Consider the following 144,179-nt stretch of genomic DNA (forward strand, 5'->3'; position numbering starts at 1 on the left):
CTGATACAATTTCAAGGAAGCAAAAAGAAACACCAAATAAATGTTAAGCTGTCAACAAAACCAGCCCAGTTCATTTCTTTTACTGCCTCCCCATAAACTCCTAGGGGTTTTCAGACTGAAAAAGCTGTTGCCCTGTCTGATGTTTTAATCTTCTCAGGACCTTGTAATTACCTCTGTAACCCAAATGTTGTTAGCAGTTCCCTCAGCTTGGCACTGCCTGGCACGCTACACATCTCAGTGTGTGGAGAATTTTCAGATTAAAACTGAAGCTCAGCTCATCTGAAATATGACTGACTAACACATTTTGTCATGCTTCTCTCTATAGCATCACAGTATTAGCTCAACGTACCTTTTTTTCTCCTGCTGCAGCCTGTTTCTGGGATCCTAAGCAAGAGACCATGCACCACAGAATGAATACTGAAAGTTTTCCCAGCCTGGCATATCAACACAAGCCAGGGTATTATGAACCACTTTTCATGGGGAGGGTGCTAATTTTTTTTTTTTTTTTTGACTACCTTCATTATTTCCAACAAGGATTCAAAGAATTTGAAAAATAGTTTTCAGGAAAATTGTAAAATAATTAAATGAATAAAGAAGGAACTGGGACATCAGCACAATCAGTGTTACCATCCTGCTTTATCCTGTGCTGTTGTGGGCAAAATGGGAATTTTGCTGGAGTGCCAACAAATACAACCTCCACTTATTGAGTTTGGTACCGAGAAAAAGAATATGCACACACATGCACAAAAATTTACAAAACCTCCTCCTCAGTCTTCAGTCTCTATTTTCCTTCTTTCTGCTGTGGGTTACACTTGGTCTGTCAAAACTTCTCCAGTGTGGTAGTGAGCTGAGACCCTCAGGGGTGGCACCAGACATCCATAGCTGCAGTCCCTCAGGGGTGTCCCTACCCTGGTAAGGGCTGCAGTCCCTTAGGGGTTGTATCTTCCCTGGTGCAGTGTGCTCACAGGCCCTTCAGGGCAACCATATCCTCCTTCAGCATGGAGCATCTCTTGCTATAAAAGTACCTCTCCAGACTCCTGCAGCCACCAGTGTCTTTCTAAAATATTTCTGAGTAACAGCACTGGGGGCTTCTATGTTTGGCTAAAGTTTTGGTCAGTGATGGGTTTTCCCACAGTTGGTGACTCCAGTTGTAGAGCCAGCTGGAAGCAGCAGTGACCATCACAGCACTGTTCATGGCCACCCTGCACAGATCACCACTGCTCACCCTTGTGGCTTAAACCTTGCAACTTATGCCCACTTGTGCTTATATGCCCAATATAAAATTGGAAAAGAAAATAAGGTGTGCTGAAAACTAAAATGATCATGTAGGACAAGCTACTGTGAAGATAGCGCTGGCTTTCTAAGACCTCAAATATTTATGTCATACTCCAATTCTTCACACTCCAAAGGTTTCCCATCAAAAGAATCCTTTGAACTTGTAAATGGTATATAAAGTGGTTATTTAGGGTGGGTTTTTACTCCAAAAAGTAGTTTTGCAAATTGACAGGTACCAATTGTACCCCAATTCTTCTCTCTTTATATCATTTACTGAAATACACAACTCATGAAAGAACTAATGGTCTCTCTCTCTCTCTCCCTCCAAACAAAGACTAAAAACTAAAGGCTTGGAGCTTTCTCTAAGAAGCTAAATAACGATTATGAAGCTCACAGTCTTCTAGGTAGCAATTTGCATAACTGGCATTGAACTGGTGCTGAATATGCAAAGCATTGGGTCCAAGCCAGTGGCTTCCTGTTCTGTTGAGAAGTTCCTATTTGCACACATGCTTTCTATCTCTCTTATGATCCAGAGATACCAGGACTGGCTAAAACAATACCATTGGAAAAAATGAGGATATTTTGAGGACTTACTAAGCTTATATGAGTTTTTCAGTTTATGCTGTCCCCCACTGATGAAAAACTGCATCAGTAATTCTACTTTTTCATGAAGATCTTTTGTCTTCATTAAGAATTTATTTCTTCAGAAGTCAACAAGTTTACATACATAGACTGAATGGGGAGCAGCAAAGAAGATCTCATCTATAACTTCAGTTTTTAAAAATGAAATAAATTTTTGTGTTCCCATTTACAAAGAAAATGGTGACTAGATTCATCTTTGTATCAGAACTTCAGCTGCTTGCCTGATTGTGCCACATGTTATTCCATATGGCACATAGTCACTGGTCATACATACAACTGGTCATAGTCAGATACAGCTGGTTATAGTCTGTGAGATAATGGATGGCCTCCTTTTCTTTTAAGATCTCAGTGTCCTGTGCAAATAGCATTTTTTTTTTAGTTCCATATATACACATTATCATGTGTTTCTTTATTACTGTTACTATGAAACAATTATTAAACATGCAAATATAACATGCATTTTAGAAGTGCTTTGCTTCGAAGGGCTGAATCTGCATGGAATCTAACCATGGAGAGACTTCACTAGCAAACAACATTTGTGAGACTGCACTTCTGATTACATCTGATGTTAACTTCCAAAATGTTTAAGGGTAGGACACTTGCCAGTTTAAGATTACACTGTTCTTCAATCTAGGCAGAACATTTTTGGAATGTGTTTGTTTTTGTCTTTATCTGCATCTGAATGAGTGCCAATGTGAATTTTCTAAAAAAAAAAAAAAAAAAAAAAAAAGCGGGTGGGAGTGGTGGTAGGGAATGACATTTTAGACACCAGCCAAGTCTGTATTTTTACAGATTTCTGCCTTCTCATATTCAATGTTGATTCCCTGAAGTTTCAATGCGCCTTATGGGAGCTCACGAATCAGATGAATACAGTGGCATCTGATAGCTTCACCTCTGAAAGATCTACAGATTCAGCTGCAATATTTGATGAGACTCCTGCACCTTCATGTGTCTCAGATTAATGCAATATAGCAGTATGTTACATACTATGTAACATCCCATTGTTTCTGGGATGCTGTGATTTACAGACTGCTATACTCAGATTTATCTCCATCTATTTCAATTTAGATTAATATATGTCTCTCATCAACCCTAGCAAGGCTAGAGACTATGATCTCTGGCAGTCTGTGGAGCAGACAGCTGTGAACTCCAAAGTATCTGGCTGCCACAGGCAACTTAAAGAAAGCTGGTGAGTCAGTCCTCAGCAGTACAACCACAACTGTACAGACACAGTTATACAAGAATTAAAAGCTAGATTCTGGCTGTGCATTGGCCTTCTCTCTGGCCATATGCACATCTAGTCCTTCAGAATATTACATGCAGAGCTCTCATATTCCATATAGGCAACTAATCTCCCTTGCAAATTGCTTAGATCACACTTAGATGGGTTTCCATTTCATACTATTTTCAGTACAATGGACGACAAAAGAATTGTTAAAAGGCTAGGCCAGGCTAAGCAAAGCTCTAAAATTTTATATATAAGATGTTAATGTGATTTTATATATATTTAGGTAGATTTGCTATTAAGTCTCACGTGGACATGTATTTTTCATTTCCTACAAAAACAATTGTATACTTCTGAGAGTTTTTAAATTGTGATTCACTGACCCAGGTGCACTTTGCATAGTTGATGCCATGTGGAAAACGTGTGTGTGTCGTGTTTGAAGCAGGTCCTGTGTGAGATCTTTCATCAAAAAAAACTTTCTGTGCAACTCTTTTCCTCTCTGAATGCTCTGTGGAACCAAATTTTACAAACAATGGATCGCAAGAATTAGCATAAAAGGACTTCTGTATTACAGTGAGAGAACTAGAATAGCATGTAACTAACAAAGCAGAGGATATGTGTGCTTAGTGTTATGCATAACTCATCAGTGACAAAGAAATTCATTACAATTAACACCACTACAGTCAAATTCTGAATCTCGCTCATTTCAGCGTACCTAACCAACCCACCCTTGCCCAGTTCCCAGGAAGGCAGAAAATACACACAATACAGTGTATACAGACCTTGTTGCTGTCAATCAATGTCAAAACTGCTGCAGTATTGTGGAGCATGATCTGCTCTCAAAACCTTTAAACTATTTCTGGAGGGCTGGGGAGGTACAAAAGTTTCTACAGAAAAGGAAAGCGACTTCCGTTTGACAAATGTAGCATTCAAAATGGGCTACAGCCTGTGCACAGTTTTCCTGCTGGAAAAGTTAGGAAGGTGAAAGCAGGTTGAAGAAAGACACTCCCACTTGATGTGGAAAGGAAGAATAGCTTGCTGTTTTTGAGACAAAGTCAGATGGAGGAAAACACACATCAGGAATTGCGTTGTATATCCTGCTATATTCCACAGGGGAAAAAAGAAATCTGCTTAGCAATCAAAATCAGTCTTAGTTTCAAGTCCTACTCTAAATTTTAAGAAATATATGTTGAGTTTTAAAACTGATCTTGAACAAAGCCTTGGTGATGCTATAGCCCAGGCTGAAATACATCATACGTCTTCACTGTATTTGCCAAGAATCCTCAGTCTGAATCTATACTTATACCTGTTAATTTGACATTTTAATAGGGAAATAGTAATTTGGTTTTGTGACAAGGTTATTTGTGACAGAATGCTCAGTTGTACAGCTGAGTTCTCCAGCTCCTCTGTATATTCAGGACAATAATGTTAGGGTTCTGTTTAAAAACACACTGATATTCTTGACAGTCATTATGGTTAAAGATCTCACTTTTCTAAGAAAAAAATTTAGAGGCTTCTCAGATCACACGTCTGCCCTTTCTTTTTATATCACACTTCAAAATTGAAGCTTACAAGATAAATTATAAGAATTAATATATTTCTTCAAAATACATGCACTACCTAATTTCTCTCTCTGAAATAACTTCTGGATTTTCTTCATAGTGGCTGGCTGTGTAACTAGGAAATATGCTCCAAAACATCTGCAAGTCTGCCACATGTTACAAAGCATCTGCAGGTTAGAGCTCATGGGATTTCCTTGAAGCAGAGTAAAGGGAGCACTGGGGACAGGAGAGAAGGGGAAGAAAGAGTAGGCAAAAATAACAATAAAAATAAAAATTCTCGTACTGTACTGTTTGCAGAGATGAAAAGCAATAACAAAATGAGAATAAGAATGAAGAATGATTGCCCCATTCAACTGGTCAGTATTGCAGAAATGCAGCTCATTTATGATCAGAGAAAATAAAATTTTGGTCATCCCAGTAAAGACTTTCTAGATGCTATCATTTGGCATTCATGCATCATCATCATCATAACTGCATAAAAATTCGGATGAAAAATTTTTCTTTCACATTCATTCTTACTGTTGCCTAGGGTTCTGTGAACTAGCACTTTGTCATAAGCTGGAAAAATCTTCAAGATCTTAGCCCAAAGTCAAATGTACCTTTAAGTGGTAGAACCTTGTACCATTTTCTAGCAAAGTCACCATCTTTATCAACTGTTCCAAAATAATAGAAAAAAATACATTGATTTTGGACAATCCCATTGAACTGGGATTGAACTGATTTGAATTTATGAATTCACAATGCATGCATGATAATGGGAAAAAAAAATCTTATCTAAACTTAGTAGAGCAACAAACACTATATATTTCTACATATACGTAAAAATAAAAAAAAAATAAAATAAAAATAAAAACAGACTCTAATGGGTCAAAAGAATAGTTCAATATTCTGTCTCCAGTAGGAGAACTGGTAGATACTGTGTAATGAGAGCACATGAGCCTTTGCCATTATCTGCAGTCCACTCCTCTTGAACTCCCTCAGCATCTGCAATCATTAGATGAAGGATGGTCATTAGATTGGGGGGTGTATATACTCACCTATTCCTGTTTTAGATAAAGGATGTTAGAGAATACATACTTACCTTGTCCTCTCATCTGTTTAAGGACCTGTAGTCCATGAATTTCTCTAACTCTCTAGAAATAAAACATCTGATTATAAAATATCCTAATAAAATTATTAGGATCAGCCTCACAGTTTGAATCCTCATGCCCTACCTGACAGAATAAGCAAGCTATAAAGCATTTCTGGTAGAAACACAGTTCATTCCTCCTGCTAAAGACAGGCCAGAGGGTAACAAAGAATACAAGGCTAAAAGGAGAGGACCAAACTGGAAGACAGAAATCCTGTGGCTGTACTCCATGTCCCTGAGATTTTTTGTGTATATACAGAAATTCAATAAAAGACTGAAATGATTCTGGAGCAAAGATCAGAAGCCCCCCCTGCAGTTACGGAACTTAGCTTCTGTAAATGACAACCAATACCTCCAAGTCTGCTCAGAAAGAGAAAGAACACATGGCCTGTCACCAAAATTTCTGATAAAAAGAGGACTTCAGAGGAAAAACAAAAAATCTTATCTTTCCCAACCTCCCCACCCCCCACCCCCCACCCCCAAAGTCTGATAGGAAAGAGCTAAGACATATTTGCAAGCCAAGACATATTCTCCAACTGACACTGTCTGGGCAATCACTTTTTTCTCTTGAACTGAATTTCCGTTTTGAGAAGTGACTGGGGAGAAACAAATCAGCCTCATTTTCAGTGTTTATTCATTTGTGGTTTATAAACTTTTAGTTAGTTTCATTGGTATTTTTCAATTAGATCAACAAGATTGCATGTGTGTCACTGAAGACATAACTTTAAAACAAGGAGTCTGGGCAGCAATTTCTCCAGAGGCATAACCACAGAGATATTACCAGCCAGTTTAGGTAAGGTTCCAACTTCCCTGGAGTTCAGAAATTCGCTGGACTTTATTAGACATAAACAGTGCTAGCTTGCCTAAAAATAAAATAATAATAATAATAAAATCTGTTGAAGCCTTGAAAAGTTACACAATGGACTAAAGGTATCCTGTAGGTCAGGTTGCCCTAATACTTCCTAAATTTAATATTGTTTCTTCACTCCTGGACAGAGGCTTCTCTTGAAAGAAACAATGCCAGGCTCGGTGTAGAGCTTTCAGTGAAGAACTAAACAGAAAGCTTATAGTGGTTTGTGGGTTACATTGTGAGAAGGGTACGTTTTGTTCTTGTTGGTGTCAGTCCAAAATAACATCAGTCTAAACTTTACTGGAATTCATGCTGGCTTACACCATCAGAAGTGGAAGTGAACTAGTAGTGTCAAGAGACAAGTACATTTTTTTGGTGAAGGGAAAGAGATGTGCATTTTGAATTCAAAAGGCTCTTATACCATCTGCTGAGTGGTAGCATCAGTAACCAGTAGCATCACCCACGTTTTTAAAAAATCATGGCACTTTTGCAGGTAGTATCCAGTTATTTTTATTCTATATGCTATTTCACAAACATAAGAAAGTTGAAACATTAATTTTGGTCTTAGTCTGCTTGCAAAAGTCTTCTCAATTTAGAACCTGTCAATTAAGATTTAATATTTTTTTTTATTTTAATCAAAAAAAGAAACAAAGTTAACATGATGTTTCATGTATTTTTGTTTTGTTTTTAGCTGACTCAAATGAAAATCTAACATTTATTTTTGTTCTGCACTATAAACTCATATTGCTAAGGGAAGACATATCTCATATGTTCTATAGATACTCAATTTTCTTTCGTGGGCATCTTTATATATATATAGTACATATATATATAGTATAGTATATATAGTATATAGTGTCAGAGAACAATTTCCTAATACTGACATTTGTAATGTGGAAGGTTTGCATTGCCATAATGTGGAGCACAAAGTTTTTTGTTTTTTATTTTTTTCTTTTTTTACCCAGCAATAAGGAAAGAAAAATGTAGTAATAATTTATCACTAGCAAGAACAGCTGAGATGCATTAAAGACCAGCCAGCCACAAAATAATTGCTTTAAATGTTCACCTGTGTTTTTACTAGAAGGTTAGGAGAATGCAGGGCATACTGAGGATACAGAAGTCCTAAAAGGAGCGTGAGGCTATTAATTCTCTCTTCTGAGAAAACTGAATAAAAGAATGTACGTTTTGGAAAAGGAATTCTTTGGACATCATCTCAATGAAACATTTTTTTGTTAACAAATGAATATAGCATGGGAAGTTCTTTATCCTGCTAATTTGAATCTTTCCTAGTTTTAAACAAATTTCCAATAGTTAATGTTTAAAGTAGAGGCATACAAACAATGTGAAGACAGAAGCTCCATGGCTCCAAATCCTTCCGGTATTTAAAGAAACAACTGGATTCAAAAGGTAGTGACAGTTCTGAAAAGGAAAAAATGTAATATGTGGTTATTTAGCCTGAAGAACATGCTAGAGGGAAATCTAGCTGCAGTCTTCAGCTGCCTGAACAGGGTTTAGAGAGGAGACTGAGTTCAGGATGAATAATAACAGACAGAAATCACAATGACAAAATTCTTATTGGACAAAAGGAGAAAACTTCCCAGTGAAGGTGGTCAAACACTGCAACAGGGACTAAAATGTTGTGAAATCCTCCACCTCAGACATATCTGATTTAACTTTGAGGTTAGCCCTCTTTCAACTGGGGCCTGGGACCAGATGGTCTATCTAGGTCCTTGCCAATTTCAAGAGAAGTATGATTTTATGACATCCCAAATACTACGAGTGCTTTTATAGAATCTACTCTGCAAAAGCAAGATAAAAATAGATGTCTAGGTCAAAGAAGAAACTACACATGAGGGCACTTGCTACTTAGAGATGAGTTTCCTGTGTCTATACTCTCAAGGAAAAAACAAATATGAAGATGACTAGGAAAAAAGAAACCAATGTGTTTCTAATGTATAGTGCCCGTATCCTTTTCAAACATGTTGTAAATATCAACAAAACCATATCTGTTTGGAAAATCTCCATATTTTCCACTCCAGTGTGAGAAAATCTGCATCCACACACCTTCTCCAATTCTTCTGTTTGCATGCTATTCTGAAGGAATACACTCCTTGAATTAAAAAGGACCAGAACTATTTTAGTCAGAAGCTTGTGACAACATTTTATTGTATTTTGTAGCATTCTTTCCATGACATGCCTAATACAGTATTTGTAACCACTATTAGAAGGATGGTACGAAGGTATTCTCTGCACTTACAGCCAAATTTGATAACCAGTAAGCAAAAAGGCAGCTAAAATTCTTATTGTCCTTTTCTATTATTGTTATTATTATTTTTTTTATTTTAAAGTGAGCATTTAAAGTCCAAAATAGCAGCCCAGGATCAGAACAATCTTACTGTCCTTAACATTATTATGTTCTAGGTAAATATGAGCATATTCTAAATGAAAGGTGAAAACCTCATGGTTAAGTGGAAGTCCACGAGCAGTTTAATGGAATGTTTGTATGTGTCTAAATTCTGCACATTTTTAGCAATATGTGTCCTAGCTAAGTATGAATATATTTGTGCTTATAGGTGCTTTATTTCCTTTATTTATTAATAAACATACAACCCATAAAACTAAAAATAAGATTTGTGGTATTTTTCTAAAGTATATCTCAAAGAAAGATTTGTAGGGCTCTGTGGTCTCTTTCACCTTTTTCTTTGTTGGAGAACACTGGGACTCCATGTGTGCAGTAACGCAAGTACAATTTAAGCCAGGTCAGACAGAAGCTTTATGGACTTGATCACAGTGAGAGAGCATTCAGATAGCACCTTCCCCTCTGCTCCCCCTTTTCTGGCAAGCAGTTGCAGAGGACCCACTTACTTACTGTTTCAAACCAACAAAAGATGTGAGGAGAATTATTCTAACATTAACTGAGCCAGATGTCAGTCCTTGGGAGGGATGGGCTCCAGACAATCATTTCTTTTTATGTTAATAAGGCCAAATACCCATGCTTGGGAGAGATGGACTCCCTCAGTAGCTTGCTAACTGCCACAGCTGACATTATGGAGCAATGGCTCTTGGTGGAGCCAATACGAGCAGCGCATCCAGTACATTCAGTATTATCCTAGCTCAGAAGTGAGTACAGGAGTGGGGGATGGAAACAACAGATTCCTATATTTTAGTTGAAAGGAATGATCTTTTTGTTAGGATAAACATGTTAGACAGACCCGTCACAACTTAAATATAAATAATTTTAACACCACACCTTGGTTTGTGTAGGTAGCGGTGCAAGGTTTAGTCCTAGAAGTAGAATAAATTCTCTAACTGACAGCATAAGTGACAGCAACTTTAGTGTGGGCTTTTCCAAGCAGATATTCAAAGATCTCCTCAAATACAAGCTAATAATGCAGGATTACCAAATTAGACATCCTGAGCCATTTTAACTTCCTACAAAGACATCCCCCTGCCCCCCCATCCCCAACCCAGATGCAGATTAAATTTGCTAAACCTACAAGTAACTGGCAATTCTGGGATATTGACTGGTGCTTGATGTACTTTTGAATGACTGATCTTACAGTGTTTTTCTTTTGATTCTCTGTACTCAGGTGTTCAATTGCTGTATCTGACTGGATCAGGACTAACAGAAATAAATCATTGTGCATCATATTTGAAAAACTACACGTACAATCTTAGATACCAAGAACTTCTGAAAAAAATTCTTTCCTGATACTCAAAACATCTATCATCATTATGCCTCATCTTTAAAAAGTTACCCTTATTTTTCTTAGACAAAATACACTGGGGATGAGATAGGAGTACAGAATAGCAGAAAAGACTTTTGTTTTACTAGTCTGATAAGTATACTTCAGAGCTGACACTCCACCATCCACTGTGAGGGTCAGTACAAGGTAGTTTAGCCATATGAATGTGCTTTACAAATGAGAAAAAAATCCACTTTGGAACTATTGAGAAATACGAAAAGATACTTAAACATAGTAAAAAGTAAACATTTACTGGGTTATTTTAAAGTATATTACTAGAACCAACAGGACATAACTTTAAACCTGTATAAAGTATTATACATAAAAATGCATAGATGTACAGTAAATATGTTCATTTATATGTAGACAGCATAATATGTACACGTAGGGTCTGTTGCGTATCCATAACTCTAAGCAATAATTCCTGTGGTATATTGTTTTAAAGCGGTTTTATTATACAACTGTTTCAATGTAGCAGGTGCTGAGAACAATGCACATTAACACTAAGTAGGTAAGTCATACCCATTTAATCTTGAAATGTACAAATATAGGGAAAAAAGGCCATAAATGCAATAGTACCTACACCTCCAAGACTTCCTTTTTTTATTTAAATATGCACAAGTCCGCCTAATGGTGATACATAGGTCTCTTTCCTGCTTCCATTCAGTGTCAACATGTTGACCAAGCACTCAGTACAAAATCTTTGACACACTTCAGCACCACTTCCACTGATTCAACTCAGTGCGTTCCTGACCTTGAAGTCTTCAGGTCAAAAATAAGACGAAAAAATAAAATAAAAAAATATATAAATAAAACAAACAAGCTTGTGGGCTTCTTTTCACAAGTTATTTGCCACCAATACTGTTAAAGCAGCTGAATCGTAGTGCATCCATGGGCAGGAGCATATAGCAGCTTTTCTGCACTTCGCAAAAATATATTAAAAAAAAAAATCAAGTCTTTACTGGCTTGTTTTATCTGTAGCTAAAAAGATGCTGTGCTGCTTCTGAGCCCTCTCCATCAAATTCTTTTTCTTCTTTTTTTTCTCCTTTGTTTTTGTTGCCCTTCTTCCTAAAAAATATAAATAAATAAATAAATAAATAAATAAAATATCTATGAGTCAATTAAGTAAAGAATACAAGGCAATATTAGAATGTAGTCAAAGAACTCAGTGGCACAGAAATTACTGATGGAGACTGCAGATGTAATGCTCGGTTAATAAGCTTTGATCATCAGTGAAAACAGAATTTTTCAATACAGTACAAGAGGAAGCAGGATCCCCAACTGTCAGCACTTGTCCACATGCACAGTTTTGCTGGTATGAGTAATAATGTTTATGTGGGTCTCGGTTTAATGGGATAATTCATGCAAGCAATATTATGCAAGTGCCTAGGGCCCAGAGCCAAACAAGTACGTAGACTCTAACTCACTAAAAGCTGGATCCGTGCCTTAGACCCTTGCGTAAATTTGCTTGAGTGAGTAATCCTATTTAAGTCAAGTCCAATATATCCCTGATTTACATGAGAAATTAGGCATTGCAGCCCAAGTATTTGGCTCGATGTAGCCCTACATGCTTTGGCAGAAAGAATGCCGCCTCTGTAAAGAACTGCTATTATTGGTGATTAGCACACACTGCCTAATTCTCACAGCACATTATTGCGCTGAAACACAAAATTCATTACGCACTTTCTGTTACTGGAAGTTCACTGAAAAATAACCAAAATCATGAAATCGGGATCAATACAGGAAGAATTCTCAGAGATTCTCAGGGATTCTCAGAGTTCCTGAAATGAGAAAGATTTTTTTGCTGTTCACCTCTAATAATAAATCAATGCCCTTTGACTAATTTAGCAAAGATCCCATGGACTGAAAAAAAAAAATTTAGACAGAAAAATCTTAATTCAGCATTGTGTTAACTTTTGTATGTATGTTTAAATTCTATAAACTTTAGTAGGATTTAAGGAGATGACTGAATTTTGTCTTGAGTGAGAGTGGTCTGTGTTTTCTTGGCAGTATGATAGACTGAAATATGTCTTCAATGGAGAAAAAATGACATTAATCTCTAGAGGTGTCAACCCTAAACTTTCAAGAAAAGTAAATTAATGTAAGAAAACAAAAAAGAAATTTCAAATAGCTGATAACACAAAAATGTGAAGATTTCTTTCTTTTTAACTACAATGACAGCACAGTATTAACTGGGAGAAATGTTTGCTAGTATGACTTTGACTTACTTCCACATTGTTTTTTAACTAAAAGAATAAAGGCCCAAACCAGTATGAAACATTCTTTCTCTATTTGATAACAAGGCTGAATGAATCTGATTCTAAAATCATAAAAAATTATGATTCATTAAACACATAGGTATATATATTTAAGATTACATATTTGTAATCTGCTAATCTGCTGCCTATGCTACTATTCTTTAAGAATTATTACAATACTGGCTTTTAAAACAGGACAGGACATTAAGGTAATGAGAACATGAGTTTAGCCCATATTAAAATCGCAAGGGTCCTTGGAGTTTACTTCTGCTTCTCGTTAAAGTCTGGCATTAATACTACTATGGCATTTTGCCATTTTTAAATCTAGTTAATCCTACAAAGTAAAACTTCAGTCCAACCAATCATTAATCAAAGCCGCTTTTAAGTTAAAACTCTTTAGTAACACTGTATCTAATGACTAGGCACACCTAATGAGGTCAGAGAGAAGTAAAAGACACAAAGGGGCATTACAACAAGATGGTTTTGATTACACAAATTTCCATATCACAATTTTGTCATCCTATTAGTCGGTATATTGCAAGGCATCAGGACTGGGTTGAATATATAGTTGAACATTGCATTCTGTATTGCATTTTAAATATACTTTTTTTTTTTTTTCACCTGAGTCTTTTAAATATTATTAAGGAAGTAGCAGATGAGGGAAAAACCGAACTGAAACAAGTGACAATTCTGTTAGTCAGAAGACCACCAGAACAGTTTTGCTGCACAGTTTGCACAGTGATCTCACATTGTGAAGTTTTGCACTATACAGAACACTCAGTAAAAAGAAATATAATTTCCAGTCAGTGCCACATCTAATTTTCTCTACAATGTCCTCCTGAAAACTAAAGTAAGAGCTTACTGCAAGTTTCAGGTAGTAACAGGTTCTATTATTTTTCCTCTGAAAAGTCTGACATGCACAGGTAAAATGACACACAGCCTGCTTGGTGTGTATGTTTAAGCCTTACAAAATAGCTCTTGTAAGTGTCAAATCATATTGCTAGCTGATGCTCTGCGGCAGCCATCTGGCTGCCTGCATGGAGAAGGCAACACATCTTCTTTTACATGTCTTGCAGTAGAAACCTGTGGAAAGGCAGTACCACGGAGCCCCGCATGCCTCATAACTTGCTCTCATGTTATTGAGACCTTTGTTTGCTCATTAAATTTCAAGTGCTGTGTTGCACATAATAAGTTTTATTATTTTCAGGACAATGCTAAACTACACAAGCAATATCCAGATGACCGGCAATGCTAACACAGTCCCAAATGGCAACTGTCACTTTAACCAGAAAACTGAATATGAACAGTTTTCCTTGGCTAAACATCAGCTCCCGTATTGCTACCAGGATACAACGGAGATTAGAGATTAGCAGAAAAGCAGTGACTATAAAGACTAGAGAGTTCAATGTATGTTGCTGAGGTCCCAGTGCATGAGAGCTTTTATTAAATTCAGACTTCAATTACAGTCCTGATTCTGTCAGCAAAAGCACAGTCAACAGAAGTAACTTCTGAATGTCTTGCTACAGGCTTCTTTTGAAGAACACAATACAGAAAGCAGATCCCCAGAGAAGATCTGAGAACCAGATTCTCCAGGTTCCCCAACAGCAGGACCACAGGGTGAGGATGGCCATCAGAGGAGACCTTCCCTGGGTACCAGCAGCAAGCATGGCAGCAGCTCCCTCCACTCCAGGAGACGTTTCAGGGTGGTGGACCTTGTCTACAGTGATACTTGGGTGGCCTCCTCCATGTCTGGCCATGCTCCCTGATCCTGAGAGCAAAAGCCCTGCCTCCAAGGCCCTCTCTCCGTTGGGGCTCTGCTGTTCTTAGGTTTGCTTAGGCTGTTATCATAGAAACACAGAATCATCTAGGTTGGAAAAGACCTCCAAGATCATCTAGTCCAACATTACGTAGCAAGTCCCATCACTAATCCATGCCCCTTAGTGTCACATCCACATATTTTCTCCAGGGATGGAGACAACCACTTCCCTGGGCAGCCCATTCAATGTTGAAAAGGAGTGGATATTAGCAGTGGTTTATTTTAGTCCAGAATTTACCACTGCACACACAAGTAAAATCCTGGCTTGGGGCAAGTTGTCTGAAGAGAAAGGGGGGGGGGGAACATAAGGACAGGTTTTACCCCCACTGTGCGGATTGCCAGCCCTCAGAGGGAGCAGGGTGGATAAGAAAGCCAGACTAGCCTTGCTCTGCAAAAGCCTCCACTATGGGCCAGAAAAGCAAGCCACCCCTTTGAGTAAGAGTGACGAAGCTATTTGTAATAACTGCTGAAACCTATACAGCCCAGATTGTGTAAAAATAGGGTTGCTAGAAAGGGAAAAACCCCACAGTCCCCCTCCACAGGTCCTGGGAGGCACTGGGGCCTCACATCAGGCTCTGCCACAGCCTGTTACTCAGCTCAGCGTTTCCTCCCAGCCTGGCTCCAGCTCTCTCCCATCAATAGCAGGTTACAGCATTACTGTACAGGACACAGAGTGACAATATCTGAGATAATAATCCCGGTCCACATAGCCTATAAAACCCTTCTTATCAGAAACAGAGCCCCAGGGAGCAGATCGTTGAGTGCAGCACCTGGCATCTGCAGCCAGCAATGCTCTTTAAGCGACATCGCATCGTCTCCAGTGATAACTCGCCCGCCTGTCAGCTGGCAGATAGCCACGGGCTTTGTTTCCCCTTTCCAAGTTATAGGCCTCCACATCAGATCTGATTTTCAATCTTTATTTTATTGCTGCAGACAACATATCCTTGAAAGACCTTGGTGTGAACAGCAGTGGGAGCAAATACAAATAATTCAGTCAAAGAGCAGGATATCTGAACACGGGCTGTTCAGGTTACTGTATTCCTGTTTCTATTTCAACTGGCTTTTCCCTTGCACGCTAACAAGCTAACCAACTTTTCCTTGAAAAGCATTTTTTATCTCAAACTCCCTAAAAAAAAAAAAAAGAGTGCCTCGATTTTTATTATCTGCGTCAGCTCAGAACATAATTTAGAGAAATATGTTTAATACTTTGTATAGTCATGTGTAGACACTGAAAGATGTGTATGGCCTAAGAAAGAGCAGAAATATAGTTAGATTTGATGTTCAGTTATTTAGCAAATAAAATCCTTAAAAAGCTTATCTATCACTCTGTATCTCACAGTTCTGCACAGAAGCAAGACTGGCAAAGATAGTCAATAAAATCCTTTATTTCGATGTTATACAATCTGGCTTTGTTGTTTGCTTTGTAAATGACTAAGGGATAATTTTTATTTTTTTTTTTCTACAAAGTATATTATCACAATCATCTGTATTTTTACAGTGTTATTCATTAAACTTTTTTTTGGACTACTTGTTTATGGTTGGTGTATGGTCAACTAATATGCTGTGCAATGAAACATTTTTGTTAGATAATAATGTAACACGGTTTCTAATGGTATAATAATATACAGGCAAAGGTATAACAACATCTAGGTAATATTGTAATTCCAACATCAATTCCTGGGGGGAAGAAAAAAAAAAGAAAAAAAAAGTATTTATGCTAATATACACAGCAATTGTCTATACAGCATAGAGTAATAGCTGTGAGTAACTTTGTCAATATGTGAAGGACATTTTTTCTTTTTATGTTGTTGCTATTGTACCACTTTATTATCATTGCTCCTAAAGCAGATGCATGTTGCTAATTAGAGATTCGTGCTCAGTTCCCTGGCTTGTCTCCTACCCTGAGCTCAAAGGGATTTGGAAATACTGCATGTTCCTTCTGGATTGACCCTCCTGGTCAATTCAGGATACACATTAGTTGGTTCAGAAGGAGCTTCATTAACTTCTGTCAGCTGCAAAAGTGGCTTTCTCCAGGCAGAATTTGGGAGGCAGATTCTTAACACTCAGGGCCCACCTGACTCTCCAGAATTAAAATGAAGCAGATATATTTACAGACTCCCAGCCATACTGCTTGAGGCCCTTGGCTCAGACATCAGCATCAGTTCTGTGGCCAAATTGTCCTTCATTTGCGGTGTAAATACTGTTGTACGTACAGCTCTTCTAATGAAACATGTCCACTTCTAGCTTCAGCAGACAGAGAAAATGAAATGTGTTTTCATCCACATGAGGGCAGTAAGGATTTCAATCTAAAACATTTAACAAAAGAAAAGAAAAAAAAATCTGCATCTTTACTTCACAGTGTAATTCCCTCACAAATTTTCAGTGTTCACACATAAAAATTATTTTATTTCGGAGAGATAAAAATGCCTAATACTCCCTTCTTTGTTTAAAACATTTTCCTTTTCCATTGATGACTACAGAATGATGGGACTTGAAAATGTCACTTCTAGTATTTTCATATGCAGAATTTGCACTGCACTGTAAAGGCACAGTGGTGTCCTGGGATAATAGCATACCTCATTAAATGCACATTTTGATCTTTTCTTACATTTTGTTTGGCCTTTTAGGAGCCAAATGTTGCATACTTGTAAAACATTCTCTTACAGATGTAGTTCCAATTAAGATCCTGAGTGTGGCAGCATCCCCTCTGCAGGGTGAGCTAGAAACGTTATAGCACTCAAGTCAACAAAAAAACAACAAACATACAAACAAACAAAACAAACAAGCAAACAAAGGATTCAGTCCAGAAATTATTCTCCAATAGAAAATCATTCCCTGGTACTTTCAGTTGGATGAAAAATATCTGATACTGAAAGTGCCAGAGAAATACACAAATTGTTAAGAAATCTTATACATTCAGTAAAAGAGAAAAGAAAATCCCCACTGCTACTAACTCAAGCTTAAAGTGTGGCTAAAGCATGATTTACAAACCTACTCTGACAAGTGGTCCACAGGAAGACAACACAATGAACTTTAGTAGCATAGCAAACCTTACATCATGGGCATCACTACCCTTATCACATGTTACGGAGTTAATGACAGCTTTCCTAATAAGAATTTATTCTGCAGTTATTTTTTAACATTATCAAATTTAGGCTTAAATTGTCTATGCTCAGTGTGTTCTACGGAAAAAATATGACTAGGGGGAGGTCAGCCAAAATAGCCATTTTGTGCAGGGAGTGAAAGAGATTGGGACTTGGACGGTGGCACTGGAAAAAAAAAAAGGCAAATTGGTTGAGGAGATGGGACAGAAGGGGACAAGTGTCAGAAACCAGTGCCTCATTCTCCTGGTTGAATTTCTGTTGTTGTTTGAAGTCTTACATAAACACATTTGCCTCAGAAGACAACAGAAAGGACGTTATGATCATATAAAGTACATAATCAGCCCATGCCACCATTTCTAATCCCAAAATATCAGATTTTATAAACATGGGTTAATATTTGCAAAGCACTGAAATATGAGAACAATGAACACCTTAGAAAAGTCATGAATTATTTAATGTTCTAAGGGTTGAATAATGTTGAGCAAATTAGGCCTCAGAACAATTACTGAGTAAAAATAGAAGAAAAAAAATCTAATTATACTGTAACATAACTGATATGAAGTAGGAGGAAATGAAGGCATTTCTTCAGCTTTGAAGTGCTTGATTTTGCAAACTTAATGGTCTTATTTTTTACTTTTTCATACAATACTAATAATTATATAAATTATACATATTTGTAGTCTATTGACATTAATAAAGCTATTACAATAATAGACTATGAAAATGAGTTCCCTTATGTAAAAGGCACAGTTAGACGATTTTTGCACATTCTTCTCTGTTCGACCTGAGCTTTCCTGGTGAAAACCAGGGAAATTTCTGCCTTGAATAGACTTTGTAATTTCTACATAAATTAGTATGAAAACATTGGTAATGCAGAGCTAACTTGTGTGATATCTTATTCAGTTCCTGGCAGTCAGAATTCTGACATCTTATTTTCAACTTAATCATTTCACAATTTAGGGTAAATGATTATATCCCATCCTACACACAACACTGCATATAACTGGTGTTTGTATGTTGCCAGACAGAGATGAAGGATAATTTAAAAGAAGCACATAATTTCTTGACTTAAAAAATAAATAAATTAATTAATTAATTAATTAAAAATCTGTATCCCAAATTTCTGTATCTCAATCTCACTAGCTCTTTTTATTTCAACATATCCACTAAGAAGTGAAAGCTTTTATTATTTAGGGCAAGAATAAGCAAAATGAGGTACTCTTTTCCTCCGAAAAGTACGTATCTACTTTTCATCTGGCCTGAATGAAAACTACTTAAGCAAAACTAAAATCTGATGTTCTTTTCTTCTAGACAATATTGAGTATCACCAGACATTGTCATCTAATTGAGAAATTCCTACACAAAGAATGGAATTTATATGTCACAGTCTACTAAGAGTTCAGAGGAGTTTTCCTCAACTTCAGAGCAAATTGACTAAGAGTAGTCTTACATTGCTGAAACACAGCTTTCTCCATAGTGCAGTTTTACAACATGCACAGTAGATGGCAGTGAGATATTAACTGAAAAATGGTTTCCACTTCCATCAAAGAATATTCATTTTTCTTTGCAGAATTATACCCATTTACTCTGCCTAGAAAAATAAAACTGATAGAACATAAAAATTAGGACTTCACACATACACACTCAGAAAATAAAGCAAAAAGAAGCACATTGTGGGAAGAGGAAAACTAGCAAACTCTAGGTTACATGGAAACTCACAGAAAACTCTGATAGAAGACCTAAGCTTAACTGAGTACTATAGATGTTCAGACATTGGGTATCGTACTCCTTTTAGCCACAGTTATGTGAAAATATGTCAGTCTCCAATGCAGCCAAAATGCTAATCTAAAGTGGATTTAGCTCAGAATTCGAAAGTTCTGGACATTGGTGGCAAAGAGGTTACTCACCATCCTTATCTCAGTCAGCACCATGTCAGATCAGATGCTTTGCAAGCACAGCCAAGCAAAATATTTCCAATGGAAGGCTGGTTAGTTTTTTTATTTCTTCCTTTCACAATTCAATATAAAGTAAATTTCAAAATAATATAAAAAAAATTATGCCCAGTCAATAATTTGCATACATATGTAAATATGCTTTATATATATAGGCAACAGTTAGAACTGAAAACTCTAACTGGCTTTGAACTTCTATATGTTTGATTGAACTCTGATCTGACTTAAAACTCTTTCGTTGGTATTTCAAAATATTCTTTTTTTTTCCCCCCCCTTTTCTGCCCACTTCAATTCATTTTTTTTAATCTCTTTTTATAGTGAATATAAAATATTTTTTCTTGATATAACATTTATTTGTGGCACCTGCAAGGTTTAATTTCATATTAGAAATTGCATCAAGGAATGTTCCATCCATTGTACTAAAAGTTCCATCAAAGGTCTCTTACAGAGAGAGACTACACTGGAAAGCTGATTTTATTATTTAGTTATTTATCTAGAGATTTTTGTTCTATAAAATACTATTTAGTTCTGAAGGGTTTATCTTTTTATTTCCCGTTAAGGATTCTGACCTAGAACCGAATACAAAAAACAATTTTGTTTCACAACTACAGCTCAGATAATAGTTTCAACTGTCTATTCTGCTTCTCTTTAAGTAATGCACAGACAATCTTTCCAAGACTCAGTAAGAAGAGAGGCTACACTGCACACCTGACTACTGAATAAACTACTGTCAAACAGGACGACCCTGATGAATAGCAACTGAAAACCTATTGATTTTTAATATATTATTCCTAATCCTATGATGTAAAATCATTACCTAGGTCTGCTCATCAAAGAGCGGTGTACTAGATCAGCTGCTAAACCTGAGTTGCTCACATATGCTCATTTGATTTATACTTGAGAAGGGGCTGAAACAGAAGATATTAATGCTGCTTTCCTGACTTTGGTCAGGTTGGTCTCTGTTTATCCTTAGCTATACCAGTGTGCAATGTGTACACTTTCCCCTTCTCCTCAGACATTTTTCTGGTGCAGGAAGAGGAAATATTTTCACCTGTTTTCTTCACTAAATCTGCAACCAGAACTTCACTCTATCCTTTATAGTTTTCACTATCGGTACTATGGTCATGATGGGGTCACTGTCTCAGTTTTCTAGTTGCAGAAGACTTCTGTATGAGCTTATCTTTTCCAGTACTCCCCCTGTGCTGGTGCAGTGTAACACACTCTCTGTACCTAATGATCTAAATTTAGCTTTCAGGACCTCCCTTTACCTGCACACTGTGGCCACAGACTTCTCCACAGCATTCACTGTAAGTCTGTCAAGGGGTCCCGTGGGATTTACTGCCTTTCCACCTGGGAGAGTAAGTTGCTGAAAGTTTCCCAAGGTTATTGCATATCCAGTTACTGACCTTTCAAGGATTCAAACCCCCCCAGAAGCAATAGGGGAAAGACTTCTCTGCAGCTATTTATCAAGGCAGACACAGATAATTCTTCTGAAGCTGTAACTCTGTAATCATTTAATCTACCATAAATTCAGGCAGCCACTGAAAAGGGGGAGTTACCCTTCTTCCTGCTTTCACCTCCCTCACAGCAGCTTGTTCCCCATCCTTCCCACGTGTAGGGGCCAGGTCATCATCAAACAGTATCAGAGAATATCCCCAAACGCTGTACCTCAACTGTCTGCTGTGTTTTGGCTGGGCAGCCGGCACCCTCCCCTGCCCCTTCAGGAGATGTCTCAGGAAACAGCACAGGCCAGGGCCATGCTCCTGTAGGCATGTCCCTGGCTGGGGAGCTCTAAGCAGAGCAATGCAGATGTGGATCCTTTTCTGTTGATGCTGGTGACAAAGCAGCCCCCAGCACATTTAATTAACTGCTATTGACATAGTCACTATCTTTGAGCCATGGGCAATCTGGATTTAAGAGATGTTCTGATGTATATGGCTTTATCCCTAAATGTACTTCAGTAGCTCTCTTGCCAGCTTAGAATCACAGAATGGTTTGGGTTGGAAGGGACCTTAAAGACCTAATTCCATGGGCATGGAGCCTCCTGCTTGAACATTAGCACTTTTCCATGACAGCCTATGAGGGCTCTTGGACTTACTGCACACATGGAGCCTGCTAACACTCGTAAGCATGCTAGGTGTATTCATGTTGCAACCAGTTACTTCTACATCATATAGCTACAGAAGGGTTATTCACTATCTGAAGCTTGTAAAAGGGCACTTTTCTGCCTAAATCCTATTTATTTCCCAATAGTCACACATCACTTTTTCACAGATGTTAAAATTAATACTGCACAGCCATTGACAGAAAATAAATAGGTATAGTATCCAATATGGCACTGTATCTTGCTAAAACTTTTGTTTGTGCACAAGTACATCAAGCCATTGTCACAATTTTAGAAACAAACCACAAGCCAATAACCAAATTACTCTAGGCTTATTACTAGATTTAGCAACTTCAAGTATCTTGTTTGCCTTGAGGTTAACAGAAGCAGTTCTTACCTGAAGTTCACTACATCAAGACTGTCTCAAACCTGTATATCTTTACAAAGTCTGTAGAGGAAATAATAAATACCTGGATAAGAAAATTAGACATTGCATCTCTCTTTAAGAATGCGCATTCCTAAATTAAAATTAAAAACATGGTTTATTCCTTAAAAATAAAGAAGATGCGCTGATTGCAGGTGAGAAGCGGGTTCAAGAGAAAGTCTAGTGAGATTTCTTACATAAACATGAGCTATCATATATTGCTCTCTCATCCTGTTGACGTTAATAACTTGTTGGAGAAAGGCATCCGGTATAGATCTGAAGGAAACAAAGGATCCACCACTTCCTCTAGTAATTTTTCCAGCAGTTAATCATTCCACTGTTAGAAATATGCACCCAATTCCTAACTTAAATTTTAATATCCAGCTATTACTTCTCATTATACCTTTCAAGATCAGACTTTTTCTCTTTATGCGCTGTAGATCATCATCTTTTTTGAGAAGTTAAACACGTGTGTTTTTGTGTTTATAACATTAAGGTTATTTTGTAGCCCTCAAAAAAAAAAAAAAAAAAGTTTGTGACTCATCTCTGGTTCAGTTTTTCAGTAACTTTTATAAATAATGTTTCTCTGATCAGATGTTTCAGTTCTGCTCATATATAGGCTAAAACTAATCACTTTTACTGTGCTTTTTCATATTACATCATTACAGAGCCAAGAAATGCATGCTTGTTCCTTTTTTGTTTGTTTTCTCACAACATTGTAGTAGACTCAATATTTCTTCTAAGAAACATTTTTTTTTTTAATATATATGCAATTCCTCATCCTGCAGGTATGCATTCATAGGTCAATACTTCTTTGATCTTCCGGTATAACATTACATTTAACTACATGAAAATTAATTGTATTTGAATGGGACCACTTTACAAAGCAAAGAAATTATTATGCTAGAGTATTGTTTACTATTATAAACAGAATTTTTATTTTAATTTTTAAATAGGATTGACTGAAACAAACAGCAATGCTGTATAGTACCATATTAAGGCCATCATAACTTTCTCCTTGACATCCAGCCAGCATGTGGTTTAATTTTACTGTGGTAAAGATAAGAAAACTTTATAGATCTATAAAAGTCCCAAGTTTAAACATATCCATTTCAAGTACAGTAGCTATTCCTGCCTGTGACTTCTGTGATGCTTTTGTTTGCTTCATTTCTACAGATGCAAATATTAATCTAAAAGGAGATCAACTGATTTTGCAGAACCTTTCCACATATGAATGTACAGTATCATTCGTCACATGAAGAAACTTTATCTTGAAATGAATTCTGCATGGATAAACTTATCTGCCAGTTGTACAATAAAAAGAAAACAAACCACATTGGGCTGGACTTGACTGTAAGCCTCTTAGAGCCTCTACCAACTTTTACACCAGAAGCTGCAAAAAATAGACAATAAAATGTGATTTGACAGGGAAGTGCCATAGAACCTAGAATTGTTATGCACCTTCACCATAAAAACCTATGTCTAGAAAGAGCCATGAAACCTGAACAGATTGCATTTCCAGAATGAAATGAGTATTGCTGAGGTTAGGAGGAATGCCCCTTTCTGGATACAACTGGAGCAGCTGAGGACATTTGCCCCAGCAATGCCTCAGTGCCCAGCACCTGGCAATCATTGCTCTCACAGCTTTGTGTGCAGAAGAGACTGTATTATCAACTGCTAATCCACATAAGCAGAAAACAGGGCCTGCAGGACCACTCAAGCTATCTACCTGGGTCCTTAAGGCCACCCGGATGACCCCGTGCAGGACTGAATGGGAGTGATCCTGTTCCTTCCCCGGCACAGCTGTGTAGCTGTGAACACCCGGAGCAGGGCAGCACTGCCTTCAGATACATAGCAAACATGCAAATCTGAATGAAGTTTACATTGAAAAAGACTTTCCTAAACTGAAGTTACACCTCGACAACAAACTTATCCACAAGAGCTGTTTCACATACTTAGACTGAATAACGAGCATGAATTTCAACCCTAAGTGCATCACTATTTAAACATGTTGTATTTAAAACATTTATATATATATATATCAGTACTATATATATATAGTGTATATATATATATATAGTGTGTATATATTTATATATATAGTACTGATTTTAAGAAAAACACTGAAATACCTTATTTTCCTACCCAGAAGTTACAGACATGGATTTGTTAGGGGAATGAATGGTCTGCAGCACCTCTGTTGACAGCCTGTTGCTGCAGATGCTCTCAGCACCACAGGGGGCTGTCTTCCCCCCTCATATACACAGCAGCTGGATTCAGCCTTGGCATCAGATGATAAGAAGCAGTATAACGTGGTGTCTAATAATACATATGGAGTGGACAAATTAGGTTATCTTCATATTCTGATTTACATATGCAAGAAAGACAGAACTATATTTCCACCATAAGTTTAAAGTCATTCTAAACTAAAATGAATACTGAAGGTTTTTTTTCCTGCATAAAATATTTAAAATATATATTCACTGATAAAGCTGAAAAAAAAAAAAAAAAAGTGTGGATGCTTTGTTAAGACAAAACGGAAAACGAATATATGAAATAAACACAGCATGTAGCTTAAGGGCCACTTGCCATAAAAGGCTTTTCCTGACTGGAAGTTACAGATGTACTTAAAAAACAGATGTACATCAAAGGCTGTTGATTAGAAGCACAGAGAGAAGTAATTATCAGTTATTTTTCTTCCAAAAAGAAATTCTTTATTCTAATACCAATAAAACCTTAGTATGTACAGAATGAGTCTATGGGTTTAATTAACCATATGAAAATATCAATGTATATGCTATTCCTGTTCCACGTCATCACTCTCTCATGGATACTTTGGGTGCGCTTCTGACAGATGCTTCATTGGCTTCGTTATTGTGTGACAGTGTTAGGTTAAAAATATTGCATAACTGAAATTGTTTGAGATCAATTCATTTTAAGCTTAGAAAACAAATCCCTGATGCTAACAGTTCTTTGTGGGCCAGAGGTATTTCCACCAGTAATAGAGAGCCCATCCTGAACACTACAGCTGGTACAGCAGGACAAACCACAGTCCTTGCTAAACTGGTGGCCAGACACAAGTAGTACAGGTTTGAACGTTGTCCTGAAATACCAGCAGCTTCCCTGGCACATTTCTGATTCGTGCCAAATAGTAATTCTCCCAGGAATGGTACATTCCTTTCTGTACATTTTTTGCAGAATATCAAGAGATGATGAAAGAAACCTTAACTCTTTAAAACTCTTGACTAACTTCAAATTAGTAGCTGTTTTTCAGGCAACAACTTTTACATTTCTGACTTGGGACACAGTTGTGATAAGCCCCCAGACTGCAATGTATGGATCTAAAAGCAGACATCTGAGTGCATACTTTGACTGCATACTCAGCCTGAGCTGACACTGTTTCACATGCTGGAAGGAAGTATTTATTTGAATCAAGCTCAGTTAAGTGATTATCAGCTTCGCACATTGAAGTATAGTTGAGCTCTACTGAATGTTAATTATTTCATCATGTTAGCAAATACTCATTTCTTGGCCAGTGTCTTCATCACAATTTGTTCCATGTGTTGATGTAAACTGTCCTATAAGATTAATAATGGGTGACAACTGGATCATTTTAGGGTGTGACATACTTATTAAATTAGTTACAAACATCCACTCAACTGTTTATTTTATTTACTGAGACAATTAATCCACCATTTATGCCACTTTCCTTCTCCTTAAATAAGACTGGAGACAACATTTTAAAATTCTCCTTTGCTGACTTCAGGAAATTCTTTTCAAAATTCTGTTGGAATTTATTCTCCTTCTAATTGTGCTTAACATCTTGCCAGTTTCCTTCTGTGTAGCCAAGTGATAACTGACTCCTTAACACTATCCTTTATTCTCCTTAAAGTGCTGTACACACATTTGGCTTTGATGTGATTTCTGCTGTTGTTATTTTTTTTTGTGTGTAAATAAACTTTAGATAATAGCAATGTCCCCGGACCAGAATTGAATGGTAAAGATAAAGTACTAATATCCAGTCAAAAAGAAATGTTTGTAACAGAAGTATGCATTTGCCTGTCTACACAGAGAATTAAATTTTCCACAATTATATGAAATATTAGTTAGAAATTGTCAGTATTGTAGTTTTCCTCTAACAGAACTATAGAAACATCCTAGGTAGAATAATACTCTCTGTTAATTTTATTTGTCATATGTACACATTTTTGTTTGTTAGTGGATGATTAGTAGTAACTTAGTTCCTATGATGTGTAAATTTTCTCTTCAAAAAAGTTTTTGGTGTATTAGAAAGTTAAGAATCACAAAACAGATTAACTCTCATATCTCTATGATGAACCTTCAGAATGCACTTAGTAGTTATATATATGTAGTTAACTAAACACAGCAATCCTGCCACCTATACAATAAGCATGCCACACAGAAAATTAAGTTTTAAAATGAACATTAAGATTTAGCACCAACACCACAAGTTCTTTGAGTATATTAGTTATTTCCAAAGTCAAAGTTTCATTCATACACACTTGACTTTTAAAGGAAAATACCTCAGTCATTTGAATATTTTGTAATACCGAAAAATAATTCAACCATTTTAAAATACTGATCAGTTTCTGCATGGGTCTATCCAAGAGAAGAACCACACAGAAACGTTTAAGAGTCATCTGTGATATAAGAGCAACAAAGCAATTATTCATTGTCAGGAAATGTGTTTATTTAGATTAAATGATCATTACATTGTTCTTTTCCAAGAAATACAATTCAATGCTCTTTAGACAATATGCTATTTAAAAATATTTTGAATTAATAAATGAGATGATTTTTTTTAAATCTGTATAAATATACAAGTGAAATACTTGTGAAACAAGGCTTTCCATGCCAAGCATCAAATATGGGGAATTTTTTATGATTTAGTATGAATTCCTGGAAAACACCATTTATCAGAGAAAAAACTGGCCAAACTTTCACAGTATCTGCTCTAACAGGCGCCACTGCAATGGACTTCAGATCTATGAACAGGCCAAGAACAGAAGCTAAAACTAACAATGAACAATGCAATATGTTACAAAGTGGGAAAACAGCTTTTTTTTTTTTTCTTTTTTTTTTTTTCTAGATGGTAATAGATGGGATTGATTTTGATCCATAATTTACATAGTGAAGAACTTAACTGGTCTGATTTCATCAAATATTGTTTTGATAAGTGATTCCATTCTGAATTTTCATTTCAATTGTTTGGCAATGAAAATATAGTCATTTTTGAAGAGCTGACTTATTCTCTTCTTACGTGCAAGAATTTCTGCTTGGGAACACAACTGAGTTTTCAAACAACAGATCAGATATAAGAAGTTTGTTCACTCCATGCTGGCCAGAAATCTTGAGCAATGCACTGACCCTTGAATTTCATAAATCCTCAAAAACATAGGCTGATAATGTTACAGGCTGAGACAAACAGCTCGTAGCATCAGAACACAAGAACATGGAAGTGGCTGCTCTGGGTAAACCAAAGATCCACCAAAACTACTATTGGAGCAGTGGCCCCAAACTAATATGTCAGTATCTGTATAAGCGGACGAAAATAAGTGCTCCCTTTCACAAGAAACTTCACCATCATGCATGAGGCCTGGTGTTTAAGTGGCCACGCTGAGCCACTTTCTGCAGGAGGGCTTGTAAACATTTTTTTGCTGGGGAATGCATTTTCTGGTAGAATACTTGGAAGTGAATGCCGAAATATCTGCCCTTCTGATGCTCGGTATCTTCTTTGCCACTTCATGATTGTCACATTGCAAAGCTGGTTAAGATCATGTATCTGTGACATTTTGGCTCCTAATTTTTCAGCTGATTACAGATCATGCCAAACTTCCTTTGTACAGAAGGGTCAGTAGAATTTGCATGACACTGAAAATGCACGAAACCTAGTTTTAACAAGGGAAAAGCATAGGACATGTATTGAACCTGCAAGTCTCACAAGTACTGCATGTGACATGAGAGATCAGAAATGATAAGGGAACATCTGAACCACTGTATCCAATAAGACTAGAAGATAGAGGGATAAAGAATGGAGTTAAGCTAACCCTAACAGTGTTCTCAGGTTAAAATCAGGACACCTTATTTCATGGCCCCATGATTCGCATCAGGTCCGTTCTAAACATTACAGGGACATGAACCAACTTCTTTACCAATGCCAACCTACAGTATCACTCATCTGTACAGAGGCTGTCAATGAAAAACTCATACCTTCATATCATGTGAATCACTGCAACTCTAATTCAAATGCTTTATGAATCAGGCTTACAACATCTGGAGGAAAGGCTCAGAGAGCTGGGACTGCTCAGCCTGGAGAAGAGGAGGCTCAGGGGGAACTCATCAATTTCTATAAACACCTGAAAGGAAGGTGCACAGAGGACGGAAACAGACTCTTGTCAGTGGTGCCCAGTGCCAGGACAAAAGGCACTGTGCACTAACTGGAACACAAGAGGCTCCATCTGAACATCAGGAAGCATTTCTTTACTGTAGGTGTGACAGAGCCCTGGCACAGGCTGCCCAGAGGTTGTGGGTTCTCCTCCTTGGAGACCTCCAGACACCTCCTGGACACAGTCCTGGGCACCCTGCTCTGGGTGTCCCAGCTTGGGCAGGTGTGGCACCAGGTGGCCTCCAGAGGTCCCTCCCAACCTCAACCATTCTGTGATTCTGTGATCTGTATTTCAATTATCCTAGGTTTACAGCCATAGAAAGTATTGCATACTTTTGCTTATGACTTCCAATTACTTACAGTTTTGAAAACTTATCCTGAATGTTGGTTACAAAAGATGAAAGCATGTGGAGACACAAATTTCAGATAAAATGACTGAATAGTTGGCAAAACTTTATTCTCTCTTGCAGACCTCTACTTTTAAGATTACCTCTTTTATAAATTGATATCAGACAACATTCTGAAATAAGATCTTTATCATTATTGGGAAAGGAAAGAGAAAATGATTTTCCTGATGCTTAAATGGGGTCAGAAAAGAATTATGTTATATATATTCTGTTAATATTCTGTGCTGATGCTCACTTATTCATCCAGCTATTGTACTAATGCAAATCATAAGAGTTTGTTGCAGATGTGCAGCTATATATAATTCAGCCAAATCATCTGGTCTTTTTGCATTGAGAATCTTCACCAATAAGATGACAGTGGGTTTAATGAATATATTAAAATAGAATCTTAAGCACAGCACCTTCCTGCCAACCCTGCCACAACCACCAAAACTGCAAACTTTCAGTTGTAAATGTTATTTTGAGAAGATTAAAATATAGACTGTCTTAGAAACCAAGATACAAGTTGCTAATAGATTTCAGACTTTAATGTTGACATTTCAAGACAGAATCTTTTCAGGTTCTACAGTCACTAATGATATTTCTTATTATTACGGTAGTAGAGAGTCGGAGATTGACAGAGTCATTGTACAACAGAGCAGGTGATTTACGATCATGGAAAAGAGACAAAAATGGTTTTAGTACCTCAGTTGTAAGGACATAGCATCCACAGATGTAACAAAAAATGACCTTCAGATAAACCAAATGAGCTGCGGATATTTTGCTTGAATTACTGTATGTTAGATAAGCTCTAATTACATTTTTTTATTGTATTTTTTTTAGACAGCTCTCTACATGTTTAAAAATTGCCCATGATTGCCTGCAGTTTTCCAGTGAGACCTAAGTCTTCTATAAGGGCAACATCTACAGCTGAACTAAAATATCATGTGCTCTAAACGATATATCTTTAAGGCACACTTGTTGCATCACTTGTTTTTCTTGTATTAATAGAGAACTACATAATTAATAATAAAGCCACAAACTTTCTGACAATGTTCTTACTTTCAAGACAGAAAACAATACAATTGTTACTTACTGTCTTCTTCAAATAGTATTTTGAATTCAAACAACTCCTACATACACACTGATCAGGATTTCTTACTTAAAGGCTGTACAAATATCCCCACATTACTCAGAGTATCTATTAAATACAGAACAGTATCACCACAAAACATCAAAATTGTCTTGTAGGTAGAAAAAAAAACCTGCCTAGACAAGTTACATAAATGAATTTATTTCATGCAAAATCAATGATAGCTCACAAAAATGTAGGAGTGCTTCTTAGCATGCGTAAATAAATGAGGCATACAGAGTGGATAACACTGGTTATTTAAAATAAATAAATAAATTTAAAAAAAAAAAAGGAGCAGAAGGAAACTGGGAAAGGCAGGAGGGATGTCATTAAACAGATAGAACCATGTCAAAGACAGAAGGAAGAAGAATGCATGCAGAGGAACTGAAGATCTCACAAAATAATTCTGAAATGTGCTAAAAGCCTGATAGTCATTAGGCCCAACTAAAGGCAGAGGGAATGGCATGGAGGAATTAGGGTGAATTTATGTTAAGTGTTGTTTTTTAATCACCCTCTGATGAACTAATTACCTATTTAATATATTATTTTCTTTTTAAAAAACAATTGTAATTATTTCATAGGAGGGCAGTAATCTGATATCATTACGTTCATCTACTAAGCTCAGCAACTTCAAAAATGTAGCTTTTGTTGCAGCTCCTACACTTTGATACATATACCTGGAGCTGTCATTTGCAGCATGCACCATGCACAGAACCTCTACAAGCACTTGCCAGCTAATCTGTCTTTGTATGAGCATCCTGAGTGCAGTGTAGCTACATCAGACAAGAATACCAAGGCTTGTCTCAATAGAGAACTGACTAATTATGCAGAAGATTTACATGGAGCCATTATGAAGTATTACCAGACATTTTTTTCTCAAGTGACTTTAAAAATATATATATATATTGAATTTTGTTGTGGCTATGTTTAGAGAACTAAGAAAAAGGGATGGGGGGGCAGAGTAGAAATTTCCCAAGAAAAATGCACAATGTGCACAACAGCTCTGTCTCCTCTCCAAAACTTTGTTATTCCATTGAAACTCATTTATTGTTCTTACCATGAGATAGAGTTTTAATGTTATTTACTAGCCACATCTTGACATTTAGAAAAATATCTGTATATCAAGTAACACAATTATACACAGTACAATAACAATATAATCATACAAAACAAAACACAATCCTTTAATCACCATCTGAATATTTTCATATGCTTCAGCAATTCCTACTTTTAGCCAGTACTGGAAGCTCAAAAAAACTGAAAGAATGATTGTTTTTATGGTATGACTTCAAGGAAAGATTTTACATGTTTTTCACCTAGTGAAATGTTTATCCTTTCTTTTTAAGGGTAAGATAAATTAACTCATGTTGAAGCCTTTTTGTAATAATACAGAAAGGTAAGTATTCTTGAGGTCAAAATGGTAGGTTAGGATTCAAGGGATGTGGGTTAATATCAGGACTCTATTTAAAGATATAGTGTGCTATCATTATTCCAAACTAATACACAGTTCACTACTATCTACAATAAAGAAATCTGTCCCTCACTATCCATTTCATTATTCCACTGCTTGATTTAGCCTTGTAAAAATATGTTTTAAAATACTTGAAAACAAATTGAGGAAATTTTCACTGATGTCAATCAATTCCAAGAATAGTGTAAAGAAAGTTTTCTTGCCAGATTTGAATCCAATTCTTAAGACAAAGTCATGGAGGGCTCCTTGAAGAGTGTTCAGCACATGTGACAACCAGATTATTTTGTCCTATTTGGACTAAGTACAACTGCAACATATTCAGAAATATTTCATAAATTACCTCACCGTTTTGGAAAAAAAAAAAAATTAGAACATCATCTACAATACTACTTGTAATCTAGCAGTTTGCAATTCTGAATATTTGTGTGGAGAAATGTAAGACTGCAAAAATCCCATAGCAACTGTTATATCATTACTTTAGATAGAAAAAGGCTAACTTTAAGATGTACATTTTCACACACACCTGAGGGATTCAGAATAGCAAGTCCAACTAGAATTCAGAAGAGCATTTTGAAAGAAGCCAAAGAATATGCTAAAACACATTCCTCTGAAAAGATACTTTTTAGTAGCAAGTGTTCAAAAGTGCTCAGCACCCAGTAGGGCCTGTTAATAACAAAATTATTATTGAACAAATATATTTGGTGAACTTTCAAAGGCCTGAACAGCAACTGTATATTAAAGGAAACACGATAGCTTAAGTTATCCTTTTTTTAAGTTATTCTAGCTACAAGCATCTCCCATTTAAGAAATAACAGCCAACACACACACACACTAATATTAGTATTATAAAAAGTAAATACTTATTCCCCCAATCTCTCTAAAGTGGAGGGTTATTTTGGGGGGGACAAAATAAGTTTTAGGTATAAATGAAAAATATGAGAGATGTCAAACCTATTTAGAAAAAAATTAAGCACACACAAAATCTAAGTATCCATATCTTAGCCAAATGTGTTGAGTTATAAAAATCAAAGCAGAATAATAAATGTTGGCCCTTAAGCTACAATAACTCAAACAAAAATGTTTCCAAATCTTAATGTTACATACATGATTAAATACTCAATTTCCTGCTATTTTTCCTTCAAAATAAAGCTAGACTTTAATAAGCATGGTATGAGCTTCAAACAAGGGAGATCCAGATCTGATTACTATTATTTTAAAATTTGGCAGAAAATTCCATCCTAGCCAAAGTACCTCTTGCACTTATCTTCAGAAGTGTAAGATCACTATGTTTTAGCTCCTTTTTTAAAGAGAACATGTTTGCTAGCAAAAATGAGATATTATGGAGTTTGTTTAGTATTAACTTCTGCCAAATGTAAACCATTTTTCTGCAAGTCACTATTGGATCATACAGAGAACAGCAGTAACTATTATCACTTCATTTTCTGTAAAACTTTTTAGGCTTGAAACCGCCCATGTTTTCTCCTCGTGACTACTCCAGACTATTAAAGGATTGGAAGGCACTTGCTTTCAACATCTAATATGCTTGGTAGTATGGTAACATCATTACTGTTCATTGGCCTTTTAAAATTTGCATTTTTTATTTTAAATTTCTCAGTTAAACGCCATGTTCATATGTACACTAATGTGATAGGATAACTTAAACTTGAAGACAAGAGAGAAAACATTTTAAAAATAGCTACTTTGTACTAGCAGAATGTAAATATAACTAAAGACTGGAGTATTTTTATGTGTAGCAGGAAATTGCTGTGCTTAATAAAAGCATTTGGAAAACCTGACTATTTCATAACCAGTTTTAGTGCAATCTCTTTGAGGACACACAATTATACCTATTCAACACAAATGAAACTACTGACAGGAAGCAAGGAAGTAAATTACCAGCTATTTAGCTCAGACACAATGCATCTTATTTTAAGAGCCTAAACTAGAATATGAATTTCTAATCTTCTCAAATTAGCATGCTAGATTATTGCATTGAAATTTTCGTTCAGCAATAACACTCAATTTTTTTGTTGTTGTTGTTGTTGCTGACTAGGTTTTACTTGCATACAATGAAAGCAAGCTCTTTGAAAATATGCCAAGTCTACAGTCCTACACAGCAACATTATCTTCTTCACAAAATATATGACAAGTGATTTCATACAGAAATACATCAGAGTTTTCATATGAATATATAAATGAGAAACAGCATTTTGGCAAACATTGAAAACTCTTAACCGGCACCTTTTTAGGTTGGATGTCAGGTACAAGCTTGACAACCCCACTGAGTCAAAAATCATGAGTCAGCCTCAATATCATGAGTAAGATTTAAAACCACTAGATTTTAAATAATTAAGTTCCAGTGTTGTTTTTTTTTTTTTTTTCTTATTTTTTGGTGTTGAAATACTGGTGTGTCTGTGTTTCCAGACTTTCCCCTGCAGCTACAAACACTGGAAAACTAACTAAAATATGAAAACTGTTATTATGTATTGGTTTCATCAGCTCACTTTTAAGAAATCAGGAAACTGGTGACAAAACTCATGCAAGAAAGCCATAAAGGGAACTCCCATTAGTGTACTCATCACTGTCTCATTCTCTTCACTGAATCATCTTAAAAAGTAGTAAGTAAGTAATCACCTCTTTATAACAATTACTGCAAAAGTGATGCATGGCATCTTCCATGATTCCAAGAATTCTGTCCAAGCAAGAAGCTGCACTTTCTGCAAGTGTTCATGGGGGACCCATAGGCAAGCTCAGGAAGCGTGGGATAGATGAGTGGACAGTGAGGAGGATTGGGAACTGGATGGATGGAAGAGCTCAGAGGGTTGTCATCAGTGGTACAGTCTAGATGGAGACCTGTAGCTAGAGGTGTTCCCCAGGGGTCAGTACTGGGTCCAGTCTTGTCAAATTAATTCATCAATGACCTAGATTATGGAATAGAGTGCACCCTCAACAAGTTTGCCGATGTCACAAAACTGGGAGGAGTGGCTGATCCACCAGAAAGCTGTACTACCATTCAGAGGGACCTAGACAGGCTGGAGAGTTGGTCAGTGAGGAACCTCATAAAGTTCAGTAAAGGCAAATGCAGGGTCCTGCACCTAGGGAGGAATAACCATAAGCACCAGGAGAAGCTGGGGGCTGACCTGCGGGAAAACAGCTCTGTGGAGAAGGACCTGGGAGTCCTGGTGGACAACAAGTTAACCATGAGCCAGCAATATGCCCTTGTGGCCAGGAAGGCCAATGGGATCCTGGGGTGCATTAGGGAGTGTTGCCAGCAGGCCGAAGGAGGTGATCCTCCCCCTCTACTCAGCCCTGATGAGGCCACACCTGGAGCATTGTGTCCACCTCCGGACTCCCCAGTACACGAGGGACATGGAGCTACTGGAATGAGTCTAACGGAGGGCTCTGAAGATGATCAGGGGACTGGAGCATCTGTCATACAAGTACAGGCTGAGAGAGCTGGGCCTGTTTAACGTGGAGAAGACTGAGAGAGGATCTTTTCAGTGTGTATAAACATCTGAAGGGAGAGCGCCAAGGGCATGGGACCCATGTTTTCATTTGTGCCCACCAGTAGGACATGAGGCAACTGGTACAAACTGAAGCACAGGAGGATCCAGCTGCGTATGAGGAAAATCTTCTTTACTGTGAGGGTGACAGAGCACTGAGACAGGCTGCCCAGAGAAGCTGTGGAGTCTCCTTCTCTGGAGATATACAAAACCCACCTGGATGCTATCCTGTGCAATGAGCTCTAGGCGATCCTGCTCAGCAGAGGGGTTGAACTAGATCATCTTCAGAGGGCCCTTCCAATCTTGGCCATTTTGTGATTCTGTGACTGAATACCCTATAGATTACAACGGATCCACTGCTGAGACAATGTTCTTTCTCACTGGCAGCTAAAGCATTGCAACACTGACAGTACCAGAGTTGTTACCAGAAAAAGCATCTTTCCTAAATCAGATATTTTCTGAAGAGGAAGAAGGCCAAACTGTCCATATAGCACTGTTTACAGCAAGTAAGCTTTCCCTAGTGCCTAAATGTCGTCATAGAACAAAAACATTGGAAAAATTTGTTTAAGTGGTATAAAAAGTAGTCAGAATAGTTGAATTGCCAGTGAACTGACATGATGCCTTTACCACATACTGAACAGTCCTCCAGCTCCCATAGTTAATTGTATAATTAGATTAAATTTTGGTTCACATGAAAATAAATAAAACACACCCCTATCAATAGATCCACACCCTGTTTTAATAGCCCTGAAAGATGATACAGAGATGCTGACTTGGACGACTGTGTAAAATATTTTAAGTGGTTCCTTTGCAACATATTGTTCCCAGCTTTGAAGTGCACACAGTGATACAACTCTGCTACAACTCTGACTCCAGCCACTCTATTTAAATTCTTATATTCTATACTCATCCAGTTGAGGCAGGTGTATTTTTTTTTTCTTTTTAATCATTGTTTTTCTAGGACAACCATCCCGGTCTTACATAGAGGATCCAGACTTTCTCAATTAAGTGAGAAGGACTGAAGTTATTTTCTGGCTCCTATTTGAATTTCACTATTAAGTTCTGAGATCCTATTACTTTGTGGAATAACTAATGATTATAATGCACCCAGATTTCCTTTCCATTTTAAGCAATCTTACAACAATGATTTTTTGCTGGTTTTCATGGAGCTTTTCTTGACTTCTGTCTATAAGAATGAAGAAGCTCACACTCATCAGTACTGTTAGAGATCAATAGGTGCTCATCTGTAGAACAATACTGACTTATTCTAGATGAATATCTCATCCAAAGATCTAAGCTGTGACTGCTTTACAAACTCAAACCACAGTTTGAGATACAGTAAGCCTAAGATAGTTAGGTAGATTTTTTGGTTTATTTGTTTGTTTTCCCTCCAAAGAAATGGAGTTTCTTTTCTCTCTCTGAAAATAATAATAATAATAATAATAATAATAATTCAGATGATTGGAAGAAAAGGGAAAATTAATATACTACTCTTTCACAACATACTCCACACACACATAAAAAAAAATCTAGAAAAGATGCATTAATCAACATTTTTTAGAGTTTGAAATTTTAACAATTCCTTACTTAATAAAAACATCCAGTTGAAAGAAATATTTAGCATGTTATAAAACTCCTTATGAAACACACTGACCTTCTTTGGGTCATCTCTATTACTGTGATCTGTAGAAAATATAAATCCCTGTTCTCCTTTTCATTGCCTTAGCTGCAAGAAAAATGAACCTTATTTCACAGGAATTTTCCATTTATATGTCTAGGACTCATGATCCACTGGTTTTCCCTGCTCTCAAAAGAGGTATTACTACAGCCTACTCTCAAGCTGGCATCGGATTGCAGAGCCGATTAGGAAAGCCTGGTGGCAAAAAAATCACGTACTGAGTGCTGAGTATTTTGTATTATAAAAATGACACCATCTGTAATGATTTTGAAACCAACTTCCTTTTGATTCTAGACTTGTATTCTGCCATGGTGCTTTCTTTTAGCCAGAAACCTTCCATCATCTGTTCTAGCTGTTTAACAAGAGCAATGGTTTGAAGCCTGACACAGGACTTGCTCAGAAGATCTTTTTTAACTGTGGAGTTTTTATGGCCCATAAATTTCTTCAGCAATCCATTATCAAACACAATCTCTTTTCTTCTGTTGTAAATACACTCAGAAGAGTTCTTATATATCACCCTTAGTGCTACACAGTAGAGCTGTGAACTGACTTTTAGTGTGTCTCTCCTGCACAATCTTTTGCAATACTTAAAATTTATTCTCTGTATTTTGCCAAATTGTGGGTTTTCTTTGCTGGGCCTCATAAAAGTTGTTTCTTCTAGTTTAGCTGTTATAAGGAACAGATGGTAAATCAGGAGGTAACAAAATAATCTAGTCCACAAATTCAGAGGAAAAATACAAAGCTGGAATTTAAACATCTTTGTGGTAGTTTAACTAGCTGTGTTTTAGAAACCCTTTGGGCATTTGTCATCTTAAGTAGCAGATAAATGTAGAAGTTTTCTCCGTATTTGAGATACTGTAGTATTAAAGCTAAATAAAATCTACATTCAATACAATTCTGCTAGAACTGATCAAAGCTGCCTGGCACTTGCATCTAGTCAACAGCTAAGGTATAATGCAACTTTAAAAACAATGAAATAAGCAAAAAAAAAATGTACAGTTTTTACAGTCCAACTTCTACCATCCTGAAATGCTTGTGTAAGTACAATTGGCAGCCCATTCAAGATGTTCACATTTGTATCCGACAGATAAGCAAAATAATTTAAGAGCTACCTGTCATTTTCATCAGGAATTCATTATAATACATGCCACAGTATTATCATGGGATATTAATGTCATTGGAAATACTTGTGATCTTTATGCTACATGATAGTGCAACTCAAACATAAGTTCCTGAAAGTCATGTCCCTTGTTTGAACTTCTTTTAAAAAGTTCTCAATAAATCTGACATGACACAAAGCAACTGTTCTTACTGGTATCCTACTGCTACTACTCTTTACAGCTAGATACCTGCATGCTTCTCTGCTCTCCAGCAGAGTCAGACTTTTTACCAGGTTCTCAGAAGTCATCAGAGTTGCAGTTCTGAAGAGCTAACTGCCAAGGAATGCTCACAGGAAACCAATAAATTATAATTTGAGTAAAAAGGCTTGAAATGGACAAATGTGAACAGCCAAGCTAACCAGGTTCTACAAGGAAAAAGACCACACATGAACAGTCTTAATAGATGTACTAGCAGTTGGCTACTCTTACTGCAGACATATATTGCAGACAATAGACATGTACAACCTAAGACTGAAGTGCTAAACTTGGAGGTTATATGTAAGGCAGTATAAACTTAGTGTTAATTTGAACTTAAATTTCCTTATACTTGATTAACTCTCTACAAAGTAATACCAACCAACATACTTTCGTATTAAATGGCATAGAATATGTAAGATTTTAATAGAGTGGAGGATATTTTATATTAGTCTTTTGCAGCCCCTTCAGAATCCAAGATATGCCAGTTTAGACACCGCAAATAAATATGTTTAAGAGAGAAGACTGACTGCCAAGGCATAAAGGAGCACTGTTGGGAACCAAGTATACTGAGTCCAGTATTGCCTCCATCATAATTAATACCACTTCTGTGCTAGATCATTTGAAGCACAATGCTATACTGACCCAGATACAGTACCGAGCTCCCTCTGTCGTATTGCATTGATATTTTACATGTTACTACTCATTTAAGGCTCATGCATTTTTAAGACTGTGCCCAGATTATTTAAATATACCCATTATGAATTACAGAGTATAATACCATGTAATATCAATGCAGAACAGCAAAGCCCTGTTCATCATTAGTACTGATTGCTTCCTATTGCTTTTCTTCACTGCTAGTTGTTGCTGTTCCTTTTCCAAACATTATCTGCAGTCACATTCATAGTGCTTCAGAACAAAACTGGAATTCAAATCCTTTAAGAGGAGGTTCTTTTCATTCACCTATGACATGTTAAGCAAAAAGTATTACAGGAATCAGTGGTGGTGAAGTTTTCCAATTTGAGGTAAAAATTACCCCAGAAAGCTCTAAAAAAAATAATTAAAAAAAAATAAAATCACAGTAGATCATTTCCTCTGTTCCACTCCTTCTTGAAGCTTACCAGAGGTAAAGAATGTAAACATATCTAGAAGCAATCAATAAAGGATTTCCACAGTATATCTTTAAGAATCAGTGATGCTGACTCCAGCCTAGTTCTAACGCTGATGGTAACTTAATCACGTGAAAGCAGCTGGAGAGATTGCTCCTCCACCTATTCCCTGTTGGCATTCCCCTTTGACTCCTGTAGCCAGCTGGTGCAAGCTGATTTAATTAAATCTGGCCTACAGCAGAGTACTGGAAGCTGTTGCATTTATGAATTGAGCAGCATCCCCTTCCAGAATTTTGTGAGGCCCTCTGTGATAACTATTTGAGAGGAATGAGAATGAAACCCCCAAGTTAGCACTGATGAGCTATGCATCCATACAGCAAATCACAGTTCTTTATCACAAGCACAACCTCATGTCCTGCAAGATTATATCTGCCTAGCACTGTGCAAAACCTAATAAATCCTGTCTTTCAGTAGAGGTAATCAACTCTTGCACAGTGTTATACTGACACTTTTCAAATGTTTTTGTCTCCAGAACTAGCTTATTCAACACACCAGCTTGGGAGCCTCTGAACTGCACATCATCGTGTATGTGCTCGATGTGTGTCAGATTTTAGAAGTCAATGGAATCCAGTCAGTGAAGTAGCACGTATGGATAGGCTTTACCTTTTGTAGTCAGCTAACAAAGCCATTAATAAGGATTCAAATGTGCCTGCATGAACTTTTTCTGTCTAAAGAGCAAAAAACATGAAGAAGGCCAAACTGCCAATTTCTCATACTCTTTCCTCTCTCGTCCTTTTAGCTGGATTCTTTACTCTCCAGATTCAGGCTCTTTGTTTGTGAGACATGAAAAAAACATTTTTGCTGAATTCAACTGAATACATGAGGCTCCTGTCTTAGGTTGCCTCTAGCTATCAAGCAAGCAGGCTACAGAGCATTCAAAACGATCCTCCAAAAGAAGAAAGCTATTGTAAAGCATCCAGACAGGCCATCACAATCAATCATGTTACAGAGTGTAATGAGTTCCTAACTTAACAGCCAAGCAGCTGTAATTAGCTGCATGTACACTGCTAGCCAGTCAGAGGGTGATGTATGCTTAGATAATTTACTTTCCATTGGTACTGTGCAAGGAGTATGCACCCAGTTAGCTATGGCTCAGCTGAAGAGCTTTAACTACTTCAACTAATAATTTAACTGTTGGCAATCAGATGCACATCCAAAAAATCCTATTTCTGTCACAACTAGTTAGAGATCACCAATCCAGGCCTGCAGGGTAGGCCCGACACGCAGAGTTATACACATTTTCTTATAGCATTCTTAAGCCAGACAGTATCTAAACATTGCATATACAAATAAATCATATTTTCTTTAATATTATGCTGCAGTGAAATCTTTCTACTTCAATCACAGTTGCTGTTGTTTACAGAATAATATTTCATATATCTGAACACTGCCATTGTTAGCACATGTTCTGCTGGGAAGATGAACAGTACAGAAGATGAGTACTGGAATCACCCAACCAAAGATTCTGTCTGGAGCATGTCAGGATATGGTGCTGTATCAATGCTGTGAAAATGAATAATATCTGTATAGCCTAATAAATGTATTACTTTAGAAGAGACTTCTGTGAGAAGAAAGCCTTAGTGAAACCTACGAATCCTTTAAAATGAGCTAGGCCAACTGCTTTATAGACATACCACACCTGAAGCAGATGGATCTCCAGACCTGTCATACCCAGGCCTGCGGCTTGGAAGAGAATATGCATAGAACTGTGCCTCACTGATTGATCCTTAGGGAGGGAAAAAATAATCTCAGGTAGGTGAGGGTTTGCTGGTTTCTCCGCTGTGGCTGAAACAGCTAATTATACTGTATAAAAAAGGCTGTCTGGCTGAGAAATGAGAAATGAGTAAGTATATGTTTTTTCCATGTACAGGTGAATTGTAGTTTCAGAATGAGCAAAAGACAAAACCAACATGAGTTACTTCATAAGGGCATGGACAATAAAATTTGTCAGGCACCTTTTATGGACAAATGCAATTTATGCACTTGGATCAGCTACAACTGTTTTCAGTATTTGTATTTCCATGTGGATTAGCATCTGGCTCTCTTTCCACATTTTTAAACAATCCTGAACTGTGTAATTGCCATGGGATGGTTCTAACTCATACTCTAACTCATAGTCTGGTCATTTATGGGGATTTGCACTGGTACTTATTTGGTTATTCATTAAAAACAGGAAACTCCCATAGGAGATACTGCATCATATGATACTCATGCTACTTCTGAAATACAATATACTTCAGGAAACACACGTGTCAAAAGTATTTATCTGGTCTAAGATATAATAACGACAATTGATAAATTGCATGTACAACTTTTTAGTGATTGGAAAAGCTATACGAAAGCCTTCCCAGGAAAATGTTTCCTATTGCTTTACTTCAACTAAAAAGGAAGATTGGAAGATAATTTATAGAGAAAGGGAAGGGGAAAATGTGCTTGAGTTGGCACTTCTGTACTGCCAGTAATTCACTGACAATCCTTTGAAAATAACTTGAAAATTTATCATGCTGCAATATGATAAAACAATGCATAAATTCCACAGGCTGAAATGTCCTGATAAGGTAAATAAAGCTAAAACCTTGCACTCAAGTGTATGTAGTCCATCATAAGATATGTGTTGGGCAGTGGTCCTAAGAAGGAAAATTAAAACAGAAATCAGATGACAATGATCTTTTTCCACAAGTGTTTTGTCCATGCATTTACAAGTTCTGCTCAAGTCAAAGAGAACCAAGCCTCTTAAAACCTTTTAAAAAAATGACCCCACAGTTAAATAAAAAAACAAATCTAAACCAGGTTCCACGACAAGACTCCAAGGAAATTTAGACTACTTATTTGTATCTAAACAAGTTACAGGTTTCAATACGTAACTTGTACGTATACGTAACAGTTATTTCACCATATTCACACTGAACCAAAAGCCTTTTTAATACTTATCTGGACTAAGACAGCAAAAAATGGTTTGTAGCTGCCGTGTGACTTGATATCAAACTGCTCAACTGCCACACAAGATCTGCCATTCCACTTTCAAGGAAAATACCAACATAAATACTAATCATGTATTAAAAAAAAAAAAAAAAAAAAGGATAAAATTGAGAAATTCTATGAACCTTGAATGGGTACAAGCAAAGACAGAGAATACTGATTACCTTATACTTGGAAGAGTTATTTACAGCCAGCATAGATATTTTTCTAAGCTTTTTCAATTTTACAACTGACAATCATGCAACCTTTCTCACTGATCTCAGTCTCTTTTTCACTCTTATTGTTACTTGGACTCCCAGTGATTAATTACCCCCCAGTTCTTGCCTTCTTCTTTTTTTTTTTTTTTGTCTCAACTGATTTCTCTATTTAACCCTTTTCTTCAACTGGTATGATTGTCAAATCTTTTCATGCCTCAGTTTCTCCTTCATCTTATGCTCTTTTTCCATCTACCCATATCATAAGGTTTATATGGCTGTCTTTTCTCATAGATTTCTCATAAGCTGCAGAGCATCTCTAGCAAGATCCCATGATCACATGCTTTTATTAAAAGTATGATAGGCAATATAAATATAATTGTAGAACAATTTAGGTTGGAAGGAACCTAGGGAGACCATTTAGCCCAACTTCCTGCTCCAAACAGAGTTAACTTCAAAGTTACACCAGGCTCCTAAGGGCCTTCTCAAGTTTTGACAGCTTGCAAGAATGGAATTCCCAGGACTTCCATGGATAACCTGTTTGAGTGCTCAAACACACCCACTGTGAATTTTCCGTCTGCCCAATTGTAAATTGCCTTGTTACAACATGTGCTTATTACTTCTTGTGCTTTTGCTATGCACCTCTGAGATCAGTTTTTTTCTGTCTTTTTAAAACCGCCTGTTGGATAGCGGAAGACTATTAGATGCCCAACTAGCTATTTCTCTTCCAAATTAAACAAATCCAATTATCCCAGTTCAGATTAGATATTAGGAAAACGTTCTTCAGTGAGAGGGTGGTCAAGCACTGGAACAAGCTCCCCAGTGAATTGGTCATAGCCCCATGCCTGGCAGTGCTTAAGAAGTGTTTTGACAACACACTTAAATCATACGTGATTTAATTTTCAGGTTGTATGGAGTCAGGAGCTGGACTCAATGATCCTCATGGGTCCCTTCCAACTCAGGCCATTCTGTGATGCCAGCCTCTACTACTATGAACCAGCTCCCAAAACGTGGAGCTTCATAGATCATTTGTTGGCCAAGTTGTGATAAAAATAAATCCCTCCAATTTGACAACAAGGATACTACAGGAGTCTACTAGAAAACTTGGCGTTATTCTACCCATATCCACAGAGGCATTTTTTTCATCTCAAGAGGTCCATCAGGTTCAAACCCCTTAGTAAATTCATGCTGTTTTTTTTGTTTGTTTTTTGTATTTTGATACCGTATTATCAGTGGTTTCTGTATGTATATTTCTAAGGAAAGCACATACATCAAACATGTCAATTGATCTCTGTTCTTCTTTGCCACCCTGCGTTACCTCCTGGTTTTCTAAGACAAGCAATACAGATGTGGAAAGTGAAACTATCACCAATGGTCTTGACACAGGAACTCACTAGGCCTGACCAAAGCACAAAGCATGTCATTTTTGTCAAGTGCATATGTAATCTGTCCAGAGAGCTTTCTGTGATATTATGGACAGGTAGCCCACATTACTACTTATGATAGTTACTTTTAGACTTGACACAAAGCTCTTTGCACTTACATGTTAATTTTGAGTGAAGACTACTTCACTAAATAACTTTTTAAAAAGTGATAGATGAGAAGACAGCTGTATATTATTTTACATATATTTTTAATACATTTAATGGACCAACCTCAATGAAAATAGACACATGGTGTTTTAAGTCAATTAAACTCTGTTGTAACCACTTCAATCGGTTTTAGGAGAACTTCTGTTTGGTTGATTGGTTTGTTTTGTTCTAAACATAAAGGAGAATGAGCACTTAAGGATGCTCAGGAACGAATCCTGCAAGCCAGCCAGCTCCTCATAGAAGTCATGTGAAGATTCCTTAAGTGCCTAGCAGGGAGGTACATTAAGAATGTGGGCAAATTCAGAGGAAGATCTTGTGGGCCCTCCCTTCTAGCTAGCCCATCACCTGCCTACTGTGCATGTTACAACAGAAGAGGAGAACTTCCGTATGATGACTATAATCCCATTTTATGCTTCTTATCACTCTTCTTGGTGAAGAAATGCTTAACCAACCAATATGAGCACAGGGGCTAAAACAATGGCTTTAAAGTAAAATATTTCAGTGATTTCCTAGACACATGAATTTGCATGCCCTTTTTCTTAGGAATTCAACTGATTCAAATGATGATACAGACAACATACACCCCAGCTTTTTGTCAAAAAGCCTTCATAACTCATCAGAAGGCCTTTCAGGGCACTTAATTGCTTAGCCACTTAATTTAATTGACCATATTTCAAACACATAGAAAATGGAGGAGGATGAATCAACAGCCGTATCATGTTCCCAAAGTTTTAAGAGCAATGTGATGTAATTTAATCACAGCAAAGAGAAGTCATTCCTCTAAAATCTGCAAAGAAAACCTGGATGCTGGTCCTTGCTGGGTAGTACTTGATTTTAGAATTAAACATAACTACTACTTCAGCTGATATTATATAGCTTGTAAGAATAATTTTTAACTAATTTTCAGAAATGATTTTAATCAGATGGCATTTTATTAGAAAATTTTATTAGAAAATAACTAAAGAATGGATTGTTTCCAACATCATAATGGAAAAATAACAGCAGTTTTTAGAAAGTCACGCTAAGTTCATACTTCAGCTCATTTTAATGAATACAAATCCAATGCATACCTAATACAGTTATTTTAACTCTTAGCTCACAAATGCATATGCACTTTCTTTTCTGCATACATTCTGGGGTTTTTGTGTCTGGATGGAGGGGTGGTTTTTTGGTGTTGTCAGCTTTTCTTGTATTTTATTGTTGTTGTGTGTTTTTTTAAGTGTTGTTACACAAATTCAGCTGAAACATTTTTTGTGCAAGTGAAGTTTTAAAACAAGATTTCATCGATTCATTAAATCATATTTCCAAATTCATATGACTAAATAATATATATTACACTGTATGAAAAGTAAAATTTATGTATCTTTCTGTATCTCTGTCCTAGAGCTAAGACAGCAACACATCATACTACGTTGTCAGGAGTTAATGGATTTGTTATTCTTCAGCAATAAGAAAATATCTGCCTACCTTTATGTATTAGTTTCTTTACTGCTTTGATATGAAAGTATGGAGGAGAACACTCTTCCAACTATATACTACTGATTTTCCTGCCTCAGCTGCAGGAGGGAATAAGAAAAACGCATAAGAAGTATCAGTACAGGTATTTTTTGTTTATAAGAAATGACGATACAAAATAAGTGGAATGGATTAATGTAGAAAAGAAAAAGATGAGGGTTTCCTCCTATTTTTCAGTTACTTTATACTGAGTAACTTAATGGCTGAGAGGTACACCTTTTATATGCAAATGTATGTGGCATCAGATACAAAAGCACTCTGATACAGATATTTCCATGCATTATATAGCTTTCACATCTAAATGCCAATGAATGCAAATATCATGAATATGTGATTTAAAATTTACTGTACTTATCTATATCTTTCACTTAGAAGCAAAGAAAAATAACACCACTTTTCTGATAATTTATCAATCATCATCTCACAAAAGAAGATATGAATAGGAGAAGAGCTATGACCAAAAAAAAAAAAAAAGGTAAAATACTAATATCTCTGTGTATTTTCAGAGCAATAGATCATTCTGGTTTTCTCACAGTTTACCTTGTTTGAGCAGGAAGCTGAAATAGATGACCTTCTGGGGTCCTTTCTACCCTGAACTATTTATGATTCAATTTTCAGTTTTTATTATTATCAAATGGAGATGAGAAACTTTGTGTTCTTTTTAGAAGTTGTCAAGAAGTTTCTATCTATTGGTAATATAGCCATATCTCTTTCCAATGTATCTTAATTTAAAGTACTTGACTAGTATTTAAAAGTCTAGTTGCAGGCACTCTTACTGAAATGAGCAATATTACAGATTTCACTTTCTTTATGGTCTAGATTTCCTTTGTTATTGGCTTTCATCTCCAGCAGCCCCTTCAGAATGTGATCAGCAAAATGGTAGAAAAAAGCATTTGAATGCTTTCAGCCTAACATTCTGTGTATGAAGCAGATGTTGACAACCCAGACGAGCAGATTCTGCAGCTGACAAAAGCTTGTTTCCTGAACAAATGCACTAACAAGCATGCCAGGCTCCAAGGGTTAAGCCACACTATAAAACAGTTCTTGTTTTCTGGAAAGTCTCCAAACTATGCTCATCATGTCCCTTCTTGCTCCCACTTGCTAGCTCCTTCACAAAATGTGCAGAATGGTCACCAACTTAAATATTTATGTAAATATTTGCCCATTATTATTACTTTCCCAGTCTGCACTGTGCAAATAATTGTCTTTGGAGGAATTTACTTCTTGTAACATCTCTGCTGATGCTGAAAGGATTTTTCCTTTTTTTCCTGCAGAACCTTTGAGTCATGCTTTGTAACTGCAAATTATGGGTTATGTTTTCAGACAAGCTAAGGCCAAGCCTTCTTGGTCAAAGTGTAATTGGTGCTCACAAAATGCATCAAGGAGGCAAGCCTGCTTGTTGATACCAATATTCTAGCAGAACCAGTGTTCAGCAGAGCTACACTTAATGCAGTTTCTACCTTTCTGCTCATGTCAAAAGAAAATAATAATAATAGTAACAATAATAGTAATAATAAATGGCCCAATGCTACTGTAAAGTTAACAGAGTTGCAGTAGGCAGTATCTCATTGCAAATATATGTGCTATATACTATAATCTCATTTTAAATGCTGATAAGACTTGTAAACACTATTTTTTAGTATTAGTGATAAATAATATTCCAATTTCTTCAAGATTCATGCAATAGTAAACAAAGCAATAAGATCTTACTGTTTGCAAATCATTTCAACTTTCCCAAAACCACAGGTCTTTATGTTTGCTGCCATTCCTCTTCAGATCATGCCTCAATAAACAAGATAATCTTTTTAAAGTAGGACCATTTTCTTTTGTCTGTAACATGCCACACACATTTATGTCCTGATTTAACTCTGGAATGAAGTCCTCAAGTTACTAAAAAATGTTGACAAGTTTCTTGAAAATTGATATGGCCTTCAAAAACAAAAAAAAAAGGATTTTTATAGAAAGAAATTGTATAGAAAAATTTCTATATTAGTATCCTTATAACATCTCTTCTGATCTTACAGTGTTTTCTTAGACTAACATGGTGTATTAATTTAAAATAAATGGAGGAGCGGCTGATGACACAAAGCTGACGACATAAAGCTCTGAGGAGTGCCTGATACCCCAGAGGGCTGTGCTGCCATGCAGAGGGGCCTCATGAAGTTCAGCACAGGAAAGTGCAGGGTCCTGCACCTAGGGAGGAATAACCGTAAGCACCAGTACAGGCTGGGGGGTGAGCTGCTGGAAAACAGCTCTGCAGAGAGGGAGCTGGTGAACAGCAGGCTGACCATGAGCCAGAAACGTGCCCTTGTGGCCAAGGCCAATGGGATCCTGGGGTGCATTAGGGAGTGTTGCCAGCAGGCCAAGGGAGGTGATCCTCCCCCTCTACTCAGCCCTGATGAGGCCACACCTGGAGCATTGTGTCCACCTCCAGACTCCCCAGTACACGAGGGACATGGAGCTACTGGAATGAGTCTAGCAGTGGGCTCTGAAGATAATCAGGGGAAGATGATCAGGGGACTGGAGCATCTGTCATACAAGTAAAGGCTGAGGAAGCTGGGCTTGTTTAAAGTGGAGAAGACTGAGAGAGGATCTTTTCAATGTGTATAAACATCTGCAGGGAGGGTGTCAAGAGGACAGAGCCAGTGTCTCTTCAGTTGTGCCCAGCAAGGGGACGAGAGGCAACGGGCACGAACTGAAGCACAGGAAGTTCCAGCTCAATATGAGGGGGCACTTCTTTACTGTGAGGTGACAGAGCACTGGAACAGGTTGCCCAGAGAGAGATTGTGGAGTCTCCTCTGGAGATATTCAAACCCGCCTGGATGCCATCCTGTGCAACGTGCTCTAGGTGATCCTGCTCAGCAGGGGGGTTGGACCAGATGATCTTCAGAGGTCCCTTCCAATTCCATCTACCCATTCTGTGATTCTGTCCCCAGTTCAACCTCCTACTCTCAGTAGGGTCAAGACCATTCAGACCAGGTCAGGTTTCAGAAACTTCCAAGAATGGTGAGGGCACAGTCCACTGGACAAATCCAGCCTGGCGCTTAACTGTCCTCATGAAGAAGTTGACTAGTCCAGGAACAGCAATAACTGCCTTTGCCACTTAGGCTATTTGGTCTTGTGGCAATGTAACATGACCAAGAGGAGACATAAAATGTGGTAATGATGTTTACTGAGTCCTACCCAGAGAGAGCACTAGTACTGACTCTTAAAGGGCAGATGGTGTTTGCAGGTGTTGTGAACTCAGTACAGGTGCAATGCAGAAAGGTCTTGAAAGCAAAATTTTCAAGACTGCCACTTACTGTAAATGTAGTCAAAAAGCTCAAATAAACATAGTCTGTCTGATCACAGAGGTCACTCTGAACTGAATGTTCTCGTGCTCCATTTAGTTTGAACTCTTCTTTGTAAATCTCACTTCTGAAAAAGAGAGTAATTGTAGCTGAAAGAAACCTCATGAAATTCAGAGACAAGTGCAGAGTTCTGCATGTGGAAAGGAAGTAGACCTTGAAAAAATACATACTGGGCATTGACTGGCTGTGGAGGAGCTCTGCTGGGAAGGGCCTGAGGTGTCCTGCTGAAATTGAGCTAAATGTGAGCCAGCTGTTCACCCTTGCAACAAAGATGGCAAACAGCATACTGACTGTATTAATAGGACAGCAGGCTGAGGGAAGTGATCCCTTTATTTGACATTCATCAGACCACATCTGGGAGACCAGATGCAGCTTTGTGTCCCTCAGTTCAAGAAAGATATTGATAGATGAAAGAGTTTAACACAGAGCCACCAACATGGATAGGGGCTGGTGCACTTGTCCTTTAAGGGTAGACTGAAGGAACTGAGTCTGTTGAACCTAGAGAATAAAACAGCTTTGATGAGCTCTCCAGAACTGTGCCTGGTAAGATCATGGGCCTGATCCTCCTGGAAACCATCTTGAGGCATGTGGAAGACAGAGAGGTGATTAGAGACAGCCAAGACGGTTTCACGAAGGGCAAATCATGTCTGACACTAAGTTGGTGGATTTCTACAACAGAATAACAGCATTGGTGGACAAGGGAAGAGCAACAGATGTCATCTACCTTGACTTGTGCAAAGCCTTTGATACGATCCCATACACCATCTTTGTCTCTAAATTAGAGAGACATGGATTTGATAGATGGACTGTTCAGTGGATAAGGAACTGGCTGGACAGACATATCCAAACCGTCGTACTCAACAGCTCAATGTCCTAATGAAGACTGGTGATGCCTAGCGTCCCTCAGGGGTCCATACTAGGTCTGGTACTGTTTAATATTTTCATGGGTAACATGAACAGTGGGATTGAGTGCACCCTCAGCAAGTTTGTGGATGGCATCAAGCTGAGTGGCATAGTAGATACCCTAGAGTGAAGGGGTGCCATCCGGAGGCACCTTGACAGACTTGAGAGGTAGGCCTATGCAAACCTCAACAAGGCCAAATGCAAGGTCCTGCACCTGGATCGGTGCAATCCCAAACATCAGTACTTGATTCTGTTAACACAGATTCAGGCTCTGCATGATGGTGCATGGTGGAAGGATGAGAGAGACCAGACAAACTGAAACAGAAGTTCAGTCTGAATATGAAGTTTTTCAATGTAAGGTTAGTGAAGCATTGCAGCCAGCTTGGCTAGAAAGGTTGTGCAGACTGCCCACTTAGATATTTTCAAAACCAGACTGTATGTAGCACTGGACCACACTGTCTGACCCTACTCTGAGCAGGAGGTTGGAATATATGACCTCTATGTCTCTTCCAACATGTATTATCCAATGATTCACCCAATGATTTTCTGGGTGTACAACTAAAAAATTCTTCAGTTAGCCTCTTCTAAACCAGATATATATATATATGTATACATATATATATATAGCTAGGACCAAGCCGGGAGGTGGGCAGGCAGAATGACAAGGACATTTTAGATCCTTTTTACTGCAGCTTATCCATTAAAGCCAGCAATTTTAAAACAGTCACTCTCAGATGAAATGTGTTGTTTTAAAGACAAGTTGTTTTCCTTATCTAACAAAGGAAACTACACCTGTAACATGGTTACTATTAGAAATTATGCCAGTTTAATATAGCTTAAGTGTATACCTCATGTCTTCAGCAAAGTGTATGGACAGTTTTAACCTAAATATTTTTTGTTCTATCTTATATATATTTGCAAACCAGGATCACTGACTCCCTGTTTGCCACATCACTAGTAACTTACCTGACTAAAAGTCCTTTCACTACTTATTTAACATTTTAACATTCATCTTGTAGCTCTGTGTATTTATTTGTTCTCTGTATTTAAGTACATATTTTTATCTTTTAATATTTTCAATCATAACTTCTGCATATTAATAATAAAATGTAACTACAGTGTAAGGATAGAAAGCCTGACTGAGTATTTTCACTGTTGCTCCTCTAGAAGTCTTATATTCTATTGCGGCACTAGGAAAACACAAGATTACTGCATAAAAAGCATTCAAAATGAAATCAAATAGCACAAAGTACATCCAATTACATGTCTGTGTTGAGGAAAGAACTCCCTCCCACTGTAACCTCGTGACTTTCCCCCTTTCAACATTAGGAAATTAATGCAGACATACATGAAGAGAGAAAGATGTCCAAATAAGCATTCTTGAATGGAATAGTGTTTTTTACTAGAAATAATAGTTTTGTGTAAAATAATATTTGTGGAATATTTAAAGTAGAGCTGTTTCACTTGACCTTGTAATACTTAATATGAAACATGAAAACAATCTGTGAGTACCTGGAGGGTACAAACAAGAGAGAAGTAATTTACTGTGTAGAACATAGGGAACATGCAAACATATGAGGAAAAAAAAAAGCATAGCTATAATAAATATACAGGAAAACTTCAAGACAACAAAATGTATCAACCCCTAGAACAATTCTGGCTGCTAATTTTCCCATTCCTTGTATCTGAATTGTTGTTTAATTTTTTTTTTTTTTTTTTTGAGCTATAAACTAGAAGATTCCTGGTCAGGAAGAGACCAGCATGGGTAGGAGGTGGCCTGAATGATCCAAGTCATCTTTTTCTAAGTCTAACTTCTTGTAGTATGAGTCACGTTACACCCAAGCCACAGGGTAACATACATAACATGAACAGATATACAAATGTGACATTCCCATCTGGTAATAACAGCTAAATCAATTAGTACTGACAATAAGAAAATATTACTAAGTAACATCTACTTTGAAATCAAGTAGAGTATCCTCTTACATGTTGCTGGCTTCAGTAGGAAAGAAGTGATATCATCTTTCACTTGCATTCCAGCTTCTATCTCTACAACTCTGCATATACCAGGAAAGTGATAAAGAATTCTTCTTCATCAACAAGATTTGTATTACAGCCACATGGTCAGATGGGTAACATCTTAATCCCTGATAAATATGAAACTGAAGTACTTAGTAGGAAAACTGAATTTAACTCCACTTCTTTTGCAAGCATAAAATCTGTTTCGGACGTTTTTCTGTAATACAGACCATAAATAGTAACTGTAAAAATGTACAGAAGTAGAAAACATATGTTACAAGCACTTTATTTGACCCTGTTCTACCAAAAATATCCTTACTTCCTGTGCTCAGTTTAATCCATCACAATCTATAACCATCTTAGCTGTATAATCCAATACTCGGCCTACATGTTTGTGTGTTTACATACTGAGAAATTTAGGACAAAAGGATTCATTAGTATAGCCTTTCAACAGCTATTTACAGGGATAACTGTTCTTCAGTCATCAAATATTGCTGACCTTGCATTTTTTTTCTCTTACTTCTTCAGTTTAAAAGTTCAATTACAAAATTTCTAACATCAGGAAAATGCTGCATTTTTAAAGACAGAATCTCATCTTTAGCAGCCAGAATCTGCTTGATTTGAGCTTCCCTGTAGCAAACAGGTCTGCCTCCTGGTACTTCACCATCATTAGGAAAGCATTGAAGCATTCTGAGTGACTAAAGGGGCAACCTGCTAACTAAATGAAATATGATAAAGAAATCGGATTTTAGAACAACTATGTGTAAAATTTTAATTAAAACATATAATAAAGCCAGAGATTCTAAGACAAATTCAGTGTCTCTCACCTGCAGAGGTAGCCAGGTCAGGGGAAAACCTACCCCAGGCACTTAAAATACTACTAACATATCTCCTCCCAGGAGTTTCTTAGTAGAGAGAAAGGAGTTTATACTCTGATCAGTGATTTATATGATTGTACAGAATCAGTATTAATCATCAGGATTCAGTGTGGTGAGTTCAAACCTGCAGTTTTGTACATATTTATATTTTATCTCTGAGAATATAGGCAGGGAGTTCCACACCATGGGAGGACAAGAGAAAACTATAAACCTCAGGATGTATTAGAAATAATAGTCATGAAAGAATACTACAAGTCTTTCACACTGAAATTGTATTTGCAGCAACAACTTTTCTGAAACATGCTGAACAAAACACAGATTTGATCAAAGATCTTCGTGTAGACTACAGAATAAATTTCCTAACTCTAAGGAAGGCCTTCCTCTGTACCTTCAAAAACATAAAATTTGGAAGGTAAATCTTTAATCTGTAACCTGAATTTCCGGAAAAGAAAATCTGAAACAGCCTAAGAGAATACTATGGCAGCCCCGATTTTTACCTTTTTTCTTCCCTCCTCCAAAGAAGTTCATTTTTTATTTTATTTTTTAACACCTCGCTTCTAAACTCATCACTTCTCTTTTATCCTAATAGAATTGATACCAAACCCAGTCTTTCTGTTGGATAACCAAAGTTTTCTCCTTTTTTAATACATAAACTATTGTATATTACATATATTAGAAAATTAACCATTAAACTTAAAATGTAAGAACAAAGTGTTAGAAAATATAAATAATGTAAAACAAGATGATATAGGCTGTATATCACATATAAAACAGATCATTTTGGTGCAGCATAAGAAGTCCATAGAATCTCTTGTTTGGGCTATATTTAACTTGCTGACAAGAAGCTCAGAATATTCCCATGGACTTTTGCTGCTACTCATGGAGGTCGGTCTGCATGCAACATGAATCAGACTCAAAGTGTATAGTGTGACAATGATGCTTACTTGTCATCTCAGTTGCCTTTTGTTCACCAGTGTTATGTGTTTGTTTTTTTTCCCCTCGTTGGCTTGCAGTTGACTATTAGTATTGTATTTGCATTTCATTTCCACAATTAAAATACCCCCCCCAAAAAAACCAAAAAATCAACTTGACATCATTATAGTCAACTCTTCAGTGAGACTGACTTTGGGAGATACTTAGGTTGCAGATTAACTGTGCTGTACTACTTTGACTCTATGTGTAAGTGCATATGCATGCATGCACACGTCTGTGAATATAGAGAGTGGGACAGGGAGAAAGAGTGTATAACTTAGATTCAGTTAACCTGGACAACAGAGAATCAACTTTATATTCTTTTCCAGAGTGATACCAGGGTCCTAGAGACAAAACTACCAGAATATAAATCATAGTTATTTATGTACCTACTCTAAATTTAGTTCAATTTTAGCTTATTCTTCGGGTTATGGCTTAATCTCAGGACTCCACCACCCTTTATTCCCTTTGTTTTGTCTGATTTCACAGTTCACCATGCTTGCAGCAGCAAGTTGGACTAGAGATCTCTTGGAGTCCCTTTGAGCCTGAATCTTCCTTTAATCCTACAATTCCAAAAGAAATGGCATCTTTATCACCTGCTGATCACTCGCCTCTCCTCCAAATTCTGGAAACTGTAAATGTTCAGTCTTCACAAGTGAAAGATTAAGCATTTTAACTAAAAAGATAACAAAAACACCTCTCACCAGTGACATGTCTCCAAGCTGGGATCTACAAAATGGAAAAATTTGAAACTTAATTTCCCTTTTCAAAATTGCTTAACTATTTAAGTCTTAGAACACTATAATAAAGGAATATGATTCTTTCTTTTATCTGCTCATGGTAATTGCCATAAAGCATAATTTCTATCATTATTCTGTTTGTTTCAAATATAGCATAGTTTGGCCCTGATCAGAACAAGATATTCAGAACAGGTAACATTTCAGCTAATAGTTCCAGCTAACAATGCCATGTGTAATTTTCTTCGTTTAGTTTAAATACCCGTAACACCAGCACTGTGTGTCACCTGCAGAGAGATTTAGAATCATGATCTTTTTTCACAATGTGCAGAGCAATTAGTTATTTCACAATCACTATAGTTTTTACGCTGCAGCTCAAACTACAACCTGTTCCAGTTCTTTGATGAGCCACCTCTTTGAAAGAACAGACCAGGAAGAACACAGTTTCACAGTCCATTGAGAGACTGATCATTCCCATTCCAAGCCTTTCCCTCATGTCTTGCTGCACAAATTAGGTCTGCAGTAGTACTGCTGCCATTCAGCCTCATCTGGCAGAGCAGACAGGGTTTCTGCTTCAGCTGGAATGAAACAGCTCTTTTTTCAAGTTAGAAATAGAATTTCAGTTAAGGAAAACTCAAAGATTTTTGTGGTGTGGTCTAGGCTTACCTCCTGGACAATGCCTCATAGCCATTTTACACCGTCTGGATTCTGCAATGGTTGGGCATGGTATTGTGTCTTTTGCTGGCTTCTTCACAATTTGTCTTGTTCTCGTTTCCAGGCCCCACTTAAATCCACATGTTTTATTGTTTCTGCTGCAAGTTCCCCACTCACTCCACTGACCCACTTCACAGCCTTCTGACAAAGCAAAAAAGAAAACACATTATCAATTCTTCTGGTTCTTTCTTTCTCTTGCTTAAAATTTTGCAATCAGCAAGCACCACTAGAATGGACCACTTAAAAGCTTTTCTGCTAACCAGCAAAAACTTGGATACAAAATATTTTACAGAATCTGAATCATTTCAGTCTACATCATTTCAGGCATAAAACAGTCAGACTATCAATTTGCTTGTACAAACAGCATGTCAGTCCCAAATACTCAGAAACACTCCTAAAATCATGAGATTGATTTACATTTTTCTCTTTTTATTTAATAAATCCTGTTCAGTTGTCAACTAGATTTCCAAAGCTCAGGAGTTCACATTTCTAGGTCCTCCCCACCACGAAATACAAGGACCATTCTTGAAAGGAGTCTGTACTGACAGTTGCCAGGCTTCAAGGTAAAACACCAAGCTCTGAGGCTCAAGCAATTGCCAATGTTGCCTCAAAGTTATAAACCAAATTTCTACTAAAAACACTAATTTGCTAGTTTACATTTGAAAAAAAAAAAATAGGGAGAAAAAAAACGGTCTAAGTTGGTGACAGGATCTCAGTGCTACATATTTTACAGAGCCTGCAAAGGAATATTCGCCACGGTTTTGCAACAAGAGACAGTGAAAATGCAGAAGACCAACTTCAGCTTCTATTACTCTCTCTTCTAGTTCTTCTCATCTTTCCAATTAGTCCTGCACATGGATGTGACTACCTACACATCTTCCTGCTTACAGGACTTGTACACTTCATTTTTTATTTCCCCCTCCAACAGCAGATAGTGTTTGTTGTAGAATGCCCAGTGTGTATAGATGATGCCATACAGCAACTTAAATGAGCTGGTATATCAAACTCCTTCTATGCTTCCCTTTATTTGCTAAATGGAATTGTGGAGAGCTACAGAGGAATTAAAAATGACTTTGCAGCCCAGGTGCTACAGCAATTCAATCTGCCCTGCCGCTGGGTTCTGGACTTTGTGAAAGGCAAGAGGAGCAGGTAATTTTATGAGGGCAAGAATTCAGTGAGTAAGTTATTGACTTCAAATGCTAGTGCAAATACTGGCCTTCCTGAAATCTTGGAAATTCTGAGTTACAGATCTACATACATGGTGATTCATGGGACATAACTTTCTGATGCAGAAAAGAGATGCATTCCCAGTAATGTATTATTTCAAAATGTTCAAAATTATTTTCAAAATTATTATTATTATTATTGTTATGGAGAAAGAGATCCAGACACAACCCATTAGTGAATATTTCTTAATGGGAACTGCTAAGCATCAGCCTAAAAACTTTGTCATCAGCATTTGAACCTGGCCACCTGGTAAAAGAGTAGCTTCAGCAGCACTGCTGTGCTAGAAGACTCACCCACACATTCCATAAGCTCTTCCAAGGCAGCAAATCCAGGGGGGCATCCTCTGAAGCAGCGGCCTCTGTGTGAGTAGAAGCCAGTTTTGCATTTGGTGCAAAAGTCTCTGCTAAAGCAGGAGTCGCAGTTTTCTATTCTGCATCCTGAATCAAAAGGATCATAAGGAACAACAACACTGCTAAGTTAGGGTAAGACTCAAAATGAAAGGATTTATAAAGCAATAGAATAGCAAAACCACAAGTACTATAATGAGGAACAGTTATCCTGAAATCTACCCACTACATAAGAGAAATCAGTTAACTGTATGTACCACATTTTCCTCTACATCCTTTTGATCCTATTTTCTAATCAAAACTGTAGATAAAACTTCCAATTGACTGTGATTTTTTAGAAAAGTGATTTTTTTTGAAAAGTGATTTTTTTTGAAAAGTGATTTTTGAGTTGATTTAATCTTTCTGGAGGAAAAATATCAAATATAAACTAATCTTCTGTTTAAGTGATATTGAGGAAAGTAAGACAGGTTATTTTGGGAAGTATGCAAATACTCCACGTATTATGTTTGTTGTATTATTTATTCCTGCAAGCAGGATCCACATTTTTTACATGACTTGACCCAATAAATAGTTGAATGTTTTCATGTGTTATGTCTGATTTCCATATCTGCACATATGGATGTGCCACCATGCAAAAAAAAAAAAAAAAAAAAAAGAAAAAAGTCAAGTTTTCTGGATACAATTGCTCTCTATCATTAATGAAGTCAATCCATAAATATATATACATATTAAATGTATTAAATGACTAAAAGATACACAGCTATAATACACAATAAAAAAAAAATAACTACTGCCTTTTCAAACATTGAATTTCACTAAAAAAATAGGCCAAAAAAAGGGCATACCAATACACTTAATCTGAGTGATTGTGGGAAATTATTCATTGTAGCAATTAGGAAAACATGACACTTTTCAGATCAGATTTCTTATGCCATTGGACAAGAAATTAGGCAAAGTGCATGGAAAAGAGGAAAAAAAAAATATTTCAAGTGCTGGTATACCCTTGGTTAGAAAGAACTCAAAAATCAGTTTGAAGTTTTCCACTGCGAAAGGTAAGCATTTCAGGCTGTATGTAGACACAATCAGACAACATGTTTGCAAGGAAATCCAGTGTCCAGCATTTCTCAAAGGGCCTCCTACCAGCATAGCAACACCAAAAGTTTGGTTTCTTACCCACGGTCTTTTTTATAGGAAATTCCCAAGATTTACCATTTCCTTTTCATGAGGTTTGCACTAAAGAATAGGAGATCAATGCCCATACAATAATTCTGCAAAATCACTTCCCTAGATTAATGTATCTGCAAGGTAAAATACGGTGAGCTGCTCTGGTATACTGGGTGTACTGCAATAGTTAATTGCAAATCTGGTTTATTAAATTCAACATGTACTGCAAATATTTTATCAATTGCAATGCTTGAATCAAACATCCTGTGTGTTTAAATATTCAGAAAAAAAAAAAAAAAAAAGCCTTTTGCCCACACACACAAGGCAGCTTGAAAAGACATCAAGGTTTTTCCAAACCATTTAGTCCAATGATGAGGTGAAGAACAGAACATTAAAAGATAAATTAGCATCATGTGACCCTCCCTCATATCTAAATGACGCAAGCAGGTTTTTTTTTGGAATAGTGTTTTAACTAGTGCTTTCAAATCATGTTGAGGAGTAATATGTATAAAGTCTACTCCGTTTGAATTCTCTTGAGTCGAAGAGAGATTAAATGGAAAACATTGCCTGTTGATAATATATAAACATGCTAATCAGGTGAAATCCTGTCTCACCTTCCACTGGGGGTACCCTCCATAAAACAACTGCTATTTAACAGCACATACATGAATACCCTATATTCAAGCATTAAACTAACGGATCAGTCTTCTATTAGTTCTTTGGTTGTACCTCAAACTCCCATCCTATTTATATCTTTTCCTTTGCCTTCTATGTCAATTTTATTTTGTATTGCAGTAGAGCCCATACCATGACAATTATATTTTGGACACATTAATAGGGGCTCCTGGGTTAAGGGTAGGCTGAGATTTCCAGCTAAGCAAATTTATTTTTTTCCTATAAAGATAAATTACTTCAAATATCAAATGCCTATTATTTAATCTGTATCAGATGCAGTTTAGGGAAAATATACTAAAAAATATATTAGAAATACTTTAAGATTTCTGACACTAAAACTTTAATTCACCAGAGTGATCCAGCATGGTGCTTGGGGTTACTGGGTACTACTTGTAATGTTTCAAATCATGAAGGATGCTCGTGTAGCTCTAAGCCTTGAAGGAGTTTTTTTGGTACAGATTCAATAAACTAAACTAAAGAGATAAAGAAAAGTGGTATTCCAAAAGTTAGAAACGTTAACTTTCTATGAGTCTATTTTTAATCACAGTCACAGGAGTGGTTATAAAACTAAGAATGTTTTTTTAAGCTGGTTATTTTTGGTGCCTAGCTTAATCTTATTATATTGTTTAAATGCTTTGGGGGCAAATTTACTTTACTTATTTTTTAAATCAATGTGATGTTGATAAATAATTTTAACTGTGTCTGAGCCAAGTAAATCAAAATAAGTTAATTCTTAAAATACTTTTGTTTTTAAAGCTGAATATATCAACATGGACAGAGAAAGAAAGCATACTTATTTTTAGTTGAACATTTAAAGAATACTGATTCTTCATTATCAATATTAAGATACATTGGTATGCAACTAAATACAACTGTATTAAACTTAGTATTTGTTTTTGTTTACTAGCATTATCTACATATATGTTATTAAATGTAAGTCTTAACAGAACTCTATTCCAAATTTCTTTTTTTTTTGTATTCTATCATTTAAATAATAAATTGGATAATAAATGTGTAATCTGGTATGAAACCTAAAGAGCTGTTTGACATCATATACAATAGTTAAAAAAAATAAGATTTTACAAAATGGCTTTATCCTTTAAACAAAATAACATAATAAGAAAACAAGAAAATATTTTTTTATGGTTAAACTGAATTGCTTTCTTCTGATTGCCATAGCTGTCAACTGTTCTAATTTTTTGATCTTAGCATCTTATGTCTAACTCTGGAAAAGGGAAGCAAAATCTTTACTATTTTTCTAAATCACTTTAAATTAACTAGTCAGTTTACTGACAATTATAATAAACTGGAACAAAAGAGAAATTCTTTTTTTCATTTGGAGAAGACATCAAAAGCATTTTTATGAATTCACCTTGCTAGCTGTAAATCTAATTGCCTTTTTCACCCGTTTAGTGATTTCATTTTCTGTACTGTTCCAGTAGCTAAACGATGTTGCTATTGTATTATTTTCATTTCACCTAAAATACTATATAGATGTTTACAACACCTCAAAAAAAAAAAAAAGGAAATAAAGGTACAAACTTTAAAAAAAAAACAAACCTTGAGCATTATTAAGATTTTAGACACCAGTGGTTCTGTAAAAGAAAGAAACAGAGAAGTTGCAAGGAGAAGCCTAGAAGTGGAAGTTTTAGAGGCTTTGGAGGAAAGATAAGGCTAGCGTTGAGGAGAGAATGAGCTGATGAATTCCGGCTTGCAGAAGAAACCTTAAGAGCAATTACACACCTCTGTCAGGCCAACCATACTTGCAGGGCAACAAGAAGCTAGGACACCTAATGTTCAGAACCTGAGAGTGAAGTAGTAAGAGGTGCTTTGGTGCTGCTGTTCCCATTCACCTAGCAGCAAGAGACCTATATGTTATAGTCCCTACCACTTCCTTCCATTGTACTCAATTTGCAGTGGGTCTGCTTCCTACCAGACCTCAAGTCCCTTTTATTCCTGCTTGGCATTGTGCCTCCTTATATCCCACTGGACCTACTACCCACTACTACTATATTGCCAGCACCTCTCAGACTCATAGCACTCTTGCTGCATCTCTTCTAGCACAACCTATTTTCTTTCTAGTGTTTCTATCTTGGCACTCAGGGGAGGTTTAGGTTAGAAATTAGGAGACATTTCTTCTCAGAAAGAGCAGTCAGGCATTGGAACGGGTTGCCCAGGGAGGTGGTGGAGTCACTGTCCCTGGGGGTATTCAAGGAAAGGTTGGACATGGTGCTTAGGGACATGGTTTAGTGGGTGACATTGGTGGTAGGGTGATGGTTGGGCCAGATGATCTTGGAGGTCTTTTCCAATCTTAACAATTACGTGATTCTTGCTTCCATTCTTTCACTTGACATGTATAAAACACTATTTATTTATTTATTTATTTGGTACAGTTTCAATAAACTAAACTAAAGAGATAAAGAAAAGTGGCATTCCAAAATTTAGAAATGCTAACTTCCTAAGAGTCTGTTTTCAATCCTAGTCACAGGAGTGGACATAAAACTATGAAAGTCATCCCCATGTGGAAGTGAGATATCTTCCTCTGGTACCATCCTTACCTATCTAGAATTCAAAAACCACTCAGGGACCCCCAGAGAAATCTGGTGGTATGTCTGATTAGCACAGCCGATTTCTAAACAGAGGCCATTTTTAAAAATGTTACACCATGCTTCCCACCAGAGCTGTATGTAAAAGTTAAAAGCTCAACATTCTGACCTTACTGAAATCCATGGCAAAGGTCCTAATTGCTTCAGCAAGGGCAGTTTTCAACTAATAACCTTCTTACACCAACGGATAGATCGCAGCCCACTATAACTACCTTAATGGGCAAAAACAATATTAAACCCCCTGAAGAGAGACAATATTTCATGATAAATATGTATTTATAAAGTAAAAAATGAGAACTAAAGAAGAGCAGTACTCCAACAGTCAGAAATGCTAACTTTCTACAAAGTCTATGTTCAGTCACAAACTGTCACAGGAGTGGTTATAAAATCACAGCACCATGACTTCACCCCTCAGGGGAAAGGGTGGAAAAGAAGTCACTGCTTTGTTTGGTGAAGCTACACTGGGCTGAAATTAGACTGGAGTGCTCTGCTGAAGTATCTTCAGCGTTTTGGCAAAACAAAATTAGACAAAAATGTATCCCTTCAATAGAGCTCTGAAATTTTGTGGGTTTTTTTTTTTTTTTCATACAAGATACATACCTTCTCCAATAGAAAGTCTATTGATACTGTGCAATCTGTTAATTTAACCAGAGAGAAGAGTAAGGACTTGAGTGAGTGACATTTCAGTGCAGCACAAAGGCATATCACAGTATGTTAAAGTGCCTCCATGCTTTAGAACAGCTACAGAATATGCTCAGAAAAGAAATATAATTCCATGAGCTACAGCTGACCAGGACCTCAATGACCAGGAAACCTGCAGAACTGAAGGACCAAATTTTTTGGTTCTCCAGAGTAGAAAAAGAAAGAGGATCACATCTCCCTCAAAAGAGCCATTGGCAAAAAAGAATCCAAACACAGAAATTTAAAACATTTTAGATGTTGCTTACTGAAACAGAGTAGGAAAAAATTAGTTATGAGCTTAGGAGCCAATGCCCCTTTTTACTTAATTTTCAGTGAGCTTTAGCACCCCATGGCACGTCAGAAACAATTTTCTCCTAAACCGTTTCTACATACACACCAGATTTTTATTATTACTATTTCTATTTTTTAAGTAATAGCTATGAACCATGTTTCAGTCAAGATCAGGGCAACCAATCAGGACTAAAAGAATTGCATTTAGCTGGCCAGCAATAAAATATTTGGTTTTAGACTTTATAGCCTCATTTATTTTGATCCAAATATTCATCCTGAATATCACACAAAACAAATGCAATTGAGGTGGATGAAGCTTTCAATATTTATAGAAAACTACATAAAATGGTACATTAAGGAACTCTGGAGGGAAAAAGCCTGGATTACACATCATGCCCAAATCAGAGATACATTTTAAGCAGATGAAACACAGTGATATTAAAAGATTTTCCTGAGCATTTTTGACTTCCTGACAGTCCTGATAAGCCACTTATATTAATTCTTCTTTTAAAATAAGCATATAAGAATTTACAAAGAATTGACAGACTCATATTTTAGAGATGGAATCAAAAGCCCAGGAGTTCAAAATATAAATTCAGATACTGAATTAAATTTAGACCTAGGTACATATGCTTGCTATGATTTATAATAATAATAATAATAATAATAAATTAAATTAAAAAATGGTACATGCTCCTGTCAATAGCTTCATTTTATACTGTAGTTACAGAAAGCATAACATTACCAAAATAAGTACTATCCTTCCTTTGTAAATCTACCACCTGCTTTAAGATGATGCAGAATAAGCTGAATCATAGGAAAAATATAATGCCTTTGGAGATCAAGCTGAAGAATACAATGCTGCAAGTCCCACTCTCATTTTTCTGCTTCTCAGTAAACAGCATTGGTGCTGAAGTCTTAACTTCATGCTGCCATCCTGACATTGAATCACAGAGGCATACAATGGTTTGGGTTGGAAGGGACATTAAAGCTCATCTAGTTCCAACCCCCTGCCATGGGCAGGGACACCTCCCACCAGACCAGGTTGCCCAAAGCCCCATCCAACCTGGCCTTGGAGCACTTCCAGGGATGGGCTTCCTGGGCACAGCTTCTCTGGGCAACCTGTGCCAGTGCCTCATCCATTGACCAGCACCAACTTTTACACTAATCACCTGCAGAATTCCCTGAACTAGGAAACATTTCAAAAACCCAGACATTTCATAATTCACCTGGAAGAGAGAAGATAAAGGCACATGAGGGACAAAGACTGGTAGTACTACTAAGAAGACTGGTAGTACTACTAAGAGGAGGAGACACATGGTCAGAGCTGAAGTAAGCTATGCTGTGAGCAGCTCCTGTGGGGGATGGAGTTGAATGACCAATGGAAAAAAGAGACCAAAACATCAACTGGCTTTCAGGAAGGTCACTGAGGAGACAGTAAAGAGAGGGGGAAAGTCATAAGAAAAAGAACTTCAAACTACATGGAAGCTATTTAAACTCCCAAACAAAAGTGGCTTTAGTAGCTGCAGGAGGGATTTTTGTTTTGTTTTATTATTATTTATTATTATACAACTAAAGATTTTTAAGCTACAATTTCGGCCAGGGCTGAACATGAATTCTAGAGAATGTTACACAGCCACTTGACAGTAGCAGTTCCTAAAGTTTACCACAGGTCCATGATTTCAATGAGATCGATGTTACTTATAAAATACTATAATGAGGATTTTTTTTTTAATTCACTTCATACACACTTAAAAATACATTTCTATTATGTTCTATTATTGATTTTTTATTAGTTGAAATCTTTTAAACAAATGCCAAACCATAGTGTTTTCTATTCGTATTTTACAAATTTACAATTGCCTTATTAAGTCTATTCACTACAGATTTAAGAAAACTTAATTCAAAACACTATTAAGATTTTTTGTCGGCAGCTGAATGGAAGGAAGGTCTTCTGTCAAAATATAAAAATTGGCCAAAAATCAAAAAACTAAGAATATGACCAAATCCTTACCAAGAAGCATTACCAAGAAGGAGGAAAAGAGAGTAGAAGAGATGAAATAGAGGGAAAAATAAGATGTCTATAACATAATTATAGTTAAAACTTAATATCTGGCCATACGATTTGACTTTCAAAATCCCAAATGAAGATTATTTTAAATACTGTTTTTTCTTTGTAAGAGAAAGTCATGAAAATTGTTACTAAAAACGCAGAATAAAATGATTTTAGTTAAAGCAAATTGTGCTCTCCTTGTTTTGAACCCTTGACAGACTGGTATGAATTGTACTGACTACAATCATCTCAGAGCTTCATATACTCTGCAGTTCTACACAAGGAATAGTTAAGCTATCATATGTCAATGATGTCTTACAATTTTGTAACTAAGTTTGAAAAAAAAATATTATCTTTCTTTATATTTCATATGTTTAATAAATAACTGATTTGTTTAAAAACTTCTCTTTATTTCACTTAAGGCACATGGAAGAGGTAATAACAAATTTAGCAATGTCTGACCCTCCCATGAGAAAGAGGGTGGACATAAACAAATGGAGTAGCCAAACAAATCTGAAGAGAGGTATAATTTCTAAGTTGTAAGTGTGTCTTCCCTAAAAAAGATTACAATGGATACTGACTAGGTTGAAACGTTCAAGATAGGCTCAATACCTAAATCAGACCAACGTTAAACCAACACTGATGTGACAGATTTCATTCTATTCTTTAATTCAGCTTTGTGTTTTCTTCTTCTTCCTTGGAATATTTTTTATTCTTGTTGGAAGAGTATAATTCAAAGTTATTAATTATTAAAATTTCTTGGAAAATTAACAAACTGTAGCTCTTCTCTTAGGCCTTCTTTTACAGAAAAGACGCAACACTTTCCAATTTGGTGTCCAAATATACTGCATTCTTATACTTCAGTGTTCAAGATGAAAATCAACTCCAGCAGGAAACACTACATCGATTTCTAGGGACAAGTAGTTTAAAAATTACATTATTCACTGTTACTAGAAAAACAGTCTAGAACCATTTAGCAAATTCAAGAGACATACTGCATACATGTAGAAAAGAAAATTAGCCTTGAAATTCAAAATTTCCGTAATTTTTGGAGCTGTTGCACTTGGCTGTAGTATTTATTGTGTTACATTTGGCACTAACTATGCTTGGCTTTTAAAATCATGTCAACATTTTCCATAAAAAATGTTCTATAGCTTCTCTAACAAAAATGGGCAAGTGTTCCAGTAATAAAATGTTAAACAGCTTTTGTGCCTGTAAAGACATTAATAGGGCAGAAATCATTTCAGCTTATGTAATTCAAGCCCTGTAACTTCCAGACGGATTTTAACATTGCCAGAATTTTTATTATTTTTAGCTGAGATAATACTATCTGAGCAATAGTCTGTAACTAGCTGTACCTAAAAGTATCTAGCATTGAGTAGGAAGAAACCCATTCTACTTTTTAAGAATTTTTATTTTAAGTCAGTTTGAATCCACAAAATGTCTGTGTTGCCACAACGCAGTGTGTGCGCCATGGGAGATCACCAAACCAAGAGCAAAAATGTAGGTATGATTTATAAATACACCAGCTGGCGACTACACCAAAACAAAAATATACAGGTCAAAAATCATTGGAGGAGAACCAAAACTGGTCTGTAAATGCAACTGCAAAATCATTCTCAGAGGGGGAGACTGTCAAAGGCATGAGGGTGAGTTAAATATGCAGCACTCAACACATGCTAGTATGGATTGGACACAACCTCACATTTGTGTTTTCAAAACCAATCCTGTAATTCAGGGAAAAAAAGGCCACTTTCTGTAAGTGGTAAAAATGTATAAAAGTTGTATTGAATTCACAATCCACCTTCTGCAAATATATATATATATATTTTTTAAAGAAAGCAAGGAACAAATACCAGTAAAGACCGTAATTTTTCCTATCTAACAAACACAGTATAAGCTAACATAACTAAATTAATCTATTTCCCAAAACTGTAAAATATTCAAAGACATTTTTACATAGGCAAGTTTTTACAGCCCTGTTTTGAAAGGATGAAGGTGGACAAGTTGCTGAATTCACAACTGTGTTATGAAAATGAAGGCCAAAATCCTAAATTGCTTTACAGAAGGGATATATAAACTATATACTAGTCTCATTTAATTTTTCATCAAAAACTAGCCACCTGGTACAGATTAGGCGGCACTCAGCAATGTTACCTAACACAAAGCGAAGAATACCATATCCACCAAGCCCGCGCAGGGAACTTGGAGAAACAGCCGGGATGTCATTACGTGGGCTGGAACGTGGCCAAAGCACTGAAGTTAATGCTCTTATTCTAGCCAAAAGTGCCACAGAATGACCTCATATGGCTGTCAAGATTATGTGTGATCTAAAAGACAGCACCCACTTTCTCACAACACAGTGCATCCCAGTGACATGCCGCAGGACTGAGGGGGAGAGTGCCATACATTTAACGAACATTTGATTATTTCAGGAAGCAGAGAAAAGCTGTTTTTCACTTCAGGTTCTTAGGTTTGGTGACCTAATTCTGGTTTGACTATTACACATGAAAAAAAAATGAATTAGAGGTAGTAGCAATGATTAATAATCCATATGGGTAATTGTCCACATATGAGCATATGGAAAAATCGATACGAATAGGCACAACTGCCAGATAGTGGTGAAATAATGTGTAGATATACCAGAGCACTCATTGGTTTTAACAGTTGTGCTGCTAGGCACAAACATGCAAACAAGGAATCTTGTTGCACATTAGCAGGTTGTAAATTTCCAAATAAAATGCAGTACTAAAAGTGAAAGGTTGTTTGTTTGTTTTTAATAGTACATCTGTTTTATTAAAATAGCAACACTTACATATTAAAACATGTCTGGTGTGAGGTGTCTGGTCATCTGAAATTTGTGTGGGAACAAATAGCATGAAGAGAAGCCCACCCATATCTCGGTGCATAAACTAGGCTAGTTCCTACATGAGCCATTATTAAATTAATGCTTACTCTTCTTTATTTTCCTATAACAGGAATTATTTTTTGTTAAAACCAAGAATATCTGCTTAAATCATCATTCTTTCATAAATTTCTCTTTAACTAAATAAAAACAACACAACAAAAACTAGGTTAATACATAAACAATTTAATTTACTGAATGTTACAGATCTTGGCATGAGCCAGGACATTCTTTAGAAAGAAGTTTTATGATGATCTTGAGACATCTGTAAAAACATCATTACGTTCCACAACATATAATTTTAAAAACGAGTGTGAATTATGGCCTTCCTATAAAAAATGAATGTAAACTTTCAAAACAAACAGACAACAACAACAACAACTCACTTGAACATCTGTTCATATCAGGCGTTCGGAGCCCATAGTACCCCGATGGGCAGGAATGCAAGCATTCACCGTATTGTCTCATTCCTTCTCTTCGTAGGAAGAAGAATAACTTATGTTGGCATCTTATGCACCCATTATCCTTTGAACAAGATAAACAGCCTTTGCAAATTGGATTTGGTCCATAGCTAGCTGCAAAATAAGAAAATAAATTACACTTTAAGATCATCTGGAAATTATTTTGGCTGGATTTCCTCTTTCCTGTAAAGTGTTATCTACTGCATGATTACAAGTAGTTTTAAAAGAAAGGTTTTAGAAGTACACTCATTGCCACACATCTGCACTGGCAAGTGAATAAAAAGAAACCTAATCTCTGTATTTTACACTAGTATGCAGGGCAATTTAATGAACTTACACACTTTTTAAATAAAGCTACAAGCAAGTGGAGACCCAGCTATACAAAATTCACAATTACAACATAAATAAAATCCATATGCTGAATTCTAGTTTGAAGCTGAGCATATAAGCACAATCTATCAGCAAAATATAAGAATATCAGCACCCTGATCTATGCACCTGGAATGATATTTCCATTGAAATACAGCACCTACACCATTGCAATTTCTTACTCCTGAACAGAGAGCAATGTTAAGTTGCAAACTTAAGCAGCAAACCCTCTGCAGAATAGGTACAACACTAGTAATGCACACCCCATATCTTTTGAGGGTATTAGTGCAGCTATCTACAAGTTTTTAGACAAAATGGGTCAAAAAAAAAAATGCACAGACATTATGGAGGAAAGGCATTTAGATACAATTATCATTTTATGTCAACAGCTACTATCTCTTCATCTAAATGGTTTGCTTGTTTGTTTTTATGACTTGAGTGATACTGCAACACAAACCCTAGCAGCATCTTTAGTACACTGCCTTTCTCCAGAGTCACAGAACACACCCCTGCCCCCATGTGCACTCAACTCCTTCTCAGGCGCTGAGTCAGCACAGCAGGTTAGCAGAGGGACGATGGCTCAAGATGTTCCTGAAACCAGAATAACTTAATGGGACTTTTTAAATATTAAATTGGCCACAGGACCTCACAGAAATTCGCCAGTTTGAACCTAGTTTATGGTGAAAGGAGAGAGAGAGAAAGAGAGAGAGAGAGAGAGATTACGCAACAGAAGGAAAGCATCTTTGACGCATCAACATCTTTTTAATAGAGGCCACTCTGACAGCAGCTGGCCAAAAGCAGAAGGACTATGTTTAATTGCTATATTTTAAAGTATTTAAAAGTATCCACACCCTAATACAGTACTCCAGTAATTTTATTTTATATAGATGTATAAAAATTGTTGTTCAATGGCTGACTTCACCAGCAGAGCTTGGAAAAGAAGAAAAGAAAAAGCCCACCACCCTCTGGAACCAGTAGCTGATAAGCTTTACTCTCACCTTCGCACATCTGCACACCACATTCTCACTCCCTCGCTGCTCTGTGCCCCCCACATGCCTCTCCAAGTTCAGTGTGACAGCAGTCAGCTCCTATCTTGTACAAAACAGTCCTGGTGGGTGGCAGGCAGGACAAGGAACCAAGCAATCTGGCACGAAACGTCTCAGCCAGTGGGACACTTTCTGAGTGTTGGAGTCCTCTGGCACCAGGTTCATGTGCTAAGATTCTCCTGATGGGAATAGCACCCTTATCCTCTATGGTATACATACTGCTACTCCTCAGCTATCTTAAGCCCTTTGCAATGACACATCCTACAAGACCAACTGCCTTAAATCCCTGAACCATTGCACACATCCTGTTGTCCACAAGCCCTCTGATTTAACTTTTCCTATGGTTCATCTCGCAAATACTCTCATTCTTCAAAGACGTACAAGAAGGGAAAAAAACAGATGAGCTAGGCCTGAAAGCATCCCTCATCTCACTGTCAGCAGGGATTGCCTTTCTGTAACCACATCAAATAATATGTGACCATGTACTCCAAAGCAATTGTTGCTTAACACGTGGTGGGCAATCCCATAGACCTCTGGGTCCCTTTTTAGTCTCCTTGCATCTGACTCTCAGCAAAACTGTACCTCAATTTGCTCAAGGTTCCTCACAGAAGCCTGTACTTTAACAAAGGAATTGAAAACAACAAAGCAAAAGTAAAGCTGCAAGATGCTTCAATTTATTCACCACTCAGAGAAGTTTTTGGAGTTGGAAACACTAGAAGTCAGGATCTCATATCCAGCATGTTGTTTCTACCGCAAATCAAGGATATGTTTTTCCTCTCTGTCCCTCTTGAGCAGCTGCACAATATTGTCATCAAATAAGCCAGCTCCCCCACTTCACTCCAGGTTTCAGCCTTGCCCGTCTGCCTTGTGCAACTGTCACTCCAGCCCTATGCTCTCTTTTGGAGTAAGCTAACTCCTTTCACAACATAAGCCATGCATACCTCTGGTGAGTCTGCTTCAGGGAATCCACCAAATAGGCAGCATGATGACTGCAGAGCTCTGCCACACAGTCCTCATACCCTTTTCTACCAGTCTTGGGCAGGAGTCTCCCCCATACACCAGGGGTACAATTGTCATTAGGGATGCCGCTTAGACTCACTCCACCCAATATGTAACAGATGTCAGAAACAAACAAACAAACAAACAAACAAAAACTATCCAAGCACAAAGTATAATCCTTGCATTATTTCAGATGCTGAACAGAGAAGCATATATATGACTATGACTTAACACAAACATCCAGGGCCAAGAAGAAACACAAGGCCAAGTGTTAAACAGCATGGATATAGCTAAAGGCTACTATTCTCAAGAGTGTGGCTTGGGGAGCACGGATTACAGTCTGGAGCAGATACATCTGTAGTGTCCATGCTGGTCTTATCCCCTTCCCTCACTGACCCCAACAAAATTCAGACTTCTTGGCTACAAAATGTGTGTCTCTATTTGACTCTACTGTCCACCCTTCCTGTATCTATGACTGTCCACATGTTATTCTTTTTTTTTTTTTTTTTTTTTTTTTTTTTGCTATTCCTGGTAAGATGCTTTTGGTGTTCACCCTTTGTTCTGCAGACAAATTTAATTATGCTGACTTACTTGGGCTTCAGAGGTAGCTCTGTTCAGGCATATTCTCACATGAAATGGAGCTAATAGCATAAAAATGATCCTCCATTACTTTGTGTTACCATTTGTTTAGGAGATGAAGGGTAAATCTTTCACAACTTCAGGTCAACAACACAGGATATATGATAGGATTCAGTAACAGTTATTTTGTAAGTTGTGTATAATTATCCCCAAATTTTAACTCGTGTAAGTTCCCCAAACTGTCACATCTAGACCTTTACCTTAACAAATTTGTAATTTCTCTGCCTGTAGTTTTTTCTTCTGATACAAATGTTATGAGGTTCAGTATTAAAACTTGTAAACTGCTCTGCAATCCTCATGTGGGAGTTGTTATAGATGAGGCACATGTATTACTACTTAAATGTCTGGTTATTAGACACATTGATTTTGGATAACAGGGAGATCAAGATGGTCACATAGTGATGACTTTTCCTCTTGCTCTCCTTGTTTCCAAGTTATAATAAAAAAAACCTAAAAATGCATCAGATAATTTTCTCTTTTCTTTACCACACTAGGCAAAAAAAATAAAAATAAAAAAAATCAATGAAGAGTTATACAATGATAAGGGGAGAAAATATAGGGAGAGAACATGATTTGTATGCTGTAATAAAGAGAGTAGACTTTATGACAGAATCTGAAAACTTCTGACTGTGCTGTTTAGGCAACAAACTGAACGATTTCAAAGTATTTTGCATACAGTAAGTTATTGTAAAGTGTATGTCACAGAAACAGCTTTCTTCCACTTTGTTGTTGCTTATATTCTTGCAGAGCTTCATGGCAAGCATACTGACTTCTTCTGCAACCTTTTTGTCAGTTCAACTTGTCCCATAGCAGGAAAAATCATGACATGCTCTACTGCTAAATTACTTGGATACTGAACACATGCTTTAACAAATCAAATGCTCCAGCAATGTTTTCAGCATCACATAAGCATGCCATCTTGAAGATATCAACCTAACTATACTCACAGGCTATAATGAAATTCTACAAACCCCTCAACCCCTCAGAAAGTTTTCCCTTTACATCTTGCTTTAACACAACAAATACAACATATTCTTCTTGTACATAGCTTTTTCAGTTCTCATATAATTGCTCCTTGAATGAGGAAGTGAATGCCTCTGTGTTCAGCAGGAACATCTATACACTTCCTTTTGAATTTCTTCGTAACTTTTTTTTCCCCTTCTGTATTAGACTGCAAGAAAAAAATAACAAGCTTACAAAACATGGTCAATCACATTCCAAGTTACCAGTTGCATCATATGCAATGTAAAACATCATACTACTCTCTCAGTTCTCACATCTCGATTTCAACTCTGCCTGGAACACCCTCTTTGACTCTGTGTGCCAGGCAGGCAGATTTTCTCCATCCAAATCCCTCATGAAAACTCACTCCTTCCACAAGGCCCACAAATGTTAACCAGTGTCAGAACGCTGCTGTCGTCACATCATAAAACCAAAAATGCACACATGCTCTAACTTAGCACCATCCTCTGGGTCTCAAAGCACATGATTGCTCTGGCTGTCTGTTAACTTTGTGAGCTCCTTGCAGCAGGAGCAACGTTTTGTACAGCCACACAGGTATGTATCTGGGTGTGAACACTGCACATAAACACAAACACACACCTTTATATAGATAGTGTGTTTTCTATTCCTTCTGCTTGCTGCTTCTACAGCTACATTCTAGGGTATCTCTGTATTTAAACAAAAAGCATTTACAGACTTGATTCCCTGTGTTGCTTTTTTATTTTAAATCTGGGATTAAATATGCCATTAGAAAAGGTTACTTGAGAACACAGACTAATACCCAAACACTGAATGAAACACTTCTGAACTCTAAGGGTGTTCAAAGTTTCATGGTTTGGATCCATATCAAGTAAAATCAAATGTCAGCTAATTACTTTAACTCTTGTCTGGATCAAATGTATTAAAACCACTTCAGCAATATGGCTTAAAGTGAATTGTTATGACTATTTGAAATCACAAGAGAACCAGCAGTACAAAATGAATCTAGTCTGTTCCCCACAATAATGCAAGTTGCTCTGTGAGCAAGAGAACTAACAGCATTTGATTTCCTATGAATTTTAATGTCTTGCAGCCCACACCACAATAACTGCTACTAATTTGTGCCTTTCTTGTATACCCACTTGCTAGTTGTCACAAATCACTTCAAAACCTAGTGTTCCACTTCACCCCAAGAACATGGTATTTCACACACCTGTAAAAACCAAGTTGAAATGGGCAAATGGATCCAAAACCAATCAAAGAAAGAGGAGGACCTGGCAGAGTAAACAAGCACTAGAAAACACCATTACTTTAACATCATTTCTTTAAAGGGTCAGAATAACATGCTCACTGTGATCCTAAAATCACTCACTGCCTGTTCATTGTGTCACTACTTACCTGTTTGGTTTTGGTCTTTTGAATTCTCTAAAGCCAGAAACTGGGATTATTAGTACAACAACCAGATTAATGACACTCGCCCTGACTGGGATTGCAGCTACATGAACATTGATAATTGGAGTTTAGCTCAAATCTAGCAGAAATGCCTCTGAGACACTTACTTATCACTGCAAACATGAGCTGTGCACATGGAACTTGGAGGAGTGAAGCAACTAAAACACCATTACAAGCTGCATTTAGAGCAGAAAGAGTAGATTTCAGAATTCAGAATTCAATTAATGCTATAAAGATAGCATATATCATAACATACATATATCTCCAGTGCAAGAGAATAAATTAGAATACACTCATGCTTGGCATATGACTTCAGAATGGAACAATGATTACAGCCATATAGATGCACCGATATTATATACTATATCAACATACTGACCCTATAAGACTGCAAAGTCATTGTAGCTAAAAACTATCTAATAGGTTATTAACTTACTGTTTAATAATTTTCTTGGCTGGCCAAGAAAACTGCATATTTTTCATTAGAGCTGTGCAAAAAAAAAAAAAAAAAAAAAAGTAAATTTTGGATAGAAAACTTCAGTAACAAAAAAAAAGAAAAGAAAAAATGACTAGTCTGACTCTAGTCATTGTCTTAATTTAAGAGAATTATGATATTCAAGCTCAAAGGGAATTTTTGTGATCAATTAGTCCACTGCCCTGTACAAAGAAGCCACAGAACTTGTGCTTTACTAAAATATATCATTTAAGAAACCACTCAGACTTGATTTTTAAATTTTCAGTGGCAAGGAAACCACCACAACCTTTGTTAAGATATCATAGGGGCTAATCACTCTCACTGTTGAAAACCTGCAATGGAATTTTGAACTTCAAATAGCAACCACTGGACCTTTTTATATCTTTGTCTGCCAGATTGTTAACAGTTTTTCAATGTTTTTTCCCCAATGCAGACACTCTGATCAGGTCAACTCTTAGCCTTCTCATGGGTAAGATAAACAGAGAAAGATTCCAGAATGTCTCACCGCAAGGCAAAGTATCCAGTTCTTTGATCAATCCCTTACCATTTTATCAACAGACTTATGGACACCAAAAAAGAACTCAGCAATGGAAAAGTGATTGTACCAGTGCCAAATACAGAAGCGATACAGCTTCTCTACTGTTCCTAGATATTACTCGCTTGAAACATTCACGTATTATGTAACTTCTTTTGACCACAAAAATACTGCCTCCCAAGTACCACACTGCTCTGCATAGGAAGCAGCCATTTTGTTCCCCAGTGCATTTTGCAGTTACATAGCAGATCACCCAGTGTTAATCATTTTCAGGTCACCGATCCTTAAACCCCTGGAATCACTCTCTTCCAAGCTGTCCACAGCCCAGAGTGTTTCCCAGGATGCCACTCTTCCTCTGAAGACAAACTGTAGGGTGGCATTTCACTTCAATAAATATGGTGCAAATCTCATTAAATTTATGTTCACAGTATCATGGAATGGTTTGGTTGGAAGAGAGCTTAAAGATACCATGGGCAGGGACACCTCCCACTAGACCAGGTTGCTCAATCCCCCAACCAACCTGCCCTTAAACTCTTCCAAGGAAGGAGTATCCGCAGCTTCTCTGGGCAACCTGTGCCAGTGCCTCATAGTAAAGAATTTCTTCCTTACATCTAATCTAAATCTTTAATTTAGACCATTCCCCCATGTTCTATCACTACACCCCCTGACAAAGAGTCCCTCCCCAGCTTTCCTGCAGTCCCCTTTGGATACTGGCAGGCCCCTATAAGGTCTCCTTGCAGCATTCTCTTCTCCAGGCTGAACAACCCCTATTTTCTCAGACTGTCTTAGCAGGAGAGGTGTTCCAGCCCTCTGATATGTCTTCATGGCCCTCCTCTGGACCTGCTCTGGTGCTGGGGCTGCAGAGCTGAATGCAGCACTCCAACTGAGGTCTCTCAAGGGTGGAATAAAAAAGGGGGGAATCATTTCCCTCAACCTGTTGCCCATCCTTATTTTGATGTGGCCCAGGATACAGTTGGCTTTCTGGGCTGCAAGCACATATTGCAATTGCTCATAAGTGGGCAATTTTATCTGTATGGCATGATGAAACCATTTCTTCACTTCCTTTAGAGGTTTTAATTATATTTCAATATCATAATTTTACATTTAAGCCACTAACATTTGTAATCTTTCATTCCTTTGTTAGTGATATAATGTTCTCTGATTATTCTTGCCTCAGAAGCTTTGTCTTTATACTACCTATATTTCAAAGACAGTGCATTTTTATTCCACTTCTAGATCAAAATATTTCACTTTTGTTACATGGCTATCCAGCCGAATACTTCCAGAGATTTCTGTACTGTTTTCCCCACCACTGTAGTAGGGATAATCACGGTAAAGACCCATAAGATACCATTCCTGTCAAGCACCCAGGCAGGTCTTAAGAAATAACCTACACATTTAGATATTCTGCAATACTTAGAAACCATAGACACTATCAACACCGGATACTTGCTACCAAATTCAGAAGCCTACTTAACAATAAAATGACGACATGTATGATTGTTTCAGGATGCCTTGGTTGCTCAGATAGTTTGAGAACATTACTGATGCTCTTTCTTAGCTTAACCAATCACAGAAATGTGTTAGCCATCTTACGTCATTCAACCATCTAGATCTTTTACAGACATCTCTTACAATTTACTTTCTGGATATCTGCCATCATGTTGGAAACATTTAACTCCCCTATTCCTCTTCTGCTATTTATGGCCTATCAATCCTCACCTTCATCTGTAGTGCCTTCAACTCTATTGAATGGTGCTTCATGGTTCTATTTCTGATATGAATCCCCCTCCACAATTTCTTTCTGTTTAGTTCCTAGGGGGACAATTCCTTTCTCCCTGAAAATGGAATAGCATTGTTTCCTAAGCCTGGTTGCTCAGAGTTATTCCATCTCCCCAGCATTCCCCAGTGACTATACTTGTCCTTCCAGTCTAAAAATCCAGAGCTGTCAAAATTTACATTTTATGTACAGGAAGTCATTACTGGCTACAGGACGGAAAAAATAATATAAAAAAACAACCCACAGAACTATGGAACATCTGTTGCAGGTCACAAACGTCACTATCACCTGTCATCCTAAATATTTAGTATCGAAATAGATACAGAGAGGAAAGTTTCCCATTCCCTGTTCAAACGCCCTTGGAAACATTAGCTTTTATTGCTGTTTGCTATTCACAGGTTCACCAGTTTTATCCTAGGTCATCCTGTTGTCACTGACAGAGTAATGCAACACTAATACTTGAAACACTGGGGACAAAAAAAGGCTCAAGCATCACAGCCAGAGTGCATACAGAAACAAAACAAAGTAAAATAAAATGAAATATACTAAAAAGAAAAACAAACAAAAAAATCCTCCCTGTATGTTCATGTACAAGGGCAGTGACACAGCCAGCCTAGGAGAGGGGAAAAAAAGCCTCACCAACCAACTGGTTCACAAGTCCACAAATGCCACTTTTACAGGTCATTTATCTTGAAGCCTTGCCACCCAAAATACCTGTGTTTGTGTTCGAAAGTCATACATGATTCACTTTCATGTATGTGTTGCCAATCCCATTTCTGAGTTTTAATTTATAGGCCAGTACACTTCAGTTATAGTAAGATGCATTATATCAACTAACAGACCAGCCATTTAATTTAATTCATTCAAGTTGTTGATTTGTAAAGTGGCAGCTTCAGTATTATCACACTGAGTGGCTGCTTCAGTTACTATCACATAAGAACCCCTCTAAAATGACTTCTGTTTCATTTGCTTATGAGCTGTTAGAATTATGTTGGGTTTTCTTCTTTTTTCTTTCTTTCTTTTTTTTTTTTTAAACAGAACCCTGAACAGCAATAACAAAATATGGCCAATAGATGCCCATCTCTGTACTGTTTGCACAGCTGTGAGCAGTTTTCCTTTACTCCAATCTCAAAATTTCCTATCTTATCTGGCATCTTCAGTCTCTGTAAAAGTACCCATAACATAAGCTTTAAATAAACTTCCATCAAGTAGTTTTATGATTTGGGATACTTTATAAACCCCGGATAATTTGATTAAATGCTGGAAGCTTCATGTATATTAGCCTCAGAAATCCTAAACATAAAGCCCAACAGGATTTTTAACACAGCATTTTTAGAGGATAACTTGCCTTCCAATTTATCTTATTTAGATTTTGCATTAATTACACTTTTAGATTTCTACAGGTCTACAGAGTAGAACACAGAAATCCTCCAAAGCCAGTACTTAAAAAGATGAAAAATATCACATCTGAGGTTCACTGTTGCTCCCCAAACCTCAGCAATTCAGACATGCAGACGACTGCACAGATTAATTAGAATCATAGAATCATAAAGGTTGGAAAAGACCTCCAAGATCATCTGGTCCAACCATCACCGTACCACCAACGTCACCCACCAAACCATATCCCTAAGCACCACGTCCAACCTTTCCTTGAACACCCTCAGGGACGGCAACTCCACCACCTCCCTGGGCAACCCGTTCCAATGCCTGACTGCTCTTTCTGAGAAGAAATGTCTCCTCATTTCCTATCTAAACCTCCCCTGGTGCAACTGGAGGCCATTCCCTCTAGTCCTATCACTAGTTATCTGTGAGAAGAGGCTGACCGCCAGCTCCCCACAGCTTCCTTTCAGGTAGTGGTAGAGAGCAATAAAGTCTCCCCTGAGAGCAGGTCTCCCTTGAAAGTTGCTCCTCCTGAACAGACTTATAAAATTCACATTCCTCAGCTAAAGCACCCACTTTCACCTTTATCTTTTTAACTTATATCTGTTCTGTCTCACCTATGGATGAGGCCCAGGAGTTCCTTCTAGGACTCGTATGCAGGAAGAGGGTGGTGGGAATGACTGCTCATGATAACCCCCATGTTCCCCAGTTCGAGTGGGAAGTTTACCTGCCTTCCACTGGAAATCTCATTTGGAAGCATGAACAGATGCTCAAATGCTGGTAGTTCTAATGCATAGTTATACTGATAGTATAACTGTGAACAGATTTCAGAGACTTACTATACCTTGGACACACTCTTTATTTACTGTGTTAATGCAGACACTGCAAAGATAAACAAATAAACACTCTTTTACTTTCCTTATAACACCACGCTCGCTGGTAGGGTGGTCTCAGCAGTGAGACCACAAAGCACTGTATTTCCACCTCTCAGGTGATTAAAAATCATTTGGTCACCAGTTCCAGACCTTTCCATTTCAAGTTCCCATGCTATAGTCATCTAAAAATGTACAGGCTGTCACAGCCTATTTCTTAATTACAAAATTGTAGAGGAATGCATTTTCCCCATCTACATATGAGTGCCACTATCTGACAGCACACTCATCAGCAAACTTCATCCAGCATGTTGCTGCTGCAGATCAACATCTGGGACACAAATCCTATTGGAATATAGTCCCAGACATTTAAACAAATTCATTTTGTCAAACCTTTTAATATCTAGAATATTTCAGTTAGATGCTGTGCAAAAGATTCATCTCTACCATGCAGGTGAATAAATAGAGATTTAAAGTTTTTCCCCTTTGGTGGTGTGTTTGTGTTTTATTGTACGTTATAACTTTTCCAAGCACTGAAAGCTTCAGAGATCCAACATAGAGGCATTCCAACAAAAACAGAGTTCCAAACCAAGATCCACCCAAACCGCTGAAGACAAAACATTATTGGAAGCATTAAAGCTAAAAAGGTGAAGATCCAGAACACTCTGCTTAAGACACTAAGTACAATGACATATAAGACTTTATGTATGATGCATGACATTTCACTTTACCACATCATACTTTTACTGACCAGTTCTTAAAAAGGTAGAAAAGATTGAGGGACACAAAAATAAATAAATAAATAAATAAATAAATAAATAAATAAATAAATAAGCTCAAGCCTGGAACATCATTTCCTGGGAGATTAAATTTAACATATTTTTACATGTGATAGATATGAAATCTAGACTCTTAGGCTGGACAATGTATATAGCAATTTCAACAGAAATAAGCAAAGGGAAAAATTGTATTTTTTTTTCATTGTTAGATTAGGCACCACTAATGACCACATGCTTAACTATTGTTTACTATCACATTTTTATGTGCAACAGGAACTGGCATGTAAAGGAAATGCCAAACAAATAAATATTTGACTGTGGATTGTAAATCTGTAATAGTGAAGAACATGCTTTATTTCTTCAGTTTATATAGCAGTGAACACACTGGTTAGTGTTTCATAAATACCAAACTTCTGAAATGTTAAGCAACCTTAACATCTTCCTGTTAAGATGGAAATGTAGCTTTTAAAAAAAGGTAAAAAATATTAAACTGAAAGGTACAGAAAATCATACTATCTAAGAATGAAGAAATCTAAGGTTTAGATAGCTAGGAGTAGTCTGTAAGATTTAACAGCATCAGTCATAAAAAGCTGGGTAGGAATCTTTAAAACGCATGAGAGATTATATTCACAGTGTCTTAAGTTTTACAACAGAAATGCAGTACTGGTCCTTATATTGAACACAAGACAGCTCCTAGCAAACCTTCTGTAGAGTTTGTACAAGCAATGTTACCGGCTGTCCAAGCCTGATGGAGGCAGCCTGAGTTTCAGGTTAAGCACTAGGTTGAGAATGAAGCTAGGACCACATGAAGTATAATCACACACATAGCAGGAGGCTGGACAGGGGACCTCCCAGGGTCTCTTTCAGCCCTCCCAAGGTCTCTTTCATCCTTTGGTGCTATGACCTGCACCTGAAGTCTCAGATTTCACTTCTTGCTTGAAGGAGGAGACAGCCTGAGCTACATGATGTGCAACACGGCTCTGACGGAGGGATGGGTAACAAAGCACATGGGGATATGGGAGGTTTTCTCTATGTCCAGATGTATCCCATTTCACAGGAGATCCCACAGAGGAAGGCAGAAAGTCTCACAAGGAATGAAATAGAAACAAATCAGTTTGGAAATGTGCTTTAACTACAAATAAGGGAACCTAAAAGCTATCTTCACAGCTGGAAGTAACTCTCCCCATACAAAATGAGCCATTTTAAGAGAAAAATTTGCAAAAGCTTACCAAAGGAAAAAGGTCTACAGGTAGCAATGCAGCTCAGCTCAAACCATGTGAAATTCAGAAAAACACAAGACAACATCTACCATTGTCCAAAACACCCTGAAAGTTCCCCCTACAGATACCTTCATTTTGAAAAGAGCAGAGAGGATGTTCCAGAATGACAGGTGGCAACTTCCTGCCTCAGAGGACTGAACAGAGGACTTTCCACAAGGATAAAGCCACCCTGCCCTGTATTGTCTTGTTCACAAGAACAGAGGTTTCATTAAAGTCACACCTAAAATTAGAATGTGGATATGGATACTCACTTTGCACTACCAGTAGAAAGGGCTTTATGTTCAAATGCTAAAAATTCCACCCATGCCCAATTGTTCCAGAGGATGAGACTGTGATAAGTAGTGATGGGGACAGTGTTCTGCATCAGGCAAATCGTTACCCTTTAATGTCACAGGCAGAAGTACAGCAACTACAAGACATATAAAGCTCTCACTCACAAAACTAGAGATTTGTGGAGTTCAGAGGACTTCCAGTCCTCTGAAGAGACCAGGATAATTTTTTCCTTAGTCATCAACTATCAGAAAAGAAAAATGACATCCCAGGAAACTTTGGCATTGGAGAAATCTGATATGAAATATGTCTGATTGAGCATTAAAAACAGTAATAATGAAAGAAGCTCTAAATTCTTCTTCTAATACGATTTGGGGCTGTTTTTTTGTTTCTTTGGTTGGTTGGTTTGGTTTCATTTTGTTGATTTAAAGAGCACTAATTTAGTGTGCTTGCTATGGGGTAATTCAAAATTAGATTACCTTTTAAGACAAGAAACAGGTAACTGTTGATCACAAATTAGCAGTTGAAAATGCCTCTATGAGTTTTGGTCTGGCTGCATTTCCACTGTCCAAGCAATACATAGCATAAGCCAGAAATGTGACTATTGGAAAGTTTGCAAGGGCCAGATTTGCCAAGCTTAAATTACTTGTTGGCATAATTGACTGGAAACAAAAATTAGATGTTGGGAAGAGTTAAAATAGGGAATTTTTAAAGGAAATTCTACTGGATGAATAACAAGCCATAGTTCCACAAGTACTAAAAAAACAAACCAAACAAACAAAACAACAACAAAGTATGGCAAAAGACCATTCTGACTAAAAAAATAAAGAATAAACATGTGGAAATGGCATTAAAGTACAGCTTCAAAGGATGGAAAAACAAGACAAATAACAAATAATGTAAGTTAAAAAATTGAGATAACTGACAAAAAAAAAAAACAAAACTCAAAGGGTTCAAAAATAATGAAAATAACTCAAACTCCACCTCTCTAAATCCTCAAAATCCCCAAACTCAGTACTGAATAGAGACCAGAACAACAAACCATATTTCTAACACTTAAAATAACACAGAGAAAGCAAAAGACCCTAACAGTTACACCTCATGTTTGGAATAAAGCAGGATGTATCCACCCAATGTGGTAACATAGCTGTATTCCAAAGGCTGCCACCTCTGTGAAGCAAAGCTATGCAAGACCATTTGCCAAAGAGAAAGATAAATAAATAAACTATCACTGCCATTGAATTGCTAAAAGCACTTAGTGTTTCCCTTTACAGTTTTTTTTTTTTTAAAGTGTTGGAAAACAGAGGAAAGCCCGACAGCTTGTGGACAACTTATGTACCAAGCACAGAACTACAGACCAAGTCACCAAATCACCGACCATCAATTTCAGGTGGGAAAAATTTGATTTTTTAAGAAAGTGTTGCATCATCAAGAAAGAGATACTAAATATACATACATATGTGTGCAATGTATATGTAAATATAAGAAGCATGGTTTGGAATCAAAGTAAACTGTTACTCCCTATGAACATGGAAGGAAATAAAACTGTTGACAAAGCTATAATTTCATTTCTTCAAGTCATTTGACTTAGTATGACATGGCATTTTGATTTTAAAATCTAGCTCACCAACAAATCTCTAAATATATACTGATATTAGGAATTACTCAGTGTTTACCAAAAAGAGGCTCAATAAATAAACACAAATCTTTCCTAGTACCATCTTCAGGTGACAAAAATTGATGGGTTAATATGTCATCAGAAGCAACCATTCCTGGTACAGAGTAACCTCAAGACTAAACAAAATCCAACAAATGCAGTTGAACAAAGGTAAATGTGAGCTATCCAGGTGAAGGGATGGAGACGGTCCATTCTGTTGATGATGACAACTGGAAGATGAAGTAAGTCTTGAAATAAAACTGGATGCATCCACCCTGCAATTAAACACTGGAATATGTTGCCTGTAAGATGGAATCAAGGGGAGAAGAGAGTGGGAAGAGGTTTGGACTGGCTTGGAGCCCTTTTTTATGAGACTTCCCCTCACTTCAGAGGATATATGCTTACATGCCACTTCTGTGATAAAGTATTTGGTTCTTGCCCCTAGAAATGTCAAGCAACCACTTCAGAATATGTGAATTGTGAGTGTCTATCATAGTTTGGCTCATCAGTGTGCTTATAAATCAGGAATACTAATCAGTCCCTATAAACTGAGCTTTGTTCGACAACAAGGAACAGTCTTGGAGCTGTATTTTCTTCAAATTAACCTGAACTGAAAAACACGTTCCAAGTATGCATCTAACATGCTTCAACAAGTAGCATACACTCAGTTCACAGGCCCACATTAAAGCTAGCCCCAAGTAAAACCCTAAAATGCCTAAACCCTGCTTAAAGTGTAGGCACCAGGTCCCCAGAACTATTTGTTCAGATTTATAAATGCACCCCACTGGGCCTCATTTCTTGCTATCGTAGATATGTCCAGCCTGTCTCCCTCATCCCAGGCAGGACACAAATGTCTGGACTGCCCTTGGTAGTCTCATGGCTTGGTAGTCTCATGGCACAACTACAGGCTGGGTGGAGAATGGATGGAGTGCAGCCATGAGAAGGACCTGGTGGTATTGGTTGATGAGAAGCTCAACATGAGCCAGCAATGTGCACTTGCAGCCCAGAAAGCCAACCGTATCTTGGGCTGCATCAGTAGAAGCAGGGTGAGGGAGGCAATTCTCCCCCTCTGCTCTGCTCTTGTGATACCCCACCTGGAGCCCTGCATTCAGCTCTGGGGCCCCCAGCACAAGAAGGACATGGAAGTATTAGAACAAGACCAGAGGGGGGCCACGAAGATGATCAGAGGGCTGGAGCACCTCTCCTACAAAGGCTGAGGGAATAGGGGCTGTTCTGCCTGGAGAAGAGGAGGCTCCAAGGAGACCTTATAGCAGCCTTCCAGAACTTAAAGGGGGCTATGGGAAAGCTGGAGAAGGACTCTTTGTCAAGGAGTGTAGTGATAGGACATGGGGAAATGGTCTAAACTAAAAGAGGGTAGGTTTAGATTAGATATAAGGAAGAAGTTCTTCACTCAGAGGGTGGTGAGGCACTGGCACAGGCTGCCCAGAGAAGCTGTGGATGCCCCATTCCTGAAGGTGTTGAAGACCAGGCTGGATGGGGCTTTGAGCAACCTGGTCTGGTGGGAGGTGTCCCTGCCCATGGCAGGGGTGGCAGAACTAGATAATCTTTAAGGTCCCTTTCAACCCAAACCATTCTATGATTCTATAGCTGTTAAGACAGTAGTTATAAATCACATACAGTCTCATGCTTCAGGACTCAACCAGTAAACTGAAATTATTACTTACTAACACACAATTGGCAACTGTAGTTTCCCAAGAAGAAGGGAAAATTATTTTTCTCTCTCTGAATTATCAGACTGGCCATAACTAGAGGCAAATAACATGCGAGATCACTCATGTCTGGTTTGTGTATGTCCCCCATATACTCAGAGTCAAGCTAGTTATCAGATTACATTCAAAATGGGATTTTCTTCCATCAAATCACCATAGGCTTGCTGCATGTGGCATGGTTTACCTGTTGGGACTGTCTGGGCAATTCTCATTTAGTTAAAGTATACCTTTGCACGGACGCTAAGCGCTCTGTGGCTCCTCAGTTGCTACTGTGGTCTGTGGCACATAGTTGGGTCCCCAGAGAATTTAAGTGTTTTCTGCCAGCTCAAGTCTTTAGACTGCACACAGATCGACATCAAAAGTATGGTCTGCAATATATTATAACAGTCTTCCTGGTCTTAATTTTTAATTTACTTTTATTATAAAGGCTGTACGTCTGAGGGGAGGAATGAACTACTCAAGGGAGCTCTCAGCTTAGGATAAAACATACCTAGGTTCAAGTCATAATTCAGCCACAATTGTTTTCATGGCTTGGCTCTATCCCAAGCGAGACCAGGACAGCAAGTAATTTTGCTTTTTTAACTCTGAATTCCTCATTGCTAAAATTGAGATAATAGCAATTTACTTATCTCAGAGTGAAAGGAGTTTCAAAGACTTAAAGTAAGAAATTCCATGATTTTATTTTTCTAAAATAAATATATAAATTAAATTTTAAAAAAATCCATTTAAAAATTTTAAAAAAAAATCTGGAATATTTCATAGAGAAGAAATTATTTCTTTATAGTTCTCCCCTTACTCATTTCTCAAAACATTTTATCTGAGAGACCAGCAGTAAAAAACTGTATAAGTCATTGAAAAAAACAAAAACAAAACCAAAAACAAAAAAAAAACACACTGAAAAATGCAGACCAGTATTTTCAAATGAGGTGCCTGAAACCTGGCAGCTAAATCCATACTTTAATATTCAAACAGGTTTTATTTGACATTGCTGTACTTTAACAGACTCCAATCATGTCAAACAAGTCAGTAGGAGCCGGGACCACTCCAGTTGAGTCTCCTGGTACACTTTCTAAATGATAAATATTTGTTAATTGTGAGGAAAACTGTGTAGTACAGCTTTGGCACAACTATGGTCTCTAATTCAGCCAGCTAATTCATATCATGATTACAACTCTCATTATTACATTTTTGACTTGAAGTAATTAACTGGAAGAAAGAGAACATTTTCCCACTGGAAACAGATGACATGAGTTTTCTGTAAAGACAGGCAAAAGCTCTTTAAGAATTTGGTTATTATGAAAGCCCCTAGAGAACCAGAAAAGCAGCATTTGAGTAAAGACAATGCTAACCATACCATTATTTAACTAGAACATCCTAAAAATTAGCAGTATTAAACTGTTAGACACGCTCTCATATATACTTGTCCAAAGTCTAGCACATCCATAGTCACTTACTAGAATCTCAAAAAAATAAAATAAAATAAAACCAAACCCACTAAATCTTAGCTTCAAGACATTCACCTAACTATCTGTAAAAGGAAAGAAGTAATGGTGTGGACAGGACTGGACTTTAATATGAGAAGTGAAAATGACCTCAGAAGATCCCAAAATACACTCTGTGATCTGTTCTCTTCAAACAGTTATTTCACAGGAAGAAATAAAAATTTTAAAATGCATCTCTCATTATCTCAGATGTACTTGAGTTTTTAATTAGTTAAGAATTTTATTATTTTTTTTCACACAAAGTTGAAGCTGAGAATCATAAGCACATTTTCATCTCTACCAACAGAGGCCAATTTTTAGGAAGTTGATGACAGTTACTTCTGCTTACAGAAAACACATTAGTATTTAAATCGATATGTAAATACTTTACTTAAGCTGAAACCTTCAGTTACTTGAGCAGTCTCTATGGTTTGGTTGTTTTTTGTTTGGGGTTTTTGATGTGTGAGGGAGGGTTGCATTTCTTTTTCTTTTTTTTTTTTCTCTGACATTGCCAAATACAGAGAGAACAGGCTATCCCAATCTGATGTACTAAGCTTTGAAAAAAAAAAATGATGCAATTAGAATATTCTTCAAAGTACAGCTCTTCTCCAAAACATGACTGCAAAAACAACATTGTGGTGTTCCGCACTTGTGCCTCAAGGGCAAGAAAGTTTGCTCAAGTTCTGAGCTGCACACATGTAAATGTGTACATGCACACATATACACACGCATACATACTCCCTGCCAAAACCAGCCTTACAAAACAACTAATTAAATCATGACATGGAAGGTTCTTGCATCTCCCTCAAAGATTTTGTACTAGTTATGCCTTCTGTTAAAGCAATTAAAAAACATGGCTAGTTAAAAAAAGAAATGTAAGTAAAGATAGAATTTAGATCAACAATGCAAATATATTTAATTATTCTTTAAACATACAAGCAGGCATCTGAAGCATTTTTTAATTCAAATTCTGGCTTTACAAGGCCAACAAGACAAGCAAGCAACTTTTAAGTCTATGAAGCAAGGATAGGGAATACATGCAAGGTAGTCCCACAGTAAAGGCTTTATTTTATATAAGATATTTTTTAAGATACTGTTTCATCTTTTTATTCAAAAATACAAAACTACATCTCAGTGTAGTACTGTATAGTGTTCTCTTATGGCTAGGTTTTGATGCTCATTATAAAGTCACATCAGGGTCTGTTTACAGTCGGGGTCATGGGACAAGACGTGGTGGTCCAGCTGACTAAGATCAAGGACCTGGCATCACCTCCATGAAGGAAGAGGAATGGGAACACCAAGGACTGTATGTAGAGCAATTGCCAGTGTCTCCATGTAGAGCTGTAAACTCCTGGCTACTGCTGCTTCCTCCACACTGGTCATCACAGGGAGCCATCTGTTGTAAGTGTATGACTACCATCAACCCTTTATAGGAGATTTGCCTCCAGCTACTCCCCTGTGTTACTTGAACATCAGGAACACCATCCCTGAACTTGGGACACACAAGGCAACATTCATTTTGTGGCTGTTTTCCTTTTAAAACACTTGTAATACAGCTGCCCAAACATAAATAAATAAATAAATAAATCCAGATGAGTATCTGATCAAGGTAAAAGATAAAGTAGATGATTTAGAACCACCATGGAAAATGCAAGATAGATAATCACACAGGATTATCAGGCCTACATATTTCATTGCAGCCAGAGGAGAAGACTGGATCTTGGAAACAGCGTCCCATTTGATGAAGTGCAGTCTGGTCAGACTAGGATTCTGGTAAAAAGATATAAAATATTCTGCAAAGATGGAATGAAAGCAGAGGGGAAAGAGGGATGTATATATATATATATATATATATATATATATAATGGCACCTTCTTATGCCTATTCTCTCCTCCTACACTCCTCATATATCACCATTCCCCATGGAGCTATTAAACTCAGTGTATAGCTCCTTACAATTACTATAACCATCTGATTTTTATAACCTCCCACTCCAGGCTTTCATTAACCCCAGACTCACTTGATGCCAAGTCTTCCTTCCTGGAGCACCATGGCTATGTGTGGAGTCCAGCTGGCGAGTCAGGGAGACATCGTAAATTGGAAGAGTGTGCTGGAGCTACTTAAAGTTGTGGTGAACCAGAGGAAAAGGACCAATTGCACAAAAGATTTAGGAAATGGATATAAGGTGTTAAAATATCCATCGAGAACATAATTTATGGAATGACATCCAGAGCACAACAAAATCTAACAATAAAGACATCTATCCAAACCAAAATCATACATCCAGACCTGGTTCTGCACAGAGTGACCTATAAAAACAGACCCCAAACCGCCACCATACACCTATCACTGTACATTTCCTGACTTCTGGGAGTGCAGCACAGTGAGAAAGCAGCAGATTTCCCCATCTTGTTGATGTTCCTCTAATTTCATATCCGCTAGATTTTAATTGCTTTTCAGCAACGATCTCACATAGCATGCTTTGGCTGGGAACATATTTTTATAGACAGTTATGGCTCCTTCACTCCAAATGGAAGCACTGTCATGCTTCTAACATTAGAAGTATTAACAGGAACTGTAACACAAGAAGTCTGGTTTAAAACATAGCCTGTGACCTGGAAAGACATTTTTAAACTTTGTGATTTAATTTTTTTTTTTGCCTTCTTAGGGTTGATTACATGTGAAAATTAAAATCTGAAAAAGAATCCCAGGTGCCAAAACTTCACAGATTTCCCACACTGTCCACTATGGTCCTTTTTGAACAGCTGTCTCCTCCATCTCCAAAGATGGAAAGAAAAACAGAATTGTGCCATAGACCTGCAGGAAAACATTGTGCAATGCTTAGCCCTGCTTTGTTGCAAGCACCATAAAACATATCCATTTTAATTTAGCTTTTAAAAACTATGTAATCTATATCTGGAGAAACAAATAGAATGATGCATGAACACATTACACTTCCTCTTCACAGCATTATAGCAACCAATTTATCTGCACTCAGTTCTAATGGGGGCCACTCATTTTCCAATGAAGCTGACTCAAAGATGAATTCACTCACATGCAAAACGATCTGGTTACACAAAATCGCTCACTCACAAAATCAACTAGTCATATGACATATCCACAAACTCTGTTCATCAAAAAGAAAAGAAAATAAACACAATAGCTTTACTCTTCAAACTACAACTAATCTGCCAATTCAATAACAATTGTGAAAAAAAAAAAGGAATTGATTAAAAATTATAAAGTAGGAATAAATGTTATACTTTTACACTCAGTTGTATGATGACTTTCTATGTATGAGTTTTTGTTTGTTTTAAGTATTCTGTTCCCTAACTGTATAACTCTTATCCAAATATACCTAATAATTGAAAACTCCATGGTACAAAATGGCCTCTATCATTTTCAGGAATGTACAGGAAACTGTAATCCCATTTTGCAGATGCCCTTGCTGTTTCCAAATTCAGTCTTCATCCCAGTGCAGAATAAGGTAGGAATAAATACCTCAAAGATAAAACAAGTTTAGGAGCTGCCCACCTGTCAGGAGAATTTAATTGCCCCAGAAACACAACCTGGCATCCCTAGCAATTCCCAGGTACTCACTCCCTTTCATGACATTTAGTGGGCAGAAGAGAAGCCCCTGATGACCAGCACCATGCCACCTCAGAAGCTACCTGTGCAGCCAAAGTCCTGCCAGAGCTGGAGCGCTGTGGGAGCCCCAGAGTGGGTTCAGCATCCACAGCATCTTTCCTCGTTAAGAAATACTGTACTAAGCCACCAGACTAAGAAGGATTTATAAACATGCCACTGATTTCTGCAGTGGTTCTGAGATGGTCCAGACTTGGATATAGGTAATGACCTTCTGACTGCCAATACTTATATGCACCCACATTTATTTCATAGCTGACAGTCTTCCTGTGATTGTATTCAGTGGTAGCAGAGCTCCCCTGACTCACTGGAAACAGACAGGCTGCAAGAGCGAGCATGCAAATCCCTACCTTGACACTTAAATAATTATTAATTTTAAGCAATACATACATAGTGCAGTATTTTAGAGCTAGTTTACACTTTAACCATAGCCATTAAACTTCACTTTGATCTAGATCACTTTGGTCACCAGCAAATAGCATAAGGTATAAAACAGAAAATTCCCGATTCAGAGTCAGAAAAAAAAACACTATAATTATTTCTAGATAAATCCTCTGAACCTAAAATAGCTCATTTGGAAACACAAATTAAGAAGTTATTTAAACAATTAGTGCTTAACTTACTGCTTAAAGTCTGGAGAGCACATATTTATCAATACGTAGAAGTTCAGTGGGAAAAATAATTAGCATCTTATTTTAAAAGCTGTCTGAACTCTCCGTTTCCTTAGGGAAACAGTCTTGCCAGCCTTAATTATAGTTTCCTCCAACTGTAACATTCGTAGGTCTTAAATCCTTTACTTAGTTTTATTGCCAGTAATTAGAGAGTGTATGGTTTCTTTCCAAAAGATGGAAATGTTTTAAAATATTAAGAACTTTGTCAAGAAAGCAAAGTACTTTGATATTGCTAAATGTCCACTTCTTTCTTTTTTTTTTGCTTTCCCCACCTCATTTTGCTGAATTAATTCTGGAACATAACATGTATTGTGCTTGGATTTCTCCCAGACTTTAAATCATTATTTATCATTTACGATGCCTTTTCTGAACACATTTGGCTACCAAATCCCAGCCAGGTCCCTTTTTACCAGCGTTTGAGTACGCAGGACTTTAGACACCAGTACTTATACAAAGAGTCAGTGCTAAACCTGAAACACAAGTTTTCTTTTAGTCTTAAATATATTGTGCAAAATAAAGTAAAATAAAGTGCACTTTCAGTAGTAAGCAATAAATTATATGACCAAAATGTGTGGGCAGTATTTTGAGCATTACAGGCTAGTAAAGAACACATAGGATAAAAAGCCTTGTTAAGTAATGGAGTGGGCACCACAAAGTACATAAAGCAGAGATGTTCTATTAGTCAACTAATGACACATACTTTGCATCCAATTATCATTAAAGGAATATGAACAAACAGCACAGCAAAACAATGCTGTAAAAGTGGATGTAGATTCTGCAATATTATATCACTTACGAAACAGTCTTTGAGCTAGAAACTGCTACAGCCATCGCTACCTCAGGAAGCTGCGGTTAGCTGTTTGGAATATTTCATTCATTTGCTATTTTTAGGAATGCAGACATCTAAATAAAATTTTGTAGGCACACAAGGTTATCTAAGGGTAAAACTTAGTTTATCATGTTCAAAAACACAAGAGACAAAGAATAGAGAACAATACTTCTTTATTGGGGGGGTGGTCATTTTGGAGCATGTGGTGATTAGGAGAGAAAGAATGGTTTTCAGTCCAAGTTATGCTCTGCTTAGTTTCTCTTAGAAGTCTGCAAAACCAGGAGGCTCAGAAGGGATCTCACATAAATAGATGTCAGTTTCAATGTTGTTTCTTTTCAAGAATGGATTTCTTCACCATAACTAGCTGGCTGGGCTGCAAGAAGTGCCTTGCTTCATGGGTAGGCTGTAGTGTATTTCTGACTGTGATCAGGTTGGTATCACCCTTTCCCTTTAAGCATGAACATCCTCCTCCTCATGGCTTTGTTCCTACTGGTGGTACAGGTGCCAGTAGAGTGCTGCAGGGACATAGACCACTAAGGCACTAAAGTAGTCCATGAGAAAACATTGTCATACCACCATCAGCTTATCCTTTTCCTTCCCTTGTAAGTGAAAGTTCCAGCCAGACTGCTGTCTTACAGGGTCCTCCTGCAGCCCCTGTAAAACAACCTAGCATGGCCTGGGCCTGGGCCTACATTCTCCAATAAGATGCAGAGAGAAGAGTTAGGAGCACCTCAGTCAGGAACTGAGATGGTCAAATATGTACATACCATGTATCTAATTAAATGTGTTCAGCAGCACAGAAGCAGGTCATTTAAATTACAGGAATAGCATATACTTTGGGGATTGCCTTTTTGCTGTTTGCATTTTAACTGTGTCGTTCCCACTCCCAACAATGCTACTGTGCACAGAAAGTCACACTTTTTCTAACTATCAGATGTTACACTTGCATGTCCCTGTGTGCATATATCTGTATACAGTGCTAAACCACTTCCTCAGTCTTCAAGAAGAGGTTCTTGGAGAAGGTGCTGTGCTGAGAAGTAGATGTAAAACAAAGCTCTCATGGGAAAGGAAAGAGAAAATAAACACTAAGATAAAGCTAGCAAAGGAGCTTGTTAATACTATTTCACAATGCTGGCTGATTTTAAGTCCTAGCTATCTCAGTTACAGATGCAGAATTGACACCTGATTATCAGATAAATTCTACTTACTACAAAACTCCAGGCAATGCCTCAAGAGATGCTTCAAATTCCTCCTATTCTCTAACAGTTGCAGTTCCATGCTCGCTTCTTAGATGACAAGTACCTGTTTTGCACACTGCTGGGACAGACTAGCTGGTAAGATCCAACTGGAAGTTAACAAGAAGCATAAAAAGTTGGCCTCCAACATAGCTCAAGGTTGCCCTGAGCTTCTGCAGCTACTGTCTCTCAATAAGAAACCCCAAACTGACATCAAGATCACATACACAGTGGTTAAGACCAGAGCACCTTAGGCTACATAAGAACCTAACCACCAAACCTCATGTGGTTTGTTACCCATGAAGTCTACAAAAAAAGAAGACAAAACAAAAATATTTGAGGAACCATACCAGAAAGGCTGAAACTATAAATTACAAATGTGCTAATCCCAAACTTTCCCTCCCACTTAGTAGAAATTGTCAGGCTGGCATATTGAAAGAATAGGTCACTCTTAGCAGGGTTTGGAGGAGTCTTAGAGGTTCTTCATCCTGTGGATGAGATTCCTGTGGTCTTGCACTTGGCTGGAAAGGCAGGGATCTTCCAGGGACAGAAAGTGTTACTGGATTCCTGCTGGGCAATGGGAACATACATGCCCATTCATCAGCTTTTCCTCAAAGGCTCCTGTGGCCTTTGAAGCAGGAGTAATTATCCAGTCAATTTGCCTTTTTTTTTTTTTTTAATCATTCTCCACCCGCTTGTAGGAAAGTTTCAACACTGCAATACAGGAGAGTTTGGGGAAAGTACCTATTCTTAGAAACAGAAATTAATATGAATATCAGAAACAATGCCAAGACATGAAAGGAAAGCTTGTCAGCTTTTCTGGGATAAGGATAGGACTCTCCCACTCCCACTCTTAGGGCCCCAATCTTCTTTTATAATAGAAGCAGAATTCCAAATAACATTGTATGTACACACACACGCGCACTCTGTAGCTGAATAATTCCACCATTTGCTATCATAGAATGGTTTGGGTTGGAAGGAACCTTAAAGATAATCTAACTCCAACTCCCCTGCCATAGGTAGGGCTGGGAGAAGTGCTATTCTAGAACAAGAAGAGTGTGACTCAGTAAGACTACAGAAAAGAGAAAAAGGTAGAGGTCAGCTCAGACTGACATCAACTCCTACTATAATCCCCCAAATCACTTAACTTCTTTCTCTAGTTTCCCCTCTCTCAAGTAGAGATAATGGTTAAATAAAAATGCACTTGTTGGAATAGGGAAAATGTTAGATATATGATTTTAGTAACAAAGTAGTTTGTAGATTCTACAAATTTCTGTATCACTTTAGACTTTGAACTGTTCGCACTAAGGTTTCGTCTCATTTCCTTCTGGTTACTGCTCTTACAGACACATGTGATCTCAAATACATGTCAAAACAAATAAAAATGCATCCAGAAGCTCAATTAAATGCATGTAAGTTTCTTTGGCAACATTAGGCACCTCTATATGAGAGAACAGACTGTTTTTTACTAAACAGGTCCATCAGCTTCAAACCATATTCCAGAAAGTACACAAATGTAAAATTCTGGTATACAGCTGGGAAAATTAAATATATATATATATATATATATGTCAAAAAAAAAAAAAAGTTAATCTTTATAAACCACAGAAGAACATCTGTGTACAAATGTGGAGCAACTTCAAGTATGATCAAGTAAAGATCTCCCCTCTTTACATACTTACTGCTCATGGTGTTTTCACAGACTAAGAACAGAACCTTTCTAAAGAACAAGCCAGAACAGAGGGATGAAACTGAACACTATTCATCTCCATGTGTAGTTATAGGAATCAACTACCAGCTTAATTCACCTCCCACAGCAATTCCAGGAAAACACTTACAGAGTCAACAGTTAAAGCAGATCAGTATTCCTTACTTCCAAGGGTCTTTACACCACCCTTGCCTGATCAGATATTTAAAATGAGTTACTTCTGTGCAAATCTGAATTCACTTGGAAAAGTGACTCTGTAAACTAAATTTCCAAGTTAAATATATGAAATAAAATGATAGCAGAGTCCACACAATGTAAGGAACCAAACAGGCAAGCTTGAGATAATCAAGTAAGCTGTGTACCAGAGATGAAGTACTGTTCTTTCACTTGACATCAAATAGCAAGTTCATGTTGTCTCCTTGCCAACTCGAGCAGCACAGCAGAATACCCCAGTCCTTTTCTAGCTATCCTGAGCCTGGTCTAACATTAACAACATGTGTTTGTGGAACTGAAACTTATAGATAATAAAGGACAAGCACAGATGTAATAATGAATCTAAAGAGGAAGAAGTAGTTCCACGACCATGCATTCCACTCTAAAAATCTGATCTTAACACACAGGTGTATTCAAGTCAAGTATTTACACCTGTATGTGGCCAGTAACTTTACCATAAGAAACTTACACACTCAGGTAAAAGAAATCAAACCATAAAATGGGAATTCTCTGTCTTCTATTCAATTAAGATTTAAATACCGTAACATTTTATTTATGGAAAAAATAAGAGGGGACACTCAAGACGCTAATATAATTCTTCACAGAAAAAAAATAAAAAGGAATTTGTTGAACATATTTTCAATAAATCATTCCAACATATGAAACACGAATCAGACCAACTCTTACAGCACTTTTAAAATGCACTTTACAAACTCCCTTGATCGACACCAGAGACATAAAACCCACCTACAAGGTCAGCTGTAGAGAATATCAAGAAAAGCAGGGGCCACACAGAGGCATTTGCCTACACAGACAAAACAAATACAATACATATAAGATTTCAACACATTTTCAAGTCCTTTTAGTGTTGGCAGAAAATGCATGGTCCCTTGAGTCCCATTGAAACTATAAACTTTACCCAGGTCTCAGCTTTGAGAGTCTGTTGAAACAAGAGTTTTCCACAGTGTATTTTGTGTTGACTACTAAAGTTGGAAAAAACATATACACACTTTTTCCTTTTTTGTATTTTTCCTCTTTCCTCTCCAACTCAGCAAATGAACATTTATGACAATACAAAGAACAAATTATAGCACAGTGTGGAAACTGTAAAACAAACACGTCACCACAAATAAGTGTCAGAGATAGAAATCAGTAACTACAACGCAAAGAAAAAATATTTAGGAATTAAACAGAAGCCAGAAACCAGTCATGCACTAGTGCCAAAAATCCACACACATACACACCCCAAAACCCAGGATGGTAACTACGCAGAACCAAAGAGGAAACACAGGAGAAAAGAGTAATGTTATTTCAGTATATAGGTTACTACGGATAAGTTAATATTGCTGTGCAAGTGAACATACAAAGATTCAGGAGCTTCACAGAACATCCTAACGTGCTTTCAAGGCAATCTTGAAATTCAGCCTATCTCAGTAAGTCTTCACAAGCACTGTTGCTGAAAAGGCTTCAACTTTTAAGCTGCACTAACAGAACTGGAGATAAGAGGATTTCTTAATTTGCAAGTATTTTGATCAAAAAAAGTGCTACTCATTTACAATTGTGAGAACAGGAATAGGAACTGTGTTAGCTTTATGCACACAAAGATTTGCATGATATATTGGCTCCAATCTACTTTTGTGAAGTCGGTTTTGAAAATATAGGAATAAAGAATGAGAAAGGACCTATGCAGGTTGTACAATGTAAGATACCCATAAGCCCTTTAAATCTCATCTTTAAAACATTTTTCAACCATAACTCCTTCTGTCATCATTCCATAATGGAATGCCATTTCAAAAAAATCCACTTAAACTTTGATCTCCACCCTCTACCTGAACTTCGCAGACGTGAGTCCACCTGGTGAGATTCGGTCTTGATGAAGATATTTCATTTTATGAATTTTCAGCTTAAAATATTTTCATCAACTACGTAAAACAAATGCCCTGTTTTACTAAATTATCTTTGTTATGAATTTTAATTTCTACTGCAGATATCCTGGATTCTTTTTAAGTTAGAACCAAGTACACACCTGTAATGAGTTACAATGTCCAGCAAGTTAGGGATGGAATTAACCTCATTTAACTTTGTCAGCTAGAAAACTTAAGGATTCACTCAGGTCAGCCCCTTAGGATACGATAAATTCCCCTCTGAAGATGCTCATCTTTTTCCACTGACTGCAGAAGGGCCCGAAGCTAAGTGGGCTGAACTTCCCAGCTGAGATTTCACTGACATTCACATTTCATTTCACTGATTAATGGCTAGGTCAGACTGAATCTAACCTTCAGATGGCTAGAACTGCGTAAGGTGAGTCCTACTCTAAACTTCTACTCTATGACATTTTTGTACTCTAGCTGCTGTAACAACTTACGTGATGCAAGGGGGGTATGCTTTGTAGGGTAGGCAGACAGATGCTTTCAAGCAGTACTTGTTTTGTAGACAGCAGCTCCAAAAAAATAATTCACATAAATATCTAAGAGAATTAATTAAGAATCTGCAGAAAAATGAGGGCTATCTTGCCTATTATTTACAAGAGGTTTGAACTTTTTAAATTTTTTTTTTGGTACATTCAAGTTGCGAACTGTGATCACTCAATGCATATGAATTCTTACCATCACTTTTAAGTTGCCTCTAAAGATTCCTTTTATCACAGTTTATTACATTTAAAACTCCTTAACCACATAAGAAAATTACTTTTGGCTTAAATTTCAATACAATTACCTTTCAGTGGCTGAATTTCCAGCTTTGAGATTTAAGGGGATTTTCTGGGGTTTAATGCTTTTTTGTACATATGTGCATTTAGCATTACTGTACGGTTATGCTATAGGAAATGAGGCACTGAGAACACCAGCTTCTTGTTAAATTCAATCAGCAGACAAACAACTGTGTCTTTGTCACAGAAGCCCAAGTTCAAATGCATAAGGATCAGATAATGAAAAAGAGGGGGAAAAAAAAAAAGTATCTTGTATGACACAATATGCTTTCACTTTATTTAAGAAGCAAATGCACAAGTGTCTAAATCAGATACTCTGGAACTAAAGCAGCTTAAATGACTGCATTTTAAAGCCTAAAACATGTTTAAGCAGTGGGATTTTAGAACAACTTACACATTAAAATTAAGTTAAAAACAGCCTTTTTCTAGTAGTATTTAAAAAATGGAAGAAAATAAATAAATAAAATGGCCCTAAACTCCAGAATTAAAAAAAAAAAAAATGGGGAAAGAAGGGTTAAAAGAGAAAGAATCAGAATTCATTTTCAGAAACAAATTACCATCTCAACATCCTTGTCTTTTATGTTCTGAATATGTAACAGGAAGTGGTGAATTGTCAGAGGTATGTATAACTATGCCTAAATTATAGCTATAAAGCCAGCTAGTCTAATTCTTAGAGAACTTCTAGTTAGAACCTACTCAGATTACATGCAGATAATAAAAAGAATTAAGCTAGGAAGCTGAAGGGGTTTTTTTGCCCACACATTACTTAAACATGAATCCAATTACTGAAGTTTCATGGAGTGGCTGTCTCACTCCATCCAGTTTATCTTAAAACAAAGATGATATAGCTGTACTGCAGTGTTGAACAATCCTGAATTAATGAGGGCAAATGAAATCTCTTCTACGATATCATTCTGCTGTGGGAGGAGTTGTAGGGGAATCACTTTTAGTATAATAAAAATGATGGTGATATAATGAATAATTATTATGGGATTTTATAGCTGGAAGGCATGGTAGTTATTTCAAAGCTATTTGTAACCAACAGCCTTATAAAAAGCTAGAATGTATTACATATGTGCAGAAGGTAACTGGGAGCATGTATTAAATCCCAACATCTGAAATAACGAACGGATGTTTGTTTCTACAGTAACTACCTCTTTTTCAAATGTGAGCTGACAAGCAACTAAGTTAATTAATTATCAGCCTTTTAAGAAAACAGAAATGAGGACTTAAAAAATAAACTGCCATGAGATGAGAGCCCTCCCTTCTCTGACTGACAGCTATATCATTCTCTTCTTTCCAGCAGCACTGTTTTTCTGATGAAATGCGTGGATGGACTAGCCCTGGTAGATTAATTAGTTCCAGTTGCCATTCAAAAAAGTGCTAATGCCCAAGAGCAGAGACCCCAAAAACAAGCACTGCCAACGCTTTGGATGTGGGAGAATGGGATTCTAAATACCCAGTCCCTGGATTCCTGCGATAAAAGAGCAAACAATGGTCGCTCTTTCTGTATTTCTTATGAAAAAATAACAGAACAGTTCTGAAAAGGATAAATTGATTAAGCAGTGGCTGAGTGGGCATCTGGCAGCCAGCCAAGGCCAAGCCACCGCACTTAACCACAGGCAACAGTCACGAGATGAAGTGTGAACATCCTCATGGACTACAAAAGTGGGAGATGCACCCGAACATGGGTCTGTTCCTTTGTACAAGACTAACTGCTCTGGATACAGTCTGGAGAGGGTGACCTGTGAGTAGCAAAACAGCTCCATTCAAAGTCAGTCTACTTTTTTAAGCAAATCTAAGCAGTTCATGGAGTTAATTCAATATGAAAAAAAAAAATACCAAATGAAATTTAAATTTCTTAGTTTTACTAAAAAGTCTTGGAAAGGTCCATTTCTACATCCTTTTTTTCTAAAGTTTGGACTTCTTAACTTAGCAAGATAGATGGAATTTAGCAAGAACTTCAGCAGTATGTTCTCACATTTACATGCACACACATTCGTTTCAGAATAGTGCTTGTAAAAGTCATTTTAAGACACACAACGAAAAGCTGAAAGATTAGACTCCTGTCTATACACTTTTAATAAAGTCATGGCCCTTCTCTTCTACCAAGACATGCTTGTCTTGTTAGCAGTACACTGATGCAAGGGCCCAGAAGTCCAGGCTCAGGGTCTGGTGATGGTTCCTGCAGCCGGTGCCGTAGGTGCCGCAGGGCCACACTGCCGGCACAGCTTGCTCTGCCAAGGGAAGCCAAGCACAACTTTCCCAGTGTGGGCACCAACGTTCCTCACCAGCCCATGCCTAACAGGTGGAAGCAAAGGAGGGGTTGCTGTAGGTCTTTTAATGTGCTCCCCACAAGAAGAGTGATACAAAAGCCAGTGAGATGAAGTATCACCCAACAGAAGTGGCTAGGCTGGGCAGCGATGTAAGTGTGGCCCTGCCTTTGTAGCCCAAGTCCGGTGGGTTCTGAAATACTCCCAGGTGTAAACATTATTTGGATTTGGGGAGCAGGCAATCAGGCGCTTACATAATGTGACCCTATGTTAGCTGCCCATTAGTAGCCAAGCATTAGTTTCTTAAAAGTGGTTGATAGAGCTGCTGTGTTTTTAAATGCTCAGCCACAAAGCAACTTTTAAGAACTAGAAAACTAGTTCTTAACCTTTCCATATAAAATAAATGAATAAGTCACTGATGCAGGAAGACTACATCCAATACCCATGGCTTCCTATATATTCTTCCTAAAGAGCCTTCCTAGTCTTTATTCTGAAAAGGATAAACTAAGATATGCATTGAAACAATTGTTTTAAAATGCAAGTGATGTACTGAAAAACTACTTGTTTAAAATGAGTTTTTCCTTAGGAGCAGGGTTATTACATTTCAGTTTTTAGGAATTTAAAGGGACAATGCAACCAACACTGATGCCTGCTTAATGTAACAGTATAATACTGTTGGCTTGAACCCATTAATGAATTAATCTTTGTCAGAAGAGTGTCTATAAAGAAGGTTCTTAAAAGACCCCAAAGACATTATAGCACTGATGGTTTACCATTATGTGGTACAGCAAAGTTTTACTCAACTAGTTCTAAAAGCAGACATATGGAGTCCATTAAAACCCTCTCTTTTTTGTGGTGTAATTCTGAATGGCTGTATTATGCTACTTATTTAAAATATGGATCGTAACTTCCACCACCAATTAATAAGAGTTCTACACATCGCATGCAATTTGTAAGATGCAGAGACTTTGTCATCAGCACCTAACACTTGAACAACGTCAAGAACTGTATTTCAGCTAACTGTAACAAACAAAAGATTAACATGATGAGGACCAAATAACTTTGACACTAAGTCAGGGACACACAAGTTAGCTGCTGTTACAAGTCATTGAAGAGGTGCCTCTCCTATAAATCTTCTGACATTTTGAACAGTCTTTCATTGTTTTTTTTGTTTTGTTTTGTTGTTGTTGTTGTTTTTTGTTTTTTCTAAATATACATTGCTATCTTCTGTCACACATGCATAACCATACTCAACCACAGTATTCCCAAGTAAGGAATTTAAATTTAATTTTATAAACAAATATTTTTAAAAAGAATCTTAGTGACATATGAAATTAATCAACTCAACTGATCCCTCTTCCATAGTAAAAACTGCTTTTGCTGCTACTTCCTCTCAGTGCCATGTTTTGCACACTTATTCTCTCATCGTCTTTTCCCACATTCCTTTCTTTACTATATTATTTTAGACTTCCTGATTAAAGCAGTTAGCCTTGGCCTTATATGTGGTTACTGAATTCAGTATGAACCTACAAAATTCTTTGCAGGTGCCCTACTTAAAGATCAGGGCTATGATAGAAGAACCCAAGAGGCAAGGGCCAGGGTGCGTGCTCAAGGTTCAAGTGGCTATCTTCTTGCAAAGCATCCTATCCAAATAACAAACAGAAAGGAAGTAAAGCTTAAGAGTGATCCAAAAAAGTATATCTGCATTGCACCTGCACATGTACTTATGCATGGACGGATTCTGAGTCAAAAACTTCACAGCAGAAACTAACTAGAAGAAAGCAAGACAGGAAGGTTTGTTTATTTTTACTCAGAACTCTATTGCTTGCAAATTCAGCTAAAATGAAAGAACCATTGGGTTTAGTAAGTTTCTCAAGTAGCTAAGGAGAAAGATTTTCAAAGACATAAATGGAAGTAAAGGAACTAGCTGCCTTGTCTTAATGAAAATTTTCAGTTCCTTTAGACCACCACATTCCATTTAACATAATAATATCACGCACTAAGAACTATGAGGTTTTGCCATGAGTCCTATGGGAATCTGATAGTTAGCAAATGTGGTATCTCACAGATATGCTGGCCACTAGAAATGGATACACTGACAATGGGAGGGAAGACAGGAGAGGACATTTAAAACAGTTCTCCTCATATGCCCACCTTCAGCCTTTGAAGTGTTACAAGGCCCTGAAGATGCAAATACACAACGATCTGAGCAGACCCATGTCTCACTGAGCCCGTCACTGCCTTGGGCTCAGCTGAGGAGGAGACCTAGAGCAGGTGACCATACGCTGGAAGATGTGGGCAGTCAATACTTATCAGCACATGTTAAACATTGCAAACAAAGCTGAAGCCAGACTTAGGTGAATGTAAGGTTCCCAGTTTAACCCATCAGATACCATCACCAGCACTACTGCAGCTTTTTCCTTTCCTGTTTTTGGCCTTGCTGGCTTTAGTCTGAATGGGAAAGAGGACGATCATCTTGACATGTAACCAAGAAAAGACCTTCCTTTAAAAACCAGCTCTTACATTTTATCTCCTTTCTGTAGTTATAAAACCTTGAATATGTCATGCAGTCATCATATAACCAAGAATTAACAATTGAACTATAACACACAGCAAATGTTCTTAGATGAGTCACTGTATTCTTTGTATTCTTGATTTGTTGGATTCTTTGCTGAGCAATCACCAGCTAATTACTGGGCTAACTATAGAACACCAAAATTGTTACATCTGCTCAGACGCGTCTGTTGAGGAAAGAAAGAAGGATTTCTCATTACAGATGCAAGTTTCATATTAGAGTTAGAATGAAAGTTTATACAGTGATAGTTTTCAAGAGATCTCATTACAACTTTGCTTCAACTATTCACAATTTTTCACATAAATGCGTCCTTTACGTTTTTAAAAGAAATGAACAACTATATTATCTGCCCACCATAATACTACCTTCAAACTACTCTCCCAGGCCTTGTAATACATTTCAGCAGACTTGGGTTCCACAATTCAATATCTGGAAAGTTCCAGTATATCAAATAACACTACAAAAACAGAAACAATCTTTCTACTGAACATGGGATGCAATTTTTTTCATTGCTTTTGCAACCCACGCACACATTTAGACCTACTCGTAGTGAGCACAGAGTAATATCAAATGTTATTGCAGAAGAATTTACTGGTCTTTTAACCCATATGAAAAACAGCACAGTGGACAAGACATCGAGTTGCCCAGTGTACAACACCTTGAGATTCAAAATGAAAGGTTCATTGCAACTGTATATCCAGGAGTGCTGCTGGAGCATCCTTTGCTACATTAGTGACCTGTTAAAATCATCTTTGTCTCCACATATCTCTCTCTACTGATAATTGTTCGAATGGCAAAGTACTTGCCAAAAAAGGCCTGGCTTTTGTTCAAAGAAAACAATGTAACATGGATAAGAGGCAGCCTAGCTGTAAGGAGTTTTTAACAGTAGCAGCAAGAAGAAATGCAAAGAAACCTAAACATTTTTTTCTGAGGGATTTTTCTTTTTTTGTTTTGTTTTTTTGTTGTTTTTTTTTTTTTTTTTTTAAGAAGCAGTAAGAGGAATGTCTACTACTGTTACAGATACAGGTACCACTGCTGGTAGATATTAAGTTTCCAATTATTTGTTATAACACAGCTGAGAGTGATTAGACAGTTTACATATGACTGCTAGGAGCCCGGTGCACATTATGTAGGCCATCAGGTCCTGCAGCCTAAACACAATTCTTGATTTAATGGATAAATGAATTTTGCTAAACCACTTCAAATACAGGAATGTTTTCTGAATCTGTGCACAGACTGTTAGTGTATTTCCATGGAGTCTCATTCCAAAGAGATCATAACACACTAATAAAAGCTGCACCCCAAAATCGCTTATCAATTAATTAGATGTTGTTTTTTTGTGACTGCTTGTAAGCTTCTACACTGATGTCTCATTTGGCAATTATTTTTCCTTTCACCTAATATTGCTTTCAATGAAAGTTGATCGCTTCTTATGAAAAAGTTTCGGTTTAGTGTGTCGTTACCCCCCGCACCACTATTTCTCTGCCTAGCCTCCCCACACACACGCTGGAAAACATCCCTATTTTCCTCCACCAAATCCACTGGATCATTTATCATCTTCCCAAAATACCATCTCTATCCTGGAAGCCAATATACTGAAAGATCTTAAGGACAAACTCCATATGACAGAAAGGGAAGCTTTATTAAAAAAGAGAGCTTTCAGTATAAACAAAATGAAACTCTGCAGTAAAACTTTTGAAATGTCACCTATAATAAAGGCCCTTGATCAATATTTTGCCCTTCACCAATTTAAAGCAGAAGTCTAGCACCTTGACAGTGTTACTGCCAATCCAAGAGGAAAACATTGTATGGAAAAATGAAAACTGTGTTCAAAGGCCTTCAAGCTTCCTTTCCACATGCACGCTTCTCACAGATGAGCTACAGATTAAAAGTATACAGGCCATTAGCTAGAGTATACTTTCCAGTTTGGAAGCCAACCAATGTTTGGAGGAAGTATGGACTGAAAACACTTTACGTGGGACTTCATGTCAATTGATATTAATTGATCTCAAACACACAATTAAAACAGTATATGTAAGGTACCAATATCTCAGGTTGTTAACCCATTTTTTTTTCAAATCTAAATTAAAAAGCCAAGTGATATTTTAAAGACCACATTTCTTGTAGCACATTTCTATAACCAGTTCATTGTAGAGGTTGCTGCAGTCCATTTTCCAACTGAATAACACTTACTAATTGACTTAACGTAAGGCTGTTGAGACCATTACGATCATGACTCTAAGACTCATGTATCGGATGCTATGGGATCAATAGGAATTTATTCTCTCCTACTTCTTAAATGAAGTGAGAAATTCTCATGTTAAACTTGGGAAGAATAACTAGTCCAAAATTAGAAGATCACAGTAAAATAGAGGAGCTTGGATTTACTGTTTCTTTGAGTGGAATTTATATGTATATTAATTATTCCCTCTGTCAAACGTAGCTATTCTCATTACTGAGGAGTCTTTTTCTTTTGTAAGACTTACTGGAGAACTCTTCACATTCTTTACGTTGCCTCGATTCTGCATTCAATGAATATTTAGCTGAAGGCAATAAAGCCACTGGTCCTATCTATTAAAGCTATGTCCAGCAAGATGTGATAGGCATCAAGACATAATGTGAAACGGTTGAGATTTCTTAATGCTTTTTGCTCCTAACCCCAAAATAAACCAATAGCAGATGAGCCTTGTCAACAATTTGCTAGTTGCTTAGTACACTCTGACTACCATGTTCTAGAATGCGCTCTATATATCTGGTTGGTATTAAAATGCATAATGAAGAACATATTTACATCCTGTATTTTTCCAATCCTATTCACTATATGACAGGATTAATGGCCCTACAGTTCACGTCAGGAGCCAAATTGTTCTAATAAAATAAGAAGCAGCTATCTCCTGAGAGGCTGGACAGGGCACAACTTGTTTATTGTCAAATCTGAAACAATGCTAACAAAAGAGAGTTTTACTAAATCTCATTCATGCCCATAATATTTTACATGCTAAAACTATGCTGAGTAAATAAAATTCAGAAACCTGAAGGAAATCCTATTCTCTTATTTTCATTGAGCATTAGGAACGAGTTTGGCTCAGTACTGAAAACAACTTGTCTTCTAGTTCACCTCAGCTACTTCTGAGATACCTAAAGACTCATCATAATCTACACAAGATATGGAAAGTACTGTGCAAACAAGCAAAGGAACAGTCATAGTAGAAACCATGCAAATCACTGCCTAAGTAAAGTTTGTTCACAGACATATCTTAACCAACAGTCACATCACAAGTGAACCAGTGGTGATATCCTCATTCCACCAAGGTCAATGGAGGATGTGCCACAGCTTTAGCAGGGTCAGAATTCTTCCTGTGTCTTTGCCTTGAAGAACCTACTGACCAGTTTAAACAAATGAAACTACCCTGCTTTAAAGTCCAAGGGCCATGTTTTAACCATCATGCAGACTCTGCACATCTCCTAAAAGAAGTAAATTCAACTATATTATCTAGTTCTGTTCCTACCTATATTCTGCTATTTTGTTCTGATGTTTATAACTTGGAAGGTCTGATCCTTAGTATTCTATATTCTTTATTTATTTTCTGCTTTTAGTGTTTTTTATACAATATGTTCTTTGGAAGCTTTCTCCATGAACAACTGTGTGATGGTTCATGAAAGAAGAATAAATGATAAAAATTATGCCAAAGATGCTGAAAGGAGGAGTAGAAAAGCCATCTATTTAAAAAGGAGGAAGGTAAGAGAGCAGAATAGGTGTCATTAATCACAGTGGAGAAACCCCAGATTTGAAAGTTATAACTCTGGAAATATATATACATTACCATATATGAACGTATCCAAGTTTTAGAAAGATGTATGGAAGAAGACATCTCAAACTCTCACTATTCCCACACTACAAAAATACACAGCTTACTGCAGGATCTCACTTTAATTTGATCCCAACAGCACTGTGCTTTACATCCTGCTTGTACTTAGCACATTCAAAACATCCTCCAAATCTTCTGTCATTCTCCCTGTTGTCAAACCAAGGTATCAGAGTTTGAGATACCAAACAAAGATGATGGACCAGACTTTGAAATCTTGAACTGGAACAGATGTAGTTCATTTGCTGTTTAGATATATATAGCTTTATCTCCTCATCTTGCAGAAGTAGCATTAAAAAAAAAAAAAAAAGTAGCTTCTGTATTTCATATCCACTCAAATCACAGCAAGATGGGTCTCATCCAGGAAGATTGTCACTTTATGGGCATAGAAGCTTTTTTTTTTTTTGTAATTAATCCAAATCTGAATTTCCTCATTAAAAAAGAGAAAAAATAAAAATGTATTAAGTTTACCTGTGTACTCTGCATGCTTAGCATTCATGACATTTAAAGCAGAAACTGAAATTACTGTTTGGCAAGGGGCTACTCTTTTTTTTTTTTGTAATTCTGTGGAAATGCAAATACAGTCTTAAAAACAGGCAAGTAAGATGTTTATAAAAAGCTGAAAGCTACTTGGTTCACATTACATAGATGAAGTTTCTAATGTGAATAATAAGGGACTCAAGAATTAAAGGAAAGACACTGGCAGCTCTGAGGAGGTAAAGACAAATACACTATATACATTTTCTATTCTTAATGTAAGAAATACACATTTCTTAATTTTGAGAATGCCTTAAGCTTTTAAAACTGTTTCCATTTTCAGATAAGTTACAGTAAAAATCAGTAAGGTGTTCAGCTAAGTATCTCTAAATGCAGGCCTCTTTGATAATATCTTCATGGCTGAAGTCTGAGGTGTCTCAAGTCTTTTGTCATTTCAAAATCTTAATAACATAATTATCTTATTTAGATATGAAATAAGACGTAATTCCGGTTTTATGCATATATAAATTGTTCACACTGCAATTAAGTCAGTCTACTGCAAATAACTACTTGCATATGAAGAGTTCCATCCTTTGCATCTGAAAAATTAGTAAAATGTGTCAGGATAAAAACACATTTAAACACTTCTGGACACATCTTTTCATGAGAATGCAGAAGACTTCACATCAGCCAGAACAAACCCTTTCTAAATCTCTTAGATCATTGGCATGGATGCAATGTTCTACATGCAGATGTTTGCTCAGTCAGTGAACCTGAGGAGGCAGGAAACTCATTTATGTGCTTATTATCCTTCATAATAACTGTATACATGCCTAGAGATTAACACTCTAGGACCTCTTAGTAATGCAAATCACTGATACAATTTAAAATGCGGTGTGATAAAACACTACCCTATGCAACAGAGCAACTGAGGCACAGAAACGAAACAAAGACTTGCAGTTCCTGTTTAAGCTGTGAATGCTCCACATTTATTTACATAGGGGAAAAAGGGAAGAGAGAGGAGAAAAAAAACTCTTTGCAGACATGCATGAAAAAAATTCCATTATGGGGGTGGTGGGATAGAAGAATCTGACGTTTAAGACATACTGACCAGCTCTGTTGGTAAGAGAACCAGGCACCTTGGATTCGAATTTCATGCTCTCACCACTAAACCACAATCCCTGCAGAGCATTTAAGTAAAGCTATAAAATGGAACATCAAACACAAAATGCAAAGCTCAAGGATGTATTTGAATACTATCAAACATTCAGCTAATCAGATTTCTCCTTGGCTAAACATACATAAACAAAACAGTGAAATTATTCCATAAAGTAGAATATCATGGAGATCTTTACACGGTTACTACATGGAAAGAGCAGATACTGTTTCTGTTACAAACTAAGCATGAATGACAAAAATCAAGAAATTAATTAACACAGTAACAAGCAATGATGAAAAACAAGTCAACGATGTTTGTGGCTAAACAAAACGGGTAATGCTTAGCCAAAGTTTCAGAAGTTAGCAGTGAGAGACATAAATGAGAAAGGAGGATAATACTAAATGGTTCTGACATTAAATCATTCCAATACAAGCCTCTTGAGAGACATGTTATTCCTCCACAGCACTGCATTTCACCGTGTGCCTTTTCTCATTACATTTCTGCTAGGCTTAACTGTGACTTAAGGTATTTTTTAAGAAAAATCAAGTCCTGAAAGGCACATATTATGCTGAACCTCACAAAAATCTAGAATCAAATACCATTTGATGTATCTTGCTTTTCTATGAAAAGAGGAACTTTGTAATTAAAATTTTACATGGAAATTGATATACTGAGCAAAAGCACTACTCGCTCCAGCAGCAGTGAATAATGGTTCAGAGAGAGGTGTAAGAAACTTCTTGTTGGTAAAGGCAAATGCATATCCTTACTCCTGACCTGTCATACTCGACTCTAAACCTAAAAGCATAAGATAAAATAGTTCCTGTGAAGATCTATAATTTTTATAAGCGTAAATTGTTTTGATTTCCATATAAAAGGATTTCCCATGTTACCCTGCAATGGCCAGATCTCCAAGACTTGGCAGGAATGTCTATAATGGCCTGTGGTGGTGAACATCCATCTCGTCACATGATGTGGGAGCTACCATTTTGTTTTCTTCTAGCCCTCTTCCTGTTCATTGTGATTTGCTTTTTCAGAGGCACTAAGCATCTCCAGTCCTCCTTTTACCTGTCTTTTACCTTATAGAGGAACTCAGGCCTTTATAACCACAGAACTTGGTATTACACCTCTAAGAGATACTCCTCACTTCAGAGAGGTGCATGGGAAAGTGTTGTAAGCACCTCCAAAACACAAAACAGAATAAAAAGTGATTTTAAGGAGATCATCATAGCAGGCGTGTTATTAAGAGTATGAGGCTACTGAGTTGGCTGACCCCTCATTACCAAAAAAACAGATCATAATAGATAAAAATACCCCTGTGCGACAAACCACTCCACTGAGTCTTCTGTTGGATTTTGAGGTGCGATACACTTTTTTTTTTTTTTGCAGCTCTCTCCATCTACGGATATGAATGATGTGTAGCTGTTTATCAGCTAGAGTGCTTACAGTGAGCTCCCAATGGGGATAAAAGCAACAGAATGCAGATGAAAAAATGTTAAGACTTTAGTAATTAGAAAAAGCCAGCTGCCACTAATAAGGAGAAGGAATGTTAAACTGGGATTCTTTTTTTTTTTTTTTTTTTTTTTTTTTAAGTTTTCTGCCACTAAGACACAGAAGCCAAGTAAATCACTGGGCTTTTTCACTATATGATTGCTGGTAGAAAGCCATGCATGGAAAAACTACTGCAGCTCATCTGGTAGGAACACAAGCCCTAAATGGAGGTCTTCGTTCAGGTCAAGCTTTGGCAAATTCTAATCCTTCTCAGGTGACATTACTTGTATTCGACCACATCCCAGTTGATCTCTTCAAATATTTTCCTTCCTCTCCTCCTTAAGCCTTCCAGAGTGTGTTTAAGTAGCACAGACTAATGTTATTTTACCCAATGAGCCTCATATTACACCAGGCTCAATATGCAGTAGTTTCACTTAGCGGCTGCTTGGAAAGCTATTAAGAGAAAACAATACGAAACCAAGTCTGTCTTCAGATTCGGGTTTAATAGAGTCACATTTCAACCCTTTTCCAAAAACTGAAAAACTCTACATGTATTTATGCCACTGCTAATGTTACAAAAACTAAAAGTTGGAAACAGCAAGACTTTTTCCAGGAGGCTGATGGAAAGAACAAAAAGGAATGAAAAAGAGTTTGAGTTCTCAGATAGAGCATTAGAAAAGTGAACTACAGCTCTAAAATAAGAGAAATGCCTGACTTTCAGTCTTTCTGTAGGATCTGACAGTACTATCGTACGGGAGTGCAATATTCACCAGAGCAAGCACCACTTCAGTAGTGTTCACTACACCAGAGTCAGTTTGGCATTATCCACAGACTTATAAGAAAATGTGTGAGAGCAGAGTTAGTTCTAGTATCCTAATTATTTCACTCGCAAGCCACTCTCTGGTATTTGGAAAAATATTCATCTGAAAAGAAAAAAAATGGGTAACAAGGAACTCCCATGATGTAAAATTAACGTGATGGAAAACCTGATTTTTATGTTACTTGGTAGCTTTAAATGATCCAAATTACCTAGGTAAAGCAAGGTTTTCATCTTCTTTTTTATTTTGCCTCCTACATTTCACTTCCCCTGTGCACCAATAGCAGTTTGGTTTTTTTTGTTTGTTTGTTTGTTTTTCTTCTTTTAACATAGGTAAGAGAAGGGAAGTCAGAGATGGAACAGGTACTATTTAAAGACTTCTGCTGGCCGAGGAGTCTTGCTGAGACAGAACTAGGAACTCCTGTGTCACCACTGAATATGAGGAAGTTCCTCTAGGTTGCTCGGTACTCTTAACACATTTAGGGTTATTACTGCACAGGATTTAGTGCATGTATCTCAGGGATTCCTAAAGGGCACAGGCTCTCCATGTTTCTTCTCTCCTTCTTGTCCCCGAAAAGGGACAAGCTAGGTACCTAAGACATTACCAAACCAAACTACCCTTCCCAGAATCCCAGGAAGGCTGAGGCTGGCCAGGCCCTCTGGAGGCCACCTGGTGCCACCCGTGCCCAAGCAGGGACACCCAGAGCAGGGTGCCCAGCACCACATCCAGGCAGCTTCTGAAGGGCTCCAAGGAGAAGACCCCACAGCCCACAGTGGTGACAGCAGCGAGCCTGCTGAAGTTCAAGAAGTGTTTGGACAACGCTCTTGGACACATAGGCTGATTTTGGGGTGTTTCTGTGTGGAACCAGGAGTTGGACTTGGTGATCCTTGTGGGTCCCTTCCAACTCAGGATATTCTGTGGTTATGTGATCATCTTTGTGGCTCTGTGTTGAACTTTCTCCACTATGTCCATGTCTCTCCTGTAGTGAGAGACCCTTTGGAGTTGTATATATTTTAGTACTACAAATCTTTACAGCAGTAGACGTGCACACCATGTAACACTAGGTTATGTTTATGTAAAGATTTTATGTAGCCTACAGGTTATGTTTATGTAAAGCTTTTGCATGATTCTTCTCAGTTTCACAACACAAAAATTGCATTGAAGCAGTTAATATTTTATTTTTTTTTTAGAATAACAATTGTTGTAGAAAACACAAAATGAACACAGTAAACTTGAATAAGTATAGAAAACACTATAGGTAACCATTTAGAAAAAAAATGGCTACTTTCAACACTACAAAAGTGTTTGTAATTTTTCTCGTTTTACTTTGCAACTTTCCAATTGCAAATATTTCCTAAAATGTAATTCCTCAAACAAAATTTGAAGGCCAACAGTGAAGTCCAGCAATATCTGAGACTGAATAAGAGTTACGATGAGCAGTTATTCTGTGGTTTTATTAGCTTAAAAAAGAAACCGTGACCACTGTCACATCACGTCAGCATCAGTGAAGTTACTGCAGTCCTGCATACAGCACTGCTGCTGTGAGAAATACAGCTGGAACCCAAACACCTCTTCAGAAGCACCTTTAAATTAAAAGTACATTTAAATTACTAACTCCCATACTGCCATAACATTAATTTTTTCATACCGAAACACTGCTTTGCATTTGCATAAAACAGAAATTTATTTTGTTGCCACTGTCTTTGATGCATACATGTGTTAACCAAAATTTTTTCACGTGGACAGACTGACAATGAAAGCAATGCCTCTGGGATCCGACATGTACCCACGTACCAGCATGGCAGGCTTCCCCGTGCTGTACCACACCAGGCATACAACCCAGGCATGCTCCACATGACCTGTCCATTTGCAATCAGTACTTGCTGAACATCTTAAAGCCACCACGAGAGAGAAGCATCTAGGCCATGTACACTTGGATGGCCCAGGAGCCTATCTAACATGAAGGTCTCTCCCACCATCAGCTGTTGCCCCAGGAGCAGATGACCAGAGCGCAGACACACAATCACCTTACTACAAAAGGTGCCATCCCTCCTCACGTTAACTTTCCTCACAAGTGGCAGTTCAGCAAAGTAGGGGAGAAAAGACTGACTGTTTTGGAGAAGACAGAAGGCCAAATTTAGAGGTGAAACCACCTCCCAAGAATGCTCCTGATGAAGGTATTAGAACATGTAATTCCATGAGGCTAGATAAATAATCCAACACCCCGTGAAACATTATTTGCTTTTACATCTCTTGCAAGAGTGAAGCATCCCAACACAGAGGCCATTTTTAATTATTTTGCAATAACAGGCAATAACTTTAAACAAACTGAAACAAGAAGCTGCTGTCTCATGTTGTAAGCACAACCTAAGGCATCTTGGAGGCATTATAGTGCTCCTGCTGAGTTACAGTTACTTTTGCGGAGTCAAAACTGCGTCCATGCCCATCATTTATTAGCATGCACTGCGTAAAATGAGACATAGACCAGATCTGAACTAGCTGTCATGAAAGGCCAAAGAACACTTCTGCTAGTGGGGGAAAATCCAGCCCAGATTCTCCTCTGGTGACTTCAGTTCAGGGTTTCTTTCTTGGCTGTTGTCTAAGTAATACTAGCACTACACAGCCCCACCGTAGCTGGGATCCTTAAATGCTATCTCATTATAGATAATGTGAAAGATGATTAAACTTTAATTCCCATTCAAAAGAGTGTTAGCTACATGATTGCCAGTAGATTCAACAGGAAAGTCAGAGGGTTTATAATAAAAACATATCTATCAAAAATTTTGCAGCAATTGAAAAAAGAAATGAGCAGGTCGGTAATGCCTATCTTTGCTAAGCATAGTTGCTGTTTCAGTGGTTTCCAGCCTGCCCAGCAAATTTCAGAACGGACACGCTGGCTGTTGTCAGCACTGCTATACATGTGCAGATTAATCTGTGCATGCACAACAGCCATTTGTCTGATGTGGCTGGTTTGGGTTTGGGTTTGTTTTTTTTTTTGGTATTTCAAAGGTGGCAACCATACGGCTGAAGAGACCATGCATTAGTGCAGAGTATATACTTGTCTGTAACATATTTGAGCCAGCATTTCAACTCAGGAAAAAAAAATAAAAAAATTATCTGGATCAGGAAGTTTATACTTTGTTGCACCACTGCAATTCTCTATCACAAAAGCTGTTGTCCCTCTGCAGTGTATATCTGTACAAGTTTTTCCCAGTATACACACAGGTACAGGTATTCATTGCTGCAGCCTACTTGGGAGTTAGTAGCAACCTCTCAGTGATTTAAACAAAATAAATACATTTTAGATGACACCTAGAAGCTTACATTCCCCAAACTATTTATCTTTTAGGTCTCTTACTCTGTCTCACTACATCTATGTTTGTGTCTGTTTTTCCTCAAGGTGAAGAAAATCTTGATGTTTCGCCAAAAAAATAAAAGTTTCTGCAAGGTAAATTTGAGACTAGTAACAGTGAAACTCTGGATTATTTTTAAGTTTACATTTTAAAAACCCTAGAGAGCAAAAAATATTATTTAAACACAGTAAAATTTTACTAGACAGACTTTTAGAGCACTTTGAATCTATATTAACCATATATGATATTTGCTGGTGCCCTCTTCAAATAGTGTTTATATTAACAGCGTTTATTCTTAAATGTAATTACGTAATTGCATGCCTGTTCTAAATATTGGCTGTAATTAATCACACTTTCCTTACCAGACAAACACCATCCCAGAAAAACAAAACAACAACAACAACAGGAGTGGATAGCTTAAATTCCATTTGCTTATAAAAGGACAAAGTTTCACAGATACATCAAGTACTTGGCTCTACTGAAATCAGTATTTCAAAAAGAAATACGTAACTGATTAATTAATGGATGCCATGCTTAATTACTGGATACCAAACTGCATGCTATCAAAAGATGTTTCACAAGCTTCTCCTGTTATAGTGAAGTAGAAATCATGAACATTTTTGTACTGTTCACCACGTCTTGACAAATGGAATCTTAAAAACCTCCCTTTTCTTTGTGATTACATAATCAGGGTACTTAAGATATCTTAAGAAAAATCACTTTTTTGCCCATACTACTATTTTATTCCTTTCTTTACATTCTTTCACTCCTTACAGTTTGTACACTCAAGTTCAAGAGGAAAGGCCAGGAAATTTAATCACCAATATCTTTCCCATGCTACTGCACAAAATGAAATGTGAAGTGACAACTCGTCATTTAAACAACAAGGAATTCCACCAAAATAAAGTAGCACAAAGCCACATAGATTCATTCTAGCATTGTCTTCAAGAGTATTTAAGTACTAATATAAGGATGATGTATACATGTACATAAAATGCTAACATCTGCTTCATGGACCACAGTTTGATAGGTGAAGCTCAGAGGTGTGCATGTCTTTGAAATCAAGGTGCTGAGATGGGGCAATCCAAAATTAAAGACATACAATTAAGTTCCCAAATCCTTCTAGTTGCACAAGATGTCAGAAAATCTACAGTAAGAAGTACTGTGATACTCCCTCACATGATGAGTTACAGTGGTTGCCTCCACCCCCTGCTCAGAATATCAACCTTCATTTCAACTAAGTACTTTTGACATACAAGATATACAAACATCAATTTCTTGTAATTCCCCCTTCCCCATCTCCATGAAGAAACTATATTGGAAAGGTGGCATTAAATTCTCTGTCTATCAGACTCTCGCTCTTGCCTCTCTTGTGTTTGACACCCAGCTGCACCGTTATCTGCCTTTTGGGGAGCACACACAGGAGAGGCCACCACCCTGATCTGTTTCAACTTCACTTCTCCTCAGAGTTTTGGAGAAGTGTTAGTGAAAATGGACAGGATTGTTCACCTCATTTTAAACCATGCGACAGCTGAATCAGAGAAACATAGCTGCATCACTTTTCTCAATTCAGGCCCACAAGTTATCTTACTGCCCACAGATATATGAAGTTTAATAGGTTAAAAAAATAAACCCTGGTCAAAAAATGGTCTTAATGCATGGAGCTGCCCGGACAAAGCCATTGTGTAGACAGGAGCAGTAGCTGTACAACCCAAACTCCACATCTGTCCGATGGTGCTCAGAAGCAGGATCCACTTGACACATCACTTAGTAAGGTGCATTGGTCAGCATCCAAATTTATTATAGTTGGATTCTCTTCACAACCCCTTTTCCACACACTACACCTACAATTCTTTGGGAGGACATTTAACAGGCTTTAAAACCAACACCACTGCCCAGAAAGCAATAGATTCACTGCACATGCATAAAGTGACTTTGCAGTACCCAAATAATGCTTTCCAAAGTATTGCATCTGCTAAACAAACACTACACAGACAATGAGTATACACAGCATGGCAGCACCTAATTTTGGTGTCTAAAGCAGCCCGTGATGAAAGGATCAAGCTGTTACACTTGTGCATTATCAATAGCCAACATATATGAAGTCATGCTTTTCACTAAGAAAAGGATTAGCAAATACTTGGAGTCTAGACAAATACCAGAAGGTTCTCCAACTGTGCTTGAACAAATCTTTGAGGTTAAAAGAGAGGGCATATGTGAGGAAAAAAGTGATTTAATTTAGTATTATATATCTAAAAATCAAGTAGATATCTAATACAAAATAAATTCTTCAGGAACTATATCTGTTAACTTTAACAGAGCTGCACCAACATGTAATTTTAATAAGAAAGGTCAGAAGGTTGGATGTGGTGCATCTCCTCTCATTCGGTGTTGATTTCAGCTTCCCTCAGAGGCCAATAATACATATCTGAATTACACGTCAATTACAGATAGGGGAAAATGGTCATCTTATTTAAATTTTATTGAGTTTGAGGTATGCTTTATCTGATCAAAGGCAGACATCTACCATAGGGTGAACTAAATTGTACTAAAAGCTCCATAGGCCCCACTGACTAACACTCCATCAGTTCTAAACGGAAACGTAGACATTCCTGTTGCAGATAATAATGTGTAGTCATGTGAATTCCACCCCCACAGTTTATAATCAAGGATGCATTTTTGGAAAGGGATGTTATGACTCACCTATAAGTTTCTGACTTTGATGTACAGTCCACTGGGAAAAATACGCAACCTGTGATGATCTGCAGGTTTGACTAGACAGTGCCCTCTAATCTATGAAAACAAATCAACTTACATAGCTAAGGGGTTTTTTTTGTGTGTGGGGGGGGTGGGGGGGTTGTTTTTTTTTTTGGTTTTGGAAAAAGAAAAATACCTAGATGAGCAGAAATGAAATGCAGACCTCCATGGGATATTCAGACTTTTGGCAGAAGTAGGAAGAGAAAGAAAATGAAACAAAACAAACAAACAAAATGTTTAAAGACCATTCTCTTTCTTTATGCCTTCAGTTTTGATACTGAACACCTCTTCCACATTCTGTTTTTAAAATAACATCATGTCATTCAATGAAAGCAACTTATATAAAACAGCTCCATGCTAGTATGCTTTATCATATTAATTACACAGCCCTGTATACTGTAGCTGATACATTTAAGTGGGAAACAGTATTATTATTTTTATCACCTTAGCTTCCCTAATTATTAAACACCCTCACTTCTGGTATTTGTCATGCATTTTGACCTGCTCTAGCAACAGGTTTCAGTTAAGCCATAGGAAACATGCTCCCAAAAATTGGAAGCCACCCAGTCAAACCAAGTCTATCAAGCAGATAAATATGTCCTTCATCACACTGACGAGCACTTTGAAAATCTTCCTACAGGTTTTAATACAAAAGAATAAAAGCATACACTTATTATGTCTGACCAGACACCCATCTAGCCCAATATCCTCACTCCAAGTGACCTGTAATAGAAGCCAAAAGGATGCATACAGAAAAGGAAAATTATACATAAATCAGTATTATGCTATGTGCTCCCCATTTTCAGCACCCACCATAAAAATCCTCAAGACACCTCAGGGTGTTAGATGCATGTGACCTGCTCCACAGCTATCCTGCCTGGTCTCCAGTTGTTGCTCCAGAAGGTCACGTACATCATCTGTCAAACTTGCCAGGCCCAAAAGGGCATCTTAAATATCACAGACAGCACTAGAATTCTACTTCAGGCAACTGGATCAAGCACCTGAACTTAGGTGTCCACTTTCAAGCTGAATCCCACTCTTGGCATTTTGAGCATCCCTTCTGCAAATCTGCACAATCCACTTCAGCACGGTGCATTGTTAGCTAGTTCGTTATTCCTTCATTTACACAGAAGTTCTCGCTTTTGCTGAAGTTCAAGAAGCTTCCTCAGACTTACCAAACAAGAGAGAATACACAGCCGAAAATTTTACAGCTTGACTTTTCAACAGTTTCGGTGTAAGCATATTCTTACCGGCGTAGTAGTAGGATGTGTACATAAATGTTTCTTAACTAAATATCCTAAGTAGTAAGGGGTAGAAACTACCCTCTAGAGCTTTAGTAATGCTCACAGGTACCTGGGGAATCTCTCCAGAAAGTGTTAACATGTCTTTTACAAATTGTTACGAGTATTTAATGTACAACCTGAGGAAAACAGTTCAAAGTACAGCTTCATAGTAGGATTTTAATCCTTGACCTACAGACAAAAAATTCAATGTCCTCCAAATGTAGCACGTTTCAACTTCAAAGGGAAGAGGTTAGATCAGATAAGATGTTTGGATACTGTTGGACAATTAAAAGATGTTCTTTATTATATGATTTTTTGTTGTTTAAGGTAGTACATTGCTCTTTGGAGTTAGTAAAATTCTTGTAAAAGTAGATGTAGTATTTACCTTAATCAAGTATTTCCAGCACAGGTTCTTTTTTCCTGATAATCAAATCCTCAATCTTTCCCACATAGCTGAGAAGGGCTCCGAGATTACCTGCTTCTCAGGTAAGCATATTATTAGGAAAGCTACATCCCCTATATCTAAATAAGCTTTCCTCTAGCTGAAAATCCATGTAACAGATTAATTACTGCTGTGTGGTCAAGATATCCATCTTACATTGTTGTGATACAGATTTAATCCGCATAATTTTGATTCCAGCAACTATATTCCTCCACATATGCATGTAATCCTATGAGCACCCTAGAAAGAGCTATATTGAGCCACTGACACTTGAGGAAGCTTCCCTTCCCAGGCTTTCCTATTTCTGCCTGCAGATATTTTGCCATCACAATTGTTATTTACCATTCACACATTGCCACAGATGTATTCCCTTTCTTCATGTATACCCAACACAGTGTGAGAACATCCAGAGGATGAGTATTTATGGTAACCTCTATCACACTCCTTGAATATGAACTCTTATGAACTAAATAGAGAGACAAAATTCCTACACTCACAGCTTTACTTATATCCAAGATCTGCAAAAAAATTCCAATATCCCCATGTGAATGTGTCCCCTTCATATCTCCTTGCTATTCCAGCAGTGGTCTCATCAACTCCAGAAAGTCTCTCTGTAATACAAAGTCTTCGTGTCAATGCCGGCACTGCTATTACATTGACTTTTTGTTTGTTTATTTGTCAGAGAATTCTTTTAGCAACTAATTTTTGGTGGTTGTTTACAATGAAATCTATATTCTTTTCAGCTGATGCTTTTGCAGAAACCCATTGCTCCTCCTGGTAAACCAGGCTGATAGTTTTCATTTCTACATACTACCATTTGGATCTCACGTTTGGGAAAGTTGTTCTCCTCACTTCTCAAAGAGGAGGAAAATCATGCTTGGTCTCTCATACATGATATTCAGTGAAGTGCTCAGATATGAAGTTGTTCATCTTATACTGATTGCTAAAGAGAAGGAGAAATCCAAAGAAGAGATTAAATTTTTCATTGAAGTGAGCAAGTGAATAGGTATCTAAAAGAAGTGAGAAATCAAGTTATACAATTAAACAAGAAAGGGAAAGGAGGTGCTCTGATATTAAATAAGCTAGCTGTGAAATTGGACTACTGACCTTTATGCTGTAAAACCCTTAAGTATATTTTAGAATAGCTTCTAAAAGAAAGGCAAGCGACAGTAATCACCTTCTTAGGATGGAGACTTCCAAAGGGAGAACTTGCTAGAGTGATTTGAGGGAAGTACGGGCTCTGGTCTGAGTGCACGAGGCAAAGCAGTATTTTAAATGAGCTGCAGAAGTAACTAAGTCAAGCAGTGGAGCTAGCAGAATCTGTTGATCGTGATGCAATTAAAGAGTAACTTTTAAGATCGTGGCATTGACTAACAAAGCAAAAGTCAATGCCAGGTAGGATCCACATTCTAAGCACAGATTTTTTTGTTCCCCTTTACTGCAGTGTTGCATGCCTTGGTTTGGGAAAGGGTTGAAAGCAGAAGGGTATACAGAGGTCTGGAAACGTCCACTCAGATTTACTAAATTCTTGTTTACTAGAGTATTCCACAGACACACCAACACAGGCATATATATACTTAAAGTTTATGGTACGCAATTTAGCTACTTTTCAAAAAAGAAAAAAAAAGTCAGCTACACATGATATTTGCCATGATTCCAGACTGAATGCAATCGATTTCTACCGCACAGGAGACTCAATCTATGCCAAAAATTTTATTTCATTAAGAAAATGATATTATGGAGCATCTGAGATCATGTAACAGACAAAACAGAATGCCAGAGAAATTTTAACTGCCAGTACCCCACAGTGAATGCCTGATTATTTGCAGATGGGATATGGAAAAATTGTGAAATTATTGGAATTTTGAGTCCTGTACGAAAGCATTACTTCAGACTGCATGTGTCATGGCAAATGTCTATTACAGTTTTGAATACATTCTTAGATTTTGCTTTCAGTACTTAAAACTGGCTGTGCTTACTTCTTTAGGCTTATTAACTGGAAAAGACTGCATTCTTCAAAGCACGAAGCAAAACCCTAAGGTGACAGCACAAAACAGTGCCAGTAAGTCAACTGTCAATACCGATGTTATTTATCCAATAACTAAACTAAAACCTAATCAATCTCCTTTGGAAAAGCCAGTTGTTCAACAAGCACAACAATTGGTCTAAGATCAATCAGTGAACATGAGATCAATTAAAACCAGCTTAAGTTTTTGCAGGAGGACAATTCACACAACTCAAGTTAGATGTCTATTCATTTCAGTACTCCCACAATGCAATCCTTAAGCTCTGTTGTAAAGCAGAAATACCACTATCACCCTCCGCTGTCTAGCCAGCACTCTAAGTAGTTCCACATTTAATTAAAGACACAGTATCCCCTTTGTTAGCACAGATAGCCTGGTCACTTTAAAGGACTGCTATCGTTTTAGCCACACACACAAAAATTAAATTCTGGAAACCATCTGTTGAAAACCCATCAAAACCAAATTGCTTTGCAATTGCATTTGTACCCACTCTGAAGCTTACACATGCATGAAAGTGCAAACTATTTTCCTTTTGCAAGTTTTGTACCGGCTTAACATTGAAGATGTCAGCTCCCTCCCCTTCCAAGGAAGGCTTTAGCACAATTTGACGAGAAATCCCAGTTTCTTGGCAGTGGAGCCACCTGATTTCCAGTTAACTTTAGAAACGGGGGGGAGACACGGCCCAGAAAAGCACAGGAAAAGGGGCAACAAAATAATTCGGAACATGCAGATGATAAAAACATTGTACACTGAAATTCAACCACCACTACCCCCAAAAAAAAAAAAAAATAAAAAAAATCAAACGGGAGCCCCCGATAGCCCTGACAGCTGGGGCAGAGCTGCAGTAACCTTTTTGTCCACACGGGTGCTGTACTGGCACATCTCACCGCTCCGCCCGCTCAACTCCGGCAAGCCTGGCTCCAGCATCTCGCCCGAGCCGCCGGGACCCGCACCCCGGGGGCTCAGGACCCCTCCCGGGGCTCCCCCTCAGCCCAAGCCCCCTGCGCGACCACGACCCCCCCTTAAGCCCTGCGCCCCACGGGGTTCCCTCAGGGTGCGCGAAGAGGGACCGGGGGGGGCGTCCTGAGCGGTGTCCGGGAGCACACCGGGGACACTGCAGCCCCCTGGGGAGACCCCCGACGGCTTCTTGGGGGCGCTGCTCGGGGTGAGGGCTCGCCGCCCCCCCGGGAAGGGCACCTAGCCCGACGGCGCTGGCAGCGGCGGTCCCCGCCGGGGCTCGGGGTCCCCAGCACGGTGTCACCCCCCCCAATTTCACCGCCCCCCGGGGGCCGGGCTCACCTGCCCGGGGTGCCTCCGGCGGGAGCCCCCGCTCACCTCTCTTGCTGCGTCTCCAGCGGCTGGCTTGGCAGTGGCCGTAATCCATGCAGTTGAGGATGAGCAGGGCAAAGGAGAAGAGGCGAAACTGCATCCTGGGCCGCTGGGCTGGGCAGCCTCCCTCCCTCCCTTCCTCCGGCGGCGAGGGGCGGCGGGGGCCGGTGCGGGGCTGCGGGCGGCCGGGGAGGGGGCGCCGGAGCTCGGCGGCTGCCGCGGGGCCCGGCGGGGGCTCACTCGCCTCTCGCCCCCCTTCCCACACGCTGCGACCTCCCGGCGGCTTCCAGCATCGCCCCGGCGCTGCGGGGAGAGAGCGGGGAAAAGCTGGGCTCGGGGCTTCCCTCGTCCTCCCCCTCCTCTGTTTCTCCCCGTGGGGGAAAAAATAAAAATAATAATAATAATAAATAGCAAATAAAAAGCCAGGTCCGGGCGGGAGCGGAGTCCCAGAGAGCCCCCTAACTTTTTTCCTTTTTTTTTTTTTTTTTTTTTTCCCCTCGCTCCCTCCCGGCTCCCCGGTGCGCCCCGGGGCCGGGCTGTCAGGCGAGGCAAGGCGCTATTTATCCCGGCGCGGGGGCGCACCCCGCCCACACTCGCCCAGGTCTCGGGCACGGCGGGGCGAAGCCGCCTCCCCTATCCCCTACTCCCCTACCTCCCCTACACCCCTACCTTCCCCCGGCGGCCCCGCCGCCAGCTCGCCCCGTCGGGCCGGAGGAGCCCCGACGGGGCGACAGCTCCGGACCACATGCAAGCGCTGTGTCCCCCCTCCAAAAATAAAGAAAAAATAAAATAAAAATAAAATAAAAAATTTAAAAATCTACAACACAAAACACCCCACCTTCCTCTCTTTATCCTCTCCTCTCGGCGGCAAACCGGGCCGCCGGTGCGCGTCCCCCCCCCGGCCGCCCCTTTTATGCCGGGGGGCGGCCGCGGCGGCGCGGGCAGCGGGGCCGTGCGGGCTCGGCGGGGATGCGCGGGACGTAGGTGGTGCTGTGCTCCCAGCCATGCCGCCCCGCCGCTCCGCCGCCCGGCCCTAGCGCCGCCCGGCGCCGCGCCCCCGCCCTCCGCAGCCCCGGGGGCCCCCAGCGCCCGCCCAGCCCTGCCCGAGCCCCCCCGCCGGCTGCTCCCGGCCCCGCCGCTCGCTCCCGCTCCCCGCAACGCCGCCCTGTCCTTCCCCTGAGCTGCTTTGGGAAACCTCGTCCCGCTCGCTTCTCTCCCCCTTTTTCCCCCTTTTTTCCTTCCCGCAGTGTGTGGTAATTAAATCTGTTTCCTTCTTTCATCCCTGGTTTTAAGATCTTGAGACGTTTATTTTCCCTTCTTTTTTTTTTTTTTTCTTTTCTGCCGGGTTCCTACAACTATCCTACAATCTCACAACTTCCCAAGCCTCTTCTTTGAAGCGCCACTTTCATTATCCCGGGAAAATCGCCCTTAAAGTCCTGAAGTATAAGTTTTGTGAGTGATTTCTAGCGGTTTCTAGCCATATCTCTACTTGGCAAAGCACTCTGTTTCCCTGGTAAGCAGGAACCCAACAGACAAGTGAGGATGAAGTGCGAAGTACCCAGGAGGTTCCAGATGCGTTTAGCTCCGATCCACGAGGGTCTCTTAACTCCTCATAGCATCGTCTGAACTGACCCCACATTTGGGACATGTTGATTTCTCTGCTCCCCCACAGCACCCCGGGTACCGACAGCCCGCGGCTCCTCAGCTGTGGAGCTGGACCTGTTGGGGTTGCCCCACGAACCCCACGGGACGTGGGGTGACGGGGAGCAGGTGCACAAGGTGGGGAGGCAGCGAGGCCCTGGCACGGCCAGCACCAAGCCAGCTCCTGCACACCCTGGGCTGGCTCTGTGCTGGGGGTCTCTTTTCCCCTCCACCCGACACTTCTGGTTCTGGGAACGTGGTGCTGAAATCCCTGAGCTGCCTCAGGACGCAGCCAGCCAGGGGCTCACAAAAGCAGATGTACTCTTTCCAGAGCAGCAGCGCAACTGCATTCACGTGGCAGTGTGCCTGAGCTAATAAATCCCGTTAGACCCACGCTGGCTTTTCATCTGTGGCCTGGACAACCTGACCACAGAGAGATGACGTTTGGCTGTATGGTGTTTGCCATACTGTCCTGAGACTGCATTTAGCAGCATAATATTCCTCTAACGCAGAGAAGCATTGGTACTCAGCAGCAGAAGAGTGAGTTACAAAGAGGCTGAATTACTTGCCTGAAACCTAAAGGCAGGTGTGTGGCAGAGTCAAAATGTGATCCTGGGCTTCCCACATTCTTGGGCAGTGCTGTAAGCCATGGGCTGTCCTGCTTTACACCTACCTGTGGCACAGGAGCAGTGCTATACTTGTGCAACTGCTAGCATGAAATGTGAAGGCTTTTAAAAGTCATATCACAGTGCAGAATAATAGCTTCTGATGATAAATCCGTATTTATCATAACAGTCGCTGGGGGGTTCAGTGTACGAGGTCCCACTTTGCACCCACACAGGGCACCTCATGCCCATCAGTGCTGTTACAACCTAAGCACGGCAGGGACGGGACCTTTCCGCTAATTAACACAAACCTCAGAACTGGGTCAGTCAAGGTCACATTCTGGCTCAGTCGCAGTGGTCTCCAAGTGGACTTGGAGTGGATGCTGAGGGAAAGAGTGCAAAAAATAAAGCTTGTATACATGTGGTTTGTGGTCTTTGTTTTCTCCAGCCTACTTACACAGTGAAACTTTCTGACAGATATATATATACACGCACATATATACATATACAACTTGTTGCAACAGAGGCCATAATTTATTTTAGAGGAGGATATTTACTGGCAACCAGGTTGTGTAGTCCACATACCCAGCCTAGCTTCATGTGACGTTTTGTATGCCACAGGCTGAGACTGAGACTTTTTGCACTAACAGTATCCTTAGGGCGCGTTGTTAGCATTTTGTGATGCACAAATAGAACGCATAGCACCACCCCACAGATCCTCCTGAGATGCAACACAAGGCAGAGGTATGCCAGACTGCAAGAGGAGGCGGAAATCAAACAGAGGTGCTAATTACACCTCAGAGAGACCTCCAGGAACTGATCTCCAAACAGCTCCACACCTGGATATGTCAGAAATATATTAAAGTATATAGACAGGTTCCCTGCTGACAATGAAGACTGAGATCTCTCCAAGTGTAGTACAGGCTTTCAGGGGAAGCAGGTCTCAGCCATCTCCACAGTTCTTAAGGTAGAACAGCCTGTCACCCTTCTCTAGCCTGGCCTTTGGAGGTCTCCCAGACCTGGAGAAGAAATACCTCTGAGCAAAGTATCTTCAGATTAAGTACCGAAGTACCTTCAAGCCTAGGAGTGCCTCAGCGCTCAGTTTTTCCTGCATGCAGTAGCCCAGGTGGGAGCCAACTCTGGAGGAAGCCTGAAATCAGTGGTTCAGGAGCTGGTGGGGCTTTCAACACCAACATCTTGAGCCAGGCAAGCTAGAGAACCCCCAGAAACCCTTGTAAAACCTGGCAGCACTTGCCATGGGCTAGCGTCCTATCATGCCATGTAAACAGAGGGCATGACTCCTTCCTTGAGACTTCTTAACATGATCCACCCTTTGGGACACGATTTTTCCAGCCTACATCTATTTGTCCCTCCCGAAATGCACCCAGTCATTTTTCTGGGCCATTTCCTGGGCCACCGTGTCCTGCATCCAGAGCTTTCACATGTGACTGGCAGCCTTCCCACAGGAAATGCATCCCGGCAGCCCCTGACGGGTTTAGCTGTAGAGCTCAGTGATATGGTTTAGTGGAGGGCTTGTTAGTGTTAGGTCAGAGGTTGGACTGGGTGATCTTGGAGGTCTCTTCCAACCTAGATGATTCTGTGATTCTGTGATTTATGGCAAGACAGCTGACGGGGAACATCTGCAGACAGCGAGACACTGTTGGTCTGTGATGGGCAGGCAGCTCAGCACTAGTGGCATTTTCGAGACTTCAGTAGGAATCAAAACGATGATGAATTTAAAAGTATATAATTATCATGTATATACAATTTTAATACTTCTCAAGAACTCTGTACAAGCTTAATGGGCTGTTAAGGAGACTGTATGAAAGGACTTGTTCGAAAGATCCAGAATTTGGGTGATGGAGGCCTGCATCCTGGATCAAATGGAGATGGAGATAAAATGGTAAACTCTCACTGTTGCTCAAGATATGATAGGCAGGAAGTGCTTTTGAAGAGAAGTCAAGCAGCTAATGCTTCCTCTTACAAGGAAGAATCAGTGGAAGTATGCAAGGAAAAGAACATTACAATCAAAGTTAATGTCCAAGAAAAAATTCTAGACAGCAGGCTAAAATTAGATTTAAATTCACAGAATACAATGTTGAAAAAAAATATTTAACAATAAATATTTTGGTGATAATTTTGACATAATGATGGATGGAAAATCCATGTTTTAAAATAGGCTGCATAGAAAGAATCTTCTTTCTGGGTATAGACTGGCTATAGCTTAGTTGTCAAAACTACAGGTAAGTCTGAGATGATGACCATAATACTCCACACCTTTCAAATGAGACAGCAATGTTGTTCACAGATGTCATGTTTAAAGGTACCAGAAAAGTCTCTTAGAGCTTTATTTTTGATATCTGCATGATCATTTGAGACAGGCCTAAATAATGGCTTCAGTAGGAAGAGACAGAAAAAGTACACCTCAGTTAGTCACCACTATGGAGGTGATATCTGAATTTGTGTTTTCAGTAGAAGACTACCCAGAGATAGAGGGTTGAAGGAGGAAAAAATAAATATCTTGAAGAGACTATTCAACCCTGTTGGGCATCTGGAAGGTGGACGAGGATCACCAGATGATCATCTTTGGGTGAGGTTCTGAAGGAATGATAACATGAAAACAAGGCTGAGAAGAACAAGAGGAACCACAGAGCTAGTGCAGGACAAAAATTCAAACACATGGCTAGCTAGCTATGATGGTCGATAAATCAGGAAGAATAATGGTAACAGATTGGAATAAGAAAAAAGTCATTAAAGGTTTTGGAAATAATGATGTCAGTAGCTCAGAAGTCAAATTAGAGTCTGCAGAGCCTAGAGTATGTTGATTGTAAGAGGGAAAAGAGGTGACTTGAGAGGTTAAAGAGCAGGGGAAGGAAAGGTGCTGTGATGGATTCTGTAGGACCTTTGTGTCTGTCTGTAGTCCCATTGAAATCAGCAGAGAAGAACTCACTATAGGCATTGAATTGTGTGTGTCATCTCACAACATTAGGTTATTAATGTGTACTGCACACCGCCTTCTAGGGGGAGTCTTTGTCAAAGTGAGGAACTGGGAAAATGATCTGAGCAGTAGTGTGTTTGATGGACATCATCATAGAAAGAATACATTATTCAAGGCCCGAGAAGATGATGTGGCGATAATTGAAATACCAGATGAGAGTCTGGGCAACAGCTTCAGCTGTGTGGATAGCTAGAGAGGGGTGTATTTTAGATAGGTTATTCAGAAGTCTCAGCAACCAGATTAATGCACTTGAACAGTGCTGAGATGATTCATTATACACTGTCCTGAACTCATTATTTTATAGAACTGGAGCCCTGTTCACTGAAAATTCAGTTGCATGTGTTGTGTTCCACAGGGGTTCACTGACTGTAAAAGATTTTACCTTCTACATTTTGGCTGTATTAAAGTCAAAGCGTTGCTGCTTTTGCAATACGGAGTAATTGAACCTATCCATTCTTTACAGGGCTCCATAGGATGTGATCTGTAAGTATCCTAACTTAATCACATAGCAGAGAGAGATCTTAAAATGAACAATACCGAAGTTTATTTAACAAATCTTCCTATATTGCTCCATATTGCTATGCCTGGGAGACTCAGCTCTTCCACAGTTAAGTCACAATCTGTCCCAAGACCAGAGTATGCGCAGTAATATGAATGTCTATGTAGCTTTATGCTGCAGTAGAGAAGTATTTTTTCAGTGAAAGAAATGAGTGATCCTGAACAGCTTTATATCTAGAGTTCAAAACGAAATAATTACATACAACCCAGCTTCCAACTCTATATTTTCAAGTCAATCTTTTCCTCCTTTAAATTCTTAAAATACACCTAATTCACAAATTCTTCAAAATGTGATCTGAAGTAATAAATAATTATGCCAGAATATTGTGACCAGTTTGAAGCCTCCTGAAAACAGAGCACAGCCCTGGGAGAACCACCAACATGTCTGGGGCTGGAGCACTGCCCTGTGAGGAAACACTGAGGGAGCCAGGCTTGTTTGGACTGGAGAAGAGACAGGATTGGGGAGACCTTGTGGCTCCTTCCCATACCTACAAGGAGGTTACAGGGCAGATGAACCCCTTATGGAGGTGCCAGGCAGAAGAATGGGAGACAGTGGTAATGCAATGAAACAGGAGGGGTTTGCACTGGGAACATGACGGGAAAGAAATTTCCCTGTGAGGACAAATAAGCACTGGAAGAGGTTTGCCCAGAGAAGATGTGGAATCACTCTCTTTGGACAAGGCTTTGAGCAACCTGCTCTGAACTCTGCTGACCCAGCCTGGCAGGAGGTTGCACTAGGGACCTCCCAAGGTCCCTGCCAATGTTAGAAAAAACATGAGTTCCAAAAATAGGGTGAGAATTCTGTCCCATGCACCCTCCAGACACCCACAAAGCTTCCCTTCAAGCTGTATGTGGCCACCTGTTTTCTCTACAACATCCACAGTACGCAAAGAAACAAACACTCATAAAGCTGTCTCTTGGGTCTGAAGCAAGGGGAAGGACTCCAAGCAATCTATTTTTAATTTTAAGCTGCAATGATCTTTTATTTATTTATTTATTTTGTGTAAAGCCAGTGAAGCAAAACCATCCCAAATTCTTCTGTCAGGCCATGGAGATTACAATAGACTATGTGGAAAACTATTTTCATTTTTAAAAAATGTTGGGTCTCAGCAAAAATACCCAATGCCTTACGAAGGAAGACCATAGATATTAAGAGACTGTTACTAGAAGGAAATCTACCTAAATTCTCTTCCATATTGAGTAAGAGATCAAAGATTGTCACCCTGCTGAGTCTCTAACCCCTCTAAACCACCACTAAACTTCACAGTTTTTGACCTGATTGTGCAGGCTTCCCTCATGCAAAACTTCCAGCAGTATCCATAAGCACTTTGCCTGAGCAAGAACAAAATCATTAAAGCTGTATGTTTTCATTAAGGGTTCAGTGAAGCAAATGGAAAGAAGAGGTAACATCTCTAAAATAACTTTAATAGCTCTCTTGAGTTTAATTTCAAGTTACATCTGTTAAAAAATAAAATAAAATAAAAATAAATAAAAAAGAAACACAAAAAGTAATAAGAAAAATATGCTCTAAATGATGTGTATCCTCCTCTCCCAATTTGGACTGGCACAAGACAACCAGTTCCTGTCTGCCAGCTGTGGACACCATATTTCTCTTGGAGAGTGCATGCTCCAATTTGCTCGTGTGTGGATATCGCATTTTTAAGGTGAGAGTTCAAATTCCAGCTCTGCAGCTGCCGATAATCCACTCCATTTGGAGAATGGTGCTTTCAGTTTGCCAGCATATAGATCAGAAACTGACTAAAAAATTAATGTATATACGAAGCCTGTCAGACTTTCTGTTTTGGGATACAATTCATCAAACCCTAACTTGTAGAGTTGAGGTTTGCAACATGCATATATGAGTTTAAATTTGCTCTAATGTGGCCTCAAAAATGGTTTCACAAAGACCTGTGGAATAAAAAGATGAAAAATGAACTATTTTTTACATATTCTTTTGCATACTTTTACGTAGATGTTACATCTTCTGCCCCCACGCTTCACATGATCACTGTTTTCTGTCTCGTACATATACAAACACACCCACACAGGATCACCGAGTAACCCCATTTGGAAGGGATCTTGGAAGACCATCAAGTCTAACCTCTTGCTCAAAGCAGAGCTGACGTCAGAGTTAGGTCAGGTTGCTGAAGACCTTGTCCAGCTGAGTTTTAAAGATTTTCAAGAATGAAGATTCCACAGCTTTTCTGGGTGACCTCTTCCAGGACTTGTCCACCCTCATGGTGAAAAACCATTTCCATGTATCCAGCACAAGCTGTAAACACTGCCCCTTGGCCCTTCTCTGTGCACCCCATCTTCATCTGTATATTTATATAATCGTTTATGTATTAATTTATATATTTATTTATATTTATATATATATATCACAGGGATATTTTTTTAAAATGTTTTCGTTTTATTTCTACTTTTCACTTCCTCCGTTTCTTTGTCTCCCTCCATGTCATTTTTAAATGACATCCTCGAGACTAGCCCTATATATGAGACACCTACCTTGTGTTTTCTGTTTCTCTTGTTAAGAGAAGAAAAAAGGAGCAAGGATGATTGAATACCAATAGAAACAGAACTGTTAGAATCATGAGCACTGATAATACGTGGCTGTGAAAATGTCATTTTGCAGATTATTTTCTTGTAACAGAGGCGTTGTTCAGCATAGACATATTTTGTATTCAACAGCTCATCTGAATAGCCTTCTAATTTAGTAACTGGTTTTGGAGACGTCTTCCAGTACAACTTAGAGACCTTTACTATTTAATGTTAACAAATGTTAAGTGCTAAATATTGTGATGTTAAGCACATGCTTTCTCCAGCATATCTGTTTAGCAATAAAGTGATTGCAATATTTGTTGGAATATAGAAGATGCATTTCTGCCAAATGATAATAAAGAAGGGAGTTTAAGAAGAAATTTGGACACTTAAGAATCCCTAGATAAAATCCTAACAATTTATGTAGTTTATCTGCAGTGAGTTTCAGAAGTAAAGTTGCCTACATTAATATAAAAGCGTATGTTCAAGATATTTGTATAATCTGTAGAATATTATACTTTTCCACTGCCACCTCACTGACTACCCCTTGTCTTATTTATTTAACAAACAAAGCTGAGGGAAACAAATTAAAAGAGAACTCATTAACATCCTCTCTGAAACACTGTCATCTTCTTTAGCCTAGCTGAAAAGAAAGCCTGGATCAGTAGACAACCCTACAGCAGAGGAGCCAATGTGTCACACCAGTGGTGACATTAATGGGATACAGATGTAAGATCTTATTGCGCTCAGGATGCCAGCCCATGACACGCTGTTGGGACAAATATCTACATACAGAAATGAAGGTTTCCAGTGAAAAGGCAAGAAAAGAGCTTACATTCATTTTTGTCAGAGAAATTCCACAGATGTACCCAAGGAAGTATTTTCAGAACTTGAGAGCCACAAAATACTACTTTTAATTTAAAAAGTGCACAAACCACATTGGAATCCTGTTTTGTTTAGACTCTATACTCTGTTAATGACTACGGGAACTGAGTGCCAGCTTTTGCTCCATTACAAGTTTTGGAAAGGCAAATCACACCTTTCCTTTGGAACAACCATTTGACCCATTTCTGTCCTTACAGTTAGACAAAGCTAAACCATGAGAGGAAAAAGGTGCAATTTTAAGGTCATCTTTCTTCAGAGTAAAATGATATTATAAGATGGGGTGGAGGAACTGTGATGTCTGCCATTTCTACAGTCCCCCAAGGGCTGAGAAGAGGACTGCCGGAACCAAAAGCAGGAACCACAGTACGTAAGTAGCTTTAGACTTTAACCGTGACTATCTTCTGCTGATCAGCAGAGAGCCCAGAGATCATGCTCCCTAGGGACTGAAAAGCTTAAAGAAGTATTAAAGGACTCAGTCCTGCACTGGCAGAATAATACATGTGGTAATCTAGTAGACGATGTCCACAATTAATTTCTACTTTCCTTCGGATTGTCCTTTTTTTTCTTCACAGAGCCCTTTAATGCAGGAGAGTAAGTGAGGCCATGCCAAACAGAGATATTTCACTTTGTTTTCTCTGAACTCAACACTGAAGTTTTATCACCTCTTTAATGGATTTTTTTGGGACAGATGGAACTCAGTGTTGATTTCCATGTTTAATGTCAGCTTCTTTCCCTGGATAAAGCACAAGGTTTGGGTTTTCAGGCAGCATGACAATTAACAAAGGGAATATAACAAATCACATGGCTTAGTCTAAAAACAGCTACTGATCATCTGCAATGCCCTCATGACACTCCCAAACCTTCCTTCACCCCAGCCCTGGTTTGGCCCACAGCTGGCAGCTGAATATTTTCTGACTGATAGCTGGCTTGGTGAACACAACTAATAATAACACTGGGCCCAAGTCCACCCCCCACTGTTTAGCCCTTCTGTGGAACAGCATCTTGCACAGTAAGCAGTCGTTGCGGTATCAAAATCCATATTTTATCTGCCCAGCATGGGAGATGCAGAGAGATGTGGCTGGGACAGTTTCAGGCAATGGATTTTAAAAGTGAATTCATCTTGAGCAATTGCTGTCCACTTAGCGTTGTCACTATCTTTTTTAGGTATCAGAAATCTTACGATTTCTTTTTTTAATAGTAGGAAAATATGGAACACTTTATATCTTATACCTTGCATATGTGTGAAATAGAAACTAGGGGCTAAACCCCTGAAGAACCTTAGTTCAAGAGGAACATATCTGAATGTCTACAACTAAATTTCACCTGAACTGATGCACCTAAATCCAAAACTGAAATAGCAACAATAAAATTAAAACTGTTTTAAGCTTGATCCTCACCCTGAAGGCTGTGACCTCAGAAGCAACCTTTAGATTGATTTCAAGGATATTTTAGTAGCAGAGTTTTGGAGTTTTGCCTCTGCCTCAAACCAGCAAATGCGAAAGGCGGAGATCTCTCACAGCAGCATTCTCAAAGCCCAAATGCAAAACAAGCACAAAATGTGTATTGTTGTTTTCACTCTATCACCCTAGTCTTTTCAGTGTGCTTTTTTTGGACACATTCTGAGAAAATATCTTGGAACGGTCCACTTGCAAAATGCATCTGAGGAAAATGTAAACCTCCAGGCCTGAATGTACAGCAGTAGGGAAGGCAGGCGGGGGGATGTAAGCTCTACCTTCCTCAGTGCAGCATGCAAAACCATTTCAGAAGGGGTTGCTTGGAGCCTCCTTTACATCTGCTTTGGAGCAGTCAGACCACAAATACTCTCTCTGTGGTCAATAATGATGAAGTTGCTGTGACTGAAAGAAGCAACACATCTATTGCTAGCCTTCAGTGAGGAAAAAACATCAGGCTACCAGCCCCCAGGAGGCAGGAGAAGTGGATGTGGACTCAAAGGACAAGGACAAGTCTGAGTACCCTGCTCTCCCTCCCTGGGTAATTTATCACACAGAAAAAAGACATGAGTTCCCCGGCCTTGTTTTATAATAAAATTGTCAGATTTGATCTGTTCTTTGACAGTGTGGCTGACAGTAAGGACACATGTTGCCTGTGCTTTCCAAAGGTCTTGGCTGGCTGGGGCAGTGTCTCCCTTACGGCGGCTCTTTGGAGATCAGAAGGGACCCTGTGCTGCCTCCCCGGAACCCTCAATCACCAGGTCACTCAGACAGCTCCACCAAGACTTCTTCAGCAGTTTCCTGAGCAGCGGTCCATGCAACAGATAAGGGAAGGCTTTTAGGTTCCAATAAAGAGAGCAGAGATCTCTGCTATGCTGGCTTGCAGCTACCTACTGTTTCAAGACTTTTAAAAAACACCAGACCAATAGGTTTTGTATTGGTATCTGCTTATCTGGTATCATTTATTTGATATGGCAACTGCTTGCTGGGTCAGCCAAGGAGTCTACTGTTCTGTGAAATGTTAGGTGAGCACTGGCTTGCTACCTCAGGTTAAAATTCTCATTTATAACCACAGATGTCTTGTCAGATGCTTGATGATTAAATTATGATCATCTGCAGGGAATGGATGGAATAGAAGGGCAGGGCACAGCACACAAATCAGTCTAGCTAGATAAGTTTTTCCATGCTCTCCTTTTGCAATAAGCAATGTTTGCTGTGTCTGTGACTGCATTTGAATTCTCAAGTTTGACACCAGCTGCTGGGATGTGACCAACCTGGAGCAAAAGCAATGGACATGGAAGAGGTCTAAGACCAGGCTGACTGAGTCACAATGTTTTGTCAAGCAAGCCTGTGCTGCTTTACCCAAACTGCTTGCTCACTGTTTGGAAGAGTCACAGAGAAAAGCAAATGGTGCTGTCTCCAGGGGGGACACAAGCAGGAGCTAGGGCCCAGCCAGCAGCAGTGTACCCATCACCTGCCAAAAGAAAGCAAACCCTCAACTCACGACTGTAAAACCAGCCATAATTAAAGAGGGTTGCAGAAAGAGAGAGAAACTTCTGAAGAGCTAATCCTAAGCTTATCAGGTGGGAGAGCAGCAAATCATCTTTCTCACCAGTGACAATATTAGCAATACCCTCTACTCCTGTTCATGCCCAGGGTATGGCTCAGATGTTCAGAACAGGAGCAGGACATTCCTGTCTCCAGAGGACCCATCAGGGTCCTTAAACTTTCTTCCATCAGAACTCAGCCTTGGCCAGACCCATGTCAGATCCCAGCCACACTGATATTGAAGTTGTTGGGTAGGGACCAATTTATTTTGGACTTTCCCAGCTATTGCCCTTGTGCTGGTAGACATCTCGGACCTCCCTCCAAGACAAGAGGGGGCATACCATAGGAACCTTGGAGAATGAACTCATAGCAAGCTCTGTGGCCCTGGGCTGGGGGCTGACTTCAGCTCTGGCATAGCTGTCCTGCTTTTTAAGAATGGGTATATTGAGCTGTTTGGTACTGGCACATTTCCATTCAGCTTTCTCAAATACAAATATGATTATCACAGAATCATGGAATGGCTGAGGCTGGCAGGGACTTCTGGGGGCCATCTAGTCCAACCCCTTGCTCAAGCAGGGACACCCAGAGTGGGATGCCCAGGACCCTGAGCAGTCAGGTTTTGAATAGTTCTATGGATGGAGACTCCAAGACCTCTCTGGGCAAGCTGTGCTAGTGTTTGACCACCTCCTTCTCATCAAGTATTTGTTTATACACTTTGATAATAATCCTCTGAGACCTCCTTTCTGCAGGCTAAACGGTCCCATTTCTCTCAGCCCCTCCTCATATGAAAGACAGTCCTCAATAAACTTTGTGGCCCTTCTCCCAGCTCACTTCTGTAAGCCCATCTCTCTCTCAAATTAGGGAAATGAATGGTGGTTCTTCTGAGCTGGCATAGAAAGGCCAAATGAGATTGGCACAGGCCTGATGGCAATTAGGAAGCCCAAGGACAAAAAATCTGAGCCTGGTTATGGACAACCTCATCAGGCAGGCTGATAAGTCATCATGAACATAGCATCTACCTTGGTAGCGTTTGCCTGTACCGAGTCAGGAATCTGGCTGATGTAGCTGCAGCACGCCTAATTAAATCCCAAATGGTCTACAACTGTTTTTGCTCTTGCATTTGATACTGTAATGCAAATGTAATATTGACTGAGAAGTTGAGTCATTTTTATGATTTGCTTTTTCAGTCTTCCAGCAAGATACTCAAGAAGCAGAGTTTTCATAAAAGCATGCAGTACCATAGCAGATAAAATATGCCATAGCAGTTAATGAAAGTAACTTAATCATTTTAGTAAAATATATAACTATATATGTTGTACATGTCCAGGCTGAGACTGTGGACATAAGCAAAATCCTGCAATACTGCATAAATTATTTGAACAAGCACTAGAACAAAGCTACCCTTCCAGCCAACTATCTGAAGTCCTCCATTAGCACAGCTATACATACTAAGAATGAATCTCTTCATGGATATCTCAGAAGTCTCCAATATAGAATCATAGAATCATAGAATATCCTGAGTTGGAAGGGACCCATAAGGATCATCAAGTCCAACTCCTGGCACCGCACAGGTCTACCCAAAAGTTTAGACCATGTGACTAAGTGCACAGTCCAAATGCTTCTTAAATTCAGACAGGCTTGGTGCAGTGACTACTTCACTGGGGAGCCTGTTCCAGTGTGCGACCACCCTCTCGGTGAACAACCTCTTCCTGATGTCCAGCCTAAACCTCCCCTGCCTCAGTTTAACACCATTCCCACGGGTCCTATCACTGGTGATTACAGACAATAGGTCAGCGCCTGCCCCTCCACTCCCCCTTGCGAGGAAGTTGTAGACTGTGATGAGGTCTCCCCTCAGCCTCCTCTTCTCCAGGCTGAACAGGCCAAATGACCTCAGCCACTCCTCATATGTCTTTCCCTCTGGGCCCTTCACCATCTTCATGGCCCTCCTCTAGACACTCTCCAACAGCTTTACATCCTTTTTGTACTGTGGTGCCCAGAACTGCACACAGTGCACGAGGTGAGGCCGCACCAGCGCAGAGTAGAGCGGGACAATCACTTCCCTTGACCGACTAGCAATGCCGTGCTTGATGCATCCCAGGATACGGTTGGCCCTCCTGGCTGCCAGGGCACACTGCTGGCTCATATTCAACTTGCTGTCAACCACAACCCCCACAACCCTCTCTGCGGGGCTGCTCTCCAGTGTCTCGTGGCCCAGTCTGTACGTATAGCCAGGGTTGCCCCGTCCCAGGTGCAGGACCCGGCACTTGCTTTTGTTAAACTTCATGTGGTTGATGATCGCCCAGCTCTCCAATCTGTCCAGATCTCTCTGCAAGGCCTCTCCACCCCCAGCCGAGTCTACAACTCTTCCAAGTTTGGTCTCGTTGGCAAATTTGCTCAAAACACCTCCTAGTCCTACATCACTAACTGATATTTCTCAATCAAAAACATCCACTTTGTCATTGTGTTTACCCTGGTGGAGAGTTTTGGCTAAACCAGAACATTTCCATGAACTGTACTGTTTTGTACTCAAGGTATAAAAAAAGTATTTGTATTTGGGTTACTGGCTTGTAGATTAATAGTTTGTCTTTTTCTTAGAGATAGTTGTTTCACTTTGAGTAAAGCACTTAAACATTGATTGTAAGGGAATGACTAAAATATGCTGGAGCAGAACTGCTTAAAAAAAAAAAAAAAAAGTCACTTAGGAGGCCTAAAAACAGAAAAAGGAAAAGCCACTTTGATGCTTTCCTGAGAGGCGAGATATTTCTGTTCAAATCCTTGTTCCAAATCAGCAAAAGGTGGACTTCTGCCTGCAGCTGAGTGTCTCAGGCATTTGCCCAGACTATACAGCAGACATACCTTTCTTCGTCTGTTTTTGTTTTCCTGCTTGGCCAGATCTGAGGGCTATGCTCTTGGAGTACCCACGGTGCAGGCTGGACGCTGCGTGCACGCAGGTCACGCTGTGAGCTCTTGGAAAGCTTTGCCTGCACGCATGAAGTTGGGAATTCAGCCACGTGGGAAGTTCAGGAGTCTCAAAGGTTAGATTGCAGCCGTGAAAGGTTTCACAGATTTAATTTTTAGATTTAGGCACCTGGAAGTGAAAGTAGGGGTTTTGATCACTAATTTTTCCTATGGTATCACATGGGGACACTGCTGGTGACGAATGGCGTAATGGTTATCAACGAGATTCCCAAATCAGTGTAATCCCACTGGCTGGCTGAAGAAAGCCGATTGAACACTGACTGTTCTTACACATTTCTGCCTGCTAAACTAACACATACAACATAATATACTAACACATTTCTCCCTTCTGCTTTCTTTATCAACAGAGCTGTGGTTAAAAAAAAAAATTTAAATGAAGAAAACGCCATACTCTCAGTCTTAGAGGATCCAAGTAAAATGTGCAGTAAATCTCTCATATACTTGACACCAGATGTAAAAGTATAGTTAGCTACACTGTTCACTTCAAAGCCAGACAGAAAATTTCAGGAATGTACAGTGTGGCTAGGACAATACTGCTGCAGCAGCCTTGGCATAACCCAACTTTTTGATACTTACTGGGCAATCCTTACACTGGTATAGTCTGGGGGGTTATGGCAGGTGTTTTCAACACGGAGATTAAATCAGCACTGCAAGCATCACCTGGCAGGCAGACGGCCGAGAAGATCTTTGGGGGCTAGAACTAGGTGATCCTTAAGGTCCCTTCCAACCCAAACATTGTATGATCTAGCTGTGTGGGCTTCACCGTGGGCTGTACGAACTGCCAAGGACACTGGGACCTTATGTAGATACTTAATCTTTGTTGAATCCTGAAAGGTAGCATCTGCATTGCTACTGGTATCCAGATCAGGTGTATATAGGCTAGTATGGGTGCACCCTCACGTGGTACGGTTACACCTCCATTTCGTGTATATGCAGGGGTGACCACACAGCTGTCTCATAACATTTTTATGGGCAGGTCAGGTGCATCTAAAGAATAGGCTTAGACCCTAATTCTTCAGTGAACTTTGTGCCTTTTCCATTCAGTACATTTCAACAGATATATGTGAGAGGGCACTAGTGAAAGGATCCTGAAAGGCAGCTCTGGGGCTGGCAGATCCTGACCAAAATGACGGCTATATCTCTAGTTTGATATCCCAGGCCATTTGACAGCATGAGGACAACAAGCCACCTATAGTGCTTGGAACAACCACACTCTGTAATTTTTTATCCTCATTTCAGATCAATCTAGCAATAATAAACTGATTCTTATGGTTCCTGGCAGGCTGCCCCAGTATGAGAAGTATTCTCTCCCTTGTTCAAACCATCGATCTCCCAGCCAGACTGCTCCTCTAGCTCTGGGAGGTTTGGACTCTGGTGACTCCTTGCTCTCAGACATCCCCACATGATATTATTTATTTGTGGCATTTTGTACAGGAGCTCCTATGCAAATTCTAGCTTGGAGCTTTTGTCAGATTGATAGCGAGATCTGTCGTGTGCCATTCCCCCAGCGGTGAGCCTGCTTCGGTGTCACTTAATAAATCAGCCTTCCAACACGAGAGAAAAAAATACAAGTATGTTGGAAATTTAAAATTGGACCTTTTCTGTCATTCTTCTCTCATCACAAATAAACCAAAAAGGAAAGAAAGAAGCTTGTGGTACTAGAAGCCTTTGGATTGTTACAGCTACTAACCAAAACCTCCAACCAGCTGCCAGAGACTACTTTCCTCAAGCTTATTATTCCATTGCTGTTTCTGCCATTTAACTCCTCAACTGTAATATTTCCATGCAAACAGCATGGTGTGTCTAAAATATCTTATCTTACATTAGAGAGAAAACAAAGTTTTTCAAGGAGAAACCAAACTGGTTTCTCTCTTGGAAGACGGGTGGGATTCTTAATGAGCCAACACACAGAAAACGGATAAAATTAAGAGACAAACACTAGAGCCTATTTTATCCTCTCTTTTCCCATCCTGTTTTGCCCATCTCTTACAGCCCCATTCCTGCAACTAAAGCAGACAGAAATTTAGAAAAAATGTTGCAGTGCCACTAGCCAACAACCCCCTTTAATTGGTGCAGATTTAACACTTCTCCTGCATACTCATGGCCATTAACAAGTTTTTTAACAACTTTTTATTGTGTATGCATCTCTGCTCTGATTTCCTCCTACCATTGCCTAGTACTTTTTGATTTTTCTTATCTAACAGATTCTTTCTTTATCTCTCTCCTCCATAATACACCTCCTGCTGTTTCATGCTGTCTTTGTACTTTCCCCAGGATTCTCCATCACTTGCTGTGTCCTGTTTCTTTAGACATGCCTTTCAAACTCTTCTCTGGAACAGAGGCTTTCCCCCATGGCTTCCCTTTGCATCCTTCCTCATGACTCACTCATACAAGTCCATAAAATTTCATCGGTTCAGGTATATCACAGAGCTGAAAAAAATTGTGTGGGTTAAGTAAAGCATCTTAGATTCCCCACTGTGGTATAGTTGGCAATTTTGATGCAATCTACACGAATTGATGGATACCATTAGTTAAATAGATGGATACTGCCAATTTATAGATATCTTTTTAATATCCTATTTACTTTCCTGACACATATAGAGATAACATATGGATGGAGTGAAAGAGACAGGGCTGTGCTGACCCCCTCCACAGGATAAACTCAGACTCTGGTAGAGAAAGCAAAGGTGCAGAGAACACGGTGGGCTGCTGAAATCCATGTGTTTAAACACAATGTGTACCTCTTTGTGGCTTCTTCTGCCTATATGTCAAACAGTCCCATTGAGTCTAGCTCTATAAATCAGTACACGTAGATCAGGCTATAAATAATGTTTAATACAATTTTATTTTTCCCTAGGAAATTCCGTTTTTAACATTTTATCAGCATTCAGTTCTGCTGACTTCTAACAAGCCTTTTTGAGGATATATTTTTTTTCCTGAGTTGGTTGTGGTGGTGAGTGGGAGTGAAAAAAGAAATTCAATAAGCCCAAAGGCAATTGCTCTACTGGCAGTGTGCGTTGCTTTTCATTTTGGAATTGGCATGAAGGCCCTCCAAGTAACACAAGCTGTCCTTTTTGACAAAATTGTCACAAATTATATAACAAGATGCAGTCAGATATTGGTGGGGAGGGAGGGAGGAGAGGATTGCATGAAGTCAAAATAGAAAGCTCATTTCACACCAGGGGTATTCCTTCATCTTACTATTAAATAAAGCACCTTTATCCAACATGCTCCTATGGCATTTTACACAATGTAAACATGACTTGAAATGGCATGTCTGTCTGAATTAGGTTCCTCAATCTATAGTTGGACATACCAATAATAACTCGATCACAAGTGCTTGACCTCGCATGAATTCTGTTTACTTTGTGGGTGGGTGGGGGCACTGCAAATTATTACTACCTTTGAGCTGTGTGAGTAATTATAGTCCTCAGAACTGAAACTATATATTCTTTGAAAACACCGGTCGAATTAGTACTAGAAACTAATACCTAACCATGTTGAAAGCCAAAATATATGAGTGTCCTTGTTTTTCCTAACTTGATTTGAACCTTCTGTAGTCCCATGGAAATTGTCTGACATTTCTCATTCTTGTAGCACTCCCTTTATATTGAAATCATACAACATATTGAACTATATTTTTGGTACTAATGCTTTCCAATAAATATTTTCAAAACTTTGGAGGCTGTCTGCCTTGAGCGAGTTTCAAATCCTTCAGGCAGTATGCAGTGAGGAATGGAGAGGAAATTACTTGAAATAAGCCTTTTCCTAAATATAAGGTAAGAAAAGCATAACACTAAACAAATAGTCCCTAGTTAGGTCAAAAGTAAACCTGCAGAAAAGAAATAAACAGGTTACTCACTGTTGTATATATTCTCAATAACCAAAACGTCCTCCATTGAAAACAAAGATTCTTTGTTCTTTTCCGAAAATCATTAGAAGAAAGGTTTTCACAACAAGGAAATTATACATTACAAGGTTTTTGTAAGATAGAAGAATGAACTGTAGTTTTATGCAGGATAAACTCTTAGTGTGTAAATATCATCACCTTTTTTCTTACTCAAAAAATATATCCATCTGGTGTCACGGGAAGAAAAACCCTCCTTAAAGCAGTAAAAATAGTCTTCTCACCCCACATAAATAAATAAATAAATAAAAATTAAATATCTTCTGAACTAATAATACCTAGCATTTCTGTGGTTCCTACAGAGTACCAGGAAATGAAAACATACTGAAATAATTAAATTAATTAACATCACAAAACTCAAGAGGTATTTTAAGTGCAGGCACAAAGATTCTGTGCTTCCTTTTTATGAGATTAAACAAGAAATCTGTGTCAAAGCCATGTAGACAGTCTTAATCCTCTCACATCCAGTCTTGTAGCTTAAACACAAGGTTGATACTTCTCTAAACACTGAGTAAGTGGCATGAGTTTTCCATAAATACCGTAACCTTGGCTCACCAAGGGACAACAAATAAGCGTTCCCAACATGGGTATAAAAATATTGTTGTCCTAGTAACTTCCATGTATGCTGCCTATGGTCATGATTAGAGGAATATAACCTGCACTTCCCCAGCTCTTATAAGCTGCCGCAGCGCAGCTTCCAGCCTGCTCTGGGCAGAGCAGCAGGGCTAGCACCTCTCCGCACTTGTACAGATGCAAGTACAGGCTCTCACAAGCATCCCATGCCAAATTCTTCCATATACCCTGGGTGTTCACTGTACCAAGAAGTTAATCTACTGAAAGAAGCTTAATCTTTCGTGTTGTTAGCACTAAAATTTCTCTTCGTAGCCACCTTAGTATAACCAGGTTTGGTAACTAGTTATCCCCAGGAAGACAAGCGCCAACACCACAGCCGAATTCATACACATTTTTAGATTCCTTAAGCTATGGAATATGTTTATACTGCATCGTGATTTTACCTGGTACTCAAGTTCAAATTTATCCAGTGGCCATAACATATGAATGCAAACTCTCACAAAAAGAGACATTTGGGGACACAGTGGACACAGAACTTTAGTCCATACTGTTAGCACAGTGCGGATGGGAGAGTGTACTGCCACCACAAAGCCTCCTCTTCACAGAATCACAGAATCACTCTTTTACAGGAGAAAAAGGAATCGTACACAGTCTCAATTTAAAATGTCCCTGTTATCACTTAAGGACACATTGAGCAAGAAACAAACATCCTCCTTGTGAAGATGTGTTTGGAGTGGGATCGAGGAAGGTGCTGAGGCGCAGCTTATCGCCTAGCTCAGGCTGCTGAGGTACCATAACCATCCTCTACTTCAACAACTTAAGGCATCTTCGGACAGCTATAATTCAGTGATGATTTTACTTTCTGTAAAGCATTGCTCATTCTCATACAAAATGAAAACATTCATTAGGAGGCTTGCAGATATGCATTTTCATTTATTTAAATTATAGTTTATCCAATCAGGAGTGCATTATACAAGCAAGGAAGTTATTTTATAGCCTGTTAACTTGCTGCTAAGATATGCTAAAGAATTAATTTCATAACTCAGCTCCTGCTGCCAGGTGTCATCCTTTCTTAGGCTACTGGGCTTGTATGTGTCTGCAGGGAGCTCATGTGCTATATAGTTTACCAGCAGTCATCTGTTCTCTGTACTTTATACGTATAACCTGCTGTTACCCATTAGCTTTGGAAGTCTTTGCTACATTATTCTGCTATGAGGGGGCAGGTGTTTGTAAATAAAAAAGATGACAAGAAAGTACACAAAGGCAGATACAGAAGGAACAAGGAAAGTCAAATCCTGCCAGCAAAGAAGTGCCCACAAGTGCTTTTCATTGACTTTCTCCATTTGCTTTCTTCTGATTCCAACAATTCCAGCAGTTCTTGCTTTAGTCCTTACATTGCCAGTTAGCATGAAGGTACAGCATGATGCTGTTTCTGACAGCACTGGCAAGGAACAGCCCTTCCTTTCCCATTCTTACACACTCCCTGTAGCTTCCCCCAAGCTCACATTCATCCAAGGTCATGGTGAAGTCATATAACAAACCAGAAAACGATACCCCCAAAATGGTGGTCATGTAACCACCACCACTAACATGACACAAAGGAATGGACAGGGTCATAGGTAAATAGCTGAGAAATATCAAAGTGTTGCTTTTCTTGCATTTTTTGTTCCACACAGTTCAACACCTTGAAAAGTTCTTGAAGTGATTGCATTATTTTTATATTACAATAAAAGCTGTTCATGAGAAACTTCCCTGACGTGCTGGCAGCAAATGGTGCTCAACAACTAGAGTGTGAACCTGGCAAGGACTGTGAACTCCTTGGGGGTAAAGCTCTACAATATGGGTATTTTTGTCTGCATCCACATTTATACCTAGCTTGTGTTTAGAGTTGCTGATACTGCATTAGTACAAGATGTAATGGCTTGAAAGCACCAAAAAATTATATTTGAAAGGCTTTTCTTACTTTATATCAAAAACAAGCAAGACTCATTGCTTTCACTTACCAAGAGATACATAGAACAAGGTACACATAAGATGAGGGGCAGAGAACACTTGAGCTGCATCTCACACGCAAAGCAGTTCATTCTTCTGTGGGCTCCACAGTCCTGAAGCTGTTTCTTCATCTGAGGACCTCACTGAACAGTGTTGCAGCACCCTTTTGGCTGTGCAAGTTTCTGGATTTCCAACAAGGAAATGAACGACAACCGGCTCTCCACTTGCCACCCTGCCACTTCAGATGCAAGAAGTGCTGAATAATTCTCAGTGGAACATGGTGCTGAATACAAACCAGCAGCACACACCAACCCACAGCAGCAACCTTCAGAGGTTCTGAATCTTTAGTTCTTGCTGGCAAAGCCAGCCACCCTCAGAACACATTTACATGGCCCTTGTTACCATATATGCAGTGCCCAAATGCTTCGATGTTTAAAATCTCAATGTATTACAACTACTAAAATAGAAAGGTATACAACTCCCTAAAACGCCTTCACACCGCTTACGTCAAAACATTTTCTTAACAACTTTATCTGTTATTTTTGTTATATGATACAAAACAGTATTTTTAATTTTTTTTTTTAATGAGATGCTGGCATAATATTCTTAGGCATTAAAATGTAGCGATGACTTGGAATAAAGAATACCATGTCTGCCTTCCGATACTTGTGTGTTGAAACCTTCATTTTAATGTACAGCTCACAGGCATCTGATTTGAGTTTGCTTTCGTCTTGGATATTGAAGTCTACAAATAAAGTATCAGCTAATTACAGAGAAGGAATGTAACTTGCAGGCTGAAGTTCCTCACACTCTTTTCACACTTACACGTGGTATGAAAAGGAGTTCGTTATCAGAGGTACCACTTGATTCCCCTTGATGTTGCCCTCCTCTTGAATAAAATTTTTTGAATGGCTTCTGCAGGTGTAATTTCTGGTAGCATTTCTCCAGTAAGAATATAGAAAACTTCATGAAACTAGTAAAAATTTTATTTAAAAGAGAAATGAAAAAGACATTTTAATACCCAGAAAATCAGAGCTTTACACATTACTTTTTAGAGAAGGTTTAGAGAAGGAAAACTACAGTCTTTCCTACCAAAGAAGGAAAACTTGACAATAATATGTTGTAAATGCTCAACAAATTTATTGTGTGGAAAAAAAAAAATTGTTCAAAAAAAAAAAAAAGCTCTTACAGGAGGAGAAGTAAAAGATTTCCCCATCTTGAACCTTTCCTCTGTTCCTTTCTTCCCAAAAAAATAAAGACGGGGAAGTCTTAACACGTTCTTCCTCTCTTCCTTTTCCAAGGATTTCTTTGAGCAGTTACTACAAATATTTTTCTAAAAACAAAGCCAAAACAAGAGGCACAAAGTTGATCTTATCCTCATGTAATTTAAAGATGGGAGGAACTATTCCTGGATGTTTATAAAACATTACTAAAGAGATTTCTAAAGCTTAGTCAATGGAACGTTGTGACGGAATCTGCAATTGTCGTACTTGAAGTTTCATCTACTGCCAACCTCTCACAACACTCATGCCCCAGACAGCTTCATCCTTTGGCTGAGAACATGTTTTGCTTTCCCTCTTTTGCTCTTTCTCCCCTACATATTTCAATCTTAACCCAGTTATTTTGTTAAGACCTCCTAGGTGTACAACTTAAGACGCATTACCAATATCCACTGCAACAAGCTATACTGAGCACACGTTTATTTGTGCAGCAAGATCCAGGGCTGAGCATTGCCACAACACTGACCACTGAATCCTGTGAAGGCTCACACTTTCAGATTTGGGTTGAACAGAATTCTTCCCTTCTAAATAGCCATGCCAGCACATAGAAAATGAAGAGGGGGCCATTTGGGCCAGTGAAAGCATAAATTTATTTCACCAAAGAGTCACCTGCGACTACAGCCCTGTATAGCCTGAAGGATACCAACACCTTCAACGAGGCACATCCTGTTCATCAATCAAAACTGGCAAAACCTATGTGATTTAAGAGAATGATTTTAATAACGTACCCTCACAGCTTCAGAACAGATGCACTCCTTATCAATGATATAGCCACTTCCATGTTTTATTTATTAAAAGGGACATGAATAGTCCTTCACAGCTTCCCATAGCAGAGATATCAGGTAGCTGACAGAAGTAATATGAAGTTATATAAAAAAACAAAAAAAACATCATTTCAAAGTCATTTTTTTTAGAAAATTAGGAACTACTTACAGCATACTTGCAGGTACCTATGAAGATATAGCCAGTGAACATAGCTTGCTCTAAATTTCACATATTTTTTTGTAATTTCTGTTTTAGTGAACTGACCAGTGAATTGTTTCTTTTGGAAAATGGTACAAATTACTATTTTGTATTCCTATACTGAAACCTACCTGACTGCACAATGAAGTCAAAGGCTTCAGTGATCACTGCACTGGTATTGAAACGCTAGGGTGAAAGCAAGATATCACCCCTAACACCCTCAAAACCAAA

General features: G+C 38.4%; 1 protein-coding gene across 7 annotated transcripts; it reads right to left on the bottom strand.

The window, feature by feature from the left end:
* Positions 1 to 8,831: 8,831 nt before the first annotated feature.
* Positions 8,832 to 121,039, bottom strand: RSPO2 (R-spondin 2). Of its 7 annotated transcripts, none has more exons than XM_066990656.1 (6): positions 120,866 to 121,033; positions 119,998 to 120,330; positions 67,376 to 67,564; positions 56,561 to 56,704; positions 54,993 to 55,178; positions 8,832 to 11,497 (listed from the first exon to the last, which is right to left on the bottom strand). In XM_066990656.1, exons 2-6 carry the CDS (start codon positions 120,125 to 120,127, stop codon positions 11,388 to 11,390), a joined length of 759 nt encoding a protein of 252 aa, XP_066846757.1. In that variant the 5' UTR covers positions 120,128 to 120,330; positions 120,866 to 121,033; the 3' UTR covers positions 8,832 to 11,387. The 7 variants fall into 7 exon arrangements, with proteins under 7 accessions (XP_066846757.1, XP_047924714.1, XP_066846761.1 ...); XM_048068757.2 differs by having other exon boundaries at positions 54,993 to 55,181; positions 120,866 to 121,026; XM_066990660.1 differs by having other exon boundaries at positions 54,993 to 55,181; positions 120,034 to 120,330; positions 120,866 to 121,021.
* Between the last annotated feature and the right edge of the window lie 23,140 nt (positions 121,040 to 144,179).

This window comes from Anser cygnoides, chromosome 2, assembly GCF_040182565.1.
Source record: "Anser cygnoides isolate HZ-2024a breed goose chromosome 2, Taihu_goose_T2T_genome, whole genome shotgun sequence".
Taxonomy (NCBI): Eukaryota; Metazoa; Chordata; class Aves; order Anseriformes; family Anatidae; genus Anser; species Anser cygnoides.

Excerpts from the sequence above, each read along its gene's own strand:
- RSPO2 (XM_048068757.2), bottom strand. The coding sequence starts at position 120,127 with ATGCAGTTTCGCCTCTTCTCCTTTGCCCTGCTCATCCTCAACTGCATG. Across the intron at positions 67,565-119,997 it reads GCCGGAGGCACCCCGGGCAG|CTAGCTATGGACCAAATCCA; the intron begins GTGAGCCCGGCC and ends CTTATTTTGCAG. Across the intron at positions 11,498-54,992 it reads TATGAGGCATTGTCCAGGAG|GAAGAAGGGCAACAAAAACA; the intron begins GTAAGCCTAGAC and ends TATATTTTTTAG.